General features: G+C 32.2%; 7 protein-coding genes across 14 annotated transcripts in view; 3 read left to right on the top strand and 4 right to left on the bottom strand.

The window, feature by feature from the left end:
- Window positions 1-7568, bottom strand: part of LOC134727432 (low-density lipoprotein receptor-related protein 6-like) — an 11086-nt gene extending 3518 nt beyond the window's left edge. For both annotated transcript variants that reach the window (XM_063591817.1, XM_063591825.1), the window contains exons 1-5: window positions 7448-7568; window positions 6119-6293; window positions 4709-4921; window positions 4057-4178; window positions 429-689 (exon numbers count right to left, since the gene is read on the bottom strand). In XM_063591817.1, the coding sequence (XP_063447887.1) occupies window positions 429-689; window positions 4057-4178; window positions 4709-4921; window positions 6119-6293; window positions 7448-7520 (844 nt within the window). In that variant the 5' untranslated portion in view covers window positions 7521-7568. The remainder of the gene's footprint in view (window positions 1-428; window positions 690-4056; window positions 4179-4708; window positions 4922-6118; window positions 6294-7447) is intronic.
- A 25020-nt stretch (window positions 7569-32588) lies between these two features.
- LOC134727470 (probable basic-leucine zipper transcription factor E) lies at window positions 32589-34373 on the top strand. Its single transcript, XM_063591882.1, has one exon. It carries the CDS (start codon window positions 32589-32591, stop codon window positions 34371-34373), a length of 1785 nt encoding a protein of 594 aa, XP_063447952.1.
- An 8809-nt stretch (window positions 34374-43182) lies between these two features.
- On the bottom strand, window positions 43183-45154 carry LOC134708651 (uncharacterized). Of its 2 annotated transcripts, none has more exons than XM_063569309.1 (2): window positions 45035-45154; window positions 43183-44545 (listed from the first exon to the last, which is right to left on the bottom strand). In XM_063569309.1, the coding sequence occupies exon 2, from the start codon at window positions 44396-44398 to the stop codon at window positions 43454-43456; it is 945 nt and encodes a 314-aa protein (XP_063425379.1). In that variant the 5' UTR covers window positions 44399-44545; window positions 45035-45154; the 3' UTR covers window positions 43183-43453. The 2 variants fall into 2 exon arrangements, with proteins under 2 accessions (XP_063425379.1, XP_063425371.1); XM_063569301.1 differs by lacking the exon at window positions 45035-45154 and adding an exon at window positions 44783-44903.
- Window positions 45155-60911: 15757 nt separating this feature from the next.
- LOC134727412 (PI-PLC X domain-containing protein 3-like) lies at window positions 60912-79282 on the bottom strand. The gene is made up of 3 exons (XM_063591797.1): window positions 79170-79282; window positions 69335-69450; window positions 60912-62093 (listed from the first exon to the last, which is right to left on the bottom strand). Exons 2-3 carry the CDS (start codon window positions 69420-69422, stop codon window positions 61267-61269), a joined length of 915 nt encoding a protein of 304 aa, XP_063447867.1. The 5' UTR covers window positions 69423-69450; window positions 79170-79282; the 3' UTR covers window positions 60912-61266.
- A 9-nt stretch (window positions 79283-79291) lies between these two features.
- LOC134727421 (transmembrane protein 243-like) lies at window positions 79292-85234 on the top strand. Its single transcript, XM_063591806.1, has 4 exons — window positions 79292-79559; window positions 80380-80430; window positions 82201-82305; window positions 84917-85234. The coding sequence occupies exons 1-4, from the start codon at window positions 79497-79499 to the stop codon at window positions 85043-85045; spliced, it is 348 nt and encodes a 115-aa protein (XP_063447876.1). The 5' UTR covers window positions 79292-79496; the 3' UTR covers window positions 85046-85234.
- Window positions 85235-90191: 4957 nt separating this feature from the next.
- Window positions 90192-121893, bottom strand: LOC134727370 (cyclin-D-binding Myb-like transcription factor 1). Of its 6 annotated transcripts, none has more exons than XM_063591757.1 (18): window positions 121820-121893; window positions 120657-121008; window positions 115782-115895; window positions 115330-115382; window positions 114547-114691; window positions 114148-114224; window positions 112858-113048; window positions 112065-112174; window positions 111237-111305; window positions 110391-110550; window positions 108082-108150; window positions 107676-107758; window positions 107033-107170; window positions 104179-104327; window positions 98020-98173; window positions 93168-93199; window positions 92248-92356; window positions 90192-90788 (listed from the first exon to the last, which is right to left on the bottom strand). In XM_063591757.1, exons 2-18 carry the CDS (start codon window positions 120997-120999, stop codon window positions 90679-90681), a joined length of 2106 nt encoding a protein of 701 aa, XP_063447827.1. In that variant the 5' UTR covers window positions 121000-121008; window positions 121820-121893; the 3' UTR covers window positions 90192-90678. The 6 variants fall into 6 exon arrangements, with proteins under 6 accessions (XP_063447827.1, XP_063447841.1, XP_063447834.1 ...); XM_063591771.1 differs by having other exon boundaries at window positions 121807-121873; XM_063591764.1 differs by having other exon boundaries at window positions 121776-121863.
- Window positions 121894-122059: 166 nt separating this feature from the next.
- Window positions 122060-135070, top strand: LOC134727360 (succinate--CoA ligase [GDP-forming] subunit beta, mitochondrial-like). The gene is made up of 11 exons (XM_063591738.1): window positions 122060-122162; window positions 124264-124405; window positions 124854-124953; window positions 125436-125526; window positions 126813-126965; window positions 127637-127726; window positions 128292-128388; window positions 129023-129184; window positions 130259-130401; window positions 131996-132116; window positions 134307-135070. The coding sequence occupies exons 1-11, from the start codon at window positions 122094-122096 to the stop codon at window positions 134462-134464; spliced, it is 1326 nt and encodes a 441-aa protein (XP_063447808.1). The 5' UTR covers window positions 122060-122093; the 3' UTR covers window positions 134465-135070.
- The last annotated feature ends 9109 nt before the right edge of the window (window positions 135071-144179 follow it).

Raw genomic sequence — 144179 nt, 5'->3', positions numbered from 1 at the left:
TACAATCCCCTTCCCTTTCATGAATTTGACCTACCGAATTAGACTATTTACCGGATTTGTAATCACATAAGCAACACGACGGGTGCCGCATGTGGAGCAGGATCTGCTTACCCTTCCGGAGCACCTGAGATCACCCCTAGTTTTTGGTGGGGTTCGTGTTGTTTATTCTTTAGTTTTCTATGTTGTGTCATGTGTACTATTGTTTTTCTGTTTGTTTTTTTCATTTTTAGCCATGGCGTTGTCAGTTTGTTTTAGATTTACGAGTTTGACTGTCCCTTTGTTGTCTTTCGTCCCTCTTTTATGAATATTTTGAACACGTAACGCACGTTTCGTGTTCAAATTTCATTTCTGGTATCCATGTTAGATTTATTGTGATCCATTTTGTATTTTTTATTGAATACACAAAGATTCGTCGTGTATTACCTTACCTTTTTCTTTATAATAAAATACACCCAAAATTCTTCCTGAATCTGTATGAATTACTTTTGCTGTTGTTTTTGCTAATACTTCGACGCTTAATATGTTACGATCATTTGCACAGTATGTCGTGCTACCATGTACAGAAATTTCTCCATTTGCCTTTATCGTATTCGTGCTGAATATTTTAATTACATCTGTTCCGTCAAAATTGGAAGATTTTAAATCACCGTTGCCATGTTCCATCCAAACAAGTCTATCTTCTTTGAAATCTTAAATACAAATTTGTATGGAAAACGATATCCTTGTTTAGATCTTTGAAGACATTTTTGTAAGATTAAACGAACGTTCTGGGTTTCTTATGTATCTCTAATATAACAAAAAAATGACTCTAAAGAAATCTTAGGGTTTAATATTTCTAATGGGTTTTTTTTCGAAAAACTTCTTTCAATGATCTTTCCATTTCTAATTATGGATTGGATAAGTTTCAACCTCACTTAACATTTGGCGGTCATTTAGACCTCTGAGTTCAGTATTTTTGTGATTTTACTTTTTAGAGCTGCTCTTCTCAAGATCATATTTAGAAATTTGTGAGTGCTACCCTCGAAATAATTCTGATAGTTTAGAACATATATACGACATATTATTCAAAAAAGTTTAGAACAGGTTTGCGACACATTAAAATCTGTTAGTTTCAGTTTCAGAGAGATGTGTATATAAACCGGTCATAGACACTGCATACATAGATAAAAATGCATATAGTTCTATCGAAGGTCTTTCAAATGAAAACCATATTTATAATAGTTTTAGGTATTTAATTTAAAAATATACAGTTTTATTATAAAAACCAATGCTAGGTTAAAAACTGATATAATAAAATAAAGGTATATATCAAAAATATATCAAAATCAGAAGATATGGTTTAATTGTCAATGAAACAACCAGAGTTCAAACGCATTAGATTTATGCAATTATAGGCCACCTTTCATTATGAGACAAGAGCATACCGTACAGTTGGTAATAGAGGACCCGATATGATACATTTAAAAAAAGTTAAACTGACGGACTTATTTATAAAAATTCAAGAAAATATATTGTATCGAAAATACATGACAGACTATATAGCTGCTTCTTAATTAGTTATCAAAGGTACCAGGATTATAATTTAGTACGCCAGACGCGCGTTTCGTCTACATAAGACTCATCAGTGACGCTCATATCAAAATATTTATAAAGCCAAACAAGTACAAAGTTGAAGAGCATTGAGGATCCAAAATTCCAAAAAGTTGTGCCAAATACGGCTAAGGTAATCTATGCCTGGGATTAGAAAATCCTTAGTTTTTCAAAAATTCAAAGTTTGGTAAACACATAGTCCATAATTTACAAATAGTTCACATTTTGAACGGACAGTCGTGTTAAAAGGATAATTTCTTTGATCTCGAAAGTTTGTTAGCAAAATAAACAAATTAAGAAACAATAAATAAATATAATGACAGATCAAGCCTGCATTATTTAAAACCCTTCTCAATTGATTTGATTTAGACTGTAATTCAACTTTGAATGATAATACAATAAACCTTGCTTATTCCAGTAATACCTTATAAAACTAGAGGCTCTAAAGAGCCTGTGTCGCTCACCTTGGTCTATGTGAATATTAAACAAAGGAAGCAGATGGATTCATGACAAAATTGTGTATTGGTGATGGTGATGTGTTTGTAAATCTTTCTTTAATAAACAGTCTTGCTGCTTACAATTATCTCTCTCTATAATAAACTTGGCCCAGTAATTTCAGTGGAAAATGTTAATAAAAACTTACAAATTTTATGAAAATTGTTAACAATTGACTATAAAGGACAATAACTCCTTAAATGGTCAATTTACCATTTCGGTCATGTTGACTTATTTGTAAATCTTACTTTGCTGAACATTATTGCTGTTTACAGTTTATCTTTATCTATAATAATATTCAAGATAAAAACCAAAAAACAGCAAAATTTCCTTAAAATTACAAATTCAGGGGCAGCAACCCAACAAAGGGTTGTCCGATTTGTCTGAAAAGTTCAGGGCAGATAGATCTTGACCTGATAAACAATAATACCCCCATGTCAGATTTGCTCTAAATGCTTTGGTTTTTGAGTGATAAGCCAAAAACATCATTTTACCCCTATGTTCTATTTTTAGCCGTGGCGGCCATCTTGGTTGGTTGGCCGGGTCACGCCACACATTTTTTAAACAAGCTACCCCAAGAATGATTGTGGCCAAGTTTGGTTTAATTTGTCTCAGTAGTTTTAGAGGAGAAGATTTTTTGTAAAAGCTAACGACGACGGACGACGACGCCGGACGCCAAGTGATGGGAAAAGCTCACTTGGCCCTTCGGGCCAGGTGAGCGAAAAAGGTATATTGCAGTAAAAGGGGACGGAGAGAAGCTGCGACACTTTCGATTGTGTTTTCTGGGGACCTGCTAGCATTAAATATAAATAACCCAAATATAAGAGGATGATATTATTACCCGAGAAATTATTAGTAACTAAGTAAAAGCTGAGCTGGATGATATTCTCTCGAGAGGTTTAAATATTCTCTATCCTGCTTTTCATCTATCAGCTTTGTGTTGATCAATTTCAATCCTTATTTTCTTTTATTTTTTTATATTAAAGTCATAAGAAACGAGTAACCGGTGAAAAATAATGTTCTTCCAATTCTTGAACCAATGCATACAAACATCATAAACTTAGTCTTCTGTGCACGAATTATAATTTTTTTCGTGTAAATTACGTATAATCGTCAATTTTTTTTCAATCGGTCAGTGTTGTGGTGAAAATATGGCAGGTAATTAATGTTCGTGTTTTAAAGCCGAAGTTTAACGATTGTCACCTGTTTGTCAACAATCGACAAAAAATAAACAAAAAAGCACGGAAATTGAGCACGTGTTTACATGTAAATTCAGATAATAGTTTATTTTAAGGACATTCATGCGTATTGTGATCACCGGCTTTTTACGAGATGGGTCACACTGAGGTCACTTTGCATACGGAAAATATGTGGGGGGAATTGCTTCCTGGAAGGAAGTAATTAAAATAAAGTCAACTTCTTCTAAATATGAATAAATTAAAGAATTTTCTTCAGGAAAAAGTACAAGTTTTATAATGAAAACTATCCATTGAGTTATAAAAAACATGTGCATTATTTGTTTTGATTTGAGGTTTCTTATGACTTTAATTTGAACCTGCCTAACATACGCATAGAAACGTTAAAATTATTACTAAAATAATAGATGTGAAGCAAAATGTATCTTTTATTGTGAGAGTCCATAAAATGTCCCAGAACAAACCATAGAACTTGAGCATTGTCTAATTTAATTATAATGTAAATTGTACAATTAAGAGACTAAAACCAACAACTTGTCACAAAGTTTTGTTCTCAACCAAACCTCATTATTTTGTTTTTATTATTATCAAATGGTATTATTAAAAGCTCAAACACATAAAACATATGAATCAACTTTCATAGTCCTAACTTGGTACAGGCATTTTCTTATGTAAACAATGGTGGATTTGATCTAGTTTTAAAGCTAGTTTAACCTGCTACTTGTGAAATAGTTGCGACACATTCATTTATATTGACATAATTCGGATAACATACCTATACTTAAACCAGTAACAAGTTGTGGATAAACATTCGCTAATGTTTGATCGTCAGAACCATCTAATCTTGATCGTTTAATTGATTTATTAAGGATATCATTTGTACTGTAATACAGCCACCTGAATTCGAAAATAACACAATAAATAGAACTTGAGCGCATAATCAGAAAATAGTATGTGGTATGAATTATCCATATTGGATAATTTTTAAAGGTTTTTATAAAATTGAGAATGGAAATGGAGAATGAGTCACCGACCATAGAATAGACAACAGAAGAAGGTCACCAATATGTCTTCAATGCAGCGAGAAATTCCCGCACCCGGAGGCGTCGTTCAGCTGGCTCCTTTTACGTATGAATAAGGTATGAATTAAACAGCATAATTACGTGAAAACAGTACCATTAACGTCACGTTCTGATGTAATCTAATGTTTTTACTGAACGTCCGTTGTCTACATATATTATCAAACAGTAATATTCTTTTTTTTCTCTGTATAACTTTTTGATTCTGTTTAATATATGTTTTAAGATAATGTCGTGTAGGGGTACACAATCTGCTTCTTAATAGATACAATAGTTATCAAAGGTACCAGGATTATAATTTATTACGCCTGACTCGCGTTTCGTCTATAAAGCAAAACAAGTACAAACCTTTTCTTATGATCTAATGCGAGTGCATACACTTTACCATCATTAAGTATTTCTCTTTTATTTGTACCATCAAAATCACACCGATATATTTTCCCCGTATTCCGTTCTGTCCAATAAACATGATTGTAGACAGGATCGATGGCCACACTTATCGGGTTATCTGCATCGCTCACTTTTGTGTAGCTGTTACCTGGATTTTCTGGATAACGAAATCTTCAAATAAAATTTAGTATTGATTTATCGAAAACATTTCTATACGAGTTTAGATATTTAGTAAAGAACAAAATGACTAAAAATAAAGAATAGTACAGTCTCTAGCATCCAGGGTAAGAACTTAGAGGGAAAGTTCATAGATATATGCACCCTAGCTTCCAGATATAGCCAAAACAAAAAATCAATCTATGTGGTGATGATTTAAAAATAACTTGCTCCCACTGTGTTTCCTTCGTATTACAAATGTGAGTACAAATACAAAATCGTATTTGTTAAAATCACATTAGAGGAATATCTTCGAGATTGCAGTTCATCATTGGGAAAATGCCATCGTCATATGTGTAACATAAATTCTATAACAGTCAGCGACACATGATAACGGTTATAAATTATTTATTGAGACAATATCATTTATCTGAATACAGTGTCGTGAAATGATTGTGTGAGATATTTTCATTCTTCTTATGCAGTTCCTGTGTGACGTTTGCCTCATTTGAATAAAAAAAAACAAGTTGGAAAAAAAGGACTAACGTTTTGTTCCTATCGGAAGGCCGACTGTTTGTTGAAAAACACATTCTCTAATCGTAAGACATTTGTCGTCAATTATGAAATTAATCATCTTGTTAATAACAGTGGTTTCTTTTTTTTACGAATTATCATTTGTCTTCAATGATAAGATAGTTGTGTCGACGTGGAAACAATCAGACCAACTTTTTCGATTTGTCTTTAAGTTTGGGAAAGAAAACTAGTGTAAAGAGTAGAAAAGTTATATATTGTATATGATTGCAGGAGGTAAAATACTTTGATAAATGGTGTATATTTGGTGTTCCAATTGAATTACAAATATCTAATAATTCCTTTATCACACACACACACACGATGTTGTGTTGTGCTTTATCTGCGACAACAACAAAATGTCAGTGAGGTAAGAAATGTTTCGTACAAGGTCGTTGTAATGTATGTATCAATTGAATGATTGATTTGTGTTTCCTAATTTGGAGAAGCATAAGAGGGGCGAAAGATATAAGACAGAAATTCAAACCCGGAAGTCGAAAATACTCTGACAACGACATGGCTAAAAAGGGGAGCAGCCCCTATAACAAACAAAAGCACACAAAACAAAACATAGAAAACTAAAGACTGAGCAACATGAACCCGACTGACATCAATGACAAAATCTTAAATCTCTAGACATACCTTGATATGTCGTCTTTATCTTCTCTAGCAAAATACATATATTTATTTGTATAATCGTAGTCCATGGAATGCACGTTACTCTCTATATCAGTCAAAATATCTGATATTTCTTCAGTATCAAGGTTTATTTCCTTAATTGTACTCGTGATCGAAAATATAAGCTTGTTTGGGAATCCTGAAATGTTAAGTAAATTGAGAGATTCTTACATTGATTTTTAAGAGGTCTTGACTCTCTATTTATTTTTCACCCAACACACTTTCTTATTTTACGTGATAAAAATAATGACAGATTTTATACAAAGGCTTTTTTCTTTACGATAGCTTATTACATTATTATCCAACTACAACTATTTAACACATATCCTATTGGACCGAATTTTCCTGTCTCCTGTGTCCATATTTCAAATTTCCCATATTTTATTTCTCTCATTTTGACCTTTTATTTTTATATTTTTTCGACTCAGTGTTAAAAAAAATGATAAATACAAATGATAAATACAAAAAAATATGAAATTTCAAAAATAAACACGAAGAGACAGATTATTCGGTCTAATACCCTATATAAATTACCACGTGTTTAGTTTAAACATATTTTATTTGTTAAAGTACAAATTGGATAAGACACAAGTCAAACAGACTTATGAAGTCTTCTCCATTTAACATTTATAGCAATATTATACAAAAATATATGTATGAGCATGCATGTAAAGAATGGTATATCAATTTAGTCAATATATATATAAATATGGATGAAAAGACGGAAAATTGAAGTAAAAGAAAACAATAATAGTACAGAAAAAATAAATAAAATAAAAATAAAAATAAAATATATAAATGAATAAATTATTTTGAAAACAGAAAAAAAAAAAAAAAAAAAAAAAATAATAATAAAAAAAAAAAAACCAAAATGAAAAAAATAAATAAAAAGGACAAAAAAAAAAAAGGGAGAAGAAATCTTACTAAGATGATGATGTGTGTGCGATCATGGTTTGCTACCTACCACGTGTACAAAATATCTTGGTTTTTTTATTACAATAATACAACTATAAACGTTGACATCGAATCATTCACGTCATCAATTTGCCTTATCACTGCATGTATAAAACATAAAATTTTCTTTTTTAAGAAATTGAGTGCATCGCCGCGGAACAATCACATACTCTAGTTGTATGCAAGGCGTTACGATGACTGCTATTATTGTCACATCAAAATCAAAGTTAGACTTCCAGTTTCTATAAATTGTTTACAATCATTTTGATATTTATTGTAGCGGATGTAGTATAAGACGAGTAATTATTGATTTATAAAATTGTAATGTACATTGCTCACCTTCACTGATAAGGCAGACAATAATCATTAATTGATTAAAAACTAACTTATACCATTGCATGTTGGTGATCATGGGAAATACATTTACTCGCCAAATTAATCTATTTGTCTGTGAAGAGAAAACATCTGGAATATGAAACAAAAAGTAAATTATTGTCTTTAGTTTGTTGATATAAGCGAACTGCCTTTGTATCTAATATAACTTAAAAGTACCAATAAAAAGTAAATCAACTAAAAAACACCGAACTCAGAGGAAAACCCAACACGGAAAGTCCTTTATCAACAAGAATAAAAAAAATGATAGTATCCCGATAAGAAATTAAAATACACATAATCGTTTTGAGATTAAATAAGTTAAACATGTTAAACAACAGACACATGGTAAAATCGCATTCGTAGATGAACAAAAAAATCAAGCCCAAACAAATGTAATTATAACAAACTGAATCTTACTGCCTAACTATGCGCATTTGTTCACATTCAGCTAATTTGAATGTATCAAGTCTTACGAATGATGCATTTATGTCCCATTTTAGATTTTATGTTAAAATCACAGATCACCATGTGCATATGGTAAGACTTGTCTAGAAAATGTCTTAAATTTTTACAAAATTGCAGCCATACAACTTATCTTATGATATACTTCAATGCATACAGAAGTATTAACAAATGGCAACAACAAGTCTAAACACATAAGGAAACTAGAGAAAATCTGTAAATTAACAACACATCAAAAAGATAGGATTATTTAAGAAGAAGGAATTCAACTTGTGAATATGTGCATAGCCAGTCAAGGTCGTTAAAAACTTCCATTTGTTGTTTTGAATATGTTTAATTTACTTTTGAAGCCAAACATTTTACCATACAAATTGGACAGTTTCTTTGCAAACAGATAAAAACATTGTATCATTGTTTATAACTTAGCGTATTCTCCATCAAGTTACTTTAAAATGGAAACTGTTCCTTCGATGAATTGTATGATTTATAATTCACCTTTTACGCATACGCATATCTTTGTGGTTTAAAAAAACAAAAAAACATAACCTTAGTACGAATGTATGAATGAATTGATTGTCTATTGACATGATAATTACATTGGATCATCATCTGTGTATTTGAGATGAATGTGCAACCCAAGACACAATACTAAGCATGTCAAATACTTTACTCTGAATACAACGAATGTTTAAATTTATCATAATGTTGATTTTTTTCTAATTTTATTGAATCGATGGAAAAATCGATGGAAAAAATGGATGAAAAGACAAACAAATTAAAACACTTTTATTACATTCAATTCATACGATAGCATTGGCATATTATCGTGTTATTGTCAAAATTGCATGTGATAACTATCGAATGTATACCGTATTATGAACATTATATCTGTGCAAGTTCATCAACGTATCAAAACACAAAAACGAAATAACGAGGACATTAGACAATGAAAGATGCTTTATGAATTCGTTTCATGGAAGATCTAGGTTAAAAAAAATAGGTTCATCTACATCTTGCAAACTTAATAAACACATGTCATTTCAGAGAATAAGACAAGGATTCTGCATTTTGTTAAGCTTGGTATCAGGGAGACTGTCATACTAAGTCCCTTCATTTTTAACTAAAGGAAGTATACAAGTAATGAAAACCTAAACATAATGCTTTAAGTCTGTTTCCTTAAAAATTCACAAAGAAAATATGTGTAATAATATTTTCAAAAGAGGAAAACATCAGTACGTTGAAAATATTCATGTCATTCAACAAGTCAACTGAAATATATCATTTTGAATACAAATAAAGAGAATGATATTGACAGTGCTTGATATGGAAGTAAATGACAGACAAAACAGAACTAATAAAAATATAACCAAAATATATCTTTATATGTATATAACTTACCGAGCCTTCCTAGCAACTTTAGTACTCATCACGTGACATATTTTATTATCGATGATAATAGGTTTTAAAACTAGGTCTTGACAGGATGTATTTTATGACAAACAATGATACACATCAGTACTTTGCTATGTATTTTTTTTTTATTCGCAGTTTTAAAAGACGTGAAACTGAAATTGAGGTCTTGCATAAATGACTATATCAGTTACTTAACGTATTAAAGTTTAAATCTTGATGTGTGTTTTGTACTTTTTTTATTCGACAAGAGAGTTAATCTCAATATGTTATTAAGACTTAACAACTTGCTTTGTGTTTTATTTAACATCCAGAAAACAAATGTCTATTAAACGTTTAGATTATAAATTAACGGAATTGCATTCAGAGAGAAGGAAAATTTAATGCAACAGCCTATGCAGGATTAGGCTGGAATATTTTTTTATGTATTTTCTTGATTACGTTTCAGTCATGATATATACTTATACGTTGCTGCCATTCCTTTTGTTCATATTCAAAAATAGATCTGTAAACTATTCACTTCCATATATATCCATATACTAGTACGCTGAGACGGAAAAATTCCGCTAGACCTTTTTTTTTTAATAGTCCAATATATGGTATTTGAAGAGTAGGTTCACATAATCATTTGAAAATACAGATGCACAATTGATGTTGTGTTGATTAAAAAACTTGACTTCGAAAAGTCTACGTAAAGGAATACGAAATGAAATTGTCCTTTGTGGTTAATTAAAAATTCATCAGAAGAACCAGACCTTGCGTTCATTAATAAAACTGCCTATGTTAAACAAACCAATAAGAGAAAAGTAAAGTAAATACCAGTTATTGTACGTCTAAGCAACCCTTGAATGAACTTGCATACATAGTGATGCTTCCGTTCTAACACAAGTATTTCTGTCTAGACAGCTTGCCCCAGATCTCTCATCAGTAAAAAGCTTTTGAGTAGCATATTTGGCGAATAAGTTGTGCACACACTATAGGATTGAGTACAGCAGTATAAATACCGGATCGTAGCCAGACGCAGTGGTTGCTATTAAGGTTCTAAACGCTTGTATTGTATGATCTATGGATTTCATCGCATTGTTTAATGAAATTCTAACATATGTTACACTTTTAACTGGTACATTAGTTTCGTTGTAAAGGAATATATCTGGCCCTGTTAATTGTTTGCCGAATAAAAGTAATTTTCTTTCGCGTGTAAAAACGACAAGTGCCATGATTCGCTGCATTGTTCACAGATTGATACCATTTTTTTTGGCGGAATCGTGATTTGTGGTAATACAAGAAATGTCACCAGCTTGAACGGGAGAATTACTTAAAGTGTCGCTTAAAAATGCTTCTTTGTTGCTAGATTCAAGTGCATTTATCAATTGTTAATAAAGATCAGATATAAACTTGGCAGACAAGGCACTGCCATGGTACACACCACGGTTTAGCTTAAACCATTTAGAAATTTTTTCCACAAGATAGAATAACCCTTAACAAATCTGTGTACGTGTTATCCAGTAGTATCCAAATCTTGAATTGAAGTCTTGCATTTGAAATGCAGAACCAAATTCTTCTTAGACGGACGACAATTCGCACAGTAAATCTGCTGCGTCATGGAAGAACTCGTACGGTTGAGTTTATTACTGCAGGTAAGTATAAATAGAACACATAACATACTTGACTATTTGGTAATTTTACTTCAATACCAATTTCTGTCGCTGTTTTAAGCCCGTATTTCGGTACCAGGACCCCCCCCCCCCCCGACCCCTTTTTCCGAAATGTTATGACGGAGCGTCCTTTCCTGTTAAATAATTCAAATTTACGTCCATCAGTGCCTTTTGAAATGCAGATATAATTAGTATTAATCGCAACAAGAACATATGCATAGCCAATGTTCAGATAAAGCGAATACATATCATTATACATCCTTTACAATTTTTACATATTAAGGGGGCTCGCCGGTCTAAATCATCATTTTTTTTTTAATTTAATATAGGATTTCCCTATATTTTTCTTTAAATGAATTTTATCTTATACTAAATAGAAAAATGAAATAAAAAAATGGGGTCACCGTTCATTTACGCTCACAATCTGCCCTTAAAAGAAGCATACATTTTTGTTAAATGTCCTTTTTTTCTGTTACGACTTATAGGAGAAAAAGCTGTAATATCGAAATAAAAAAAGAAACAAATTACAGAAATCGCTTAAATTTTACAATTATTTAGTTTATATACAGCTTATTCGAAAACAACAATGAAAAATATAGGTCACCGATGAGTTAAAATATATTTCAATTTGAATGCCAAAAAATGGCATTTTTGCACCGAAGGGAGATAATTTGGACCTTTTTCAATTATATCTAAATTTTAAAAGTCTCCTGGAGCCAACACGAATTGAATTTTTGGAACGATTTTTGAACCCTATGATAAAGTAACAACTACTTAAGGTAATTAATAAAATTTGTAATAAAAAAACAAATGTTTATTTTTTTTGCTAAAAATCTTATAGGTTGCAGTCTGTTCCATAGGCTTACATGCTAAACAGCTGATCTTTGAAAATAAAAAAATAAAAAATGCTACATAGAAAAAAAATTTCATGTTCATATCATGTATGTACTAATGTGAAATTGTGATTTAATCGAAAAAAAGAGGGTGTTGCCACGAAGAATAAAAAGTTACGCAATCCTAGAGTCAAAACATTTTTTTTCTACTTTCTGTTTGCTATTTTTACTAGGCCGCACCACTGCCAGTAAACATGATATCCTTCCACTTTCCTGGATTGATATCCCCAAAAGATGCAAGATTTTTTTTAAGTCTATATATATATGTTTCAATTCAGCATAAACCTATAATCAAACAGAAAAAATTGAGTTCAGAAAAAAATCAGAAAAAAATGCACTATTTTGTTTCCCTCCATGTTTTGATGCACCGGAAATTGGAGTTGTAATACAAGACTGGTACCTATACTCGCGAGTCTCCTTAAATTAAATTTTCTCTTGCAACAGTCATTACGAAGTGTTTATAGAAATTCAATGTTCACCGGCAAACTGTTCCCAAGGTAACTTTTGGTTACTAGTATATGTAAATACCTTGGGGTCCAAATTCTGGATGAATTATCAGATGTTCATCATATGCTACAATATTGAGTTGAGGGTCTATTGAAATATCTTTAAAATGTCACACGTATATTCAACTCGGAAAGAAAATATCGCAAAGCATCTTCAGAACTATAAGATTTATCAAGCCGATATAAAATCGACTAACATGCCTACTTTTGCCAGTGAAACCTTAAAATCCGAGTTTTTAGTTTTACTTACTGATACTCAGAAAATGTAACGCAAGACATGTTGTACCATTTGCTTGAATGTTTGTTGATTCCACGATTTTTTTTGTTAAAGTTGACATATTATTGACCTAATAATTATTCTATTTAGGTACTGTCTCCAGAGATACACGAATTCAATCTGTGAAAGTAATATCGGGCATGCTGTGGACGTGGGAGGTGTCTATTGCTATATTGGAGAATCTAATAGTACAACAGATACAGATTTATCTGCTGTCTGAACTACGGCTGCTGCTCTTAAGATTGTGTTTGTGATGCGTGCTGCTTCAGAATTCAAACGTGTTTTTTGTTTCATTTGCCACAACAAATTCTTTGGAGATTCTAGTATCTAAGTGTTAAGGCAGTTAAATTTTATCCATTACACGGAGATACAGGAATTTAATCTATTGCTGATTAAAAATAATATACAAACACAAATCAGCAGTATGTTTGACAATGGAGAGATTGATGAGATTAACAGGGAAACTCTCGGGGGAAAACTTGATGAAATGCTGTACACCAAATTTAATTGTTAAACACCGATATGTGCAATAAAGAATTAATTAGAGTGTTATAAAACAAAAGAAAAGATTTATGGGATAACTCTTGATTTTCTCCGTGGCTCATCGAAAACGGGACCCAAATTGTGTGACTGTCGTCGTTTTGTCCTTCCTAAACTTCACAAATTAGGTGAACATCTTTTTCTAGTGATAACAAATTAAACGATGACAGTTGATAAATTGCCCTCTTGCAGACCAATTATTTATCACTGTAACTATGTCACGAAAGCTTAAGAGTTAGCAAATTCATTGATTTCTTTTTAATAGCTATAGTTAAAAGACAGAACAGTTACATTAGAGATAGTGGGGATGCCTGATCGGAATTGCCTTTTGATCTCTTTTGACTCCAACATGGAGTTCAATGCACTCATTCATTTTGTTGGACGGGCTTTTTGTAGACCAGTAAAAGAAGTTTATCCGATAAAATTACCTAGCTGTGAAACAATTAAATCGTTTGTAGCCACAGTGTTGAAAAACAATTATTTTCAATTTACTGACAGATACTTTGTACAGAAAATATGCGCTAGGATGGGAATTAAATGCAGCAAAGAAATTTTTGATATTAGAGCATTCGAAGTTATCAATGAAATTATTGAAAAATATAAGTATGAAAATAAGATCATATGTTAGCTCATTCATCACGAGAAGAGTTTTAGGAGTTTTAAAAAATATAGAAAATGATCATCACCCTTTATTAAAGTTTACTTATGAAATAAAAACAAAGACATTAGTTTTCTCGATACAGTCATACATAAAGGGTTGAGGTTCAGGAACTCCAGTATCATTGATAAAAAGAGCTACTTCAAATCGACTAATACAGTTCAATATTTAGATAGGACGTCTATGCATAACCTAACAGTCTTCTCTGGATTTATAAAACTGGAAGCTACCCGCCGACACAGAAACAACAACAACACGGAGTATTTAAAAGATAAATTCAAATGCCATAAGAGGGGCACTAGCTGCCAAATTCATGTTCACCGATTTGACTCACATTCTCATATTTTATTTATAACAATGTAAATCATTTATCGAAACTATCAAAATTATAAAAAAAACAATTTGCAGGACATGGTCTCAATAAGATGTAGCTTCGTTCCTTGTGAATTGTAGCCAAGACGCCATATAATTAACTATTGAGTTGACCTTCTATGACCAGATAAGCGATGTAAACATAAACAGAGATGTAAATAGATTAAGCAACTCGTGCAATTGGATTTTTATAGGTCTGTTAAATTTTGTATTATAGGTTAAAAATTAATGTTTTCGTCGTTTTTATCTTTATAAGAATGATTTTGTGTGGATCGAATCACTGAGTTATTCAAAGTATTTACCTTTGTTTCACTTTCAATGTTGACATTTTTTTCCTTTGAATACCCGTACACGGACAATGCATGCGCTTTTTTTTTTTTTTTTATCTCTTTCTACGAGTTAAATTGGAGTTCTCATGAATACGGATTTAATGAGTCAAATTATTCACTTGGAAGTGAATAATTCATTATCAATGTTTATAAGCTTAATTTGACAAAATTGAACCATTTTAGCTGATAAAAGCAAATTATTATTTCACTTTCATTGATGATTGAACAAAACAAATCATACTTTTTTATATGTCTATTAGCTATAACCCTTTTAAGCAAAGGGGATATAAGGAGAGAGCATGAAATACATCGCAACTGTGAATCAACTCTTAATATCTAATGATCAGAGTTACTCCGCTTTAAACAAGAATCTGACAATCAGATACCACTGATATTTGTAACTTAATATTACTTTTTGTTAGGAAATATAAATAAAGCTTTGCGTTAAAGGGGCACTAGCTACAATATATATGAACACCCTAATGTATATTTGTTTTGGCTCAATCAGTAATGAAATACAAATAGACAAATAATAATTCCTTTTTTAGTAATAATTTAAGGTTCAATTTTGTCAAAATAAGCAACAAAAATCGGAGAATTTTCCACCATCATTTGTTTATAAAAATATCCCGGAGCGCTTGACTGCTTGACCGTTGCCAACCTGTCTTTAAGCCACTTATTGGATCATGCAATATTGTCTGTGGTAATAAATTTCGATTGAATAACCCCTTCGTTGTTTGCATGACTGATTGACCCTGTGACCATAGTAAAAATGTTCGGTTATAGCGCTTTTTGGTAAAGTTTTCTCTCACAAGGCAAATACCTTTTATTGTAATGGCTATTGCCAGTATGTTACTATTTCTTCAACTCATTTTAAGTAACTGTATCCCTCTTCTTTACTCAAGTTCCAGTACTGAAACTCTGCTCCTGGTCTGAACAGATCTCGTGGAATTGTTTAACGCTGTCACTTATTAATGGAGTCAGATCCCAGTTTCTGGGTGACTCCCTAGTAAAAATAATCAAAAATAAAACAATATGTGTACGAATAATTACTTCATATACCTATATTATCAGGACTTTGCTTTAAATGTTTTGAAAAAATACAATAAATATTAAATATAAGAATATATATTAAATTTGCATTAGAAAAGTCATAGTGTTAGATTTCATCATTGGAATTTACTCTGAATGATAGTTTTAAAGATTCTTTTGAATTTTAATACAATTATTAATAAAACAAAATATATATATATAGTATCATCATATAGACAGGCATTAATAGTAAAATTTTATTTGTCTAACTGGACTCCCAATTACAGTAGGTCTATTTTGCAGAGTTACAAGACATGAATACTAATTTAAACAACAAAATGAAATATAATTGGTCTTATCAACCTTCACAGTATTATTATCAAAAATAATTTGCAATATTTTGTTTTTGATTGTTTAAAGAAAGTTTTGGTCCTTAAGGTAACATTCTTATATAATTGTGTATTCAATTTGTACTTTACTCCTATTTTCAATGATAGATAGTATAACTATTTTAGGAGTACACATTTGTAATAAGCTAAAACACGGGAAGTAACTCCAAAATTAATTTCCAACACGGTAAAAATACCCAAATTGTTTATGACCAAAAATAGACGTACATTAACAACTGTGTGCTTGTTACTTTACAATTAAGACAATGCACTTTGTTGTCACAATGATTTGTAAAGTAGACAAGCACACAGTTGTTAATGTACGTCTATTTGTGGTCATAAACAATCTTAAAAGCATCCCAAGTCCTTTTATCCCTTGAATGTTTCAATCTGACTAAAAGCATCCCAAGTACTTTTATCCATTTCGAATGTATCGTTGTTTTTAAAATCAGGACAAATGAATGATTGGTTGATGGGTGATTATTGGTTGGTTGCTTAACATCCAGTTGTAAATATGTCTTGCATGTTCAGAAAGAGAATATAAAAACAATGATTACGATATGTAGACCTATTGTAGAAGCCGTCCGGAATGACGGTCAAAACAACAATTGGACTGCCACTTGCGAATGAGAGTTTATTCGATGGGGTCAGACACTTTGCCTTTAAAAATGAAAGTTAGTAGATAAATTAAGATAAATTCATGACAAAGATGTCATTATCACCACTCAAATTGTTTAGATTTTGAAGGCTTTATCTTTTTAATACATAAGTATGTAAATATCACTGTCAGGTTCATTTGATCTGCCAGGTCAATATTACACACGAATGCTATACACGATTCTTATCGACTACAGCTTTCAATGTGTCATAATAATAACAAAGAGTTCAAAATATAGATTGTCAACTACAAATATCTTAAATTTGATTTCTTGTCAAAAGCTGAATTATATGTTGTTCGATTGTCCGTCCCCGATTGTACACACTGAAATAGGTTGTATCCCTCGGTGATTTACTTTTGCGCAAATTGACATTCCATTTGCGCCAAAAAAAGCTTTCAATTGCGCCATAAACCATGTTTCATTTGCTCCAATATTACAGGTAAATATTATAAAACATAGAAGTTTTTGAAAAAGACTTTTAATAGTAAAGACAGTTTTAGTCAGAAATCAGACGTCATAAAATCATACTAGTACAAATAATGTTCAAACCTTTATAAAACCATACGAGTTATGTAAAAATCATAATAAAACACAGTTCTAATATAAATCAACGTTTTTATATGAGGAAATGCAGTTTGGCCGTATCTCTAATTGTGAACTGAAAGTTTTTCTTAACATAAATTTATAATTGACATTTCTTTGTGGATTTAAACTGTTTCAAGCTTTTTATTCATTGCAGATTGCGCACTACTAATATCTTATTTGTATGTCTCCGTAGTGTCTTCTATATCTCTGGAAAATACCTACATTCGATGACGTACTATGCAGCTTTTTTTTTTTTTTTTAATTTTAAAAGAAAAACACGTATCCTCAACTTTTGGAATCGTCAGCGTTTTGTAGAGAAATTTTGTTTACCTATGTTAATTGAGGCATTTGCACGTCCATTGCTTGTCAACTCAATATCCTGCTAAAATGGGGCGAAAGATATAAGAGGAACATTTAAACTCATAAATCGAAATAAACTGACAAAGTTATAGTTTATATAGAAAAATACAAACAGCCAACAATGGTAAACAAAATACAACATAGAAAAATAAAGACTAAGCAAAAGAAACCCACTAAAATTAAACGGGGGGTGTGGTGTTCGCGGATGATCCAGAAGGGTAGGCAGATTATCCACATGTGGCACCCGTGTTGCTCATAAATACGTAAAGCCGGGTATCATAAGTGTAAATTTATCTCTCAGTATATTGTGCATTTTAAAGTCCTACATGTGGATAAACTTAAGAATTCATAATGTCTAAAATCTTTCCTTTCCCTTCAATTTTCGGTGCAGTTATAATTCTATAGAGTGAAATATTGAGACATCTGTAAAGCTTAAACATATCTCGATGTTATCACATTTTAAATAAATTCAATTGTGAACAAGCTATAGCCTGCATGCAGTAGCATGCTAGTAACTTGTGTTCCTTATCTTCTATTACAACTATGAAGTAAAATGACACTTAACAGTACCAAACTCCATGAAAAAATTGTAAACGGTTAATTCATTATCAAATGGCAAATTCAAAAGCTTAAATACAAGTACACGAAACGTATGGAAAACATGTTTTTTAAGTCATAAACTGTCATTTTATCGTCTCATCATTTGTAAAGTTTGAACTTATTTTTTAGTCATTCGGATCATTTATAGTAAATTTCCAGTCTTATATACTCTTATGTTCTAAGGATTAGAGTTTAATTCACGCTTCCAAACTTTTACGGACGTCATCACGAATCGGTTGACAATTACATAATATCTGTGTCTCGGGTGACTTCCGTTGTAGCTACAATCATTTTTCCCTTTAATGTGACATCACCGATTGGGACTTGATGAAGGAATTGTACTTACCACAATCAGAAGGACATGTACTTACAATAGAGCAGGATCTGATAATGTTTCTGATTGTTGAGTGCGTTTTGCCAAATCTTTTGTGTTTTGTTGAATTGTGTGTATTTTTGTCGTCTATTACTTTTGCCATGGTGTGGTCATTTCTATTTCAACTTCCTTTGTCCCCATATAGAAAACAATAAAAGATTATTAATCATTGTTGTAGCAATTAGAACTTGTTTGGTTGTATGCTTCACCCAAAATATGTTTTCGGATTGTGCGTTCGTTCAATGCACCTCGTGGTAATGTTTTGGTCATGCTATTTGATGAGTTTGAAGTGCAATTAATTTTAATGCCAAATTAGAGTTTTGACTCAAAGTTCACGGTCCACTGAACGTAGAAAATGATAGTTGTTTCGGATTGGCTATTTGTCCGGCTAGCCGGAAGAATAGTGCAAGGGCTATTTTTCCGGCCATTGCAATGCGCATGTCATATAATATACGATCGCAAGTGTGTGTAACATTATATTCAGTAGCACCAAGGGGGCGAGTGTAATCTGATCACTGATATTCAATTTTCTGATCATGGCTGAAAACGGTCAATATTTGTGAGTTTTGCAGTTTTCGGAATTTGACAATGGAACACGATAATATGAACTTCAAAGAATGATATAATCTTTAGAATGGACTCCAAAAAATTGAAATCACAAGTAAAATGGAAAATAAAAGATAAATGATCGGTGAACTATAGTTTTACAAATTTTTTCGACTCGCTACAGCTGTGAAAAGGTGGAAAAGATGTTCAAAAGCAAGAATTGTTGAAAATGGCCTTTATAATTGCACGTCTAACTGAATAAAATTCAGCTTAGTTATATTCCAAAAATGAATCTTGCAAGTAGCCCTCGAAGTGGTATATAAAAAAGGGGGGGGGGGGTAGATTGAGGTTACACACTTGGAAGTGGGGTTGTTGGATATAGGATTATAAGTGGGGTAATGAAATACACGGAACAATAAAGATGGAACAGGAGAAAAAAAGAAAAGAGGAATTTCTGGTGGTTAAAATCCCACCTAGAATATTTGAATAAGATTTTTAAGTGTTGTGTACCTTTTATTTATTTATTTTTATTTATTTATTTTATTTTATTTTTTATTTGGGGGGGGGGGGGGGAGATTATAGAAAAATCTCCAACCTCTTACTCAAAATATGGATAAATTTATGTCAAGGGGTCTACAATTCTTTTTGACAGCTACAGACATAATAATTTTGTACCTTTTTCACCTAGACAAAATCCTTTACGTTAACTTAAAATGCACGATTGAAACACTTCCCAAGTTTGTTTTACAAGTAATTTCTTCTCTCTTCTATTATAAAAAATATGGGATATATATGCTTTTTTTGTCGAGCCTGCAACTTTTGTTGCAGAAAACTCGACATAGGGATAGTGATCCGGCGGCGGCGGCGGCGGTGTTAGCTCGCTTCTTAAATGCTTTATATTTTAGAAGGTAGAAGACCTGGATGTTTCATACTTTGTATATAGATGCCTCATGTTACGAACTTTCCATCAGTCACATGTCCATTGTCCTTGACCTCAATTTCATGGTTCAGTGACTACTTGAAAAAAAAGTTAAGATTTTTTGTAATGTTAAATTCTCTCTTATTAAAAGTAATTGGATAACTATATTTGGTATGTGCGTACCTTGCAAGGTCCTCATGCCTGTCAGACAGAAATAGTGACATGCGCATTGTATTGGCCGGACAGATAGTTCTGGTACTATTCGTTCGGCTAGCCGGACAAATAGAAACTGCCTAGTTGTTTTTCTCTTATAGTTGATATGTTTACCTTAGTTTTAGTTTGTAACCCGTATTTGTTTTCTCTCAATCGACTTATCACTTTCGAACAGCGGTATATTACTGTTGCCTTTATCTATAGCGCGAATGAGACGTCCCTGTATTATGGATACGTTCTTGTTTATTTTCATTTTGTAGTTAACTCTTTGTTAGTTTAACATGTTCAACACATTAAACCTATAACTGTATGTTTAATATTATGTTTAATATTATCCTGCTGTCGATTATAAGTACCTGAAGGAAAAGCGTTGAACAATTATTTGTTTAGATTTGGCAATTACTTGCTCTTCCACTTCGTACCTTAATTATTTTTCGTGTAAATTTGTTTTAAAACGACTACCAGCTACTCGAATTTAAAGGAATAAATGTGAAGTGTCTAATTTTCAACTTAGTGTTTACTATTGTACTTAGACATTCAATATGCATTTGTTTTCTCTTATCACAACAGCCAGTTTAGTTTAAACATATTTATTTATAGTAAATTGAGAAATAAGTTACTACAACTTATATTAATCCCTTTCTTCTTTGTGGGGGCTAGTGCTGTCATGTGGCAGCATTATCCTGCTACTTTTTTTCGAAATCTACAAGAGTGTCTTTTAAGTGCAACAGATACAACTCTCTCTTAACACGGGTCAGTAATTCATCGTCCCCTTCCGACGGACTATCATCGTTTCCTTAACACGGGTCAGCAATTCATCGTCCCCTTCCGACGGACTATCACCGTCCCCTTCCGACGGACTATCATCGTCTCCTTCCGACGGACTATCATCGTTTCTCAAGACCCGATGAAACTCTCAAATGGTATCAATAACATAAACGGTACCAATTTTCCTGCACCAGATGCGCATTTCGACAAAACATGTCTCTTCAGTGATGCTCGTGGCCAAAATATTTGAAATCCAAAGCTTATATAAAAGATGAAAGGAGAGTCTAACATTCAGGGTTCGAAATGTTCTCTCCGGAACGGTAATCGACCAAGGATTATTTGTGTTAGTAGTCGGGTGCGTTGACCACTACCAGAGGGCTCGCCCTCCTATAAACAGTTTTTTTTTTATACTTATTTCATGTTAATCAATAAAAAATGGTCAAAGAAAATACCAATAACCGAAGGGAATTTGCTTAAACATTTTAATCTTCAATTCGCGAAGAAGTTATTATTTTTATCTATTGCTCAGATTGTGTGACGTTTTTGATTTTTTTACTGGTGTCAATTGTAATTACTTGTTTGATTCAGCACTGAAACCTTTTATTTATAGGTCCGGTAAGCGCCGAATTTCGCCTCAAATTTCAGGTTCATCTGATGAAAGACTTTGGACACTTTTTGAACACTAAAGTATCTAATTCAGTCGATTCAATTTTTTGAAAGATTTGCCCTGAATGAGTCAAACTAAGATAAGAAAAATATATCAAACATGCCAAATTATGTCACTTTTCAGATTGTTTTTTTTTTCTTTCAAAAATGAAAATGGCCGCAACCGTGTGTTCTCTCAACCTTTATGTATGATATATGTATAATTCTAAACAATCTACCATACCTGCCGGTTAAAGTGCTCAACAATGTATTGTTTGAAAGCTAATTCTAAACAATCGAACATACCTGCCGGTTAAAGTGCTCAACAATGTGTTGTTTGAAAGCTAATTCTAAAGAATCGAACATACCTGCCGGTTAAAGTGCTCAACAATGTGTTGTTTGAAAGCTAATTCTAAAGAATCGGACATACCTGCCGGTTAAAGTGCTCAACAAATAACCTTCAGGTTAAGGGGTCATATTTCGAGTCTTTCTAAAAAAAAAAAAAAAAAGTCCTGAAGACAAATTCAACAACTATGAGCGTTTTTACAACTGATTGTTTGAAACTTTACGCTTGATTATTGTTTGTTTGTCATTTAAAACATAGATATGGTCGATACACTTTCATCCATGAAAAATAGTTGGTATAGAATTGGACAATGTGATTAAAAACTGGTCAATTGCATTATCAGATAGTAAACCGATGAAGTATCTTCTCATTAAATTGGTTATATTGTAGAATTTTGTATTACTTTATCATAATTCAGATGAAAACTTTGTTTTAAATTTTACCTTTTTTGTGTAAATATTATCATCTTCGCTAGCCAAGGGTTACAATCCACTCCCGCTCTCTTCAGAGCGGGAGTAGATCGTAACCCTTGGCTAGCGAAGATGGTTTATTATATTCCCTTCCTAACTTACTAGGTATAACAGACATATATTATTGAGGTTCAAATAGAAATGCGATGTATTCTAAATAATTCCTAATACTAGGTTATTTTTCCCCAACATTAACAATTAACGCATTTTTTTAATAAAAGAGCCTGTGTCGCTAACCTTGGTATATGTGCATATTAAACAAAGGACATTCTACAACATTATAGACACAAGAATATAATTCATTACACAATTTGATGATGGTGACTTGTTTGTAGATCTAACTCATCGTGATCATTCTGGCTGTGTACAGTTATCGTTAGCTATCATTACCTTGGCACAGTAGTTTCAGAGGATAGAAATCTGGCGAACAATTGTGAAAAATTGACTTTAAAGGGCAATAATTCTGAAAGGGGACATTTGACATTTTATTTATGTTGAATTATTTATAGAAAGATTGTATGATGCGTGTGAAAATTTAAGGACAGACAGGTCTTAACCTGGTGAAAATGTTCACCCCTTGTCAGATTTGCTCTAAATTCTAAATAATTTCAAAGAAATAATTTATGATTACCTCCTTATAAACATCCGGTTAATGGCGGCGCCCAGTCGGAAAATGTGCTCTGAGTAAAAATTAAAAACAAATGGTGCAAATACATTACAATTTAGCTAGAGAATAACTCAAAACAAATATTATCATATATTTATATGAACGTCAATCTCCAAGCATTTAATTATGGCTGATGCCGACGTACTGATACAGGGCACTTGTGACGATAAACAAATTACATTTGATCTTGACAAAAAAGTCGTTTGGTACTGGAGGAGAGTACTGTGGTGACATAAGTATACTAATATATATATATGACTTACCCAAGAGTGTCGCTGAATACTCTTAGGCTGAGAGTTACACGGGTCTGTGTACAGCACCGAATTCCAGGCTCCTACGATCAGGGAACACGTCTGTCAGCTTGGCCGTCTATAGCAACTCTGAGGGAATCCCCGACCATTCGGAACTCTCTTGACTAATGCATATCATGTTTGATTGTGCCTAACCGGCGTACTCCACATTCCTCTCCCTTCTATTTGATAGGATTTCGTTACTGTTCAAGTTTTTAGAATTAAGTTCGTCTGCAAATCCAAGACAGATATTGTCTCACATCAAAATTCTTAGATTAACTAAAACCGATAAAACATGAATAAACAAACATATATACAGGTACGCACACGTGACAAATGTTTTTATCCCACACATAAAGCACACATAAAAGTTAAAGGCATAACTACTAAAGAAAGCTTTGTACAGTTTTAAAATCACATAAATCCATGAATTAATGCTTTATGTTATACAACTTCAGAACGTTTGAAGTTGTAACACAGGCTACCTCCATGAGAGATACATTGAATAGATTTGCCAATTTTTGAGCTATGTCATAAGTCATAGATGGACATCCTGTTCTTCCTCCTTTGTTACTAAGGTAAGGCGCATCTGTCTCAATAATAATATCGTTGATATCCATGTTACATACTGTCGATCTTATATCAGGATATTTCTCTTCCATCAACAAAAAAGGGGAAATCCCAAATTTACAATTCGGAAAGTAACTTTTCCATTTCCTATACATACCAATGTTACCCCCGAAACAATGTCTATGTATACGATGGTCCTTTTCCAACACTTTCCTCATAACATCTAAACATCTGTCGTCTGTACTATCTTCTCCAGACAATCCCCTACAGTGGATGACTACTGGCAGCTGTTTTGCCTTAGCCAACTGTAGCTGGCTATCCAGAACTTCCATTTGCCTGCTAATATCCCGCTCCGAAGCCTGTTGAGCGTCTAACCCACATTCCCCAATTGCACATACATTCTTTGCCTCGACCAACACTTCCAGGTCCGACAACCAACTCTCCATCTGTCGTCTTGTTTCCCTTGCTACCATCCTTGGGTGTATACCAAACGTGAACATCAATCTTTTATCTTTTCTGAGCTGGTGTCGGTCTTTGCTGGATGGCCAATTACGCGGAAAGCAGTAGTTTGAAATTAAGAACTGAATTTCCACGTGTCTGTCTGTTTCATCCCATGTTAATGACGGTAGACCAGAATGTCTGGTCTCTTTTAAATATAAATCCAGATGAAAATGGCTATCAACAAGTGAGACTAAATGTTTTGTTCTTTGAGTAGGATGCAGTTCTAGTTCTCTTTCGAAAGTGACTAAATTTTCTCCTGATTCTGTATGGGCTATCAGAAGTGCCAGAATTTTCCAATGAAGTAACGAATGGGGATCTGTAGGTGGGTAGGCTGAATGTAAAAGATGGGACGGCTTGTAAATGTTTACCTCATTAAACAGCTTTAATAATGGCATATCTGACCAATGATGTACCCCACCGGAACAAATTGAAAAATCTGAATGCTTTTGAACAAATTCGATCAAACCTTCAAATTTAACTGGTATACGTTTAGCAATATCATCCAATAAACCGTTCATTAAGTATGTCCATCTTTTCCCATGCTGTAAAGTATCAAATTTATGTTGTTCCTCCTGGCTGTTGTGTATGTTTACCATATGAACCTGTACCAACTTTTCTTGTGCCAACTGTAGTTTACAAGTCCAACATGCTGTGAGGGGCGAGGTATACCAAGGGAGATGGGAACAAATAACATGTCTCCTAACATTAGTAAATCTGCCTTGGCAAATTGGACAAGATTGCACTTTACTCTTACGTTTAGAACTGCCTCTAATTGTCGAACGAGGTTCCGGAATTTCACCCTCTATTGGTTCATAGTCTGGTTCAAAATCGTCCATCATCTATAATATACTATATAAATAAAGATAAATATGCATATATATTATATATTGAATCTATACTTAAATATAGAAACGCAAACAAACACACACAAGAAACAACTAAATAGTTCGTCAGGAAAACAAAATCAAATCAAACCGTTTACAATACCAGACAAACATATAGGACAGATAGGACGCACAAAAACAATACAAGTAAACGTGACAAAATATACATGACGGATACGTATACTGCAATATTTATTGAACAACACAGTATAATTACAAAACACAAAACATCACTATACATATATACAAATAAAACAATATATTGTCTAAATTATTCAACATAGTCGCACAAATAAGCGGGCTTCTTCACTTTCCGCTTTGTTCTCGACCCTTCTGTTGAACATTCTTGTATATTAACATCCCTGTCATCGTTGTCAAAATCGTAGATAACTGTATCATCCATCTCCGGAATAATATCAATATCATTCAAACTGTTAACAACGATTCTGTGGCCATCTTCCGACATGTTTTGGAGATAAAGTGAGTCTTCTAATCGATAAGCGTCATTCGCTGCAGTGTCGTCACGGTACATCGGAACATCCGATGTTTCAACTGCAGTATCACGGTACATCGGAACATCCGATGTTTCTACTGACGCGTCACGGTACATCGGAATTTCCGATGTAATAAGACTCGACTCATCAAATAATGGCTCCAGATTCATACCTGTCTCTTTATCTTCTGGGGTTTTTGCATCTGTTTCCTGAACCTGTTTACATAGGTCAGATCTTTTCCGTTGTAGCCACACCGGAAGTTCACCGTCCGTACATATTTTTAATCGATCATGGTGTACGATCCAGTCTTTCTTTCTGTCGCTTATTTGAAACAAAACAGGATTTATCACTTTAGTTACTATATAGGGTCCTTTCCATGGAGATTTCAGTTTTTTGGATTGTCCGATTTTAGTAACTGAATCACGTTTGTAAACAGCATCCCCTTTGTAGTAGGTTTTAAACCTTGCCCTTAGATCATAATCTCTCTTTTGTCGTTGCTGTGCTGATTTAAGATTATCCCTAGCAATATCATGTATCAAATTCAGCATAATAATCAGATCTTGTATGTATTCTACAGTCTCTTTTTCACGTTGGTTTACAGCCAAAAGTCCAAAAGATAAATCAATAGGTTGATTAACCTCTCTACCAAACATTAAAAAGTTTGCCGAAAAACCTGTCTGTCTGCTCGGTGTTGCTCTGATTGCCCCTGCAAGCAGTTGCAAATATTTGTCCCATTTATTCTGCTGTTTCTTGATAAAGCATCTGATAGCCTGTAAAATTATGCTATTGTACCTTTCGATTTGCCCGTTAGAGGAAGGGTGGTAAGGTGTTGTCCTGGTCTTTTTTATTTGCAGTAGATCACATAGCTTTCTGATCATAACGCCATCCATATTTTTTCCTTGGTCAGTATGTAATTCCAACGGACATCCAAACTTAGAGATAAATCCATCAACCAGGGCTCTCGCAACAGTATCTGCAGTTTGATTTGGCAAGGGATAACACTCAATCCACTTGGTAAATTGATCAATTACCATTAATATATACTTGTTCTTTTGTTCTGTCAGTGGTAAAGGACCAAGTATATCCATGTGTACTCTTTCTAATGGTATTCCCGAGTGATATTGGCCTAGCTTTGCCCTAGAATGTTCTCTTGCTCTCTTGTTTTTGTTGCATATGCCACAGGATTTTACATACATCTTGGAATCAGTTGACATTCCATGCCAAAGAGCGTACTGTTTAAGCTTCATTAATGTTTTAGTCTGTCCCATATGACCCGACAACGGCAAATTATGGCACAACTCTAATACCTGCCTTCTCATATTTTTTGGAACCATCAACAGCATCCTTGGTTCAACAGGGTCTTCCCATTCATAATAAAGCACCTCGTTTACAATTCTCAATTGGGTGCGGCAGGTCCAAAAATGTCTAACTGCTGGACTGCTTAATTGAAGTTCTAAGATGGTAGGTTCATGATTTCTTTCAAACCATTCAATGAGGCATTTTAAATCTTTATCCCTTTTCTGTTCCTCACTGATTTCCTTTGAAGTATGACCCTCTATCCAATTACATCCTCCATCTTCGGGCGATATACGTCGGACTGCTATAGTCTGCGCATAGTCAACTTCTTCTTCAAACACTTTCCATTGATTCCTGGCCCTTGTGCAAAAATCACATCCGCCGCAAGGAAGCTGGTTCAATTCAATGATGGGTTGATATTCGGAACAGGCTGGTAGTGTATCAGATATTCTTGATAGTCCATCGGCGTTCGTGTGTTGTTTACCAGCTCGATGTTGTATAACCATTTGATACTGTGCAAGTTCCTCAATCCAACGTGCTAGTTGTCCCTCTATGTTTTTGAAGTTCAATAGCCAAATAAGGCTATTGTGGTCCGTCCTAACAATAAAGGGTTTACCAAGAAGATAATGTCTGTACTGTCGGGTAAATGCAATAATAGCAAGAAGTTCTTTTCTCGTTGTACAGTATTTACGTTGAGCAGGTGCTAGTACCTTGCTTGCAAAACTAAGAGTTTTCTCTTCTCCATATTGCACTTGACTAAGTTCAGCACCTATTGTATCATCAGAAGCGTCTGTATCCAATATGTATGTACCATGTGAGCTAGGGTAGTGTAATATAACAGCGTCAATTAAACATTTCTTCAATGTGTCAAATGCTCGTTGGTGCCTTTCTTGCCAAATAAAAGGTTCTTTCAGTCTTACAATCTCATGGAGGGGTAGTGCTATACTTGAATATCTAGGTATGTGATCCCGATGATAATTCATAAAACCTAAATAGGACTCTACATTTTTTTTATTCTTTGGGATTGGCCAATTTTTAACGACTTCAACATTTTCTGGATTGACTTTTACTCCTTCAGCACTGACAATCTTTCCCAAGAATTTAACCTCTTGCTGGAATAAATTACACTTTTTTGGCTTTAACTTCAAGTTATATTTCCTGAATCTGTCCAGTACCTGTTTTAAGTTTTCCAAATGATTTGAAAAACTGTCGCCTAAAACTAGAATATCATCAAGATAAGCCAAACACTCTTTCCATGCCAGTCCTTGCAAGACAAGCTGTATCACTCTACTGAAAGTAGCAGGACTATTACACAGACCAAAGGCTAATTTTACATGTTCAAACTGACCATACTTTGTAATAAAGGCCGTCTTGTGTCTATCCCTTTCGTCAACCTGCAACTGCCAATACCCTGCGGCCATGTCCAGCGATGACATAAATACATTTCCACCAAGTGTATCTAAGCAAGATTCGATGTTTGGAATCGGAAATGCGTCTTTTATAGTTACTTTATTTAAAGAACGATAATCAACACAGTACCTCAAGCTACCATCCTTCTTTCTTACTAATACCGGAGTAGCTGCCCACTCAGAGTTTGATACCTGTATAACATTCTTCTCCAACATATGTTTAAGATGCTCTTCTTCCTCTTTTTCAAAATGGAGTGGCGTTCTACGAAGCTTTTGTCTAATTGGTTTTGCATCTCCTGTGTCTATTCTGTGCTTCACATCTCCATTAAACAAACCTATATCAAAGTCATCTTTGGAAAAAACATCTTGATATTCCAACAACAAATTTCTAACTCTAACTGCTTCACATTCCTTAAGTTTCCGTATGGACCGTTTGTACAGGTCAGTTAAATGGTCTGGTAGTTGTTTGCTTTCCGTGTGTGTCGTATTCACCTTTCTGATATTTGCTGAATATTTTCCGCATCTTTCTTCACCAAATAGCATCTGTACTTCAATTCCTGATCCAAATAACTGTTTTTTCTTTAGAGTTGCCTCTTTGTCTGTTGGATTTCTAACTAAGAGATACATGTCTGCCTCCGGTTTACACAAGGAGTTTGGTGATAATACTTTTCCAAGATTTGGTGATGGCTGTATAACAATATCGCCTTCTGGTTTGCTGTCAAGTTTCACTTGGATGAATTGTGAACTGTATGGTGGTAAAACAGTCGTTTCCGCTACTACTGCTCTATACACTTTAACGTCACCTATTTCAGTACTGGACGTCTCTGTCGCCGATATTATTTCTTTATTCAATGTTATTGTATATTGTCCATGGTCAACAATAACTCTGTTAGTTTCTAAGAAATCCAAACCAAGAATTATCTCATCTTCTATATCTGCTACTAGCATGTTACATTCTATCTTTGATCTACCTATTTGTAGAGCGACCTTTTCTGCAACTTCTGCTTGAATTGTTCCTGCTGTACTGATACCTTTAACAACAACAGTATCCGATAGCTTTGGCTTGGTTTGTAGTTTTCTAAATAGCTCTGTATTAAGTATTGAAACTTGAGCACCACTATCAATTACTCCATGACTCTTTACACCATTTACAAGTACTGGAACATACATAGTCTTTGCTTCAATCTGCGCCTTTCCTTTATACATGTATATTTCTCTGATCGTCACAGGAGGTGGTTGGCCAGTATTTGATTGGTGAACTGAAGATCGGCCTACATCTTCAGTCCGTTCCAGTTTAACTGTCTGCTTGGTGATGGTGACCGTGACCGATTCCCACCAGGTGAGTTGCTTCTACTTCTACTTCTACAATCTCTTGCAAAATGTCCTGGTTTACCACAGCTAAAACAGTTTGTGTCTCTGTTGCCGCTTCCCATGTTGTTCACAGGTGAATTTGGGAACTGTCGAGGTGGTGACTTTGATCTGTTGCTGGTCAGCAGTTTCCATATATCTTTAACCATTGTTCTGGTCTCTTCTAAACCTTCTTCTGTCTTTTTCAGTCTTTGGTCCAAATTGACAATGGATGGGTTATTCTCCCGATCAGCAAATTTCACATTTCTTATGCAAAGGTCTGATTTTGCTGGAATTTCTTCTTTTTCGTCATCAAATGTAACCCTTTTCATCTCGACTCTTTTAGCTCCAAGGATAATTCTTTGGTTAGTTATGGCACTTTTCACATACTGCATTGACTCATCTAGTGTAGTGGGATTCTTGTCCATTGCTGTGAGGGCTGCCTTTTTGTCTAGACATCCTTTCAGGAATGCATCTATGGCTACAATTTCTACAAACGCCTCTGGTGTATCAGGATACCCATCTGTTGCCATTTCTTGTGCTCTTTCTGTGTATTCCTCAAGTGTCTCATCTTGGTCCTGTTTCAAGTCCTGCAACTGTCTCCTGATGATATGTGGTAGATCCCGTCTTCCAAAACGTTCATTCAACTTGTTGCAGAGTTTGTCATAATCTTCCTGTACTCCTTTGGCTTTCACACTGTAGAATTTCAGTGCCTTGTCCCTCAGACATTCTATCAATTTATCAAGTCTGTGTTGTGGTGTCCATTTATATCTGTTGGCAATGTGACTAAACTGTAGGAAATAAGGTCGCCAATCTGTTTTTCCATCATAAGTTGCCAACTTTGGAGCAGACGGTCCTTCAACTCTCTTTTCACTCCTGTCTTGTAAATTACCTTTTGGAGTATATCCAGAGCTTGACTTCAATGCAGTTATTAATGGTTTCCTGTCCTCTTGTTTACTGTAAATTCCGGACGGAAATAGCTTCTCAATTCTCTCAGTGGTGAGTCTCATTTCATCTGCTTGTTTCATTTTGTTGTCTCTAATCCTGATTTCTTCACGCATTTCATTTTCTCTTTTCTCAAACTCTACTGACAGCGCGTCTGTATTTTCTTTATGGTCATGTTCCATTTGCTCAATGCATTTCTGAAACTTTGCATTTTGGTCAATAAATCTTTTTTCAAAATCATCTTGCATAGTTTGCATTTGATGTTGCATTTCTTGTAGTGCTACTTGCTTTTCTTGCATTCGTTGTTTGATTACGGCATTCATGCCACTCATTTGCTCCTCTAATTCACGAACTCTTTGCTTTGGATCTATGTCTTTTTTGGTACGTTCCAGTGGTTCCACAACAATTGCTCCTTCGTCAACCAAAGGGTCCCATATGGTGTTAGGAATACCTTCTAGTAATTTCAAATCTTCTATGGTAAGTTGTCCTCTCTCCTCTCTAGCAGCTGTAATGATCGCAGCTCTCTTTGTGCCAATACTCTTAATACTTTTGAGTTCTTCAACTGTAGCAGTGTTGATATTAATTGGCTGTGACATTTTGTAGTATTTTGCAGAAAATAAATATACGCAAAAATTCACGATCCAAAAAATATGCGATGTCTCAAAATCTAAAAATCAAAACGTACACGAGATCAAATAGTGTCACGTAACGATCAAAATAAGTCAACGCGCAAAAATGATATACGCTATCTCAAAATGCTGAAATACGTACTACGAATCAAAATGTGGCGTAATATTCAAAATAATATCACGACAAAAAAAAAAAATTCAAAAAAAATTCAAAACAACAAATAAACAAACAAAAAAAGGGGGGGGGGGGGGGGGGGTCAAGGAAATAGAATCTGTCAATACGCAGACATCAGAACATCTGATGTACCCTTACAGGGAAGGTAAAGGATATAAATACTATATCAAAACGCAAACATCAGAACATCTGATGTACCCTTATCAAACTATAGTAACTGGGGAAAGGGGGGAGGGGGGTCTCAATGTCACTGGACAACTGAAAACAACAAAAATTGTATTAAATATAATGTAAAAGTTTTAAGCACAGTACAAAGTGAATAATACTTCTTACTTTTATCATATATCTCTTTAAATAAAAGAGAAAACAAGTTTTTCTCTTTTCCAAAATTTGAAAAATTTGCCGCCAGATAATGTAAACAAACAGTGAGTTCGTCAAACAACTTCTGACACCAATTGTGGTGACATAAGTATACTAATATATATATATGACTTACCCAAGAGTGTCGCTGAATACTCTTAGGCTGAGAGTTACACGGGTCTGTGTACAGCACCGAATTCCAGGCTCCTACGATCAGGGAACACGTCTGTCAGCTTGGCCGTCTATAGCAACTCTGAGGGAATCCCCGACCATTCGGAACTCTCTTGACTAATGCATATCATGTTTGATTGTGCCTAACCGGCGTACTCCACAGTACTGCTACTAAGGTACTATTGTGACTTAGGGAAAAATACTGATGTACAAGTCACTTGGTCTGATTTAGATAAAACTAACAAAGAGCTTCTGCTCAAGGACGAAGATGGCCCATTTGTTGAAAAAAGTCCATCATCTGCATTACAAAGGTCTATGATTCAAATAACACACCAGTCTAGGAAAATTATAACAATAACAATGTATTACACAACAAGAAAATGTTTGGTTCAAGGCAATTCATGTCAGAATTGGGTAGAGAGAGAATTTGATAAAATCAAAAGATGTGTTGATATCTGTCTCAGGGGAAATAACCCAAAACAGTTGATTGACAATTACATAAGAAAAATGAATGGTGTTCATCTCCCTCACATTAATGAAAGTGAAGTCTTAAACAGTAGTCAAACAATACCAAAAACAATTGATGAAAGTACAGATGAAATTAATGATACCACAGAAATGTCAGAATCAGTTATCAATATAAGCAAAACACATGATCATATAAACATGCCTGACTGTCAACAAAAGGGAGAAGACAACAATAACAATCAAGTAGAAGATCAATTTAGTATTAATCTAAAGCTAATAGCTGCCTTCCATTCACTTGAGAACAAATTTGTAGAATGTCACACAGAATTTAATAAGAAAATAGATAATATGAGCAATGTCGTCAAACAATGGGAAGAAAAGTGTTATTCTTTAGAAAAGAGTAAACAAGAACTTGAGAATAAATTACAGACTGAACTGTCAAATATGAACACAAAATTGGAACAAATAAAATCCTTTATCCAGACTAAGGAAGTGACTGACCAGTCAAAAAAAGATGAAGACGAAAATATTGACACTGACAAAACTCGTCAAATCCATGCTGATACATTTTGTAAGTTAACACAACTGGAAAATTTAGTTACAGAGAAACTAGAATCTATTGAGAAAAAATGTACAAACTTTGAAATAAATAACGATAGAAAACATCCTGGTAAAGGTAGCTATGAAAATAACTTGTCACATCCATTTAGACAAAATGTTCAGCATGATAACCATGATAACAGGGGTCAATCAGAAACAAGATATTTCTCTGAACAAGATGTAGCTGAACCTAATATCCTAAGGGCTGGTAGCCAGAACAATCATGAAAACAATCATTTATGGATAGTAGGTACATCTGTGGTTAAAGATCTGAAAAAAACCCTGATGTATAGGTTTAAGAAAGTTAGCATAACTACTTTAAGAGACAAAACAGTTCAAGGTGCTAAAGAATTTCTCGAGACGGGAAAAATTAATGCGAAAAATATTCTTTTTCAAGTGGGATCTAATGATCTGGAAGCAAAGCAACCTACAAATGTTGTCGAGGAAATTGAGCAGCTTATCGTTGATACAAAAAAAAGCATGCCAGAAAGTCAAATTATTATAAGCCAGATTCTCCCTCGCTTTTATAGAAATCAGAATATGGATCAGGAATTTGAAGTAAAGAGAGTGGAATGTAATCAGCTCTTGTATGAATTGTGTAAACAATATGAGGCTTATTATGTACAACATGAAAACCTTACTCAAGTTCATTTTCAAGATGGCATTCATTTGAATAAACAGAGAGGTATTAAGCTATATGTTCGTAACCTGAAAGAAATTGTTAACCCACTTATTGGAGTAAAAAATGACGACCAAGACAATTCTAGAAATCACCATGTGAGAGAAAAGCCTGATGGGGCTCCTAATTACACCAGATATCGACAACCAAACAAAATGTACAATGACAGGTATGATGATTCATTAAAACAACCTAGATATAATGATAACCACCAGTATCATCAATCAAACAGAAACTACGACAATTCATGGCGGTTCAACAACCATAATAACAACCAAAAACAACAAGACCATGCATACGGTTATAATGGTAACAACAGATGGCAAAACAACAACAATAATCAATACCGAAATGACGACATAAACCTGAGAATGCTCCGTATAGCATTAGGAATGTAATCAGAAAAGAGAGTTTTCCGAACATATTGTGGTAGAAATATAGTTAAATGTATTATTTTTTGTTATTTTTTTACTATTCTCATTCTTGCATCTGGGTCTTTTCAAAAACTTAATTCAAGTCCATAATTTTGCAAAGTGCCAACTGATACATTATCTACTAAATTACTTACTATTAGAGAAACAAATCCATAATTTAACCAGAATATTTTTATTATTTAAATTTGGCTTAATTTAAATATAAAATTAGAAGAGAAATGACTAAAGCTTTCTTTTTTTTTTTTTTTTTTTTATCCCAACTAAATAATTACTAAGTAAGGCTTATGCAAGTTTAATGAACATGTATGTTTGTCTTAACATTTCATTCAACAAATTAAAATGCCATGAATTCATTAATGTTGACATATATATATGCATTATAAATGACTATAGATTGGTTTTTTTTGTTATACATTGTAATTACAATTAGTGTTATAATTACTATTTGTGTTAGAGATTACACATTTATATATTTTGTCCTATGTGTCATAAATAGACTTTTTTTTTTTTATAGTACTACAGAATATAAACTGCACGTATGTCTATTCCTTGTTAATTGAATTGTGACCCTTATACATAAATCTTATATTGATATAATTTCAATTATTATCAAAAGTTCCACAAATGTTTTCTTAAATATAATCATACAAAAGTTGTATGAGAAATATAAAGTATTGTTCCTTTGATACATTCAAATATATTTATAATTCTTTTTTAAATAACCTAACATTTCATTTAGACCTCCTTTTTAAAAATATATGTGTATACATATTCTGGAAATTGATTTATATTGCCTGCCAGTTAATCACATTCTTAAAATCAAAAAACTTTGCTTTATTGATAAATAATATGAGTCAAACATGATGTTTACTTGACTATTTTGCTATCCATAGAAAGATGAATAAATTTTTTAAAGAACACACATTTCAGTATAATTCAATTGAAATAAACTTTAATGCAGGCAATTTATAACTTCAAGTTTATTGTTTTCTTTTGTTTTTATATTAAATCTGGAAATAATCCAAAGAATTGTTAGCTTTAGATGGGTAAAGCAATAAATTTAGAGTTATCTTTCTTAGAACCATACCTACTTGTATTTGAATTTGCACCATTATTATTTTTTTTATGAATATGAATAACTTATCTATAGGATCTTGGAATGTAAATGGTTTGGGAGATAAGTACAGAGATGATCAATTTATGTCTTGTCTGAAGTATGATATTAATATTCTAATAGAGACTTGGAAAGGTGTTGATGATACTTCAAACATACCTAATTTTAAAATTTTTCAAAAATGTAGAAAAAAGAATAGACGCTCTAGACGATTTAGTGGTGGAATTATTATTCTATGTAAAACCCATATCCATAAAGGGATAATTGAAATAAAAGATTTAACGTCATCAAAAAACCGTTTATGGATTAAATTAGATAAGAACTTTTTTGGCCTTGATAAAGATTTATTTGTCTGTGCCACTTACATCCCCCCACTAAATTCTCCCCATTATGATGATGACTTCTTGAAATTGGAGGCAGAAATTACCCAAGTGTCTGATAAAGGTAATGTTCTGGTAATTGGGGATTTGAATGCTCGAATTGCAAATCATGATGACTTTATTGCAGATGAAAATAAAATTCATAGCTCTCTACAAGATATACTTCCAGAGGACTATGTACAAGATTTTAATATAGATAGAAATTCTTTAGATAAAATTTTTAATTCCCAAGGCCAGCAATTGATTGATCTCTGTATTGCCTCTCAGCTAAGAGTTTTGAACGGACGTTTTATTGGTGATATGCTGGGAAATATGACATGTTTTAAACCCAGTGGGTGTAGTACTGTTGACTATGCCTTGACCAGTGTGGACCTCATTAACTCTGTTAGTTTTTTTCAAATATTAGAACCTTCATATTTATCTGATCATGCTCAAATTGTAGTCTTTTTAAAAGGGTGTATATCCATGCAAAATATGAATATAGACAGAAAATATAGTGAGATAGATATGTCATTTAAATGGGAGACTATTTCTAAGGAAAAATTATATACTGTTTTAGAAGAAAGCAGCACTAGAGATGAAATACTTTGTTATGAAAATACACCATTTGAAATAAATTGTTCTGGGGTTCAAATAGCAGAACAACAACTAAATAATATATTTAAAACATTAACCATGCGCTCATGTAAAATTATTAAATCCTTTCGTAAAAAGAAATTAAAAAAGAAAAAGCCATGGGAAGATAGAGAACTAGCTGATGTAAAGAAAACTGTATCAAATCTAGCCAAATTATTACGAATAACTCCTTATAACCTCAATTTAAGAAATAATTTCCTAGGTCACTGTAAACTGTGTAAAAAATTAATAAAAAGAAAGAAAAATCAATTTAAAAAGGAAATATTTAGTCAGCTTTCAGCCCTTAGAGATACAGACCCTAAACAATATTGGAAATTATTAAAGTCATTAAAATATGAGAACACTAATAAAAAAATTGAGCTTCAAGCTGGTTTTCCAGAAATTATTGATCATTTTAAGCATCAAGGAGAGTCTGTAAACTATGATAAAGAATTTAAAACTAAAATTGAAACCGATATATTAAATGAAACTGATGCACTTTTATTCAATGAGGTAACTGATAAACCTTTTACTATCAATGAAGTAAATAAATGTATACAAAAATTAAAAACTGGGAAAAGCTCTGGTCCAGACCAAATTTGTAATGAAATTATTAAATATAGTGGTGTTGTTACTTGTAAAGCTATTACTAAGCTTTTTAATTTAATTCTTGATTCTGGTAAATATCCATCAAACTGGAGAAAATCTTTTACCATACTTATTCATAAAGCTGGAGATAAGCTAGATATTAATAACTATAGGGGAATTTCCCTTCAAAATTGTATTGCTAAACTTTTCAGTGCTGTTATTAATTCTAGAGTTGTAACTTACTATGAAGACAAGTTTTCAGTTCATCAATTTGGATTTAGAAATAATCATAGGACAGCAGATAGTATTTTTATTCTAAAAACTTTAATGATAAAATATTTGACAAAAAAGAAGAGTAAAATTTACTCTTGCTTTGTTGATTTGCGTCGTGCTTTTGACACTGTTTGGCATGCTGGTCTCTTATACAAATTAAAGAAGGATGATGTTGGAAAGAAAATATTTGAAGTAATTAAAGATATGTATAAGTGTTGTGAATCTTCAGTTAAAATAGATAATAAACAATCTGAATTTTTTGAAATAGATAAAGGGGTCAAACAAGGGGACAGTTTGAGCCCCACATTGTTTAATTGTTTTATTAATGATCTCCATTCAATTTTTGATGGGACATGTGATCCTGTGTCCTTAGATAAAACATCAATTAGTAGTCTTAGTTTTGCTGATGATCTTTTAATATTATCAGAATCACAAAACGGTTTACAATCTGCTTTGAATAAACTGGAAAAATATTGCTACAAATGGCAGCTGACTGTAAATACAAATAAAACAAAAGTTATGATTTTTCATTCTAGAAATTCTTTTGAGTCAAAATTTTTTTATAAACAAAATCAGTTAACTGAAGTTAAAGAGTATAATTTTCTTGGGAACATTATTGATAATAAAGGAAAATTTAAGAGATCTACACATGAACTATCCAAAAAAGCGCTTAAAGCGTTATTTTCGCTAAAAAAATATATGTCTAATTTTCATCATGTCCCTGTTGATTTATCATGTAAATTATTTGATTCACTTATTAAACCCATAATTTTATATAATAGCGAGATCTGGTTTATGGAAGATTATTACTCAATTTATAGAGCCATAAATAGAGCCACTTTGCATGGAACTAACTGTGATATTTTATCATTGACAGATAGATTCAGCTTTGAGAAAGTGCATCATAAGTTTTGTAAAACTGTTCTTGGAATTAAAAAAACCTCATGTAATATAGCTGCAAAGTCTGAGTTAGGACGATTTCCACTTGACTCTTTTATTAAAACTCAAGTTTTATTATATTTTTGTCGAATAAACTGCCATGAAATAAACCCTCTTGTTAAAGAAGCTTTTGCAGTAAATAAGTCTATGTCTGAAGATGGAATATATACTTGGTACACTTTTGCCAAGCATATTTTTAAAGAATTTAATATTGATGAAGAACAATATGTTGATTCTGATAAACCTTTTAAACTTATAAAAAATTCACTCAAAAAAACTTTTAAATGTATAGTGAAGGAAAAGTATAATAACATCACTCTTCAAAAACTTTCAAATATTGATAACAGTTCAAAACTTTACCTTTATAGTAAACTTAAAAATGAAATTAAATTTGAGGACTACCTGCACAATCTAAACAATTTTAATAGTCGTCAGCTTTTAACAAAATTACGTGTAAGTGATCATAATTTGGAAATTGAATTAGGACGTTACAAAAAAATTCAAAGAGAACACAGACTGTGCAAAGTTTGTAAAATTTTAGATGATGAGGAACACTTTTTCCTTCATTGCCAAATTAACAGTAATGTAAGACATTCCCTTATAAATGCAATTAAAACCCATTATCCTAATTTTAACCAGCTTGACTCAAACTCTAAACTTAAAACTATTCTAGATCCCAATAAAGATATTTTGTCTAGTGTTGTAGACTATATAAAGCAATCTATGGAATTGCGAAAATAAGGTCCACATTGGTCAATTATTATATACATCTATATATAGATATATGTTATTAATATCAACTTCACTTTTTAAAAACATTTATCATGTATAGTTATGTTTCTTGTCACTTGTGTATACATTGTACTATGTTTGCATTTTAACCCGTCAGGGTTTCATGTTTTTTTTTTGCAATAAATTATATAAAAACCAGAATGCTCTGCAATATTTACATTGTTCACAAAACATATGTAACATTCTACATTTATTCAACTGCTAAAAGATAAAAAAAAATATTCAATTCTGTATTGAAAACCCATTGAAAGTCTACAGCTGTGAGGTCATTAAAGATTGCATATTTTGGCTTTAATATTGATTTAATTATAGGGTCAGCATCGGAATAAAACACATTTATTTAAAAACCAGTTGTTGGCATGATACTGGTCATGTTCTTCTCATACAATTTATAATGGTACATGTATAATACTAAACCCCTAACGGGAGAGATTGTGCCTGATATTTATATGATGAAAACATAATCTTTCAACCAGTGTATTTGATGTCTGGAGATGACATGTCAGTAACTGCTAGTGGTCTGTTGTTATTTATATATCATTGTCATTTTGTTTATTTTCTTTTATTAATACCTCTTCTGACATCGGACTCGGACTTCTCTTGACTTGAATTTTACTGTGCGTATTGTTATGCGTTTACTTTTCTTCATTGGCTAGAGAAAGAGGGGAGGTTGAGATCTAAAAAAAAACATGTTTAACCCCGCCGCATTATTGCACATGTCCTAAGTCAGGAGCCTCTGGCCTTTGTAATTCTTGTATGATTTTTAATTTTAGTTTCTTGTGTATAATTTTGTGTTTAGGATGACGTCCATTATCACTGAACTAGTATGCATATTTGTTTAGGGGCCAGCTAAAGACGCCTCCAGGTGCGGGATTTTTTCGCTGCATTGAAGACCTATTGGTGACCTTCTGCTGTTGTCTGTTTTATGGTCGGGGTGTTGTCTCTTTGACACATGACCAATTTCAATTTTCAATTATATTCGTCTGTTTTAGATCTTCAGTCGGGTGTTGTCTCTTTTACAAATTCCCCATTTCCATTCTGAATTATAATTATTTTTAAAATCATGATTACAACGATATCTTTAATAAGCTGAATAGCTTTCCTTACGGAAAGAGAAACATTTGAGCAAATTGTCTCTCTGACGTGTGTCATATATAAATTGAGTCCAGCATACTCTTAAACAAGAGTCCACACACTGAAATGTCTCGCCTTCTTTACTATAACTATTGATATTATGTTGATAGTCCTCAATATAAAGCTTTATTACAACTGTCACATAAAATTACCATTAATCAAGAAAACTAAACATTGACCAATGAACCATGAAAATGAAGTCAAGGTCAGATGAACCATGCCAGGCAGGTATATACAGCTAACAATTCTTCCATACAACGAATATAGTTGATATATTGCTTATAGTTTAAGATCAAAACACAAAAACTGTGAAAATGAGGTCAAGGTCAAATAAAACCTGCGCGACTGACATAGATAATAATATATTTCCATACACCAAACATAGTTGACCTATTGCATATAGTATTAGAAAAAAGGGGCGTATGACATTTGCGCCGATTTTGAAAATTTTCATTCTTTCATTTGCGCCGATTTCATTTTTTCATTTGCGCCGATTTTTTAATTGCTCCTAATTAGATTTACAGGTAAATTAATACTTGTACATGTACTATACCATTGGTAAAATTTGGTTCTTATTTGGTTTTTCATTCATGTTTAAGATAATTTTGATTCATATTTTTCTGCAACTTCATTGTAACATGATAGACATATTGCACACTGAAACTAGCCGAGGAGACAATTCTTTAATCATCATGGGCCATACATATCGGAAGATAAGTGTCCTGAAATATAACAACATATCTTACTAATGTACTATAAAACTGTGTAAAGCCAGAGTCACCACGGATTTTATTGTCAAAACACAGATCGAGCATAAATATGTGGCAGATGTCCGAAAGACAGAGGCTAAAGAACTACGGTTACGTTCAGGGAAAATGTCTGGTGATGTATCTTGTAGGCCTTCTTCCACCTCCCCACTGTGAGCAGGGGACAACAGTTATATACATGTTATGATTGACAATTCATAAATTTGTACAAGTGGCTAATGCATACCTCTCAACTTTCACGATTTAGGCGTGTACTACACGATTTTGACCCTTTGTCACGATTGCACGATCGTGTTCCTGAAAAACCCTCTAAAACACGATTTGGTGAAAATCTACACGAAAAATATTGTTGTTCCCGATTTTGAACTGTGTCCAATGGAGGAAAAGCGTGTTCAGCCAATCAAATTGTGTGTTTCTCATGATCAAATTAATCAGCCAATCAAAAACGTTTTCTCTCAAGATCATTTTAACATGCTAGATATTGAACTTGTGTTGTATTTCTCTGTTTGTTGGTCAGAATTGTAAAAACGTGAACATGGCAAATGATTTTTCAACTGCAAGGAGGTTCTTACACAGAATAAGAATAAAAGCATGGCTGATTGACAAACTTCAATGATGCAGTACTATCATGAATATAATAAATAGTAGTTAATTCACTAATTTTTTGACATTACATACATGTACACTTGCTGTAACATAATTTTATTTATGTATTCAATCATTTAAAGTATAATGTACTTTTCATTATTTTTCACATGGACCCCCACCCACATCAACATGAGGAATCCCTTAAATGAGGGACTACCCTTAGTCAAGGGGTCACTCTTGTAAAAAATAAAATAGAAAAATGTAGATTTATTCACTTAAAAATGGGAAATTCTGACATTATATTAGGAACAGCTTTTCTAAATGAAGAGTCCTATTATTTTGAATAATAAAGAAGATATAAGGCCAAGAACATATCAAAATTCTTGGACATGTGTTGACCATATAATACCAGATAAATCATAAGATGTATAGTTCTTTGGGAAAAGTTTCTTAAAATAACATAAATGTGTGGGTAACAGTGCTCATTTGTACTTAAAAAGCGGTTTTTAATGTCCTAACATTGAGGGGGGATCCCTAGGTGTTGTTCCCAACCTGATAAAGGTCCTTCTTTGTGTATAATTTTAAATTGGAAAAATCAACAACTATTTAGTATCCTTGCACATGAAAATAATTCCTGGTCTTACAGTTACAGCTACATCTTCATATTTTCTGCTGATATAATAACTAGAATCATGCAAATAAACTTAAGAAAAAGGCATGTAACCTCATCTTACAAATATGACACTTAAATCTTTTTCACAACTACAAAACAGCACGCGCAAAAAAGTCGTCGCAAAGAATTGTAATCTTTAAAATTGTTGTCGCGCGCTAAAACCCCCATGGGCATTTTCAGAAGTTGGCAGGTATGCTAATGGAAGAGGTCTATAATGTTAAATGAAAAATAACATGACTTGGATGGAGAGTTCTCTCATTGGCACTCATATCACATCTTTTTATATCTATTCACCTGTAATTTACCTGTAAAAAAAATCGGCGCAAATGAAAGAAAAAATCGGCGCAAATGAAGTGCAGATCGGCGCAAATGCAAAACGCCGGAAAAAAGACCATAAACTCAAAAACTTCTTTGACCACTGAACTATGAAAATGAGGTCAGGTTAGATGACACCTGCCAACTAGACATGTACACCTAACAATCATTCTATACACCAAATATAGTAGACCTAATGCATACAGTATAAGAAAAACAGACCAAACACACAAAGACTTAACTATAACCACTGAACCATAAAAATGAGGTCAAGGCCAGATGACACCTGCCAGTTTGACATGTATACACCAAATATACTAGACCTATTGCTTATAGTATCTGAGATATGGATTTGACCACCAAAACTTAACCTTGTTCACTGAACCATGAAAATGAGGTCAAGGACATGAGATATGTGACTCATGGAAGCTTCGTAACATGAGTCATCCATATACAAAGTATAAAGCATCCAGGTCTTCCACCTTCTAAAATATAAAGCTTTTAAGAAGTTAGCTAACGCCGCCGCCGGATCCATATTCCTATGTCGGGCTTTCTGCGACAACAGTCGCAGCCTCGACAAAAACAGGACAATAGATGATTTTGGCAAACTTTATACGTCAAAAAATGTGATTCTTAATATAAATTTACAATAATAAATTAGTTAGTTGAATCTTCGAATAAAACGGAAATTTGTGACATGCGGGCATAACATAATGTCAACCTATGCATGTTTTAGTCACTGAAGCTGTGTACGTTTCCTTTAATATACACAATTGACTTAAACTTGTTTTTCTTTATAAATCAACTAGTCACTTAATATAAGTATTACAAATGATAGACGTTGTTGAGGCTGTATGTGATCATAGTTACTTAAGATAAGTTCTGTCATAACCAAAAACTCTGTAATCATCAGAAAATAAATTAAATATCAAATCCTGACTCTTTGTATTATTGTAATATGCTAAGAGTTTATTTTTTGAGTTTGTAGCATGTGGTTGGTATATATGTTTACTTGACGTGATCCAATTCGCAACTTTTTCATTCCATGCTCCAATCCTTTTTAAAAGTTTTTCTGTGAAAGAAGATATGTGGGAGAATTTTCCAACCATCATTTGTTTATAAAAATATTCCGGAGCTCTTAACTGCTTGCTCCAGTGTCCGTCATTACACTGCTTAATAATTTCTAGAAACTCATTAAATGACAATGTACGATTAATTTGACACACTTCATTCATCACATGTCTGTGTTGGCCTTTATCTAAATATGACGATAATATTCGTTCTCTAGGCTCTCTCACAAAAGCAGCTTTCACCCATTGCTCGTTACTCATTATCTCCATTATTTTACAATTACTAAACATGTCTAGAGTCTTTAATCCACTTCTAGGATCATGCAATATTGTTCTGTTTATACCTTGAATGAATTGTAATATCCTTTTCCAATAAGTACACGCTGATTTTTCGCTCCAAAAAAAAATCAATTGGTATTTTGGAACAACAATTGCATACTTTCCGTTTTGTTTGAATTGTCTTGCAATATGTCTGTTCGTCTTAATCTCAATACAAGTATTGTCTGATAGTGTTATTTCATCTTGTAGTGTTTGATTTTTTGAGCGAATATCTGACAGATGCCGCGTCTGTGATAAGAAATTTCGATTGAATAACTCCTTTGTTGTTCGCATGATTGATTGACCCTGTGACCATAGTAACAATGTTCGGTTATAGCGCTCTTTGGGAAACTTCTCAAGCACCAGATAGATCCCTGATATTGTCATTGCTAGTATCAACACCTTTCCAATTCTCCAACCCATTACTGTTATCCTTTTTTTTTGTTTACTGTAGTACCAATATCCAAAGTCTGTCCCTGATCTAAACAGATCCCATGGAATTGTTTTACCGCTGCCAACTTTTATTGGAGTCAGATGTTGATAAGTAGTTGCCAGTTTTTCAATGATTCCCTAGTAAAAGTAATAAATTATATATAGAATGATTATTTTATCAAATGAAACAATTTATAAACCACTCATTTTATTAGTTTATTTACACATATGCACTATGAATTAACAAGCTGTTGACTGAAATTGAAATTAAAATAAACTGTTATCACAGAGATATGTCTCGCCTTTTTGTAATTTTGACAATGAATTGTGCCAATTAATGCTAATACAATTGCAAACCAAATATCAATGACCTACCACAAATGGATCCCCATAAATTGACCTAATCACAAACTAATACATGTAATGTAAGCAAACCAATCAAAGTCAATAGACCATGACTTAGGGGGCGGAGCCAAATAATCTCCATGGTAATGAGATGTGACAATGCTAATACATCTGCATACCAATTATCATTGAAGTACCACAAGTGGATCTCCATAAACTGGACCTAATCACAAAGTAATATATGTAAAGTAAGCAAACCATTCAAAGTCAATAGACCTTTACCTTTACCTATCCTGTATTTGCCACTTCTATCAGATGAACCACTGGCTCTGTTGTTCTTTGTCAGTGTGATTTTAACTATTTAAAATCCATGAATTGTCACTTCATATTGTACATATACACAATCACAATAACAACGGTGCACTGATAAAAATCGGTTAGTTAAAAATATATAGAACCAATACTGAGGGGGCGGAGCCAAAAAAAATCTCCATGGCAATGAGATGTGACAATGGTTATACATCTGCATACCAATTATCATTGACGTACCACAAGTGGATCTCCATAAACTGACCTTATCACAAACTAATACAGTTCTGGATCCCAAGAGAGGGTGGTTGAAAACGCTTATGGGGGGGGGGGGATGATCAATGCTTTGAATAATAACATGCAGTTGAACCCCTCCCCTTTATTTTGGGTTGGAAACCCTTTAAAAATAGATGGATCTGCCCCTGGTATGTACCCATAGGTAATCTAGTGAATAGTTTACATGCATAAAATGCAACATAAAGTTTTAATTTAAAACACTTATATAATTAGTAAATTCTTGTATACTGCAAGAATATATCCACCTAGTGAATTTTATATAAAGAAAATAAATAAAGCGATTAAAGATTTTTTCTGGGACAACATTGAGCTGTTAAACAGAACAACAATTACCAAACAATATAAAGATGGTGGACAACAAGTACCTGCTATTATTTATTTCATAGGAATCACCACAAGAGCCATAATTCCAAAATTGGCAGATAATATGTATAGACATTCTGTGGTCACTATAGGGCAATATAAAAGATTAAAATGTATATATCTTAAATATCAAAGTAATATTATAATTTATAAGAAAAGCTTTAAAGACGTTTATTTACAGTTGCTAGAATTGAACAATGTTATAAGCAAGATTGAAATATTATACCCAAATGTAAATGTCCAACATATATGGATTAACTTGCAAAGGGTGAACAATATGTATATAAGAGATTTTGTTTATAAAGTTGTACATATGATACTGCCAACAGGGGCGTGGCTCTCAAGGAGAAAATTTTACAACCAAACAAATAAATGTAGCTATTGTAATAATCATGTTGAGACGTTAGAACACCTTTTTACAAAATGTGTAAATTTGACATATTTCAGAACCTTAGTATGTATTACTCAATTTATTTCACTTGACTGGGCGGAGTTTAACCGGTTCGCTCACAATAAACCAGTCCATCTATAGATAGGTGTATTAGGATAAACTCATCAATGAAGTGTACAGTAATTCTTTTGTAAATTTCTTTCATGACACTGATAGGATCTGATAGGTGATTAGAAATCAGTAATAATTATAACGGCAATCATCCTTATCACACGCATCTTCAAATAGACTGTCCTTATGCAAATTAAAACCTAGCTCCGCCCGATCAGTTGAAATAACATTGGTAATAATATTATACAAAATGAAAAAAAATATCAAAATTTTACTATGAATACAAATACATGTATACTATTTAATATTGATATAGACTTGTTTCCATATATTTATGGATATATACACAGTATTTGGACTTGCAGATATATGCCAATAGAAGAACACTTATTAGAAAGACTAATGTTAAAATACTACAAAGATGAACTTTCATACAAACATTTGAATAATATTGTACAGTAGTTTCTTTTTTTTGTTAAAATAAAATTTGAATAAAAAAGCACAATGATGAGAAAGTTGACAAAAAAAAGCAACATCAGTATCGACCCTAATATAGGTGATTGACATGATGTGTGAAATGTGTTTTTGATATATGAATTTTACTATATTCACAAATATAGTCCACTTCTAAAACTAAAATATACAATACATACGATAGTATCACACAATTAAAAAGATCAGAAAAACAAGAAACATAGTTTATTGAAGGAATATAATAAACAGAAAAATAGAAACTGTCAATTACTATTTCAATGACATAATTCTTCAAAATTACGGAGATCAATAAGAGTCTTTAATCTCAACATTACCAGTCCATTTGATTGCCTCTAAAATGGCCCATAGCACTTATGCCCTAGACCCGTACGAGTTAGTCAGAAAAGGATAAGGGGGGTACCCTGGTATATCACAAATTCGAAAATGAACTATTGCCGGCTGGCCAAACGAAGAGATTCTCCACGTGGGCAATGATACCAGAGGAAGAGTTACTTATTGCCTTTAAAATGGCCCATAGCACTTATACCCTAGACCCGTGCGAGTTTGTCAGTAGAGGGTTCAAAGGGGGGATATGGTATCCTGGATACAACGAATTCGAACTGAACTATTGCCGGCTGGCCAAACTAAGAGATTCTCCACATCGATCATTATACCAGAGGTAGAGGTTGGTATTGCCTCTAAAATGGCCCATAGCACTTATGCCCTAGACCCGTACGAGTTAGTCAGGAAAGGATAAGGAGGAAGTACCCAAGTATATCACAAATTCGAAATGAATTATTGCCGGCTGGCCAAACGAAGAGATTGTTCCCGTAGGCAATGATACCAGAGGAAGAGGTACTTATTGACTTTAAAATGACCCATAGCACTTATTCCCTAGACCCGTATGAGTAAGTAAGTAGAGGGTTAAAAGTGGGGATATGGGATACCGGTTTACAACAAATTCGAACTGAACTATTGCCGGCTGGCCAAGCTAAGAGATTCTTCACATCGACAATTATACCAGAGGTAGAAGTTGATATTGACTCTAAAATGAACCATAACACTTATGCCTTAGACCCGTACGAGTCAGTCAGCAAAGGGAAAGGGGTTTATTGAACTGTTGCCGACTAGCAAAACTAAAAGATTCTCCACTAGGGCCACGATAAGAGGGACAAAGGTAGTTATTACCTTTAAAATGGATAATAGCACTGATGCCTTAGACCCGTAAGATTTTTCAGAAGAGGATTAAAATGGAAATTAACTATTGTTGACTGGCCATACTAAGAGATTCTCCACGTAAGCCATAATTGGTTAACCTATCGCGGGAGCATAAAGTCCGATTTATTGTACTTGTCCATTGTCGACGTCGTACTGTCAGTCACTTCGCCTTGGAATACGAATATGTATATTTAATGTACTGGCTGAACAGTTGTAGTACATATTGCCTTAACTATCATGTTAGTGACTGTCATAATATTATTTCAACAGTTGTGAAAGGAAATTTACCTGCACAAAAACGCAGGGATGTAACATATAGGAGTTACAAAACTTTTGATAAATGAATTTACAAATGATTTACAGAAAATAAAGATTTCAGAAAATTGTAATGAAAAAGATTTAAATAGAATATATGATGATTATGAGGAAGATTTTAAAAACATATTAAATAAACATGCACCTGTAAAATCTAGGGGTCAAAGAAAGAAACCACTTCCATGTATGAATAAAAAAACTGAGAGGGGCCATTTATAGAAAACAAATGCTTTATTCACAATAAACTATAAAACCGGAGTGACAAAAATTGGGAGAAATTTAGAAAACAAAGAAATTTGGTAACAAAGATAAAGAGAAAATCAATAAAAGTATACTTTTTAGAACGTTGCTCCGGTGGGTCAAAATCTTGCGATTTTTGGAAAACAGTCAAACCATTTTTCTAAAAAAAAGGGAACTGTGGAGAGCAAAAAATTTTATTATGTGAAAATGACAAAATTGTAAATTGTTCAAATGAAGTTTCAAATGTTTTTAATAATTTTTTCTCCACAGTAGCAGACAAGATTGGAGCAGATGTTGTATATGACCCCTCAAATCACCCTAGTATAAAAGAAATTTTGGATAACAGAAAGCATAATTCTGATTTTGAATTTAAAAAAGTATCAAATGAAAATGTTGAAAAAATTTTGAATAAAATAAACATAAAGAAGGCTACAGGAGCTGATGGTATTCCAGCAAAAATAGTGAAAAATTGTAAATCTTATATTGCACCACAGCTGACAACTCTTGTAAATTTGTCAATTGATAATAATTGTTTCTCCGATAAACTTAAAGAAGCCCAAGTGACCCCCCTTCATAAAAAAGTGACCCATTATTAAAAACAAATTATAGACCAGTTAGTGTCTTACCCATATTTTCTAAAATCTTTGAAAAAATATATGAAATTCAATTAACTGATTATTTTGATAAAATATTTAATCTATTTTTGTGTGCATTTAGACGTGGACATGGATGTCAGACCACACTTCTCAGAGTGTTAGAAGACTGGCGAGAAGCTCTTGATAAAAACCAGTACATTGCAGCAGTATTAATGGATCTTTCTAAGGCTTTTGACTGCCTGCCTCACAATATTATGCTAGATAAATTATCAGCATATGGTTTAACCCCCAATGCAGTTGCTCTTTTAAAGTCCTATTTATCTAATCGAAAACAGCAAATTAAAGTCAACAATGTTCTGAGTGGTTGGGCTGACATCCATAAAGGCGTACCACAGGGTTTGATACTAGGGCCATTGTTGTTTAATATATTTATAAATGATATTTTTCTTTTTATTAAAAATGGTAGTTTATATAACTATGCAGATGACAATACTTTATCTTTTTGTACTCCAGATTTCGATTTATTAATTTCAACTTTGGAATCTGATTCAAAAACACTTATTGAGTGGTTCAGGGTAAATAAAATGCAAGCAAATCCTGACAAATTTCAAGTTTTGGCTGTTGGCAAAAAGACCTTTGAAAAGAACCCATCTATACATATTCAAAATTCGAACCTCACATGTGAAAAAACAGTAAAATTATAAGGCATTGAAATAGACTACCAGCTAAATTTTGATATCCATATCAGCTCAATCTGTTGGAAGGCATCACAGCAATTAAATGTTTTAAAACGTTTAGGCTCATTTTTGGATAGACTTAGTAAACTTACTATATTTCATACTTTTATTCTTAGTAATTTTAATTTTTGCCCTTTGGCATGGCATTTTTGCACTGAGAAAAATTCCAAAAAACTAGAAAAGGTGCAGGAAAGAGCACTCCGTTTTGTTTATGAGGATTTTACCAGCTCCTACGAGGACCTCTTACTTAAAGCTAAGGTGCCTTCCTTGCAGATCAGACGGATAAGAACAATGGCTCTAGAAACTTTTAAAATTATAAACAACATCGCTCCTGTGTGCTTACAAAATTTGGTGAATGTCAAAAAATCTAAATATTCTTTCAGGTATGTAAATATTCTTGAAATTCCACAGGTAAAGTCAACCCGTTACGGTAAAAAATCGTTCAAATTTGCTGCTGCTACTTTATGGAACAGTCTTCCAAACCATTTCAGGACTGAAAACAGTTTTTCACATTTTAAAAGTCTTGTTCAGTCCTGGAACGGTTTGAAATGTCACTGTTCTGCTTGCAGATAATTCTGAAACTGTTTTATTATTTATGCTGCTTATTGGTTGCTCTGGTCAAGCATGTTTTTACTTCATTCTAAAATTTGTTGATTATTTTTATTGCATGCTATGTATGTGAGATTTCAACTTTGTATTACAGGTTGTTTTATATGTCAAAATGCACTGTTTTTATGTTATTTATATGTTTTTATATTCGGTCAAAAGCTCCTTAGAGCTTGTGTTGATTATTTGTACTCATGCCGAATCAAAATAAAGTTTTCTTATCTTATCTTATCTTATCATCTTTATTTATGATACCGTGACCCGGATCTCGAAAAAATGAAATCAGTCAGATCGGAGAACAGAAGACAGAAGCGCTGTTACCAGACTATTCCGAAATAGAATTACCGGAGAAATAATATCTCGGAAATACGTTGTGTGTCGCTTTCTCAAAGTCGCTTGCTACAGTAATCCTTAGAGTTTTCCGAAACGTGTTTATCCCAATTCAATCCACTTTTCCATAGATCCTGTATGAGCTTCTTTGTTCGTATTGTGACCGGGCTAAGTATTCTAAGTGGATCGTATTTTTTCGAAGAATTTTCAAAATCTCACTTTTTGTTACAATGTCTAGTATTGGAATATCACATTTAGTCCGGCGGCCACAAGTATATTTCATACGAGTTGTGCACATCCTGATATAAGCATGAACATTGGCATAGACCTTCCTGAAATATTACTCTTTTATTTCAGATCAGAAGGCATTTGAAAAAAATGTCTCACTGCCGGTTAAATAAAAAATGGCGGACATCATACTTTAATCGGCCCAATATAGAAGGCTAGTACTGTGGATTCATTGATTTTCGTGGGTACCAAATTTCGTGGATTCAGGGAAACTTACATATTCGTGGATATTTAATTTCGTGGTTTTACCGAAGTCTGCATACTAGTTCAAGCCTTTGTAAAATTTGTCATTCGTTGAACATCAAATTTCGTGGTTTGCCTGTACCAACGAAATCCAAGAAAAATTGGTATCCCACGAATAAAAATGAATCCACAGTATGTGAAAAGGATCTATCAGCATGCTGCTATAATAATATTTGGTACAAACCTTTGTTATGTAATACTTTTGGATATATTATATAGATAAAATGTCTCTAAAAACCCTACTTTCGGTAGAATCCAATATGGCGGACATTGACTAAAATAAGCTTATTTTTTAGGAAGGGGGATTGGAATGTGTTTTAACGTATTGTTACTATCATTGAATTGAAAGTTCAGATAACACAATCAGAAAATAATTGTATTGAGAATAAGTTCAACAGACATGTTGCAAGACAAATAAAACAAAACGTAATTGTTGTTCCAAAATACAATATATTTTTTTATGGAGCGAAAAATCAGCGTGTACTTTTTGGAAAAGGATATCACAATTCATCCAAGGTATTAACAGAACAATATTGCATGATCAAATAAGTGACTTAAAGACAGGTTGGCAACGGTCAAGCAGTCAAGAGCTATGGGATATTTTTATAAACAAATTATGGTGGAAAATTCTCCGATTTTTGTTGCTTATTTTGACAAAATTGAACCTTAAATTATTACTAAAAAGGGAATTATTATTTGTCTATTTGTATTTCATTACTGATTGAGCCAAAACAAATATACATTAGGGTGTTCATATATATTGTAGCTAGTGCCCCTTTAACGCAAAGCTTTATTTATATTTCCTAACAAAAAGTAATATTAAGTTACAAATACTAGTGGTATCTGATTGTCAGATTCTTGTTTAAAGCGGAGTAACTCTGATCATTAGATATTAAGAGTTGATTCACAGTTGCGATGTATTTCATGCTCTCTCCTTATATCCCCTTTGCTTAAAATGGTTCTAGCTAAGAGACATATAAAAAGTATGATTTGGTTTGTTCAATCATCAATGAAAGTGAAATAATAATTTGCTTTTATCAGCTAAAATGGTTCAATTTTGTCAAATTAAGCTTATAAACATTGATAATGAATTATTCACTTCCAAGTGAATAATTCGACTCATTAAATCCGTATTCATGTGAACTCCAATTTAACTCGTAGAAAGAGATAAAAAAAAAAAAAAAAGCGCATGCATTGTCCGTGTACGGGTATTCAAAGGAAAAAAATGTCAATATTGAAAGTGAAACAAAGGTAAATACTTTGAATAACTGATTCGATCCACACAAAATCATTCTTTTAAAGATAAAAACGACGAAAACATTAATTTTTAATCTATAATACAAAATTTAACAGACCTATAAAAATCCAATTGCACGAGTTGCTTAATCTATTTAAATCTCTGTTTATGTTTACATCGCTTATATGGTCATAGAAGGTCAACTCAATAGTTAATTAGATGGCGTCTTGGCTAAAATTCACAAGGAACGAAGCTACATCTTATTGAGACCATGTCCTGCAAATTGTTTCTTATATAATTATACCCCTGCTTTAAAAAAAAAAAGGGGGGGTATACTGTTTTACCTCTGTCTGTCCGTCGGTCAGTCCGTCCGTCAGTCCGTCCGTCAGTCAGTCCGTCCCATGAAACTTTCGTCACATTTTTCTCAGGAATTACAATACAAGGATTTCTGAAATTTGGTTTCAGGGTTTATCTAAGTCAACTATACCGTGTGATGCGTTTTCAGATTGATCACTTGACAACTTCCTGTTTACCGAACACTTGTATGATTTTACACATGATAGCCAAGTTGAATATTTTCGTCACATTTTTCTCAGGAACTACAATACAAGGATTTCTGAAATTTGCTTTCAGGGTTTATCTAAGTCAACTATACCGTGTGATGCGTTTTCAGATTGATCACTTGACAACTTCCTGTTTACCAAACACTTGTATGATTTTACACATGATAGCCAAGTTGAAAATTTTCGTCACATTTTTCTCAGGAACTACAAAACAAGGATTTCTGAAATTTAATGATGGTGGAAAATTCTCCGATTTTTGTTGCTTATTTTGACAAAATTGAACCTTAAATTATTACTAAAAAGGGAATTATTATTTGTCTATTTGTATTTCATTACTGATTGAGCCAAAACAAATATACATTAGGGTGTTCATATATATTGTAGCTAGTGCCCCTTTAACGCAAAGCTTTATTTATATTTCCTAACAAAAAGTAATATTAAGTTACAAATATCAGTGGTATCTGATTGTCAGATTCTTGTTTAAAGCGGAGTAACTCTGATCATTAGATATTAAGAGTTGATTCACAGTTGCGATGTATTTCATGCTCTCTCCTTATATCCCCTTTGCTTAAAAGGGTTCTAGCTAAGAGACATATAAAAAAGTATGATTTGTTTTGTTCAATCATCAATGAAAGAGAAATAATAGTTTGCTTTTATCAGCTAAAATGGTTCAATTTTGTCAAATTAAGCTTATAAACATTGATAATGAAATATTCACTTCCAAGTGAATAATTCGACTCATTAAATCCGTATTCATGTGAACTCCAATTTAACTCGTAGAAAGAGATAAAAAAAAAAGCGCATGCATTGTCCGTGTACGGGTATTCAAAGGAAACAAATGTCAACATTGAAAGTGAAACAAAGGTAAATACTTTGAATAACTGATTCGATCCACACAAAATCATTCTTATAAAGATAAAAACGACGAAAACATTAATTTTTAATCTATAATACAAAATTTAACAGACCTATAAAAATCCAATTGCACGAGTTGCTTAATCTATTTACATCTCTCTTTATGTTTACATCGCTTATATGGTCATAGAAGGTCAACTCAATAGTTAATTAGATGGCGTCTTGGCTAAAATTCACAAGGAACGAAGCTACATCTTATTGAGATCATGTCCTGCAAATTGTTTCTTTTATAATTTTAATAGTTTCGATAAATGATTTACATTGTTATAAATAAAATATGAGAATGTGAGTCAAATCGGTGAACAGGAATTTGGCAGCTTGTGTCCCTTTAATATGGCATTTGAATTTATCTTTTAAATACTCCGTGTTGTTTTGTTTCTGTGGCGGCGGGTAGCTTCCAATTTTATAAATCCAGAGAAGACTGTTAGGTTATGCATAGACGTCCTATCTAAATATTGAACTGTATTAGTCGATTTGTTATAGCTCTTTATATCAATGATACTGGAGTTCCTGAACTTTGTCCCTTTATGTATGACTGTATCGAGAAAACTAATGTCTTTGTTTTCGTTTCATAAGTAAACTTTAATAAAGGGTGATGATCATTTTCTATATTTTTTAAAACTCCTAAAACTCTTCTCGTGATGAATGAGCTATTATAAACGCTTTATCTCGATACCTTCCGTAACATATGATCTTATTTTCATACTTATATTTTTCAATAATTTCATTGATAACTTCGAATGCTCTAATATCTCAAATTTCTTTGCTGCATTTAATTCCCATCCTAGCGCATATTTTCTGTACAAAGTATCTATCATTAAATTGAAAATAATTGTTTTCAACACTGTGGCTACAAACGATTTAATTGTTTCACAGCTAGGTAATTTTATCGGATAAACTTCTTTTACTGGTCTACAAAAAGCCCGTCCAACAAAATGAATGAGTGCATTGAACTCCATGTTGGAGTCAAAAGAGATCAAAAGGCAATTCCGATCAGGCATCCCCACTATCTCTGATGTAACTGTTCTGTCTTTTAACTATAGCTATTAAAAAGTAATCAATGAATTTGCTAACTCTTAAGCTTTCGTGACATAATTACAGTGATAAATAATTGGTCTGCAAGAGGGCAATTTATCAACTGTCATCGTTTAATTTGTTATCACTAGAATAAGATGTTCACCTAATTTGTGAAGTTTAGGAAGGACAAAACGACGACACAATTTGGGTCCCGTTTTCGATGAGCCACGAAGAAAATCAAGAGTTATCCCATAAATCTTTTCTTTTGTTTTTTAACACTCTAATTAATTCTTTATTGCACATATCGGTGTTTAACAATTAAATTTGGTGTACAGCATTTCATCAAGTTTCCCCCCGAGAGTTTCCCTGTTAATCTCATCAATCTCTCCATTGTCAAACATACTGCTGATTTGTGTTTGTATATTATTTTTAATCAGCAATAGATTATATATATTGTATATATTACACTCGCCATGATAATGTAGAATTCATTGCTATAGAATTGATTCTCGTGTTATTGGTTATGTTCAGTTCGACGGCAGTTGTTCCTTGAATATATGTAATAAATGTAAACATACGAAGTGCGTCACGAGAATGTACGCAATAAGCGATACATTATGTTTTCTTTGATACATGTAAAATGATAAACTAGTAAACTATATAGTCAAAATGAACCAGAATGACTCTATGAATTAAGCAAACATCCAAAAAAATATGATAGAGACATTAAAATTTAATATAAAAACACAAAAAATGCAACATTTTCTGAGCGAGATTCGAACCCTTTCATCAAACCCATCATTTAATAATAGCAGTTCTGTGCTTTACGGATGGAGCTACAGCGACTCTTATAAATATGACTGTTATTAAGATGATATATCGGTACAATTTATCGATGTTACAATTTTTTCTTTAAAAAGTTGTTTTTTATGTAATAAGGACACACTAAACCAATTTCATTTTTAAGGGAAAAAGTAGTATAAATAACAACAGTCTTAAAAAACATTACTTATTTTTGGTTTGAAATGTCCTTCTGGGGGGATTCCCTGTTTTTCTTACCTAAAAACACCCGAAAATCCGCATATTGGACTTTCATCCTTTTTAAGGGTTAAATTAACTATAATTGATCACACATATCATAATATATGTAAATCGATATATTGATCAAAAAGCATTTTAATTTTTTGTTTATTTTTAAATTTTATTCTGTCGGCACTTTTTGAAATTGGCCCTTCTGTGAAAAAAAATCCCCGGCAAATTGGCCCTACCTCTTTAAATTTAACTGAGTCACAAATAACATTGTTGGTGTAGGTGGACCATTGTCCAAACACTTACGAGTGTTACTTTTAATCAATATCGAAATTTATATGTATTCTATCTTATGTTGTATATAATTATTCTATCTTATGTTATATATATATATGAGGGAGGGTAGGAGGGGTCCTGATCCCAAAATCCCGAGCTCACATGAAAAACACGTTATCCCGAAATCCCGGGCTTAAAAAAACGAATTCCCGAGGTCCCGAAATTCGAAAAAAAGAATTCCCGGATCCCGAAAGGGTCAATCCCGAAATCCCGAGCTTAAAAACTGCTGATCCCGGAGTCCCGATGAAGGTCCTATCCCCCCTCATATATATTACTAAGGATTTGTATAGTTAAACTAACTATACAAATCCTTGATATTACGGTGTGAATTTCTTTATATTATAGCAATGTAAAAACATATATATTTGAAACATAAATTGGTAATTTATAATGTGAAGAATACGTTTATATTTTATAAATTCTTTTGTTGAACTAGCTGTCAGTAACTGTGAGTTTTCAGATCAGTACTTCACAGTACTTCATGTATCTTTTTGTTGTTAGAATATACAAGTACCCGGGACGTCCATTCCGTGTTTCTGTTAGATGTATTTATATTTGTATTAATCTGATGAGTTAAGCCTTTTTCAGCTGATTTTTAATGTTCGTTCTCATGTTGTAATCGGTTACGCATCGGATCAAGTTTGGGAGGGTTTGGGATTTCGCTAACATGTTTTACTCCGCCACATTTTGTATGTATGTGCTTGTCACAGGTATTGAGCCTGTAATTCAGTGGTTGTCGTTTGTTGCTGTGTTACATGTTTGTCTCGAGTATTGATGTTTTTTTTGTACATTAATTTGGGACGTTAGTTTTCTGTTTTGCATTTGTCATACGGGGCCTTTTATAGATACCTTATTTGGAAGCAGGAAAAATCGCCCCTCTGGAAAATCGCCCCACACCAAATCGCCCCACTTTTTTACCAACTCACCCCACTTTTAAAAATTCGCCCCAAACTGGTTTACCAACTCACCACCACTTAATGAATTTAATAATATAAATCTAGATGAATATATAATTTCAGGTCTGCCAACTCGCCCCACATAACTAAAAAAAAACATTATACAGCGAATACAAAAAAACGAAAATTTACTAAATCAATACTGAGACTACTATAACAGTAGTCTCAGATCATTATTATTGATATTGAGTTGGCATGACTCAACTTAATTCATCAGGTATTTTCTATTTTTCATAAGTGGGTCGAGTTGGCATTGCTCAATTCATCAGGATTTTTCTATTTTTCACTGGTTAAGCTAGTTGGCATTTACGTCACAGAAAATATTGATACTCACTTCTTTATGCTTTATTTCAACAAAAAGAAAAGAACTACAATAGATATAGAAGATGTGGTATGAGTGCCAATGAGAAAACTGTCCATCCAAGTCACAATTTGTAAAAGAAAAACCATTATGTAGAGGTCAAAGTACTGTCTTCAACATGGAGCCTAGCTTGGCTCACATCGAACAGTAAGCTGTAAAGGGCACCACAAATGACTAGTGTAAAACCATTCAAACGGGAAAAAAATTTGTATTGATTTTTTTACAAGTGGGTCAGGAACATACATGACATAGATTTACAACCGGGAATTGCATCTTTTTTCATAAGTGGGGCGAGTTGGCATTACTAAATTCATCAGGATTTATCTATTTTTCAGAAGTGAGGCGAGTTGGCAGACCATATATCAGAGGGATTTTTTCCCTTTTCATAAATGAAGCAATATATCCAACCTATTTTCAATGGGATTTTATCCTTTCCAAAGATCTATTAGAGCTATACAGTCTAAGATGATTCTTTAATCTTGCAACAGTATGTAACCATTAGACTTTTCTACACTTTTACACTAGTTTTCGCCATATAAATTGAAAGAGGTAGTCCTGCTTTGCTTTTATATAAAAAAAAACCCAAAACAACGAATTAAGACATAAGTATCCTGTGTCTTAGGGTGGAATAAATTGTACTTTGTAAACAAATAACTCTTTCAGATTCACACAAGAATATTATCTGAGACTGACATTATCAAGATGTTAGATTTATTGAGTGACAATTTATTTTTAAAATTTGGAGGAGTGTTTTTTTGCCCTCCAAAAATTGACTTTCTCGTGGTAAAAAGTTTTCTTCTTGTCGAATTGTTCCATATGAGGTTGGTTTCATACAAGGGCATCATAGGAAGAACGAAAAGAAGCTACATGTAGCATTATCCTTTAACTTCTTTTTCTGCTATAAAGACGATGTACTCTCAATGTATACTTCAATGGTTGGTGACTTAGTATATTGAACGTATCTATATATACAATCGAACTTGAAATAAAAGATACAACAGCTTAAATTAACTGAGTAACATTAAGAAATTGACAAAACTTTTCAACAAAAGAGATGATTTCAGCTTCCCGATTGTGAACGACTTTCCATTTATAATATGTAGCATTATATAAGATCATATAAACTATCAGAAAATGAGGCAATTTTGCTCAACTTCACAGTAGCTTAGTGCACACACTAAAATGTCTCGCCTTTTTTTTTTTTTACCAATCATTGATATTATGTTAATAGTCCTAAATATTAAACTTTATTACAACTGTCACACAAACTTAACATTACACAAGAAAAATAATCATTGACCAATGAACCATGCCAGGCAGGCATGTTCAGCTAACAATTCTTCCATACAAAAAATATAGTTGGCCTATTGCTTATAGTTTAAGAAAAACGGACTTAAACACAAAAACTTAACACTGAGCAATGAACCATAAAAATGAGGTCAAGGTCAAGTGAAACCTGCACGACTGACATAGAGATAATAAAATATTTTCATACACCAAATATAGTTGACCTTTTGTATCTAGTATTAGAATAAAAGACCAAAACTCAAGAACTTAACATTGACCTCTGAACCATGAAAATGCGGTCAATGTCAGATGGCACCTGCCAGCGAGACATGTTCACCTTACAATCATCCCATACACTAATTTAGTAGACCTATTGATACAGTATAAGAAAAACAGACCAAAACACAAAAACTTAACTGTAACCACTGAACCATGAAAATGAGGTCAAGGTTAGATGACACCTGTCAGTTGGACATGTACACCTTACAGTCCTTCCATACACCATATATACTAGACCTTTTGCTTATAGTATCTGAGATATGGACTTGACCACCGAAACAACCTTGTTTACTGATCCATGAAATGAGGTTTAGGTCAAGTGAAAACTGTCTGACGGGCATGAGGACCTTGCAAGGTACTCACATACCAAATATAGTAACCCTATTACTTATTATAAGAGAGAATTTAACATTACAAAGGATCTTATCTTTTTGTTCAAGTAGTCCCTGAACCATTAAAATGAGGTCAATGAACATGTGACTGACCATGCTGACGGAAACTTAATAACACGAGGCATCCATATTCAAATTATGAAGCACCCAGGGCTTCCATCTTCTAAAATATAAAGCTTTTAAGAAGTTAACTAACTCCACCACCCTTCAGCCGACACTGTGGTAACCACTGCCACGCCCCTGAATCACTATCCCCATGTCCAGCTACTAAAGTCACAGGCTCGACAAAATTCCATGGGGACCATTACTATGTATTAAATTTACAATTAACCATGTTCAATGTACATTTTGGCAAAGTTTTTGAAAAAAAATTCCGAGTTTAATATATAGTAATGATCCACCCGTATAAAATTCCTTGGTCCAATGCTTTTAAACAGAACTCACGGTCTATTTATGCACACTCCACATTCGGCTTGTAAATGTTAGTTTCCAAATCTGAATAAAATCATGTCTTTATAGACATATCTTCATTTAACAAGATGTTTTTGACTTAATTATACCTTATGTAAGAATCTTGGGTTTTAATTGGTTGATAGCCAGTGTATTTTTCACCAATTTACTGTTATCAAATAAATATCGTTCATTTTTTAAAGTCGCTGGGGTATATGCAAAAAGGATATGCCTTTTTTTACCCACTCTGCCATGGTATTTGCCAAAAAATACTCTATCCAACTGGACACTTGTAACATCACAATCATCAATGCGTTTTTGTAAGTTAATATTCGGTGTAATTAAACAGATATATCATGTTCTTGAGGGGTATATGCGAAAAATACCAGTCTTGAGAATGAATTTTCCTCGCCTTACAGCTTGCGAAATTTAACATTCTCTCGACTGGTATTTTTCGCAAATACTCCTCCTTAACATGATATATCTGCTAAATATCTTAGGTCCACTTTGTTCATATCACCCTACAACTGCTTAGATCATGTACATCATTGGCTTTCAAATCTTCAGATTTTAGTGTTCTGGATGAAGTTAAATCTAGAATAGCTAAATATAGAAAAGCCCTTTGGATATCATGCAAGATATATATAAAGTGTTGTTTTCAAATATTTAATTTTTAAATAATAATACATCTATATGTAACAAATTGTTCACAATTTTTATGAATTGAAGTATAAATGACCTATAATAATAAACATCTATTTCAACAACAATTTTTCAATACATAGACTGATATAACCCACATCTTTTACCTCCCTTTAAAATGTTGTTGTATAATACTGTGGATTAATTTATTTTGTTGATTGAGGAAAAAATTGTATTTTGCTGGCCATTTGATTTGGTGTTTTTTTTATGTTTTCCTTCAAGCCTAAAAAAGTTTTTTACTTGGTTGAACATTTAAATTCATGGTTTGCCTTGATTAATCTACAAAATCCACGCAAATTGATATCACAAGGATAATGATGAATCCACAGTGTAAAAAAAACAAATAATAGTAGATTTGAGTGACGATAAATTTACCAAAAAAAATGTTTATTACTACAATAATGTCATATATACGTTCAATATTGAAACTTTTGAAAGAAGATACATTTTGAATAAAACATTCATTACAACATTATTTATTAAGTTTCAATACATTTGGAATAAAGTTTGCTTTTTCTACAAAATCAATCATACATATATTGATCCCATGAACGCCAGTCTGTTTTTCTTTCAACCACAAAACAACTCGAGGAGCAACTTTCTCAGCAAGAACATTGTGTAAACTGCTATTTAAATGTGCCATGATGGTACCAGCCCCTGGTGTTAAAACTCCTTGTGTCACGACAAACATGTCTGTCGTTTTACTCGACTTATAATTGGACTCAAGGAAAGTAATAAGATCTTGCACATTTGTAGTATTAGCCCATGGAGCTTTTATCGCAGTGTTTGGCCAAAACATCATATTGCCTTTGATTACATCATTGTGATAGAAAACAATCACTTGTAAACCCTGTTCCCACATCATAGATAAATTAACACTATCCATGTCTAAATGTGGACACATTTTACTTTCAAATGTTTTTAAAATCAAATCTAATAGTTTTTCATGGTGATTTTGAGTCATATCAAAGAGATGATTAAAATCCAATATTACAATTTCTTTTGGATGTTCATCCAGAAAAGATTTTATTTCATCTAACCCCGACGCTACTGGCATGCCATATAAGGAATGCAAAAAGAATATGCCTTCTTTATCCTTTCTAGATGCTACTCTCAAATCAAAGTATCTAACACCATGTTCTAATTGTTGTCGGAATGTCAAGTACTGGGTGACCGACCATTCTTTCATCACTGATTTCCCCATGTCTCCAAACATAGAAATGAATGGTCTAATATCAGCCTTGTCTGGTCCTATCTCTGAGCTTGTGTCCAAATCATAGGAAAAGGAATTATGGCTGCCTGAAAAAGCAAAAAAAACATGATATTAGATTCAAAACTTTAATAAAAAAATAATAGTGATATTTCACATTTCATTAGAAGCTAGGCACCATGAAGGAAGGACTGTAAGGGGGTCCTCTATTCCTGTAAATTCTTCATTGTTTAAGGCCATTTTTTATATTTTTTGCCCATTATTATCTATTCTTTATATTTTTTTCCCATTTTTCTCTTGTCTTTATATTTTTTGCCCATTAATCTCTATTTTTTGGTATATTTTTGCCCATTATCATCTATTTTTTATATTTTAGGTCCGCTTTTCTCTATTCTCCATTTTTTGGCACATTATTCTCTTTTCAGTAAACCCCCATCCAGACCCTCGTGAAGAATGACTGTCATCCAAAATTTAAACCAGATCTGGCCTTGAAGGCATAAAACTTTGCTCAGTGCTCGGAGCACAAAAATCATGCTCGAAACATGAAATCCAGCAATTTGATTGGTTGATTTTCGAGTCTGAGTACAAAAATCATGCTCAGAAGTTTTATGACCGTGAGACCTAAATGTTACTAAAAAACAAATTCAGTCATCAGATAGAAAAGGAATCTTCCTATATCTATTATATCAATGTAGTACATGTAGTATTAGTATTAATTACAACATATAAAGCTTCCATTCATTTACTCAATTACTTTTTAAATCATGTTAAAAGATGTAATATTCAAAAACCTTATTTTCCTGCGATTAATATGGTGATCATAGAGACAACAATAAGAGTGTTTTTAGACAATTTATCAAATTAACGTTTAATCAATCAAAGATAGATAACTGTTACAACCATCATTTATTTTCTAATCTATGTGAAGGATTGTCAGAAAACAAGTTTGATGTAATCTTATATTAGATTTCATTTTTGGATTGCAAACCATTTATGCATAGTAATATAAAAGGTTTGAAAAATGAATAAAAACAAATTATCTCCCCTGAATATCATAATGTTATCAATCACATTGTTTTGAAAGCTTTGTGTGAGAATGAAAATATTTGCATAGAAATTCTCTTTGGTTTCATCCTTCTTCAGACATTTTTGTAGGTACTGTAAAATGTACTTGTATACTTTATTTTTAAATCATAATTTATTATATTTTGCCACAGAAAATCTAGGTTTTCAGTATAATTCTTGTAAACTGCAAGTATCTATAAAAAAAATCAGAAAAAAAATTCATCAAATCCATGCAGTGCTTTGTTATTAATTTTAATTTTGCAATCAATTGTACAACTGTTCTGTACATGCAAGATGTATATATATTTTGCTTGGCATTAGGTCAGTTAAAAGCTTCTATCTGAGATTAATTCATATGACAATTTTTTAGTGTGAAAGGACTTGAAAAATGGAAATTTAGTTTATTCCTGCCTTTTAACTTTACAAAGTGTCTCATCCAGCCTTTTTTACTCAAAACTCCTGTCCTGCCTATTTTTTTCAAATTCTATCCTAGCCCTTTGCCCTTAAAATCAAATGGTAGCTCCATTAACTGGTTAGGATGATCACATATGAAAGTCATGCATGGTTGATGCATTTACATCAATGGTAATCAAGGTTCATTAGTAGATGCACATATACTGAAATGTAGAGATTTTATATATTTCTTAAATAGTAATGAAGACGTTAGTAGCACAGAAAGCATGTATATAAAATATATTGAATCACACATTTTCATTAGACATAAATTATTTATGCAATGTATAAAAAAACTTAATGTAAATTTAGAATAAATTTCAAAATCACTTAAAATTTTATAATGTACAATTTGATTGTAAATGTATAATGGATAAAAGTACTGTAAACAAACTTATTTGTCAGGAGCAATTTATTTAGTGACTTTTGCGAGTAGAAAAATAATGTGAATATAAATCGTTGCGAATGTGTAAAATAAAACTTAGATCTTTCCTTATTAAACTATATCCAGAAAATAGAAAATAGCGAAATTAAATAGCCGTGAAAAAGACAAGAAAGGGTAAAACCCGAAATAAAGTATCCACGAAAATAAGTTCTTTTACAGTAAGCTATAATTTAAAAGCAAGAGGACAGGCAAGGTCCTTTCACAATAGGGCTCTTCACGGTTAGTTCGGCCATATTGGATAGGGGCAGATCTTCATAATAGAGGTAACCAGATGCTTCGCAGGGCGTAGCTTTATACGACCGCAGAGGTTGAACCCTGAACGGTTGGGGCAAGTATGGACACAACATTCAAGCTGGATTCAGCTCTAAATTTGGATTGTGATTAAATAGTTGACACAGCATAGGTTTCTGACACAGAATGAATGTGTTCTAATGAACTTAAAATTTTTGTTTTCTCTTAGAGCAATTCACTATGCTGTTCAATATTAATCCTCTCAAAATAATGTTTGAAGAAATTTTCTTTTTATTTATGAAATTTCAAATGAGAAAAATTGAACCCAATTTTTTAATCACATCCCCCTTTCCCTTATTCCAAAACTAATCTCAATTAAAATATTCTAATGGAGTTTGCAACAATAACTACTCATTTAAATACATCATAAAATAAACTGTAAATAAAATGTAAAAAAACTGCTTGTTATCACTGAATGGCAAAGATTATTTAAATTTATCAGTTGGTAGTAAAAAGTGAATATACATTGTACATTGTATATAACAAAGATTTAAGTTGATTCTGGACAAAGAAAGATAACTCCAATTAAAAAAAAATCTTGCAATTAGATATTTCTTGCTTACTATTTTGGACAAAGAAAGATAACTCTAATTAAAAAAAAATTGCTATTTCACAATATTGTGGAATTAGATATTTCTTGCCATTGCACAATACTGTGCAATTGAAAGACTTGCTATTCCACAATACTTAATATAATAATTTTAGATCCTGATTTGGACCAACTTGAAAACTGGGCCCATAATCAAAAATCTAAGTACATGTTTAGATTCAGCATATCAAAGAGGCCCAAGAATTAAATTTTTGTTAAAATCAAACTTAGTTTAATTTTGGACTCTTTGGACCTTAATGTAGGCCAATTTGAAAACGGGACCAAAAATGAAGAATCTACATACACAGTTAGATTTGGCATATCAAAGAACCCCATTTATTCAATTTTTTATGAAATCAAAAAAGTTTAATTTTGGACCCCGATTTGGGCCAACTTGAAAACTGGGCCAATAATAAAAAATCTAAGTTCATTTTTAGATTCAGCATATCAAAGAACCCCAAGGATTCAATTTTTGTTAAAATCAAACTAAGTTTAATTTTGGACCCTTTAGACCTTAATGTAGACCAATTTGAAAACGGGACCAAAAGTTAAGAATCTACATACACAGTTAGATTCGGCATATCAAAGAACCCCAATTTTGATGAAATCAAACAAAGTTTAATTTTGGACCCTTTGGGCCCCTTTTTCCTAAACTGTTGGGACCAAAACTCCCAAAATCAATACCAACTTTCCTTTTATGGTCATTAACCTTGTGTTTAAATTTCATAGATTTCTATTTACTTATACTAACGTTATGGTGCGAAAACCAAGAAAAATGCTTATTTGGGTCCCTTTTTGGCCCCTAATTCCTAAACTGTTGGGACCTAAACTCCCAAAATCAATAGCAATCTTCCTTTTGTGGTCATAAACATTATGTTTAAATTTCATTGATTTCTATTTACTTAAACTAAAGTTATTGTGCGAAAACCCAGAATAATGCTTATTTGGGCCCTTTTTAGGCCCCTAATTCCTAAACTGTTAAAACCAAAACTCCCAAAATCAATCCCAACCTTTCTTTTGTGGTCATCAACCTTGTGTCAAAATTTCATAGATTTCTATTAACTTAAACTAAAGTTATAGTGCGAAAACCAAGAAAATGCTTATTTGGGCCCTTTTTGGCCCCTAATTCCTAAATTGTTGGGACCAAAACTCCCCAAATCAATACCAATCTTCCTTTTATGGTCATAAACCTTGTGTTAAAATTTCATAGATTTCTATTCACTTTTACTAAAGTTAGAGTGCGAAAACTAAAAGTATTCGGACGACGACGACGACGACGGCGACGACAACGACGACGACGCCAGCGTGATAGCAATATACGACGAAATTTTTTTCAAAATTTGCGGTCGTATAAAAATGGTGTGAAATATACGGGAAAACATCATTAAAACAGAGCTGTTGCTTGGAAACACACATAGGATTTCCCACACTTTCATACTAATTCCACCTTCTTCCAAAAAATCTGCCCCCTATCCAATATGGCCGAACTAACCGTGAAGAGCCCTATTAAACAAGATTACCATATATATCCTTTTAGAACAAGAACACATCACTGTTTGTTTGCCTAAATAAGTTGTCTAGCTGACAATTTTGATGTTAATGAATAAGAGTAACATAAAGCCATTACTCCTTAATACATGTATATTGAGTCCATGTAGTTATTTTCATTTCATTTAGTTAATTAAATGGACACCTAAAAAGTCAAGCAGGTTATGCCTGTTATAGTTTTGAAATTGGAATACCCTATATAACTATTCCGCCTTTTTGATGGACAGTTTCAGGGAAGATGTCACAATCACTAGGTTATAAACAAATTGCCATCTGCATAGTCTATACTCATGATACTAAAATAATGAAATTTTTAAAATCACTACAAATAAAGGGTCAAATATAATTAGTTTTGGGGATGAAAATATGAAAGGTTAACATGGTAATGGATAAACAGAGAATGAATGCTCTTAAAGTAAGATCTCACATGTCTCATGGTGTAAAAGACAAAGCACATGGAGTCAAAAAGCCAAGCAAAGATGCTGTAGATCACAAATTCATTTTATATCAAGTCAGGTTACAGGGCTTTATATCTGTAAATGCCAGTTGTTGCTTGCATCCTACTTACCACAGCTGTCAAAGGTGAAAATACATTATAAATCATTTAACATTTAAAAAAAAAAATATTTATCATAAAAAGGGGGGACCTTGGTGGAAAATGATAATATCAATTTCTCAGTGTGACAATGTTTTTTTGTATTTATCACATTATGTAACTATAAACTGTTTAATAAATTCATCTTACCAACTATCTTGTATATTGTTGAAGAGTGTTTATATATTGCCTGCTCTATTCTACATGTATTTGTTATTTGTGTCATTTGGGTTGCTGTTGCATTTGTGTTAACTCCATTTTTTCTTTTATTGATATCATTAGAAACAAATATAACAGATGATATTGAAAAAGGATATTTGCTACATGACGGAGAAATGGTTAAAATAACATGTAGGTTTTAGGTAGCTGATTTATACTATCTTCATAAAAGAGAACTATTCATCTCCATAATCTTCTGGATGCTATAGACGTATTTACACTTGTATGCAAATTTGTCCGCCATTACATAACATCACATAGGTTCCTGTAAACTTTGACTTCATAATTCAAAACATATGACGTCACAACTAAAAAGTGATTGTTGTTTGACGTCAAAAGGTTATTGGGAGGTGATATAAGGTCATTCGGAGGCAAAATACAGCTAAATACCAAAAGTGTAAAAACGTTTATTAGTGTGTGTAAGCTAGATTTTATAAATGAAACAAAGACATTTGTTTCAAAACTGGTTTTGTATGAATATTAAAAAAAATCTTAAAGGCAAAAGTGTTGAATATAAAGATAACAAAACAACTGTCCTTTGGAACCTAACACACAGTTGTACATAAAGAGGGAAGAAAGATACCAAAGGGACAGTCAAACTCGTAAATCTAAAACAAACTGACAACGCCATGGCTAAAAATGAAAAAGACAAACAGAAAAACAATAGTACACATGACACAACATAGAAAACTAAAGAATAAACAACACTAACCCCACCAAAAACTAGGGGTGATCTCAGGTGCCTTGGAAGGGTAAGCAGATCCTGCCTCACATGCGGCACCCGTCGTGTTGCTTATGTATTACAAATCCGGTAAATAGTCTAATTCGGTAGGTCAAATTCATGAAAGGGAAGGGGATACTTTCGAAAGTAATACTTCAATATAAATATTCAAAAAGCCTGACTCATAATTTTAAAATCAATATCAATCATTAATGTAACCTTATCTGCTATTTTCCTCACAATGTTGTACTTTACTTTTCTACTTATGTCTTACTATTCCACTAACCAAATTCAGGTCAATGTCAATCAAAAAAAATCTAGTTAGATAAGATAATTTATTAGTATAAAATCCAAACAATCTAATTGTTACTAAATACAAACACCAATAAACAATACAAAAATGTAACATTTACAAAAAATGTAATACTGTGAAAGTACTTTTATTCGTGGGGTACCAATTTTCGTGGTTTTCGTGGATGACTTTATCCACGAATTTCAGTGTCCAACGAAATAAAACAACCATTGTCCGAATCAAGACATGGAAAGATCCCCGTCGGTAGGTTTGACTTCTGATATAATCTTGAGAATATATTAAATAACGCCAAATCTGAGAATACTTTAATAGCAGTCACAGAACTACAACCACATGCAGGATTATACCCATTTAATCTTTAATAACCTAAACTGAACAACTTTTGATCTTTTAATTGTCATAAAAAATATTTTTGATCGATGGAAGTCAGATTTCCAGTATTGATACATGTGATATGCTAGTATGATAAAGTATTCATTTTATATACTCATAGTTGTCGTACATAGTGGGAAATAATAATTTCATGCTGGGCTTGATTTTGATAAGAATTATTTCACAATTTAAGATACGTTTATAACATTTTTTTATATTACTATTTTCTTTAGGTGACATGTTGATGGCCTAATCAACACCTTTGATGGTTTTTAATCTGTTGATCACTTTATCATGGATTAATTAGTGTTATCACTACGATTTACACGGGTAAATGTTTACTTTGCAATTCTATCAATCGAGACTATTTGTAACCTTCGTTTCTAAAGGCTTTAATTTTTCAATTTTGTATTTTTAGAAAACTAAAATCCACGAATTAAAAAACCCACGAACATGTAAATATTGCTCAATCCACGAAAATTGATACCCACGAATTAAAGTACTTTCACAGTATTTAACAAATTGTCTCCCTTTTAATTTATTTATCTTAACTTTTCAAGATACACAGGTTTGGTGTACTCAAAGAGTAAATTTTGAGATGAAAATGCAGTCAGTTTAGATGAAGTGTCCACATGAACCGTAAGATTATATTATTTAGAGGGAATCAATGCTGCTTATAACTCAAAACTGGTAAGAAGAATATCAATAGTATAAGATACCTGGAATAGCCAACTGGTTGAGTGGAACCGTATGTAAATGCTCTGGTAATTTTGACATCCAGTTAATAAAATCTTTACTTTCTGCCATGTTTACTGTCAGTTAAAGATTATCATTTCTGAAAGAAAAAGAGGTGTATATTAAAGCTTATATTCCTTCCTACTTATAAGGTATAGAAACAGTACTTGAGCCGTTCAGAAAGAACATACAATAAAGTAGTAGTCCAGTCAAACTAAGATTTAACCTCAAACTAATTGCAACAGAAAATGTTGAGTTCTTATCTATAGCATTATGCTCCTTAAATACCCAGAAAAAAGACCCATAAAATCTAACTTCAGGAAAACTCCAAATCAGCATTTTTAATTTCCTTTGGAAATTAACATTGGAAGGGGAGATAACTCCACAAAAATGAGTCTCTTTGGTCAGTTTTTGGTTGAATTTCTTGATATTTATGTAAAGTATGATACTTTGATGGGGATATAAGTTGATATTCAACTAAATTGTATAATCTTCTGCTCATGAAATATACAAAACCGTAGTGTTATGGGTAGTTTTTTTGGGTGTTCATTTTTCAATAAAGAAATTGCAAATTTGAAGCTTCACTGTGACCATTTTCATGATTTTGAAAAAATAATGTGAAAATTTGGTATTGTTTATATCTGTATATTATATTTTTTCAGCATCTGACATGTCTAAAGAAACTTTAAACCACAAAAAGAATAATACATGCTTAATTATTTTTTATTAAATTCGAGAATCCTTTAATAACTTAACATGTTGAAAATTTCAAAAAATGGTCAACTAATGAATTACGAAATCTTGATTATGGCTTGATAAAAGACATGAAAACACCTTTAGAGTTGTTTGTTTTACCCTAAAGACGGCTAAAAAATCAAGAATCAATACATTCTGATGAATAGAATCAGTAAAGTTATAATTTTTTATCAATTTTTATTGATATTTCTGACTTTTTTGCAAGAGTTATATCCCTTTTCGATGCAAATCTCCATAGGAATTTTAAATGGTGAATTTTTTAGTCTTCCTCAAATAAGATTTTATGGGACTTTTTTCTGTGTATATTTGGGGTATAATTCTAAAGATTAACCCATTCAAGGCGTATGATGCCTTATGGCATCACCTTGGTACCGCTGTATGATGCCTTATTTCATCACCTTGCTACGGCCGTGTGATGCCATAATGCATCATGGAAAAAAAAATTACTCTGACCTATTTTCAGTTTCAATATCAGATCAATTACGTAAAGCTGTAAAGCGTACGTTACCACAATGTGTTAACAGGTTTCAATTATTAATATTATGTATAAATTTTGACAATAAAAGAATTGGTATGTCATTTCTTCGTACTTTCGATTTGCGTTCATGATAAAATAATATGCCGCCATTTTTTCTCATTGCTGTTTACCAATGCCATTTTGCAATACATCATACAGGAGACAGACAGGTATGCTAATAAACAAATTCGTGATCATCCTGATGAAAACAAGTCTCCATGGATTACACCAACTGTTGAAGAAATGAAGGCTTTTCTAGGTTTATGTTTCTTAATGGGTATCAATGTAAAACCAGACATAAAATCCTACTGGAGCACAGATGTTATGCTGGAAACCCCCTACTTCAGTAAAGTCATGAAAAGGGATCGCTATATGCAAATTATGCGGTACATCCATCTTACACAGAGACACTTGCCAGGTGCCATGTCTGTCACATGAGAGTGAAAAATAATCAACAAGACACGCGTAGACAAACAAAATTTGGTTGACTAGATTGTGGAAAGCATCTCTGTCTACCAGAGTGTTTCACGGTGTTCCATTCTGTTAAAAATTACTGTTAGTGTTATAGCTATGTTGTTAGTTCCAGACAATTTTGAATTTATTGACTTTACCGTTTCAATTTGCGAATTTATTTATTTATAAACTATGAACAATGCTAAAAAATGACTGATGAAGGATGAATCTAAAAAGATGGTATCAAGAGACATTTTAAAATAAAGAAGGAATTTTATAGAGAGATCAGGAAAAAAAATAGAAGTAAACTGGACAAGGAAAAAAAAATTAAAGACTTGAAAAGAAGCAAGTAACAAAAAATTTTAAAACTGTTATTTTTGTTTGTTACATAACCTTATAACAGTTTAAAAATTAAATCAAAATAATAGTATTTTTTTTGTCAAATATCTAATTGTTCATATGATTTTGATTTTTTTAAATATTTTTTTTTTTTATCTGCTTAAATTGCTATTAGGTTGCATGCCTGTTACTTAGTTTGAAATGAATATTTTCAAGGAAGGTAATTTACTTTGACAAGTACAGAGATTATTTGTTTAATCATTGGACAAGTACAAATTTTTATTTGTCATAGAACCGTAACAAGAAATTCTGTTTTACCCAAGTGACTTAAAAACATACGGCATTGTTTTTTTTGGCGCGTTCGTATAGACGGAGATTTATTAGCACGAGCAGTTTCGTGGCCGGGATTAATTTGACATGTGCTTGTAAGTGTAGGTATGTTCAATTTCAGACTCTAGGTCTCAATCAATTAATAGTTATACATAAAAAAAATCTATGTTTGCCAATCTACAAATGATCTATTGGTATTTTTAAATATTTAACATAGTATCCATTGGTTGAAAATATCTTTTTTGACATGCATGAACTGTCATGACTGTTTGCATATATATAATTTTAAAAACTTGCATAACATTACAGCAGATTCCAGCTAGTATGAAGCTACAGGTAGATTCTTTGGTTAGCTTCCTTGCTAGCTCAACCATGAAATGATTATTACCTTAAAATTGGGAGGAGCATAGCACCAATTCATCATCCAATGAAAACACTATATCAATGACCTGTTTATATATGTATGATTCATGCAAACAGGTTTACCTTAACAACTTTGCAAATTAAATTTTATTTCATAAAGAATTGAAAAATTCTTTGTATTACGATAAATTAGGAGCTTAGTTACGGTTTATGTTTTGTTCAATGATGGTAACAATTAGTGTTGTTTCGGTGACATCCCATTAGTCCGACAACCATTATTCCGACAGCCCATTACTCCGACAGCCCACTATTCCGACAGCCCATTACTCCGACAGCCCATTATTCAGACAACCCATTACTCCGACAGCCCATTATTCCGACAACCCATTACTCCCACAGCCCATTATTCCGACAATGTGTTTTTCTTATGTGCATGGGTAAATTTTCTCTAAAAAGACAAACTCCGTTCTCTATGATATGTGTGGTACTCCGTCTTAATTACAATCTTCTTTCCATGTGGGATATTTGTCTCAGTATATTGGAGTTAATACACATGCTAATGGCAACTGCTCAGTATTAACCCTAGTGTAAAGGTACTTTATCTATCTTAATATTTAGTTGTTTGTGTGTCCATTATCAGTCTGTGCTGTTCTAGTTCGCCATTTTTTTCGCATGTGTGTCTCGATCTACCTTCTTTAAAAAAGGAGATGTGGTATGATTGCCAATGACACAACCATCCACAAGAGACCAACATGACACAGACATTAACAACTATAGGTCACCGTACAGACTTCAACAATGAGCAAAGCCCATACCGCATATAAAAGGCCCCGATATGACAATGTTAAACAATTCAAACGAGAAAACTTACGGCCTTATTTGTATAAAAAAAAATGAACGAAAAACAAATATGTAACACATAAACAAACACCACTGAATTACTGGCTCCTGACTTGGGACAGGCACATACATAAATAATGTTGCGGGGTTAAACATGTTAGCGGGATCCAAACCCTTCCCCTAACCTTGGACAGTGGTATAACAGTTCAACATGAGAACGAACTATAAAAATCAGTTGAAAAAGGCTTAACTCATCAGATGAACAACCAGATGCTCCGCAGGGCGTAAACTTTATACGACCGCAGAGGTTGAACCCAGAACAGTTGGGGCAAGTATGGACACAACATTCAAGCTGGATTCCGCTCTAAATTTGGATTGTGATTAAATAGTTGACACAGCATAGGTTTCTGACACAGAATGAATGTATTAAAATGAACTTAAAATTTTTGTTTTCTCTTAGAGCAATTCACTATGCTGTTGAATATTAATCCTCTCAAAAAATGTTTGACGAAATTTTCTTTTTATTTATGAAATTTCAAATGAGAAAAATTGAACCCAATTTTTTAATCACATCCCCCTTTCCCTTATTTCAAAACTAATTTCAATTAAAATATTCTAATGGAGTTTGCAACAATTACTACTCATTTAAATACATCATAAAATATTAAGATGTAAAAAAACTGCTTGTTATCACTGAATGGTAAAGATAATTTAAATTTATCAGTTGGTAGTAAAAAGTGAATATACATTGTATATTGTATATAACAAAGATTTAAGTTGATTCTGGACAAAGAAAGATAACTCCAATTAAAAAAAATTCTTGCAGATATTTCTTGCTTACTTTACTGGACAAAGAAAGATAACTCTTAATTAAAAAAAAATTAGCTATTTCACAATATTGTGAAATTAGATATTTCTTGCCATTGCACAATACTGTGCAATTGAAAAGACTTGCTATTGCACAATACTTAATATAATAATTTTAGATCCTGATTTGGACCAACTTGAAAACTGGGCCCATAATCAAAAATCTAAGTACATGTTTAGATTCAGCATATCAAAGAGGCCCAAGAATTTGATTTTTGTTAAAATCAAACTTAGTTTAATTTTGGACCCTTTGCACTTTAATTTAGACCAATTTTAAAACTGGACCAAAAATTAAGAATCTACATACACAGTTAGATTTAGCATATCAAAGAACCCCAATTATTCAATTTTTGATGAAATCAAACAATGTTTAATTTTGGACCTCGATTTGGGCCAACTTGAAAACTGGGCCAATAATCAAAAATCTAAGTACATTTTTAGATTCAGCATATGAAAGAACCCCAAGGTTTCAATTTTTGTTAAAATCAAACTAAGTTTAATTTTGGACCCTTTGGACCTTAATGTAGACCAATTTGAAAACGGGACCAAAAATTAAGAATCTACATACACAGTTAGATTCGGCATATTAAAGAACCCCAATTATCTAATTTTGATGAAATCAAAACAAAGTTTAATTTTGGACCCTTTGGGCCCCTTTTTCCTTAACTGTTGGGACCAAAACTCCCAAAATCAATACCAACCTTCCTTTTATAGTCATAAACCTTGTGTTTAAATTTCATAGATTTCTATTTACTTATACTAACGCTATGGTGCGAAAACCAAGAAAAATGCTTATTTGGGTCCCTTTTTGGCCCCTAATTCCTAAACTGTTGGGACCGAAACTCCCAAAATCAATACCAACCTTCCTTTTGTGGTCATAAACATTGTGTTTAAATTTCATTGATTTCTATTTACTTTAACTAAAGTTATTGTGCGAAAACCAAGAATAATGCTTATTTGGACCCTTTTTTGGCCCCTAATTCCTAAACTGTTGAAACCAAAACTCCCAAAATCAATCCCAACCTTTCTTTTGTGGTCATAAACCTTGTGTCAAAATTTCATAGATTTCTATTAACTTAAACTAAAGTTATAGTGCGAAAACCAAGAAAATGCTTATTTGGGCCCTTTTTGGCCCCTAATTCCTAAAATATTGGGACCAAAACTCCCAAAATCAATACCAGCCTTCCTTTTATGGTCATAAACCTTGTGTTAAAATTTCATAGATTTCTATTCACTTTTACTAAAGTTAGAGTGCGAAAACTAAAAGTATTCGGACGACGACGACGACGACGCCAACGTGATAGCAATATACGACGAAAATTTTTTCAAAATTTGCGGTCGTATAAAAATATAATTGGACGTGGTCTGGTACTTGTACATCCCGACAACAATAAGACACTAGGAATAGATCTGAGAGTATTCGCAGTTATCTGAAAACTATTAACTACATAAATAAATATATCGGAGTTGGATAGCACTACCCGCCCTCTTTGGCCCAACACTTTCTCTCCTTGTATCACTCATCTGAGTTTTATTTAAATTAATTTTGTTGCAGAAATTTACAGTCAACGGATTTTGACTGCTCAAATAGAATGAGTGCAGAATGAAAGCCAATAACAAACTAGTAAAAAATCTAAGACAATGTGTGACATTCTAGTCCTCCTTGTGTCTTTGTCATATTGTCTTATTTTAAAAACTTAGTACATTATGTGTTTTGTTGGAAACTAGAAATTTATTTTTCATTTAAAGAATGTTTTCAAGAAGAAAAATATTAAGATAATAATTATTGATTTAAAGAAAGGTAGTTCATATGTTAATTCACAATCGGTGCTCTTCCATTACATTAAGAATTGAAAATGCTAGATACTAAAAAAATCGTATTGTACAGCTGATAAAGTTGAGGAGGGGAGTCATTTTTCAATCGAATGCTCACTTCATAATAATTTGAGGGAGGAACTCTTTCACTATATTTCTAGCACATGTAAGAACTTTAAAAAGTAAGATAAATATGATAAATTTTCGATGTTAACACTAGAAAACTTTACTATTAGGGGGGGGGGGGGGGGGGGGGGGGGGTGATGATTACATACAATTTGTAAGTTCTTTTGATAGATGGCGTACATGTCTTGATACTGACTGTTATTTGATATCAACACATGATCAATGTGTTAGTTGTTTTTTTTTAACTATTTTGTCTTGGCTCCGATTGTGACCGAGGCTTATAGTGCTATAAAGATAATTATATCATATAAGTATTGTAATGTCTTAATGTCATGAATGTTGATCCAATCATTAGACCGCCGCTTCGAAACAGTAGGGGTAGACTGTTTTACCTCTGTCGTTCCGTCCGTCTAGCCGTCCGTCCGTCAGTTCGTTCGTCCGTCACCATAAATATTTTCGTTGCATTCCATAAATATTTTCGTTGCATCTTTTTCACGAACTACATTACAAGGATTTCTGAAAGGTTTATTGAAGTCGGCTATGGCATGTGATGCGTTTTCAAATTCATTACTCATTACATGTGACAGCCAAGTTGAAAATTGTCGTCACATTTTCTCAGGAACTACAAGAGATTCAGTATTTCTGAAATTTGATTTCAAGATTTATATAAGTCAGTTATACTGTGTGATGCTTTTTTCAGATTCACAACTCAAACACTTCCTGTCTACCGAAATGTATGGGCGGGGGTGTCATCAGTAGCTCGTACCATCAATGGTTGTTCTTGATTTATATGCTCTTTAAAGATCCTTTAATTTGGAAAATGACATATTCTTTTCTGTTATATTCTATATACAGATTTTGAATTAAGTATATATAGAAAGTATTCGAAGTACCTTAGCCTTATGTTATATACGGAGTTATTTCTTAAAATATGTTATTACATATCTAAAGGTAATAATACAGACAGACACATTTTATTTTACCCTGATACCCTGGTACTTGACTTGATAAGTGTCGGACTTGTGGGTTGTCGGAGTATTGGGCTGTCGGAGCAATGGGTTGTCGGACTATTGGGTTGTCGAACTAATGGGTTGTCGGACCAATGGGCTGTCGGAATAATGGCGTGTAACCGTTGTTTCAATGCTAAACAAATGGAAATTTTATAGAAAATCCACAGCGTTCCCCTTGTACTCTCATAGTTGGCAATTTGGTGTTTGATAGATGGAGGATTGCAAAGATTTCCTTAAAACAAGTTTATAAATTTATTAGATATTGGTTTAAACAAATGTAAATATGGATTAATTCAAGTACACCTTCTAGGATGCGCTCAACTTTTGTGATTTTTTTTTTAAGTAAATGGTTGTTTAGGACTTTTTATATACAATTAACACTAGCACATCATAGAAAATCAAGTGAGTAATCTATATCATTGACTGTCCCTCTGGTATCTTCTATGCTTAAAATTTTATAACAAAAATACCTGTGAATTTTCTAAAAAAACTCTTGGTTTAAAATCCTGTAACTTTTAAATGCAATGAAACTATACCTAATAATGCTGGAAGTTTCCCCTTTAATTTGTATATGTTCAAAATAGCCCATCTTTATAGTATTGTTCATTATCTTTGCTGTTTTTATATTATTGGAAGTTTGATAAATTCGTAATTCAAAGGCAACAGAAGGGGTCATAAGCCTTATATTTACGCCATGATTGTAACCATTGTAAATAAAAGAACATTAACATACATGTAACTGGATTTATAAATGAACTGAGTAATTGATTGAAATAAAATTGGCAAATCAAACACACCTTCAACATGCTTTTTGAATTTGCTTATAATGATAAATATAATTTTAAATTTAGATTGAAAACTTATTTTTAAAGACTTGTAAAACTAGTTTTACAATGTTTATATTCTGTCACTAGTTCTGATTGGATCTCTGTTTAACTTTTGACTCCACCCAAAGGCTTGTTTACCTTACCTAATAATCATTTCATTGTTGAGCTAGCAAGGAAGCTAACCAAAGAATCTACATGTAGTTTCATACTCGTTGGAATCTGCTGTATTAAATGAAAAAAAAATGCTAATCACTTGTCAATACAAATTTACAAATATTTTTTTGGCATATACTCATTTACATTGTAGGCCGAGTATGTTATAGTCCGAGTTCCCTGTAGGCCAACAAATTGAAGATTTTGTCACAGGAGGAAACTTACAAGACATAGATTGAAAAAATGTACAATTTTTAAAAAAAATATGAAAAAATAAAAAAATATAAAATGTTTTGTATAATAAAGTAAGATGTTGTAATTGAGTTAATATTGATGCTTTGAAATTGAAGATTTGAAAGAGTCTACTGAAGTGCAATTTACAATGTTATCTGGTAGTTTGTTCCAGTCGGTAATAGTTCTTGGAAAATTACTAAAATTAGGGGACGACAATTTGATATTCTGGGGGGTTATTTATTTTTGTAAACTGAGGGGACAGATTATTCATTTTCTGCACTATTGAAGCAAGATTTTTCATTTTCATTAAAGCAAGGGACTGATTATTCATTTTTTTACCACTATATTTATGATATTCGAAAACATTCAATTTTTTTAAATATTTGTTAATTATGAATAATTAGATATAGGAAGATGTGGTGTGAGTGCCAAATGAGACAACTCTCCATTCAAATAACCAATTAAAAAAAAGGTAAACCATTAATACATGTATAGTCAAGTTATTGTGTACCATTTAATAAGAATACTAGTAGATCATTATCCCCTTCAGAAATTTTAAGATTCAAGATTTCATTCATAACCCCAGACACATACTTGTGTACAAGAGGATAATATATACAAACATTTTTAAGATAATACATAGAGGATATCATAGAGAGAAAGGACAAACGAAACACAAATACATAGTAATAAGTATATTATAAAAGACAATTGGTATTAAGTAGTTTATAATTTCTTAACAAACTGAATCAAGCAATATACACATACATAGTATTAAAGTTAATTTAGTTTGGTTTTACCTAGCCTCTATCAAAAGTATTGTCAAACATATTTTGCCGAGCGGAGCGAGGCCAAACAAATTTGAAGGGTTTTGGAACCGCTGAAGGCCCAATAAGCTATAGACCTGCTGAGTTATTTATTTTCAATACATTGCAAGTCAGGTAATTTATTTTCAAACTACCACAGAACAAACCATTTATTTTTGGGATTAGCAAGGCTGAGTTATTCATTTTCAAAACCCCCCCTCAGAATATCAAATGGTCGTCCCCTTACTGAAAAAAATCTGGAGTTGTCTTTCCCTCTTTCCTTCCATAACATAACAAATGCTTATCATTTCTTTTATTTTCATATCTCAATTCTGAATTTGCTCACAAATTTGTTTATGAAAGGAAATCAAACCATGAGATACCTTAAAACATTACAATTTCATCTGAAAAGATGAAAACTTGCTTGTAATCAAATCCTGAAATTGCTCACAGCTGTCCGTTTTTGGTCCCAGATTTGTAACCAGTTGTATACTTCCGGTTATCACATGAAGCAGGAAGTTTCGTTTTAACTTTTTATAAACAACTTTCAAAAGTCTCCTGATGCTTGGAACTTGTTTATTAAAGCTTTATTGATGTCCAAAATTACAAATACACAGATCCTGGACTTTTCAACGAATGACAGTCGGTGTAAATTGATAATATGTGTTACTATTAATGATAACCAATAATAGTCCTTTGACTTTGTAACAATGAGCTCTGCTAAATATGATGAATCAGCTGAAAGACCGTTGTTTGGAGAGCCACAACCTAGGGTATAACATAAGTCTGTATTAATTGCAATAGGCAAATCAGTTTCAATATTATAGAGATCTGATGTACATCCAGTCATGCACAGGGGTTTGTTACAATATGCCAGGTTTAACTTTTATTACTATACATTGATTACAAAAAAAACCCAAAAATTTCATGGTTCATATGTAAAGTAAAACCTGCAAATTTTAACAAACCCCTGTGATCCACTCTGATCTTGACCCAAACTTGCACAAGACAGGCATAGTCCGCAATTACTCTGATGTCCAACGGCTGTTTTGCCAGACAAGCTGGGGCCGTGGGACGTCAGAGCTCTTCCAATATCAAAAAGTGGATATTTGCCCACCCAAAATAGATGCGCTGATTCGTCGCTTCTGGTGCCGACTGACGGCCTTGGAATTATATGAATTGGGCATCAATCTGTTCATTTTTCATTTATCTCTTCATTTATGTAAGTTTCACCTACCTGCCAACCTTTATTTCTCATAATTAGACAGTTTTCACAGAAACCATTGATTTCGGCATTTGCCTTTCATTTATCTTTTTTCCCTGATAAGTTATAAATATGATAACTGTTTATATTTAGAATAGTGTTGAATAAGCATCTATACATTTGTTATCAGTGATTTTCAAGTGAGAGGTTTAAAATCATGAACATGAAGCACTGAATTTAAAGTAATAATACATACCGTTTATTGTGAAGTTTCATGACAATAATCAGTCTGACATAACTTTGATGTTTTTAATGATGAATCATTTAAAGAACTTAACATAGAAATTATTACAACTAGAATTACTGATAAATTGTCATTTCTATTTCAGGATCGTATGCTGAACCTAATTGTTGGTGTTTTCACTTCAATTGCAGTAGTTGTAAGTATATTGAACTTCAACTGAATTTGATATGAATAAATCAAAGAAATAAAGCCCAAGAATTTTTATTAGATTCGAAGCATGGGAAAACAACTAAATCAAAATATATTTAAATTTTCAAACAACACATGAACAACATGTTTGTTTAAAAGGTTAATCAAGTTAGAACAGAAGGTTACACATCCTGGAAAATTGACTGTCGATGGTTTCCAATTATCTTATTACATTTCAACTAACCAAGCTTGGATTTATCAATAAAATTCATGGTAGATTTCTCACTACATTAAAGACCCATTGGTCTGTTGTCTGCTCTATGGTTGGGTTGTTGTCGCTTTGACACATGCCCCATTTCCTTTCTCAATTTTAGATATCATCTTCCAACTGATAACTGACCAAGTGTAAAAATAATGGGAACTTTGTAATTTACTTCAGGGCACAACAATAATATTCCAACAAAGCCTCGCCTACTGGGTATAATTACCGGTAAGCAAGAGTGTTGATTTTTTTAAATCAGACTTAGGGTTCATCAATATTATCTAGTAAAAGATCAAACTCAACATGTTCAATGCTTTAAAAAAAATACTCAGTCATTATACCATAAAGTTGATATATTATAATCTTTTTAGCTTGGATATATATGCTGGAAACTGTGCATAACTTCTGGAATTGGAGAAATATAGATTCCTACACTGCAACAAGTGTATAACAATATTTCTCTATTCAAGACAGTTAAATTTTATTACTTAAATTTTACTGTCGAGAGTGGAGAAATATTGTAATACACAAATTAATATAGTGTCGAATATGTTTCTTTAATTATTTTTGTCCTTCTTTTTTAAAGATTTTCAGAAACTTGTGTTCTTTATTTGCGACATCATCAGGCATTGCCGCCTTTTTTCATGGTGTCACAATAGAAAAATTCAGAAAAAAACACATTATTTAGACGTCATAATCAAATTTCGACTAATCATTTGCAGAGAAAAGATTTTTCACTAGTGGAGAAATATTTTTCTTACACCAGTCAGGAAATGTGAAAATAGCACAAAAATTAGAGAAAGAACAACACTGTTCAATTTAAAAACATAAATTTCTGATATGTCATAATAATGACTCATTCCAGAGTTATTGGACTTTGACTGTCAGAATATTTTTTTTTTTTTTTTTAAATTCCATGTACTTGCTCTAGTATGCTTGAATCAAAGCTTATCCTCACATACAATTTTCTATAGAGCCATTTTGTAAGCTTCAATAATTAAATGCGTGCAATGTTATATATCCTATTTTAGATTTGCAACCATTTCAAAATACACTATAAGGTTGTATCATGGTCATGATCTCTTTGTTTATTCAAATTGTACAGTAACTTACACATATAAACCTCAAAACCCGCCATCACCTTTTCACAATGATGAAGAATGAATATAAAGATGGTTAATAAGTGTGATGGGTTGGCTAATTCTTGATAAAACAAGGCTCATAATGTTTTCTCGTCAGAAAATAGGAAAAATATCTTTATGATTTGAACCTGCGTAGACCCCAACCTTGTCTTTACTAAGCGTGTACTGCCTTTTTATCTAAAGTCCAAAATTTAGTTTAGAAAAAAGCAGTTCTTCATAAATCCAAGTTTACTTAAATTGTAGATTAACATTATTCAAATTAGCTAGCTATGTACTATAAAGTTCATTGTTTCAATGATTTTGAAAATATTGCTTAGTTTTACATTTAAGAATTATTATACCAAAATGTACTTATATTGGAATTCTATTTCAGGTAACCTTAATAAGTGCCTTTATATTCCCTCCAGGAAAAATTAATGGAGTCAATGTATTTTTTGCCTGTATTATTGTGCTTATTTGTGGATCACATTTGATATTGGTAGGTAAACAGTTAATTTATAGGTACATATATATATATATAGTTTCCTTAACAAATAATTTTGATTGCAGCTATACATATTAATCTTTTTTTATATGATAACTATTTTCAGAAGGATTTTTATATATGTTTCCTTTATGAGGGGGAGGACAGAGGGGTACCCTTTTCCCACCCCTCTTCTCCTTTCTTCTACCCCTCTTCTCCTTATTTTTTTTTTAATTTACTGGAAATTGCCCCTGTCCTCCCCTCCTTTATGAAATCATAAAAGATAAAAAAAAATCCATGGGTAAGGAATGGTGGAAGTAATGCCACAAAAATTCAAAATTGATCTAATAAGCAGTGTGTTCAGTTTCAATAATTTGGTTCAAGTATGAGAACGGAAACCTAAAATTTAGCAATATTGATATGACCCCAAACTTTTTTGGGGTTTGTATAATGCTATGATGACTGTCGTCCAAAGACACATTTGGTTCACAGACAATAACTTTAGTTTAAGCAAATGGATCTCTCTATGACAATTTTCAAGAAGGTTCAATACTGGAAATGGAACGTTGGGATTAATTTTGGGGCTTATAGTCCCAACCATTCAGGAATTTGGGACCCAAAAGGGGTCCAAAAGAAGCAATTTCAGGATAATTAGGGACAAAAAAGGGCCACATACAAAATTTATTTTAAGTTAAGATTTGAAAACTAGAGGCTCTAAAGAGCCTGTGTCGCTCATCTAGGTATATGTGAATTAAACAAAGGACGAAGAATGGTTAAAAATTGACTATAAAGGGCCATAACTCCTAAAGGGGTCAACTGACCATTTTGGTCATGTTGACTTATTTGTAAATCTTACTTTGCTGAACATTATTGCTGTTTACAGTTTATCTCCATCTATAATAATATTCAAGATAATAACCAAAATCAGTAAAATTTCCTTAAAATTACCAATTTAGGGGCAGCAACCCAACAATGGGTTGTCTGATTCATCTGGAAATTTCAGGGCAGATAGATCTTGACCTGATAAACAATTTTACTCCATGTCAGATTTGCTCTAAATGCTTTGATTTTTGATTTATAAGCCAAAAACTGCATTTTACCCCTATGTTCTATTTTTAGCCATAGCGGCCATCTTGGATGGTTGACCGGGTAAAAAAACACAAACTTTAAACTACATACATCAATGATGATTGTGGCCAAGTTTGGTTTAATTTGGCCAAGTAGTTTTAGAGAAGAAGATTTTTGTAAAAGATGATGGATATTTACGAAAAATGGTTAAAAATTGACTATAAGGGGCAATTACTCCTAAAGGGGTTAACTGATTATTTTGGTCATGTTGCCTTATTTGTAAATCTTACTTTGCTGAACATTATTGCTGTTTACAGTTTATCTCCATCTATAATAATATTCAAGATAATAACCAAAACAGTAAAATTTCCTTAAAATTACCAATTTAGGGGCAGTAACCCAACAATGGGTTGTCTGATTCATCTAAAAATTTTAGGACAGATAGATCTTGACCTGATAAACAATTTTACCCCATGTCAGATTTGCTCTAAATGGTTTGGTTTTTGAGTTATAACCCAAAAACTGCATTTTACCCCTATGTTCTATTTTTAGCCATGGTGGCCATCTTGGATGGTTGGCCGGGTAAAAAAACACAAACTTTAAACTAGATACATCAATGATGATTGTGGCCAAATTTGGTTTAATTTGGCCAAGTAGTTTCAGAGGAGAAGATTTTTGTAAAAGTTAACGGACGGACGCCAAGTGATGAGAAAAGCTCACTTGGCCCTTCGGGCCCGGTGAGCTAAAAATGTGAAGCTTTCAAATTGATTTTGTGACATAGGTTTAATTTGTTTTGAATGTTGTTAGCCAATTAAAACTTTTTGATGTACATATATTTTAATTGAATATAACTCAGAATGCTTTCAATTCTGAAATGATGATATTATTTGTTATTACATGTTTAAAGTCCTTTCTAAAGGAGTAGGTTCAGTAAGACCTCTTTTTGGCCCCAAAATATAGCAGTTTTACAAAATTGTTAAAATTTAAACTTTTTCTTTGTTATTGGATAGTAGAATGGTTCTGCTATATAAACATGGGTTGTTTTTGACAATACAATGCACATATATTGGGTACTAGCACCATGAAGTCGTGATAAATTACTGAAATCTTCACAATTCCAGCATTTTAGTTAAATTTTAGACGGTTTCCGGGTAAAACGAAAGTGGCCGGATTCGTGTTCATCCAAAATATTAAAATGGAAGTTGTATTTGATGATAATACATAACATATGTAAAGATTGAGGATGAACACGGATGCGGCCACTTTCGTTTTTGACAAATACCATCTGAAAAGTGACATTTTTTCGCATATTTGGTAGATTTTTCATATTTGAGCTTGAATCAGATCGTTTTTAAAGACTAAATAAGTTAAAATCTTGCACATAAATGAATAACAATAATAATAATTGAATCATATGAAATAGACACTTAAGTGTTTAAAAAGTGGTCAAAATCTTTTGTCAGATGAAACTTAAATTTGAGGCCAAAATCGGTCCTTACCGGACCTACTCCTTTATAAATTTATGTGCAATTAATGTCTTTTATATCTTCATTCACAGATATACTGGTATAGACAGGGTGATTTGGAGCCAAAATTCAGGAAAATGATAATTTATAACGCAATTACAATAGTTTTTCTTTGTTTATGTGGAAATTTGTACATACATGACTTGGGAAACAATAAATAGAGTCTCAGAATGCCATAAACTAATATTTAATATTTACATGCATGCTGGTGAATAATTTATGGTTGTATTATATGTTACAATGTATTTATGTATATTTTCATTACACATGTATGCTTTCTATACCGGTATGCAATCCATGAAATGGATAAATTGTTCATTTATTTTAAAATAAAATATATTGCTTTTTTTATAATTTAGCTGGTTTATTTATTGGTTAAAAGTGTTTGGGTGAATAAAAAAGTCCAGGAATTTTAAATTCATTGAAGAATGCCAACAAACACCCAAACGTCAAGTTTTTGTTGCCAAAACATTTTGGAGCTAAGTACTGTAAATCAACTAATTTTCATGAGTAATTTATTTTCGCTAGCAGAAAAATAACGCGAATATAATTTGTCGTGAATATATCAAACTATGATCTTTCCTTATTAAACTGCATCAAGTAAATCAGAAAATCGCAAAATGAAATAGCTGTGAATCGGCTTTGCAAGGGTTAAAAGCGAAATAAAGTATCCTTGAAAATAAGTTGGTTTTCTGTATTTGAAACATGATGGGGGAAAATTGCTGTGGTAGGATTGCCAATGCTATAACTTTCCACCTAGGACCAAATTGTGTAGAAGTTGGCAATTATAGGTCACCTTACAGCCTTTAACAATGACCAAAACCCTTACCCATACAGCATAGCAAAATATGAACGGCACTGACATGACAAATTTAAAACAACATCCTGATTTATGTACAATACATGATAAAACAAATATGATATACATCAACAAATGAAAACCACTGAATTACAGGCTCCTGACTTGGGAGAGACATGTATATAACATTGCAGGTGTATTCCAATTAAAGACATCTTTTAAAGGGGGGGGCTATGGTTTTTTTTGGAAAAAAAAGTTTGCTTCCAGGTTTTGGTAAACAAAATTATTTGTTTTTGACCCTGAGAAAAAAAATTTGTTTGTTTCACCCTCAGCTGCCACTATATGTAATGCTAAAATTGAAAGAAAAAAAATGTTTTTAGTTTGTCGCTAAAAAAATAGATTGTTCTTCGCCACAGGCGAAAATAAAAGTTTGCACAGAAAAAAACCCCATAGCCTCCCCATAAATTAAATGGTTGCTGCCTTATTGATTTGGGGATGTACGGCTGGCAGCAATCAAATGTTGTCCGTGCATTAACTCATGAACCGTTCAACCAAAGCTTTTAAAATTTTAATATGTTGTTACTGACAACTAAATGAAGGTCAAGTTCAATAATGGCGATTTTGACTTTAACTGTTCCGGAGTTATGGTTCTTGAAAGATTGAAAAATGGAGTTTCCAGTCGTGTCAGTGCATTAACTCATGAACCGTTAAACCAAAGCTTTTAAAATTTTAATATGTTGTTACTGACAACTAAATAAAGGTCAAGTTCAATAATGGCGATTTTGACTTTTACTGTTCAGGAGTTATGGTTCTTGAAAGATTGAAAAATGGAGTTTCCAGTCGTGTCAGTGCATTAACTCATGAACCGTTAAACCAAAGCTTTTAAATTTTAATATGTTGTTACTGACAACTAAATGAAGGTCAAGTTTAATAATGACGATTTTGACTTTTATCGTTCAGGAGTTATGGTTCTTGAAAGATTGAACAATTGAGTTTCCAGTCCTGTTTGTGCATTTATGCATGAACTGTTCTACCAAAGCTTCCCAAATTTTATTATGATGTTACCGATGACAAAATGGAGGTCAAGTTTAATAAGGACTATTTTGACTTTTATCGTTCAGGAGTTATGGTTCTTGAAAGATTGAAAAATTGAGTTTCCAGTCCTGTCTGTGCATTTATGCATGAACTGTTCTACCAAAGCTTCCCAAATTTTATTATGATGTTACCGATGACAAAATGGAGGTCAAGTTCAATAATGACGATTTTGACTTTTACCATTCAGGAGTTATGGTTCTCGAAAGATTGAAAAATGGAATTTCCAGTCGTGTCCGTGCATTTACGCATGAACCGTTCAACCAAAGCTTTTAAAATTTTAATATGTTGTTACTGACAACTAAATGAAGGTCAAGTTCAATAATGGCGATTTTGACTTTAACTGTTCCGGAGTTATGGTTCTTGAAAGATTGAAAAATGGAGTTTCCAGTCGTGTCAGTGCATTAACTCATGAACCGTTAAACCAAAGCTTTTAAAATTTTAATATGTTGTTACTGACAACTAAATAAAGGTCAAGTTCAATAATGGCGATTTTGACTTTTACTGTTCAGGAGTTATGGTTCTTGAAAGATTGAAAAATGGAGTTTCCAGTCGTGTCAGTGCATTAACTCATGAACCGTTAAACCAAAGCTTTTAAATTTTAATATGTTGTTACTGACAACTAAATGAAGGTCAAGTTTAATAATGACGATTTTGACTTTTATCGTTCAGGAGTTATGGTTCTTGAAAGATTGAACAATTGAGTTTCCAGTCCTGTTTGTGCATTTATGCATGAACTGTTCTACCAAAGCTTCCCAAATTTTATTATGATGTTACCGATGACAAAATGGAGGTCAAGTTTAATAAGGACTATTTTGACTTTTATCGTTCAGGAGTTATGGTTCTTGAAAGATTGAAAAATTGAGTTTCCAGTCCTGTCTGTGCATTTATGCATGAACTGTTCTACCAAAGCTTCCCAAATTTTATTATGATGTTACCGATGACAAAATGGAGGTCAAGTTCAATAATGACGATTTTGACTTTTACCATTCAGGAGTTATGGTTCTCGAAAGATTGAAAAATGGAATTTCCAGTCGTGTCCGTGCATTTACGCATGAACTGTTCTACCAAAGCCTCCTAAATTTTAATATATTGTTACTGATGACAAAATGGAGATCAAGTTCAATTATGACGATTTTTACTTTTATCGTTCAGGAGTTATGGTTCTTGAAAGATTGAAAAATGGTATTTCCAGTCGTGTCCGTGCATTTTCTCATGAACCATTCAACCCAAGGTTTTGAAATTTTAATATGCTGTTTCTGATGACAAAATAGAGGTCAATAATGATGATTTTCACTTTCACCATTCATCAATAATGGTTCTAATGTGATATTGCAATGACACAAATAAATGTTAATAAATCCGGTTGCTGTCGTTGTGACAGCCTCTTGTTTATGACTATTTTGGGATCCATGAGTTTTTCTTGAATTTGCGACATAAAAAGCTGGACATAGGGATAGTGATCTGTTGGCAGCATTTGGTTACTTCATAAAAGCTTTACATTTTAGAAGGTGGAAGACCTGAATGCTTCATACTGTGTTTATAGTTGGCTTTTGATACTGTCTTGTCATATTTGCATTGTCCTGGACCTCATTTTCATTGTACAATGACTATTTGAGAAAAAAAGGTTAGGTTTAAGTAATGTTAATTTCTTTCTTATTATGATTAACACGATAACTATATTCATATATATATATATGGTCGGGTTGTCATCTCTTTGACACATTCCCCATTTTATCAGTATGTGCCTACTTGCAAGGTCCTTATGCCAATCAGTAGTTTTCTTTTGACCTCTACCTCATTTTCATGGTGGTCAAAGTTCAGTTTTTGTGTTTCACTCTTTTTTTTGTGTAATAAGATATGCAATAGGTCAACTATATTTTGGTGTATAAAATGATTGTAAGATGTACATAATTATATTTCCAGTTTGGTTTATCTAATTTTGACCTCTTTACTGAGACCATGTTGAGTTATGTGATACTTGTTGTAAAGGTTTATATTTATGACTATCAACATAAAATCGATGATCAGTTAGGACTGAGACATTTCAGCAAGGCCACTTTTTGTTTTCACAATGACACATCCTGTCAAAACCTTTGAGCTGGACCTTTTATTGACCAATTATTATCAGAAACAAGAGGGTATAAGCATTTTTCAGATGTGTCTAGGCAATACATAAACATTGGATGCCTCCAATCTGTATTGCAATCAGATCAATTGATGTTTAATGAAGCTTTTACCCTCTTAGCTACTAGTATATCATGGCAGCCAGTTTATATTGGTAAACCAGGAAGTTTTGAGAAAACCACTAACCTTAAGCAGGTAACAAATAATTCTTGTCAAATAAGATTGAAGCATCTGCACAAGCAAGGTTACGAACTCACAACCTCAGTGTTGACAGGCTAGTAATACTGTAGCTGAACTACTTAATCCTCCTGGTCATCTGAAGGCCTCTTTAAAGTAATCCTGAAGAAAAGCTGTCATTATCTAATACCATACGCTGACCTCATTATGTGTGGGTTTTTTTTTCTTCTTTTTTTTACAGTTGAACAAGAATATAAGTCCATATGACACCATTCCCCTTTGCAGCGTATGATTGATTGATTGAATGTTGGTGTTTTAAAGTCTCTTTTAAGTACAACATTTGGGTTATTTTGTGGCCGCCAGTTTTTATTGGTAGAGGAAACTGGAGTGCCCAGAGAAAATCAGACCTTCGATAGGAAAACTGACGATCCTAGTCAATTAAGATTGTGGTAGATTGCACCTGCATGAGTGGGATTCGAACTCAGTGTTGACTGTCTAATTATTACAGTAATAGAACTACTTTAGACACTTTGCCACTGAGGCACTGTTGCAGTGTATGACATTCTCATATTCTGTGAACTGTGAAATATGAGTTAAAACTGTTATTTTCAATTTAAAAGTTCAAATAAAATGAACATGTGCAATAATTTAAAAGTGGATGTTACCTCAAATTATGTCTTAAGCAGAACTGAGAAAGAGTTCAATTATTATACAAGATTTGACATAGCACTCTAGGAAATAGTATATGTTTAAAGTCACAAAATAATTTTTATTTCAACAAATTGACAAACATAAAAATTACAAATAAATGTTTTCTATCACAATCAATACATGCATTATATTAACTATGGTAAAGTTCTCAACTTTTAATTCAATTCTACATCAAACAAACATGTGAAGAAAAAGGGAAACAACAAAAACGTAAATTGCACATTAAATACAAATTTGTGATAATATAGTAGTAGAAGTAGTCAACATTGTACTCTAATAAGGTACTATTCCATCAAATGCCAATTCTATCAACAAATAAATTAGGAAAGAAACATTTAACATAAACAAAAGTGAACAATATACGACGAAATTTTTTTCAAAATTTGCGGTCGTATAAAAATATATAAAGCTGCTCCTAAATTATGGAATTCATTCCATTCTTAAATGCAGATACAGACATTCTACACATCTAATTTGAAATTCAGCACTTATACACTTTGAGGCATGATTTTTATAGAGCCAATATGCTAAGAAAAATACATCAATATAAATACGTTAAATTGACAAATAACAGAAATTTGTAACAAAAACTTAAGAATTCGGATAGAACATTTTATAATTCCTAACACTATCAAACACATTTTCATACAATTAACCTTTTTAAATCTTCTTTTTTATGCCATTTTTATAACAGTTGAAATATCTTTGACATATAGCTACATAAATCTTTATTAATTATCATCATAACTTTTCCTTATCCAATTCACAATATATGCCCCAAACTACCAAGATCTATATTATGCTTTTGTGGTTTCTTTTTTTCTATAGACATTCTCAACAGAAAGGTTCTGGGCAATGCTAGGTTTAATACATATATTTCCACTAGTTCTAGGCAGTATTAGAATGTTCTAAGTCTGAATCATGGTGATGTGTCTTGTCAATCTCAGCATCAGATGAAGATCCAATTAGATCACCCCCACCTGATGGCAGCATGGGATCTGTAATAAATATATTTGTCAATCATACTATGCTACATAATAGATCACCCCCACCTGATGGCAATATGGGATCTGTAATAAATATGTTTGCCAATCATACTATGCTAGATAATAGATCACCCCCACCTGATGGCAGCATGGGATCTGTAATAAATATATTTGTCAAACATACTAAATAATAGACTACTTATGAGTTTGTTCTTCACTGGAAAAACTCTTCAATTATGTGCGACTTTATGACGTCATTTACCAAATAAAGGGGATCACCTATATCCCTGCACTATTAGTGTTCATCAAGTGTCATTGTGAAGGATAAACTAGAAATATTGTTAATTCTGTAGGTACTTAATTATAATTCCCTAATGAAAGTTGTGCTGATTGTCAATTATGAGAATTCAATTTGCTGAATAATTCGTGCAATATAACATCATAGTTTTCCAAATACTTGCTCAACATGGGAAAGGAAGTGACGATGCCCCTAAACGCACAAAAGATGTTCACTGAAACCAAAGTTTTTTGACAGAAATGTACAGAACTCGAAAGTTGTGTATTCAATTTGAACTATTTAATGACATTCTTAATGTTCTTTTATACCCAGTCCAACTGATATTTATGCTGATCATACACAGGCAAAATAAAGTGGGAGGTGAGCTATTACTAAAAATACCATTGCTATATTGGGTTAACAGGAAGCTGATGAGCAATGGATGTGATAAAAGTCATACAGTATAGTTTTCTAACATAAAGCTTCAATAATTTCAAATTTCAGAAAGCCTTGATTTTTATTTTATGAGAAAAAAGTATCATTAGTAATAAATCTGTATTGCTGCACACAAATAAAGGATACATAGATTAATAATGTTATGTATGTAAATCATGTGAGCATCAACATGTCATTGTTCTGTAGATGGCTTTGCATGTGAATTTACCTGAAATGGTTGTACAAAGTTTTGTATTTAATTTACCAGAGTGTAAACATGACATTATTCTGAATAAAACGGTTGGTTGTAATGTACCAGAGAGTGTACACATGACATTAGTATATACAAAGTGTTTGTTTAAAATTTACCTGAAAGTGATCATATGACATTATTCTGTACAAAGTTTTGTATGTAGATTTACCTGAAAGTTTACACAGGAAATTATTATGTACAAAGTTTTATATTTTCCTGAGTGTACACATAACACTATTCTGTATAAAGAATTGTGTTAACCTGAGAGTGTATACATGACACTATTCTGTACATAGAACTGTTTTTACCTGAGAGTGTACACATGACATTAATCTGTACAAATTATTGTATTTATATTTACATGAGAGTTTAAGACATTATTCTGTACTCAGTTTTGCATTTACCTCAGAGAGTGTACACATAATATGATTCTGATCAAATTATTGTATGTAAATTTACCTGAGAGTGTACACATGACATTATTCTGTACAAAGTTTTGTATTTACCTGAGAGTGTACACATGACATTATTCTGTACAAAGTTTGTTGAGGTGTCGTTTAAATCCCCATCAGCTGTAGATGAAGACTGACTCATGTCTGTTACTTCTGGAATTGACTGTGGGAAATAAGAAAAAAACATTTTATAAATCAACACATCGATTGCAATTAGGATGTTCAGTACAAAAGTAGTTGTTTTTGCAAGGTAAAGATGATTCTCCATTGTTGATAACCATACAATGTCAATGTTTGATGTGCTTGGGTTGTTTGGTAACTTTTTTGTTCCAATCAATACCATTTCTATTAATCTGGTCAATACATTTATTCATAATTGTTCCACAGAACCCTTTCTGTTGCTTGCTATTGGTATTTGTTAATTAAATAAAACAATGCATAATTCTACCCTTCAATCAACAAGGATGCTACTGTTAAATTTAAATTTAAGTGCTTGTGAGCAATGAAGGGTAAATATTGCTCATTTTACAATGTTAATTTGAAATTATACAATGAATTTTATTTAGCAATACAACACATTTAGGCAAATTATATAACCTATAATTATTAAACTCCACATATGATGGATACTTGTAATTTTGTCTATTGGCAAACAACATCTCCTTATTTCTATTAGAAAGGTAAAGAGGTCTTATAACCACCATGTGGCATTACAAACCAGTTGTTTAGTATATAGCATGATATAGTTTATTGGTCAAATTATTTTTATCTAGAAACTGAAATATTGATATCCTAATGAACATGATGAGTGGATACCCAAAACCTAAAAACTAACCTGATGGCATTCATCATATGCCATAAGTGTATAAGTGTGACTATGTTGCATCTAAGCTAAAAATAATAATTCTATAATTCTCTTCTGTTTTGCAACTTTCTAGAATTTAAATACTGAAAATTTATGTTCATAAACTTACTGGAGATTCAAAATCTGTTGAAGGCTGAAGCTCTAAAAAATATAAAATATTTTTACTGTAAACACTGTGAACACATTTATGTAGAATTTTTCCATTTTTATGGTGGAATTAACACTGTTTATCTTCATACAGCGGATATAGGTACTAACCAAGTGGGCATGAGCGATTTTGATCTTACACGGTAACAAAAAAAATTGTTTTGTTCACATAATATCAATGTGTACTTCAATCTAAACATAATTGCTATTTTAAGCAATGATTTGATCGTAGGTTAATGATAAGAGATGTCTCATTATTTTCCCAAAACAGGAGGGATAACTAAAACATAGTAAAAGCATTTGCTTTTACTTGTCAAATACAATGGCCCTCATCTCATCCGATATAATTCTATATTCAATGCAACTCTTTTTTTGATAGAAGGTAAATGTGTGAGTGTAATAAGTATAGCAGTTTCAATAATTGGCATTAAAATCTTTCATACATTTGTTATTTTTCAATATTTTATCCCTAAAGAAGCATTGTGTACGGTGTTTAGCTGACAACATAAATCCTTATGTACGGTGCATAGTTAAGTTGTTATACACCATACACATAAACTTTATTTTCACACTGGTTTATTACCCAACAAGTTTCAAGGAATGAGTGGTCACAGGTAGGTTTATGATTTGTAACTATTACTTGTGCCCTGTATTTGGTTTCTTTCAGATAAAACATGTAAATGTCTCAACAGCTGTATCAAAATTGAAAGTTGATGTGGACATGCACAACTATTTGCGCATGTACAAGTTAATTGTTCTCATTAGAATATTAAAGTTGTTTTATGAATAGGAAAAATCGATGCAAAAATTATTTGGGAGCAGGAATTTCAAATGCTGAGAAATGTACATTGAATATTGATAAAGCAAAACAAAGATGTTTGTTACCGTGTAAGGTCAAAATCGATCATGCCCCCTTGGTTAGTACATATATCGGGTGTACTGATGATACACCCGGATGTAAAATGGAGTCAAGGGAGATAATTTAACCTCATGAACTACTGAGAGCATGTACATCTTATTAGAAATGCATATAAACATTTAAGTAAGAAAGATAACTCAACTTCATAAAGTACTGACAATGTGAATATCTCTATAGAAAATAATTCTGAAGTCAAATTGAGAAAGCTTACTTTACCTAACAAGTGCCTGACTTGAATATATCGGAAGAAAATAATATTTGAAGTGGAACAAAAGAAGTTAACCTCATAAACTTCAGACATTAAGAACATTACTATAGAAAGAAAATTGGGATAGAACTATTGGAAATAATTTACAATTATGAGCTTATCATAGTATGCCTATTTCCGATGAAAGTAAGGTAATTTTCCAACAAATGTGATAACCCATCATAAGTCTTTGAATCCTGGTCTGACTCTGTAGAAAATATAAGTTAACAGGAGATAACTCTTTACTCATTAGACATGGAAAACAGTATACCTTGATTCAGAAATAAACCATTTTTAATACTAGATTTGGTGTTTTGAACAAACATGTTGAATTCTGGGTACTGAGTATAGTTTACAGGGGGAGCCACATACAATCATGAGCTATTAAAAACTTGTTCATCCCCCCCAAAAAAATGATTTAGTACAAATTATCTACCCTATCCATATTTCAATTTCATTTTGGACAGATACACCTTTTGTCAATTGCTAATTTGAATCAGACGACAGAGACAATGTACTCATATATAAAATCAATAGTGATAACTTACCTCCATTACTAACTGAAAGAGAGTCTTGTTCTTTTGGGAATGAGATGGTTGTGGAATCAAGGGAGGTAATCAATAGTGACAACTTACCTCCATTACTAACTGAAAGAGAGTCTTGTTCTATTGGGAATGAGATGGTTGTGGAATCAAGGGAGGTAATCAATAGTGACTACTTACCTCCATTACTAACTGAAACTGAGTCCTGTTCTATTGGGAATGAGATGGTTGTGGAATCAAGGGAGGTAATCAATAGTGACAACTTACCTCCATTACTAACTGAAAGAGAGTCTTGTTCTATTGGGAATGAGAAGGTTGTGGAATCAAGGGAGGTAATCAATAGTGACTACTTACCTCCATTACTAACTGAAACTGAGTCGTGTTCTATTGGGAATGAGATGGTTGTGGAATCAAGGGAGGTAATCAATAGTGACAACTTAACTCCATTACTTACTGAAACTGAGTCTTGTTCTATTGGGAATGAGATGGTTGTGGAATCAAGGGAGGTAATCAATAGTGACTACTTACCTCCATTACTTACTGAAACTGAGTCATGTTCTATTGGGAATGAGATGGTTGTGGAATCAAGGGAGGTAATCAATAGTGACTACTTACCTCCATTACTTACTGAAACTGAGTCGTGTTCTATTGGGAATGAGATGGTTGTGGAATCAAGGGAGGTAATCAATAGTGACTACTTACCTCCATTACTAACTGAAACTGAGTCGTGTTCTATTGGTAATGAGATGGTTGTGGAATCAAGGGAGGTAATCAATAGTGACAACTTACCTCCATTACTAACTGAAAGAGAGTCTTGTTCTATTGGGAATGAGATGGTTGTGGAATCAAGGGAGGTAATCAATAGTGACTACTTACCTCCATTACTAACTGAAACTGAGTCCTGTTCTATTGGGAATGAGATGGTTGTGGAATCAAGGGAGGTAATCAATAGTGACAACTTACCTCCATTACTAACTGAAAGAGAGTCTTGTTCTATTGGGAATGAGATGGTTGTGGAATCAAGGGAGGTAATCAATAGTGACTACTTACCTCCATTACTAACTGAAAGAGAGTCTTGTTCTATTGGGAATGAGATGGTTGGGAAATCAAGGGAGGTAATCAAGTGACTACTTACCTCCATTCTTACTGAAAGAGAGTCTTGTTCTATTGGGAATGAGATGGTTGTGGAATCAAGGGAGGTAATCAATAGTGACTACTTACCTCCATTCTTACTGAAAGAGAGTCTTGTTCTATTGGGAATGAGATGGTTGTGGAATCAAGGGAGGTAATCAATAGTGACTACTTACCTCTATTACTAACTGAAAGAGAGTCTTGTTCTATTGGGAATGAGATGGTTGTCGAATCAAGGGAGGTAATCAATAGTGATAACTTACCTTCATTACTAACAGAAACTGAGTCTTGTTCTATTGGTAATGAGACGGTTGTGGAATCAAGGGAGGTAATCAATAGTGATAACTTACCTTCATTACTAACAGAAACTTAGTCGTGTTCTATTGGGAATGAGATGGTTGTGGAATCAAGGGAGGTAATCAATAGTGACAACTTGCCTTCATTACTTACAGAAACTGAGTCTTGTTCTATTGGTAATGAGACGGTTGTGGAATCAAGGGAGGTAATCAATAGTGACAACTTACCCCCATTACTAACTGAAAGAGAGTCTTGTTCTATTGGTATGTGGAATCAAGGGAGGTAATCAATAGTGACAACTTACCTCCATTACTAACTGAAAGAGAGTCTTGTTCTATTGGGAATGAGATGGTTGGGAAATCAAGGGAGGTAATCAAGTGACTACTTACCTCCATTCTTACTGAAAGAGAGTCTTGTTCTATTGGGAATGAGATGGTTGTGGAATCAAGGGAGGTAATCAATAGTGACTACTTACCTCCATTCTTACTGAAAGAGAGTCTTGTTCTATTGGGAATGAGATGGTTGTGGAATCAAGGGAGGTAATCAATAGTGACTACTTACCTCTATTACTAACTGAAAGAGAGTCTTGTTCTATTGGGAATGAGATGGTTGTCGAATCAAGGGAGGTAATCAATAGTGATAACTTACCTTCATTACTAACAGAAACTGAGTCTTGTTCTATTGGTAATGAGACGGTTGTGGAATCAAGGGAGGTAATCAATAGTGATAACTTACCTTCATTACTAACAGAAACTTAGTCGTGTTCTATTGGGAATGAGATGGTTGTGGAATCAAGGGAGGTAATCAATAGTGACAACTTGCCTTCATTACTAACTGAAACTGAGTCCTGTTCTATAGGGAATGAGATGGTTGTGGAATCAAGGGAGGTAATCAATAGTGACAACTTACCTCCATTACTAACTGAAAGAGAGTCTTGTTCTATTGGGAATGAGATGGTTGTGGAATCAAGGGAGGTAATCAATAGTGACTACTTACCTCCATTACTAACTGAAAGAGAGTCTTGTTCTATTGGGAATGAGATGGTTGGGAAATCAAGGGAGGTAATCAAGTGACTACTTACCTCCATTCTTACTGAAAGAGAGTCTTGTTCTATTGGGAATGAGATGGTTGTGGAATCAAGGGAGGTAATCAATAGTGACTACTTACCTCCATTCTTACTGAAAGAGAGTCTTGTTCTATTGGGAATGAGATGGTTGTGGAATCAAGGGAGGTAATCAATAGTGACTACTTACCTCTATTACTAACTGAAAGAGAGTCTTGTTCTATTGGGAATGAGATGGTTGTCGAATCAAGGGAGGTAATCAATAGTGATAACTTACCTTCATTACTAACAGAAACTGAGTCTTGTTCTATTGGTAATGAGACGGTTGTGGAATCAAGGGAGGTAATCAATAGTGATAACTTACCTTCATTACTAACAGAAACTTAGTCGTGTTCTATTGGGAATGAGATGGTTGTGGAATCAAGGGAGGTAATCAATAGTGACAACTTGCCTTCATTACTTACAGAAACTGAGTCTTGTTCTATTGGTAATGAGACGGTTGTGGAATCAAGGGAGGTAATCAATAGTGACAACTTACCCCCATTACTAACTGAAAGAGAGTCTTGTTCTATTGGTATGTGGAATCAAGGGAGGTAATCAATAGTGACAACTTACCTCCATTACTAACTGAAAGAGAGTCTTGTTCTATTGGTAATGAGATGGTTGTGGAATCAAGTGAGGTAACTCCAGTATCAGTTTCATTTGAAAGTATCACAGACTGAGGGTTCATTTCTACAGATACACTTTCACTTGTTGATATGTTAGTTGTCTATTTAAAAAAAAAACCAAATTAAATGAATTAACATATCTGATCATTAATATGCTGTACAATATCTGATCATTAATATGCTGTACAATATCTGATCATTAATATGCTGTACAATATCTGATCATTAATATGCTGTACCATATCTGATCATTAATATGCTGTACAATATCTGATCATTAATATGCTGTACCATATCTGATCATTAATATGTTGTACAATATCTGATCATTAATGTACAATATCTGATCATTAATATGCTGTACCATATCTGATCATTAATATGCTGTACAATATCTGATCATTAATATGCTGTACAATATCTGATCATTAATGTACAATATCTGATCATTAATGTACAATATCTGATCATTAATATGCTGTACCATATCTGATCATTAATATGCTGTACCATATCTGATCCTTAATATGCTGTACCATATCTGATCATTAATATGCTGTACCATATCTGATCATTAATATGTTGTACAATATCTGATCATTAATGTACAATATCTGATCATTAATATGCTGTACCATATCTGATCATTAATATGCTGTACAATATCTGATCATTAATATGCTGTACAATATCTGATCATTAATGTACAATATCTGATCATTAATGTACAATATCTGATCATTAATATGCTGTACCATATCTGATCATTAATATGCTGTACCATATCTGATCCTTTATATGCTGTACAATATCTGACCATTAATGTACAATATCTGATCATTAATATGCTGTACAATATCAGTATATTCCAACCAATATCAATATATTTCTATGGAACGCCACGACTGCCTTATGTTAATAATCAGCATTATACGCAGTGTTCACAGCATTATATGAAGTGATCACAGCATTATATGTAGTGCTCACAACATTATATGAAGTGATCACAGCATTATATGCAGTGCTCACAGCATTATATGCAGTGTTCACAACATAATATGAAGTGCTCACAACATTATATTAAGTGCTCACAACATTATATTAAGTGCTCACAACATTATATTAAGTGCTCACAACATTATACTAAGTGTTCACAACATTATACGTTTTTTGTTGTATGATGAGATTGATGTATGATGAGATTTATGAATGATGAGATCATTCGGTAAACTTCGTTTTTTAGCGGAAATTACCGAATCCATAATTGGTAAATTACGGTAAATTAATGCCCAAAAAACAAATTTAAACAGTTATAATTATATATGTGATCATTAAGGCAGTATACAATATTTAAAACGGATTGAAATAAGTAAATTAAGAAGTATGATCAATTTAACCCAAGTTTATTCCACACCAGGGCATTTAAAACTTATTTTGAGGATTAGTTTCACCATATTCACAACTTAATATGTATATATATTTACTAGAACACATCCGTGATATCGCGGGTCTGTGACTGAATTAAAGAATATAACTATGCGTAAGCCTTATTTTAGTATTGGTATTGTCATCTGATAAAGTCATGCTGATTATAAGATGAAGTTTTTTCTGCTTTTAACATCTTTCTGTTTGAACCCGTCGACCTGGAACTTGTCAATTTAATATTTGTATTATTGATTTTGTTTGGAAAACAAAAGTCTCTGGAAAGGAGTATTTTTTAATCAACAGTTTTGTCCTTTATGAGTTATGAATAAAATTGAATCTTTGATTCGCTGTTTAACGTCTAACAAATTGAAAACTGTACATGCTGTACCTATACGCCTTATTTTAAGTCCAGATTTTTATTATTCGTATTGTCATCTTAGAAAGTCATACTGATTAAAGTACTACAATCGGGAACAATGTGACAATGATTGAATTAAGTAGTTTCAACCCTGTGATTACGACCCGTGTATATAGCAAAATCTTAAATACAGCGTTTCGTGGTACTCCTGTCAGATGCGAATACGAATACTTTATTTCTCATAAAACTACAATTACATAGTTATAGAGAACTTACATAAATATAACTATAAGGTACAATTTTTACAAGCATGTGTGAACAATACAATGAAATTAACTTGGAGGACTGACTTTCACATTTATAACTTTTATAAATTTACATAGTTTTTCTAATATTACAATATTACATGAATTAAACAGTTGATCAAACTTATAGATATTAGGGTTAGACCAGCAGTATGTAGGTAAAAATTTCTTTCTTTCAAACATAAAAGAATATTTTTCCAATTGAAAATTATTTTTAAAAATACGATAGCATAAAGTTTTAGGTGATTCGGCAACAAATGCAAAGCATTCTTGTTGAAACTGATGCGGAACGTACAGATAATGTAATAGTTAACAGGTGAATATATTATTGGTATCGATTCGACCCGGAACTTCTTAATTATTGGCAATATTAATTGTGTGGAAAACAAAAGGGTCTGGAGTGATGTTATTTTTAATCAACAGCATGGTACTATATTAGTTATATATACTCTCAGATCAGTACTTATAGTGTCTTTTTATTGTTGGGATATACAAGTACCCGCCCACATGCACGTTCACTCTATTTTCTTGTTAGATCATATGTAATTATATTTGTACCCATCTAATGAGTTAATATAAAAAAGAAGATGTGGTATGATTGCCAATGAGACAACTATCCACAAAATACCAAAATGACACAAACATTAACAACTATAGGTCACTGTACAGCCTTCAACAATGACCAAATCCCATACCGCATAGTCAGCTATAAAAGGCCCCGATACGACCATGTAAAACAATTCAAACGAGAAAACTAACAAGCCTTTTACAACTGATTTTCATAGTTCGTTCTTATGTTGTTCTGTTACGCCACTGTCCCAGGTTAGAGGGAGGATACCAACATCCCGCTAACATGTTAAAACCCGCCACATTTTGCATATATGTGGCCGTCCCAAGTCAGGAGGAGCCTTTATTTCAGTGGTTGTCGTTTGTTAATTAATGTGTTATATACATGTTAGTTTTTTGATCGTTTGTTTGTACATAAATTAGGAATATTTTTCGTTTATCATTTCGGGGCCTTCTATAGCTGACTATCCGGTATGGGCTTTCCTCATTGTTGAAGGTCGTACTGTGGCCGTTTAGCTGTTTAAAATTTCTGTGATGTCATTTTGTCTCTTGTGGAAAGTTGTTTCATTGGCAATCATACCACTTTTATATATATACATGTATGTACCGTGCAAACTGACGAACAAACGTAGTAAACGTTTTATTCATCCCCACAAACTCAATTTTCATAAGAGATGATAACTTTAAATGAAAATGTTTAACAGGGTCTTGAAAGGGTAAATTTTTCTATGAAAGTTTAAAATTTCTATATAAGACTGCTGATCACATTTAGAAGACAATTTTAGTACTTGCCGTGCTAAAAAGCTTGTAAAAAAATGGAATAATTGATGTAAAGTTATGTTTAGCACCTACAGCGAAATGCTTTAAACTGCATTTTCCATATCTGTTAGATACTTATTCATGTAAAAATGCCAAATTCTGAAAATCGATGCCAAAAATGACTCTATCATGACATATATAAGCTAGCGTAATATGGCACCTATGTGTTATAGAAAGCTAACTGTTTTATTTAAAAGGTAATTAAGCTTTTTAAAACTGAGTACGGACTATAAAGTGGCACCTTGCTAAATTTCTTCAGTAGGAAATGAACTCGAGAATATATCATACAAATTTTCCTACGATATTTCATTAAATAAACTTTTTATTATTTAACTTACATTTTGCCATTCGTATTTCTTACGACGAACAGAACTTCTTCAATCATTCACCTCTCAGTTTCATCTTTTCCTTACTTATTTCAATCAGTTTTAAATATTGTATGCTACCTTATGATAACATGATTTTAATAACTTTTTAAATTTGTTTGCTGGGCATTACCGTAATTTACCAATTATGGATTCGGTAATTTCCGCTAAAAAACGAAGTTTACCGAATGATCTCATCATTCATAAATCTCATCATACATCAATCTCATCATACAACAAAAAACGTATAATGTTGTGAACACTTAATATAATGTTGTGAGCACTTAATATAATGTTGTGAGCACTTAATATAATGTTGTGAGCACTTAATATAATGTTGTGAGCACTTCATATAATGTTGTGAACACTGCATATAATGCTGTGAGCACTGCATATAATGCTGTGATCACTTCATATAATGTTGTGAGCACTACATATAATGCTGTGATCACTTCATATAATGCTGTGAACACTGCGTATAATGCTGATTATAAACATAAAGCAGTCGTGGCGTTCCATATATTTCAACAGAAAAACAGCTTACTTTCAATCAAATTATAAATCATTTTACAGAAATTTCCAATACATGATAAAATACAACATTTTTATTCATAGATATCCAGATAACTTAACAAATTTAAATTATATATTTTTAAAACTAATGAAGTACAAAAGTCTGGTCAACTCAAGAGGGGGGTGTCTTTAGGGGTCCTGATCCCGAAATTCCAGGCTTAAAAACACAAAATCCTGAGGTCCTGAAATTCAAAGAAATTAAAATCCAAGCATCCTGAAATTCCAAAAAAATATCCCTGATCCCGAAAAGGATCCTTCCTGAAATCCAAAGCTTAAAAACACCTGATCCCAAGTCCTTATAAAGGTCTGACCCTCCCCACTCAAGTTATCAGTACACCTTTAAGATCAAATATATATTTGTTAAGTAATAAAAAGTAAAATAATATAAAATTGTCCCAAGATCTCTATAAGAGATGACAAACAAGTGAAACTACAAGCTACTGCTCACTGATGATACCCCAGCCAAATATTTTTGTAAACAGGAAATTGTTGAGTGATGAATCTTAAAATGCATCACACAGTACAGCTGACTTACATGTATATAAACCCTTAAACCAAATTTCACAAATCCTTGTATTGTAATGCCTGAGAAAAATGTGACGAAAATATCCATGGGACGGAAGGACTGGCGGATGGATGGATGGAAGGATGGCCAGACAGAGGTAAAACAGTATACTCCTACGTTTTTAAAGCAGGGTATAATAAAAACATAATGCTAATATTTGTTAGCTTAACTTGACCTAAAATTCAATCAAAAGCAAAAGTCAGACTTTAACTTGTATTTGCTCTACATCATACTAATGTTGTGTTCCTGTCTCAAACTTGTCAAGAAGAATGTTTCAAGTTTTTGAAAGCTAGAATAAATCAGTAATCATTAATTATGAAAAAAAATATTTAGATGCAACTTTGAAATAACATTTGGTGCAATATATTAGAAACTGTTTAAATTAAGGAAGCTGGCTTGTCATGTTATGGAATTTTTGTAAGATTTTCGGAATCCTCTGGTTTTATCCATTTGAATGCCTTGAAAAAAATGCCCGTTGATCCAAGTTTTCTTTTTGAAAATCTTTTACTGGTATAGTGATAAGCCATCTGTAAAAGTCTTATAAAATTTTCATTTCTTTTAAACAGTTTTTGAGGACTACAACGTGACAATGATAAAGCTATGAAAAGTCAAGAGAGAATATTTTCCAGCCAAAATTTTTAATAGCTCATATCTCGAAAACAAGCACGGTGACCTATATATTTTTTTTGCTCTTTGGATTCCTTTATCAATTCCCTATCAATATAAACTAGTGTTTTGAAAAGTTAATTACTTTGAAACTGAGAAGCGAACTCCCTTAAAATTCTAATTTAATCTTATAGCAATCAATGTCTTTTCTCATTATAATTGCACCAATTAAAAGGGTCCATCAGGAAAAATGAATGTCAGGAGTCTTTATAAAGGAAAAGTTTAATTGCTGGGAAGTTGGAAAGTTTCAGCAATTTTGCTGGTAATCAAAACCATTAAATAACCAATACTTTTAATCAAAAAGTTATTGTGATATTTTTGTTATTGTGCAAAATTGTGACATGATATATTTAGCAAAATAATAACTCAATAGCATAATTCATCTGCACAAAATTCATGAAAAGATGCATGCAGTATTTTCTGATATTAAAATATTTTAGGATCAGCAATAACAAAAACTTACTGGTAGAGAATGAACAATAATATGATCTGTTCCCATGGCCATGCTACTGAGTGAGATAGGGGTACTATTGGCTGGTGCGATAAGGTACATCCCTGAATCTGATTGGTGGAGAACTTCATACTGTATACTATCACCACCATCATCTACTCCTGAAAGTAAAGTATCACATATATAATTATATCTTAGTTGATTATTTTTCTCATAAAAGGAATTGTAAAGAATATTTGGAACTACTATACATCAGTTTTTTTCGTGTTTGCATAATTTTTACCTGTTCTGAAAGGTTGTTGCATAAAACTGAAAACACAAAGTTAGCATTAAATGAATAGTCTGTTAACATATCATCTGATAGAACAAATGGATAGTATAAAAAAGAAGATGTGGTATGATTGCCAATGAGACAACTATCCACTATCCACAAAAGACTAAAATGACACAAACATTAACAATTATAGGTCACCGTACGTGTGACTGTTTGTGTCACAAAATATGTATTTAATGTTAAAGCTGTCTAGGAATAATTGTGTATAATCCAATTGCTTTTGACTGATAAATTTATTTATGGGTAATCATAGAGCTGTACATGAATGTATTGTATAGACATCTGTATACTGCTGAACACCTTTAGATATCCTTGGTTATTTGTCATTAAGTCTATCTAACATCTTCATCTATTCATATGGTATGTTACAAAAACATTGACAAAAACATATATTTTATTGAAACTGCTTGTGTACATCAAAATTGTAATGTTATTATTTTCTGCATCAATTTACCAGCAAGTGCTGCTAAGACATATAAAAATAAGGAGCTGTGGTATGATTGCCAATACAACAACTATCCACAGAATGAAATTGAGAATGGAAAAGGGGAATATGTCAACGGGACAATAACCCGAACCAAAGAATAGATAACAGATGTAGGCTACCAATGGGATTTCTTCTTCTTCTTCTTTAAGTTTCAAGCGATTCTTTAATAATTGAAGATTATTCAACGGGTGTCGACTAAAAATTTATAATTTACATTTTAGCAAGGAAAAAAATCAAAAATAACAAAATCAAGAAAAAACAAAATAACGTATGTACATTCGAAAAATAAATTTTTGATAAAACTATATACATTTGATAACAAAATAGTTAGGAATAGAATATGGGGATGAGAGCAGATTCTGTGATCATACTCTTAAATCCCTCTACTGTACTGCATGAAACTATTTGTTGTGGCAGATAGTTCCAATTTATAATTGTTCGTGGATAAAAGGAATATTTATAACTGTCTTTAGATGTTTGTATCTGCCTAAATGAGTGTGGATTGCTATGTCTGGTTCTATTGTCTAGTGGGATCAAAAGGTTATGTGTAGGGACTGCAACAATTTCATGAATAATTTTGTAGAAGAAAACAAATCTGTAACGTAAGCGCCTAATTTCGAGTGGGTACCAATTTAGGTCTGTCATCATTTCAGTAACTGAGCTGGTGTTATGGAAGCCATTGCATGAGAAGCGTGCTGCTCTTCTCTGTACTTTTTCGATTTGTGTAATTTGCTGTTTTTGATGTGGATCCCAGATTGTTGAGCAGTACTCTAATTTTGGTCGGACAAGAGCTTTATATGCATGTGCTTTAACTTTTGGAGAGGCTATTTTTAGGTTTCTACGAATAAATCCAAGGGACTGATTTGCTTTTGATGTCATTTTATCTATAGGTTTGTCCCATTTTAAATTTGATTGAAGAGTAAGGCCTACATATTTTGTAGAGTCAACTTATATAACTGTATAGGTATATACTGTGTGGTGACATCATTCTGTAGACCTATAAACTTCACACCATGTTGCATACCTGAATTTAATTGTATAGGTATATACTGTGTGGTGACATCATTCTGTAGACCTATAAACTCCACACCATTGTTGCATACCTGAATTTAATTGTATAGGTATATACTGTGTGGTGACATCATTCTGTAGACCTATAAACTTCACACCATGTTGCATACCTGAATTTCATTGTATAGGTATATACTGTGTGGTGACATCATTCTGTAGACCTATAAACTCCACACCATTGTTGCATACCTGAATTTCATTGTATAGGTATATACTGTGTGGTGACATCATTCTGTAGACCTATAAACTTCACATTATGTTGCATACCTGAATTTAATTGTATAGGTATATACTGTGTGGTGACATCATTCTGTAGACCTATAAACTTCACACCATTGTTGCATACCTGAATTTCATTGTATAGGTATATACTATGTGTTAACATCATTCTGTAGACCTATAAACTACACACCATTGTTGCATACCTGAATTTCATTGTATAGGTATATACTGTGTGGTGACATCATTCTGTAGACCTATAAACTTCACACCATGTTGCATACCTGAATTTAATTGTATAGGTATATACTGTGTGGTGACATCATTCTGTAGACCTATAAACTCCACACCATTGTTGCATACCTGAATTTAATTGTATAGGTATATACTGTGTGGTGACATCATTCTGTAGACCTATAAACTTCACATTATGTTGCATACCTGAATTTCATTGTATAGGTATATACTGTGTGGTGACATCATTCTGTAGACCTATAAACTTCACACCACTGTTTCATACCTGAATTTAATTGTATAGGTATATACTGTGTGGTGACATCATTCTGTAGACCTATAAACTTCATACCATTGTTTCACACCTGAATTTAATTGTATAGGTATATACTGTGTGGTGACATCATTCTGTAGACCTATAAACTTCACACCATGTTGCATACCTGAATTTAATTGTATAGGTATATACTGTGTGGTGACATCATTCTGTAGACCTATAAACTTCACATTATGTTGCATACCTGAATTTAATTGTATAGGTATATACTGTGTGGTGACATCATTCTGTAGACCTATAAACTTCATACCACTGCCTGCCTGTGGGGTCTGTTTTACTTTCAGGTTTTGTAAATGTATTGTCTTAAGATACTCTAACATATCTGCAATACAAACATATCCTAAAATGCAGCAACTATTAAGTTTTTATATCGTGTATATGGATATCTTAAATCCAAATTGATATCTATAATTAGTGAGAAAAAAAAATCCTCCAAAACAAGAATGTGCCTATAGAAACCGAAGCCCCACTCACAATATCATTTTCTGTATTCAGTGGACCTTGAAATTGGGGTTAAAACTCTTATCTGACATTAAAAAGATCATATCATAGGGAACTTGTGTAGTAAGTTTCAAGTTGATTAAATTCTAACTTCATCAAAATCTACCTTGACCAAAAACTTTTACCTGAAGTGGGACAGATGGTTGTTTAAGACTGCAAATCTAATTATACTACAGAAACTTTGATTTTTTTGGGATTTTTTTTAAGGGAGATAATTGTTTCGAGCCCAATGGAGCTAATGTAACCAAATCGAGCTATACAAGATAAAATTATAGACAATCCAAACCTGTTCATTAGATCAAAATGAAATTTACAAAGTGTCATACCTTTAAATTCCATACTTTGATATTCTGTACAATGCCTTTTTAATGACCACCATTTTCCTCTCAACCACTGGGGAGATCTCACACTAATAATAAATAAAGTAAAATAAATGTGTTATCATCTTTTGTAAATACAAGTGAGCAGAGTTAATAGATTTGCATTTCAACATTTAAAACATGAATAGATGGCATCGTAGAAGTTTTTAACAGTTACAATTTAATGAACAATAAAATCGAATTAATCTTTACTTCTGTGTAACCCTTTTTATTGAAGGAATGGAATGTTTATCAAATTAAAGTGTGAAATCACTCATTAAAATGTATATTTCTATATTATTAATCTGTGTTATTATAATAAAAAGATAAACTGAACCATATTTTAGTGTTATACTACACAATTACAACTAACCTTGGCCAGTTACTGGCTAGATCATTCCAATCAATCTCTGTGTCATCATTTACGTCCAAATTAGCTATTCTGTAATAAATAGATTACCACTTATTAATATCTATATAAATTAGCTATTCTGTAATAAATAAAGTACCACTTATTAATATCTATATAAATTAGCTTTTCTGTAATAAATAAAGTACCACTTATTAAAATCTATATAAATTAGCTATTCTGTAATAAATAAAAAAAGTACCACTTATTAATATCTATATAAATTAGCTTTTCTGTAATAAATAAAGTACCACTTATTAAAATCTATATAAATTAGCTATTCTGTAATAAATAAAGTACCACTTATTAGCTATTCTGTAATAAAACTAGAGGCTCTCAAGAGCCTGTGTCGCTCACCTGTTACTGTATTTACTGATGTTGGCCATCTTAGTTGGTAAGCGGGGTCATTAGCATGGTCATTAGACACTTTTTTAAATAGATACCCTAGTAATGATTGTGACCAAGTTTGGTTAAATTTGGCCCAGTAATTTTAGAATAGAAGATTTTTGTTACAAAAATGACAAAAAGTTGTTCAATATTGACTATAAAGGCCAATAACTCCTTAAGGGGTCCTCTAACAACTTTCATCATGTTGACTTATTTGTAGATCTTACTTTGCTGAACATAATTGCTGTTTACAGCTTATCTCTATCTATAATAGTATTCAAGATAATAACCAAAAACTGCAAAATTTCCTTAAAATTACCATTTTTAGGGCAGCAATCCAACAATGGATTGTCGGATTCATCTGAAAATATGTGAGGGGATAGATCTTATTCTGAGGGACATTTAAATATTGAAAGATTTGCGCTACACGACTTAGTTTCAAAGATATAAAGCGAAAACGGCATTTTACCACTATGTTCTAATTTTAGCCAGGACGGCCATTTTGTTTGGTAGGTGGGGTCATTGGACACATTTTTTAAACTGTATACCACAATGATAATTGTGGCTAAGTTTGGTTAAATTTGGCCCAGTAGTTTCAGAGAAGAAGATTTTTGAACAAGTACCAAAAAATGACGAAAAGTTTAAAAAAATTGACTATAAAGGGCAATAACTCCTTAAGGGGTTGACTGACAATTTTGGTCATATTAACTAAATTGTAGGTCTTACTTTGCTGAACATTATTGCTGTTTACAGTTTATCTCTATCAATAATAGTATTCAAGATAATAACCAAAAACTGCAAAATTTTCTTAAAAAAACCAATTCAGGTGTAGCAACCCAACAAAAGGTTGTCGGATTTGTCTGAAAATTTCAGAGCAGGTAGATCTTGACCTGATCAACAATTTTACCCCATATTAGATTTGCTCTAAATGCTTTGGTTTCAAAGATATAAGCCAAAATATACATTTTACCCCTGTGTTCTATTTTTAGCCATGGTGGCCATCTTGGTTGGATGGCCAGGTCATCGGGCACATTTTTTAAACTAGATACCCCAAGGATGATTGTGGCCAAGTTTGGTGAAATTTGGCCCAGTAGTTTCAGAGGAGAAGATTTTTGTAAAAGTTTACAAACGACTGACGACGGACGCCAAGTGATGAGAAAAGCTCACTTGACCTTTCAGGTCAGGTGAGCTAAAAAAGTACCACTTATTTATATTTATATGAAAATTTTGGTTATTTTGGTAAAGTTGCTCAAAACAAAAATAAAAAAGACAATTTAAAATCATTATTAACATCCAATATACAGGTAACAAGTTTAAGTAAACAATGATCCTCTAATGTTATGAATTTGAAATCGTCCCTTTGTACAAAATTGTATGGGTAGTTAGCTATGCAGCACCATCTGAATAACTGTGGCATCAAAGTATTGTTTGCAGTGATTAAATGTGCAAAGAACAGTGACAAATTCATAATACTTGAACATGTGTGTGACATTGAAAGTGTTCAATCAGTACAGATAATGTAACTACTCTAAAGACTTTTATTGTCTCCTTTAAAATGAAGCTAAAATTCTAGTGTTTATATTTTAATAATGCAAACAAATTTCTGATTTTGATAAATTTATCCAAGAGCTGCAGGTCATCTATATTTTGCACAGCAGAAATATATAATGTACCGGTAAGTGGAATTTTAATTTGTCTCTATAAGTGGATATCCCATTTTTAAAGTGCCTTCCCTCTGAACCATGTATGCTTTAAAGGAAAAGCTTTAATTCTTTCCATTTAAAATGTGTTTAATGAAAGGTTACAAATAATCTTCACAGAGAAAAAGATGCAAATTATCTAGAAATGTAAATTCACTCAAATCAAAGTTTAAGTGGTAAACATACTTTAGAACTAAGTTTATATCATCCTCACGAGTCCATTCTGTACCTCCTTTCTGTTTCCAATTTAGATAATTCAGCCATTTTGTTCGACACTGTTTTTCTGACCTTGTTTGAACTCTCTCTGCAACCAATGCCCAGGATAACCCTGTAGTAACATTTTCACCTGAATAAAAGACGAGCCCATCTTGATTTTTCTCTTTAAAATTTTATAAATGATAAAAAAATGTTAAACATGCAATGTAAATAAAGCAGCAACAATTTCTTCCTTACAATAATTATCATTGTCACAATGCTTAGTTTCTTCTGTTAACTATTCTATTGTTGGATTCAGAATTCTTTTAAACTGAGTTTTACTGTGCCTATTGCTGTTTGTTTATTCCACATTGGCTAGAGGTATAGGGGGAGGGTTAAGATCTCACAAAACATGTTTAACCCTGCAGCATCTTTGTGCCTGTCCCAAGCCAGGAGCCTTTGCTATTTGTTAGTTTTGAATGTATCTTTTTAAAATCATGGTTCATTTCATATAAGTTTTCAAGTTAAGTATGCCTATATATTTTCGCTGAACATGTTTACATAATTGTTTAGGGGTCAACTGAAGCCCCTCTCCTGGTACAGGATTTTCTCACTGTGTTGGTGGTCTCAGTCTTTTTTTTTGCTATATGATCAGGTTGTTGTCTCTTTGACACATCATCCTTTTCAATTTTTGTCATGTATGCATATTCTTGGATTCATATGTTTTAGCACTGAGGGTACATGATGATTATTACATTAATCTTCCATTAATGTTCATAAAAATAATAATAGGGTTGCAAATATCAAGAACCACCATATTCATATTTTTACTCCTACCTGGTTTTACACCTGCCAGATCATATACAGCTGAAGCTAACCTTCTCTCTTCTTCCCTTAACCATTTACCTTCAAAATATAAACTTAAAACTCAGCTATGGTTGACATATATGAGGGTTTGGATGGGGGTTCAATGATTAAAGAATAATGCCCTTAAAAAATGAAGATTAGAGAAATGTGTGGTCTAATTTTTTGAAGATTAGAGAAAAAAGGGGTTAATTTTTTGAAGATTAGAGAAAAAAGGGGTTAATTTTTTGAAGATTAGAGAAAAAAGTGGCGAAAATTCAGATTTTTTTGTGATCTATCTAATTTATACTGGGATTATCATGATTATGTGACAGGATATGTTTCCCAAAATTTTAGATTGCATTTCAAGTTTGGATAAAATTAATCAGCATTTTCTGAAATTGCAATGAATAATCTCATATTATTGTTTATTGTTCAACTAATCCCTTGATATAAGACTGCATTAATGATGGGTGTGCCAAAAAGAATGTGTCTGAAGTACATGGATGCCCCATCATTTTTATGTTCAGTGGACTGTGAAAATGGGGTAAAACTAGAAAGATCATATCATAGGGAACATGTGTCAATGTGTGTACTAAGTTTTAAGTTGATTGGACTTCAATTCTATCAAAAACTACCTCGACCAAAAACTTTAACCTGAAACGGGAAGGACGGACGGAAGAACAGAGGGACAAAGGGATGGAAGAACAAATGGACATTCAAACGGACACACAGGCTAGAAAACATAATGCCAATAAATGGGGCATAAAAAATGTAAGAATTTTTAAAATGTACATTATTTTTTTTATTTTTCATTCCTACCTGAATTACAAGTTTCCCTCATCAGTCTGAATTTATCCTTTACAGATGAAGCACTTCTACCTAGAGCGGCACCAATTGATGCCCAATCATTACCAAACCTTCCACGAAGACTAAAATATACAAACATAACTATAATCTAATATATTAAATTTGAAGAGAACAACATTTGTACTCTCTAAGACTTTTAAAATCTTTTTTCTTTAAGTAACATTTATGGAATGGATGGTATGAAATTAATACTAAATGAAAAGATATCAAGATGGAACACTTAAATTGTTTGAATTGATCCAAAAACCATATGGATATTAGGTTGGATTGAATTTTAGCCCCCTACATCATAGATGAGCTTAATTTAAATGAAGATTGTGTCATGCCCTATAAATGCCTTTTGTTTATTTTTGATGTTCAGTTGCTGTCTCATTGTAACCAACACATGGTATTCCTACTTAACAAATCATGGTTGAGGGATCTTTTGAGTGCTATAAGAAGACACTTTCACAAAAATATATTTAATATATTCAGCAAAACTACAAACATTCCATTATGAATGTAAGGTGGGTTTGTACTTCTCAGTCTGAGTAACTAGGTTCAATATCTAAACAGTGGGTTCCCTCAAGAAAGAGTTCAATTTTGTTCAAGATTTAAATGAGACACACTTGCATAAAAAAAGACAAAATAGGGTACGTAACAAGTACTTAACTTACATGTAGAGTCTACCAAATTCAACATTTAATATATTTTTTCAAACTATCTATAAATTGTATGCTTTTTCAAATGCCCGTTATCTACTTACTCTTTAAGCTTGTTAATTTCATCAGGTGTATATTTGCCAATGTGATTTTTCTGATCATACATCCTGGTTACTCTTCTATAGACAGAGAACAATGGTCGCTGTAAACCTCTAGCAATGTTACGATAGAAATCTTTTCTTTCATCTTTTGACATCTCAAATATAATGTGTGTAGGGTCAACTATATTACGTTCCTACAAAAACACAAATATGAAATTACTATAATACTTTAAATTCAGAAATCTGCCATTGCATGCATTTTTTATTGCGATTTTGTCAGTAGACTTAAATATGATTTTAATTTTTACGATTTTGAGAAAAATCCTGTTTAATTCATATAAAATATTTCAAAATGCAAGTTTAAATTATTGCCTTTACAACTCTTTCGCATTTTTTGCAATAACAAAACCTAGCAATAATTTCTGAATTTAGAGTAATGTAGAATTAAGTAGATGTTTGTTTATTATTGTAGACTATATTTTAAACTCTTGATGTCCTTTTTTGTTTGATGGCATCTCAGACACATAAAACACATTTCCTTTTTTTTCCTAATTTCTTTTTAAAATTATCATGAATGTTTTGTGACTCAGATGTAGTTAAGCTATATATTTATATTTCTTGAGGATCTGTAAAATAGTTTAAGTTCCCCTCTCATTTTAAGTATGCAGTAAACTTTACTTTTTGAAGCCTCTAGTGGTCAAATTGTCATGATAGAAAGTCTAGCTTAACTACCCTTTGCATGAGGCTTAGATAAGGATCTTATTTCACCTAATTTTCAATGCAATTTTTACTGTTAAATAATTCCATATTTGTCTATCAAGATGATATAATACTACTTAAGAACAGGTAGACTTGTATTTATAACATCATTTTTTTTTTTATTAAGTTTTAATGTGAAAACTCATAGAATTTGGTAGATGAATTTGATTTCAGACCTGCATGCATAGTGCACATACAAGGAACCATTTGAGACTTCATATAAAAGTTAATTTTAAGTGTTATTGTGAAAATTCATAGAATTTGGTTGTTCAATGTGTGGTCATCAGACCTGCTTGTACAGTGCACATACAAGAAACAACTAAATAGTTAACAGTGTAACATAAATTGTTGAAAACCTTCCAGAGAGTTACAACATATGAAAAAACTTTCTTTAATATGAGTCACTAAGACAAGTGTCGTCTGCAAAGTTAAAATTTCTTAAAAATAATCCAGGACTACAAAAATTTGAATCTTATGACTATTCATCAATATTACAGGTCAAAGTTTAACAACAAAGTAATCATAAATATTTACTGCACAATAACTGTTAATATTCTGCTGTAATACAGCAACTTCTTCCTTTGTCCATTGTCCTTGTTTCCATGTTGCGCCTATAAAGATATAAATGAATATGAAAAAAGTCGAATTTTAAAATAACATTTCCAATCTGTGACATATTGCATTTCCAAATGTCAGGAATACTCAAGATAATCTCAAAGGTTAGCCGTTTCAAAAATCACCTCTGACTCGAGTATCAACTATTCTTTTAATAACATTTTTTTCGTCCAAAATTGTGGATATAATATTGTTTCTTCTTTAACATTATTTAGATTGTATACCCTTATGTCTATTTTGGATATTTATCATAGTTGAATCTCAATGAAGTTCTACCTCATATCTTCTTTTATTTATAAGCTTAATTTATATGTATACCTTTGCTATGAAGAGCATCCTTTTCATCTCTAGTTGTGAACCAAGCCTGAGAAATATCTGAGCTTTCTAAAGCTTTTCTGTTCCCAGAACCTGACTGTTTTGGGCCTGAATCTCCTGCTCCTAATAAGACTGATCCATTTGTTGCCTTAAAAATAAGAGTAATTAATGAAAATTAAAACTCAGATAAATAGCAATGCTTTTCAAAAGTTTGTGTAGTAGAAAACAAATAGTCATGGTGGCTGTTACATTGTATCTGCTCTTTGGTCGGATTACTGTCTCTTTGACAGGTTTGACATATTCCCAATTTCCATTCTCAATTTTATTCATGTAGTAAATGGATTGAAGACAATAAACTAAAACTTACTAAACATTATTATTATATGAAAATAATTTATACTTGTTTTTCTGTGATAAAATCATAATCATTATACTAATCTCATGATCATGATCATGATTATAAAATTACTCAATTCAATCATTTTACAGACAAAAAGTTATTTGAAACCTTACAGTAATGAAAATTCAGTTTCTACAGTCTAGTGAAATATCCCTTGTTTAATTAAAAATGGCTTACTACACTGTCCTTACCCCTTGGGGTTTGTTAAAAAGTCAAAGAGATGTAAAGAACTTCAAAATTTAGTAGTATTTTTTTTTAACTTGAATCAAATCTGGTGAAATGCAAAAGGTGGTTCTCCTTATCTCCTATTTTAATTGGCTGGCTGTTAAATTATCTAATCTTACTTTAAACAAATCCTCTCAAAAACACTAATGTAACAAATTTACCTGAACTGTTTCCACTTTTTCTACAATGGTTTCATCAGTTGTCAATGTATCATCTGCAATAGAAATGAAATACCTTAAATGATAGTAAAAAACAATTATCATTTACAGAAATGATGCATAATGTACAAGTATGATGTCTTTACCGTCTTTTAGGGTGTATAGTGCACACCGCATTTATGGTCCAAGAAACGTGAGAAAAGTGCAGATATCTCATTCAGATGTTCACTTTATTCATGTGACATTTAAATACAATTTCTACAGAGAAAAAAATAGGCCATGGATAACAATTTGGTTTTCAAATAATGATCCACTTCATTTGAACTTTGGTGGATAGTTGTCTCATTGGCATTCATATCACATCTCCTTATTTTTATCCTGAAAAAAATCAACGCAGCTTTACCATGTTTACAAGAACAATTACTATGTCTATAGCTATCCATATATACATGTACCTGGAGCCACAGATAACACATAAGACTGGCCATCACCACCTTCAATACGAAATCTTTTGGCTGCAGGCTCATCTCCATTTTGAGTATTTTCAATAGAATCCATTCCAAGGGATGCTAAAATTAAATCAGAACCATTAAAACATGATAAATATGACAATTAATGGATCTTTTCATTAGATGTCTGTATATTCAGTGCACCATTCCTAAAATGTATCTAATCAATGTGTTTGAACCTAAATGGTAAGCATCTTTATGTTTAAATAAAGCTACATTTTGGATGTCATAGATCGCATATTTGATAATTGGAAAAATATTACTTCGCCAATAAATTTTTATGTCATGATTAATATCACAAGAGTATTTCAATACGCTGTACATGTATATATATATATAAATACTTTTTCACTTTTTTTGGTCTTTTGGAGAATGTTGTTTGTGCTGTTTTTAGACCCTTCTACAACGAAATTTGTTTTACATGCACACGTAAAAAAATTGCGGTTTTTATCCAACGCAATCATAGGTTTGAACGTAGTTTTCAATTTAGACTCGTTTATATATATATATATGGGTTCGAATCCCGGCGAGGGAAGAACCAAAAATTTGCAAAAGCAAATTTACAGATCTAACATTGTTGGGTTGATGTTCAGACGAGTTATATATATATATATATATATATACTAGAACACACCCGTGATATCGCCTTATTTTTTAGTCCAGATTTTTAGTATTCTTATTGTTATCTTAGAAAGTCTTACTGAATAAAATACTACAATAGACCTGGAACAATTTGACAATTTAGTAGTGTCAACCCTGTGATTATGACCCGTGTATATAGCATATTAATCCTGAATACACCGTTTGTTGGTGCGCCTGTCAGATGCGGACCGTACAGATAAGGCAATAGGTACAATGTAACAGGTGAATATACTATTGGTATCGGTATCGGACTCGACCCGGAACTTCTTAATTATTGGCAATATTAATTACGTGGAAAACAAAAGGGCCTGGAGTGGTGTAATTTTTAATCTACACCTTTGTACTATATCAGTTATATATAAAGTTGAATTCTTTGATTCTCCGTTTTTACGTGATGACGGCTGACAAACTGGACATCGTAATTTTAGTATTATAGATATAAGTGCCTATAAATAGCAGCTCATGACATACAAATCTATGGGAGTGTGAATTAATCAGTACAGAGATTAATTCAATTACACAAATAAAATTATAGATTGCCTAACAATGTAATTTTAACACACTATTTAGTATGTAAATATAAGAATGTTTAAAATATTTACAAAATGATGAAAATAAACGCAATATTTCGCTAGACCAACTAGCTTTATCAAGCGTGCATCTATCCAGGTGAAATCAGATGTAGATGATAAGAAACTTTTGCAGCTCAATGTATATGTTGAACTTCGCTGCCTTGAAAATAAGAAAATTTTGCAGCTCAATGTCTATGTTGAATTTGGATTGAGCTGCCTTAAAAATAAAAAAAAAATTCAGCTCCACGTATATGTTGCTCTTGGATTTAGCTGCCTTAAAAATACATAATTGGTAGTTGAAATAGCAACGTCCATTGGCCGATATTACGGGATAAAAAGGATGATGCTTTGTTTTAAAATTATTCTTTATCTTTCCTGTATCTTTTCTTGTCTTTTTCGTTAAGACCATCAGGTTCTAAAGTGTGGAGTTGGTGGATCCAAAAGTTTTCTCTTCTCCTTCTCGCCGTGGTGTCCCACTCGGTGTCGACTTCTATAATTTGGAAAGTGACGTTTTCAAAAGTATGTTTCGTTGAACGAAGATGTCTTGTGAGAAGACAGTTTTTGTTGGTTTTGTACAATGAACGATGGTTAAGCCGAATATTAAATTTGTCCATTGTTTCTCCCACATACTGAATGCCACAAGTGTCACATGTTAATATATAAATTGAGTTCTCCGTTTTACAGTTGGAATTTGAGTAGATGGTATAATTTTGTTTAGTAACGGAGCTGATGAAAGAACTGCTTGTATTGGCAGCTTTACAACACAAACAATTCCTTCGACCACATTGTGTGTAGCAACTGGGCGATGGAGTAGGCTGCTTTGCTAATACAGAAGTCACTAATTTGTCACGGATGTTTTAAGGTCTTCTGAAGGCCATGACTGGTGGTGATGAAAATACTTTTTTTTAGATTTAAATCATTTTCTATAATTTTCCAAAATTTCTGAACAATGGATGACACATTTTTAAAATCAGGATGGTAAGTGAGTACAAGGGGTGTTCTGTTAGCTGCTTTATTCTTATCTTTGTACTCAAGAAGTTCTTGGCGACTAGTTTTGTTTGCCCTTTCAAAAGCGCTATCAATGATGTTGTTATTGTATCCTCGAACAACTAGATGTTTACGAAGTTGTCCAAGTCTAGCATCTTTCGTATTTTCATTAGAGCATATTCTCTTGATTCGTAATGCCTGGCTGAATGGGATACCACGGGAGCAGTGTTTAGGATGGCAACTTTTAGGAGAAAGGAATTGATGTTTGTCCGTTTGTTTGGTATGAAGGTCCGTTATAATGGTTCTGTTCTTGATGTAACTTGTAGTATCGAGGAAGTTAATTTTCTCCATAGAGGATTCATATGTAAATTACCATTCAATAAAATTTACATATGAATCCTCTACTATAACAGACCTTCATACCAAACAAACGGACAAACATCAATTCCTTTCTCTTAAAAGTTGCCATCCTAAACACTGCTCCTGTGGTATCCCATTCAGCCAGGCATTACGAATCTGCTCTAATGAAAATACGAAAGATGCTAGACTTGGACAACTTCGTAAACATCTAGTTGTTTGAGGATACAATAACAACATCATTGATAGCGCTTTTGAAAGAGCAAAGAAAACTAGTCGCCAAGAACTTCTTGAGTACAAAGATAAGAATAAACTAGCTAACAGAACACCCCTTGTACTCACTTACCATCCTGATTTTAAAAATGTGTCATCCATTGTTCAGAAATTTTGGAAAATTATAGAAAATGATTTAAATCTAAAAAAAGTATTTTCATCACCACCAGTCATGGCCTTCAGAAGACCTAAAACATCCGTGACAAATTAGTGACTTCTGTATTAGCAAAGCAGCCTACTCCATCGCCCAGTTGCTACACACAATGTGGTCGAAGGAATTGTTTGTGTTGTAAAGCTGCCAATACAAGCAGTTCTTTCATCAGCTCCGTTACTAAACAAAATTATACCATCTACTCAAATTCCAACTGTAAAACGGAGAACTCAATTTATATATTTAAAACATGTGACACTTGTGGCATTCAGTATGTGGGAGAAACAATGGACAAATTTAATATTCGACTTAATAACCATCGTTCATCGTACAAAACCAACAAAAACTGTCCTCTCACAAGACATCTTCGTTCAACGAAACATCCTTTTGAAAACGTCACTTTCCAAATTATAGAAGTCGACACCGGGTGGGACACCACGGCGAGAAGGAGAAGAGAAAACTTTTGGATCCACCAACTCCACACTTTAGAACCTGGTGGTCTTAACGAAAAAGACAAGAAAAGATACAGGAAAGATAAAGAATAATTTTAAAACAAAGCATTGTCCTTTTTATCCCGTAATATCGGCCAATGGAAGTTGCTATTTCAACTACCAATTATGTATTTTTAAGGCAGCTAAATCCAAGAGCAACATATACATGGAGCTGATTTTTTTTTATTTTTAAGGCAGCTCAATCCAAATTCAACATAGACATTGAGCTGCAAAATTTTCTTATTTTCAAGGCAGCGAAGTTCAACATATACATTGAGCTGCAAAAGTTTCTTATCATCTACATCTGATTTCACCTGGATAGATGCACGCTTGATAAAGCTAGTTGGTCTAGCGAAATATTGCGTTTATTTTCATCATTTTGTAAATATTTTAAACATTCTTATATTTACATACTAAATAGTGTGTTAAAATTACATTGTTAGGCAATCTATATATACAGTCAGGGGACTTACTTAAACAAGTGATTTTCTAAATCACTGATTCAAGTAAAATTATTTCCATAAAGGTTGGAAGTTAGAGTTGTCTTTCTTTAATAATCACCTGTTTAAGTAGTACAAATTAATCACTAGAAGAAGTGATCTAATTTTAATGTAGCTTTAAATATAGAATACTAATGATCCAGGGACTAATTATGTTTCTAAACATATCAGAACCAACATCTGTGTTGTCTAGGATGGCCAGGTCATTTCAGGTGATGACCTTGTACTGAATCTAGGATAATGACATAAAAATCACTTGTTTACGTATCAGACCTCAATTTCCTTCCCAAAAATCACTTCTTTAAGTATCATTCTGTTAATAACCCACACTAATTTCAACACCCCCGAACAGTGAAATTTTTATCGCGAACAGTAGAATTTTATTACATAATCTGAAAGATGAAACCTTGAACTTCACAGGAAAAATACTCCCACTGCTGTGAAAAATCTTTTAAGAAAGTATCAGCTCATTATGTAAAGCCATTATTATGGCATTTTTTCAACTAAAATGGAATTTTCAGCTAAATGATAGCATCAAAGGCATGAACCTTGCTACTTAAAAGAAGCAAAAAGTTCATTTTTTTTAAATTTTACTAATTAAAAGATATTATGTTAACTTATGTGTTTAAAATTTTGAAAAAACTACAAAATCCCAATATTTGATAAAACCTCGAATTTGCTACTCAAATAAGTGATTTAAAAATCACTTATTTCAGTAAGTCCCCTGACTGATATATATATATATATATATGAATTTTTTTTTAGAATCTAAGATGCACATCTGTCTGTCATGTCTGTTTTGTGACTGTGACCACGTGACCCTTCCCCTCAGAAAAATTTTCACTAACCAGCAGCTTCTTTTGACAGAATAAGGAACCCAGCTGTTGAAGATGGATCCATGTCTACAATGTTCTCTATGTCCTTCCATTCCTCAACAGCTACATCTGTTTGTCCTAAATCAGCTTCCCCATCTGGTACCTCTATCTTTAAAAGATGAGTCTTGTGAATTGTCTCCCCTTCATCACCATTATCAATTGCCTCCCCTTGTAAATTTGCATTGTTTGTAACATCTTCTATTGATGTCACTGACTGTGTTAGGTCATGTTGTTCATTATATTGTGCATCTGATATTCCGTTTGTACATATTTCTTGTACAACTGGTTCTGATGTTGCCTGATTATCTGTCTCCATAAAAAACACCTGCAATATAAAGAGGGTGGTAAAGGGGGATGCTTGCACTAATTTTTTTTTAAATAGGACATAATTTCACTTTGAACGTGAAATAATTTCTATAATGAACGTTGCATGAAAAAGAAATACTTAATGTGAACCTTTTTTGACTGTCAGTCACGGTCTTCTTTTATATATATATTAACTCTTTGTTTTACTTGATATTCCCGATTAAGTATACACATTTATGATATAATTGGTTTATGGCTTTTAAAAAAGTATTTCTTGACGATCTCTGGCAAGTGTTTGAATTTTATTTGAAAAATACCGAGCACACAAAATAAGACTTTATAATCTTATAATCGACGAAGTTAGGCGTCAAAGAAAAAAATTATAATAGCCTTTCAAGATGTCATAATTATTTGGACTAGGAACCTGTGTGATCCAGTAATTCACTAATTGCAGACAAAAAGGGATAAGGTGAATTTATTTTTGACTAACAAATGACTTTTGAGTTTGAATAGCGCTCTGGTATCTTTCGCCTCTCTTTTACAATGGCACTTTAAATATTACAGATAATAACTATTTATACATGTTAAAAAATGTTCCAATAAACAATGTAAGTAGTTGGATTTATAGAAATTTATGAGTGAAAGTGACAATTATGCACTCATAAACAGATTTGTTTTGATTTTATAATTTTGTCAACATATTGATTTTGATTTATTTTAGTTTTAGTCAGCCACAGAATCATTTCATTTATCAGAACTTGAAAATGTAAAAGCACACAATATTACAGCTGATAAACACGTGGTTTTGACATTTTACAATGTTTTCGTACGGGTGATCAAAGAAGAGCCAGGATGAAAATCTTGTAAGTCCCAGGATGAACAGAAGAAAGTATTGCGGATTAATTTAGACTTATTGTTATTTGATAATAAATAAGATATAGATGTCATCAATTCAAAAACTTACTAATTTTATTTAAATAAAAAAATGCATTTTTTCTCATTTTAAACGGCAATAACAATCGTGTTGCTGATAATCATAGGACTATTTTGTTTGTACAAAAGAAGTTCAAAGTATCGCGAGAGTTGAGTTTCTTTTCGAGAAAAATGGCTGCGCCCATGAAAATGATAAGAACGTCAGTTAGACACGGTTTATTGCAAAGACTGTGGAATAAAGTAAATGTCAATGAGCTCTAATTTATTTTCCAACACAATATATATATTTTTGATTATATCAGGTGCCTTATTGCATATGTTCTTCAACAAAATTGCACATTATAGCATCTATCAACATTACCAAGTTTTGACTTTCAAGCCGATAAGGTGACCAGTCACTATAAAAATAATATGAGGCAGGCATTAACTGTAAATGGGGACGAAGTCTGTATGAATTATTTTTTTGTAACTTAAATATTTGTTAAAAAAAGAAACGGAAATGCCGTAACGTTTCCGATTTTGGTTCTGTTGTTAGGGATTTTAGTTGTGACGTTATTTAAGTTATGACGTCATATGCAATGTAAACAAAGAAACGCGATCATCAGGTAACGTTTTTTCATATCAAGGAATAATTAAAAATGAAATTGGTATTGCGTTCCTTCCTATTTATAATAGACTGGTAAATATATATTTTACTCTAAGATTCATACAAACAAAACCGGAAAAAGGAAGTACATTGTAGATTTTTGCGCAGGTCCGGGATCAAAACATGACATAAAAAAAATTGAATGATTTTGAGTTCATTAGTACAATGAAAAATTCGGGAAATTTTCCCGATTTTTTTTTTTATTGAATTTTCTACTGTTATTGGGGACTTCGTCCCCATATAAACGTACTCATTGAAAAGGTTTAAACTAGAACATCCTGGTCAGCATTATTTCCTGAATGAACCTAGCTCTGTTCTTGATAATATGAGGCAGGCATAACCTGTGAATTGGGACGAAGTCTGTATGTATTATTTTTTTTTAATTCAATCATGTTGATAAAAGAAACCGAAATACCGTACGTAACGTTCCCGATTTTGGTTCTGTTGTTAGGGAATTAGCTGTGACGTTCTATAAGTTATGACGTCATATTCGATGTAAACAAAGAAACGCTTTCATCAGGTAACGTTTTTTTCATATCAAACAATTATTAGAATTGAATTTGTATTGAGATCCAGTCTTATATTTTACTAGACTGATAAATATAAAAAAAAATCAAAGTCTCATGCAAACAAGACAGATATCTGCGCAAATGCGGGGAAAACCGGAACAGGAAGTAGATCTGAAAAAAAAAGTTAACGATTTTGAGTTCATCAGTAGAATGAAAAATTCGGGAAATTTTCCCGATTTTTTTTTTTTTTTTTTTTTTTTATTGATTTTTCTACCGTAAATGGGTTCTTCGTCCCCATATATTATGAGGCAGAATTACCTGTGAAATGGAAATGGGGACGAAGTCTGTATTTAAAAAAAAAAATCAAACATATGAAAAGTAAATACCGTAACGTTTCTGATTTTGGTTCTTTTGTTAGGGATTTAGTTGTGATGTTATGACGTCGTAATTAATGTAAACAAAGAAACGCTGTCATTAGGTAACATCTTTTTTTGTAACAAACAATTTTTATAAATGAATATTTATTGAGTTCCTTTCTTAGACTGATAAATATACATTTTATTCAAAGTCTCATGCAAACAAGACCGCAAATGGAAGTAGATTTCTGCACAGATTCAGAAATTCAAAAAGGAAACATTCTGGATCTGGGAGATTTTTGAACAATTTTGAGTTCATTTAATAGTACAATCAAAATTTTTTTTATTGATTTTTCCTTATAAATGTGGTGACACTGTTTAAAAGAGCAATAGCACATTTTTTCTTGAGATATCAACAAAGTTTGTGGCCAAACATCAAGTTTTGTAATGCATGTAATTATGAAATACCAATCTACAAATGAAGGCACTTCATTTATTTTTGTGGATTGAAAAATATTTGAGATATTTGACTTTTATGTTTTTTCAAAAGTCTTTAGGTGAATACATGTATGGTACTTCAATTCATGGAATCCCTGTACCCACATACTCAATGAAAATTGATATCCAACAACTGATAATGAATCCACAGCATACATAGTATACACATTCATTTATCATCATGCTCATGAATGACTTGTGCATTCTTATGAAGTAAAAAGCAAAATTTGATACAGAACATGACAATATATATCACTGTATATATTACCTAGAATCCTGTTACATAACATCACAATATCTTGCAAAGTAACATTCTGAATTTTTCTTTTCAGGCAAGCGTTTTAGGAACAGCAAGATGTTTACATTTACAAGAATATCAGAGTAAAAAGTTGATGCAAGAGAATGGAATATCTGTACAAAAATTTGTGGTCGCTAGCAATTTTGAGGAAGCTGAACATGCTACAGATCATTTAGGTTTGTGAAATATAGACACACATTTAAAATGAATTCTGAACTTTTTCAATTTTAATTGCCATTCCTTTTTATGCAACCTTTTATTTTATTTGATAAGTTTAACACTCATCACAATACAATTGACTATTCAGAGGAGAAAGTAAAATCACAAACTACTGAACTCTGAGGTTAATTAAAAAATTAAAAATGGAAAGTCCCTTATCGAATGTCGAAATCAAAAGTTCAAACACATCAATTGAATGAAATTATGAATAGCAACTGTCATATTCCTGAATTGGTACAGACAGTTTTTGATGTAGAAAAGTGAGGAGTGACTTTTTTTGAGGAGAAATAAGGAGAAACATTTTCTTCAAATAATCTTCATTCAGAGGTTTTCTGCTGTGAATTGAAATCAGAATCAAATTCTTATTAAATAAACTTCTAAAATCACACAAAATTGTATTTTTAGATGTGAAAGAATATGTGATTAAGGCACAGATTTTGGCAGGTGGTCGAGGGAAAGGAGTTTTCTCAAATGGCTTCCAAGGAGGTGTACATTTAACGAAAGAGTAAGTTTTCAATTTTTTACAGATTAAGATTGTTTCATTTGTTTGATAATCTTAATCATGATAGTCATTTTAATTAATTGAAACAAGGCCACATCCATTTTAAAAAGATTATCATATTCATACTACAATGGTATATACATATATGTAAATAAACAGTAAACTTTAAAATCTAGAAAATATTTTATCCTGTGTCTATTTGTAAATGAATAATCTGATATCAATACTTGTCAATTTATAATTTTCTGACAGTGTTGCCATTTTACCACTGTATTTTGTCAGCTTCATAGATGAGTTACTGAGAAAACAAAAATGTTCAATAATCATGATAATAAAGGTGATTTTTTTTTAGAAATTAGTTTAAAACCCTTATATATATTCTCTTGCCTGATGCTTACCTGACTTTTAAGTGAACAAAGGAATATTCATAAATGTTTTGCATATTTTAAATTTATATTACATGGATCTTTCTTTATATATTATAGCAAAAAACAAGTGCCATTTATAGTAGAAAATATGTTAGGAAGTAAACTAAAGACTAAACAGACTGTTGGTGATGGTGTACTTGTACAGAAGGTAAAATTTAGATTACATAGTGTCCAAACAAAAGAGTGTAGATTATGTTAGATAATGTCAATCTTCACAGGGGGGCCACAATGGCAGAGTGGTCTAACATGACAGAATGTGTGACTTTACACTTGTAAAGGACTCAGGAGTAGTATTGGATGGTAAGTGTGGATAAATAAGGTTGATTGATTGATTGCCAATGAGAAAACTACTCATCAGAATTCAAATGACTAAGACAGAAGCAAATACTGTAAACCAACTAAATTTCAGGAGATCAATTTTTTGCAGCTTTCGAGGGTAGAAAAATAACTTGTAATTAAATTGTTGCAAAGATGTAAAACTTGGATCTTAACCTTATCTAACGTCATCAAGTAAACTAGAAAATCATGAAATTAAATTGCTGTGAATGGACTAGAAAGGGATAAACACCAAAAAAAGTATCTTCTAAAATAAGTTGGTTTACATGTACAGTATAGCTCATCATTAGGCCTTCAACAATAAAAAAAAAAAAAAAAACCCAACACAAATATAAAAATAAGGAAATGTTAGATTGCCAATGAAACAACTATCCACCAGAGTTAAAATGAAGTAGTTACCCTAGTAAGCAATGATAGGCCACTATAAAGCTTCTAAAAAGAGAAAAAAAACATACTCTATAGTATGCTCTAAAAGGCCATGACATGAAAAATATGAAAAAAATCCAATGACAAAACTAACAATCTAATTTATAATGAAACAATTTATGAAGAAAATATATATGTAGGACATGAACTAACAACAACCACTGTAGAGACCGTACTACTTGCACATAAAAAAATGTGGCAGGGTTAAACAAGTTTGTTTATAATAGCAATCTACCCTCCCCTAACCTGGTACAGTGTAGTAACAGCATTTCATAAGACAAAAACTGCAAAAGTTAGCTGCAAATAGTTCAACTCAAAAGACCAGGGCCTATTAAAATAAAATATTGTTTGTTTCCCCAATCCTGACCGACCCTGCAAAAATGGTCCTACTCATAAAATTTTATTGTTAATACTTAGTCAAATATTACTTTATTCATTTCTGATTTTTGGACTTGACAGATCAACCAATATTATTCAGGCTTTGTGGTAAAATAATATTGTTTACCTACCTACCTACCCACACCTGGCTTGGCAAGGTGGGGATTGGGGAAACAAACAATTTATTAATGTTGGCCTAGTACAAGACACAAGAAACACTAACAGAAATACAATAGACAAAAATCATCAAAATAATGTATGCTTTGCAATATTAATGATCTGAAGTTTTTATAGGTAATGGTAGCTGAAGCTTTAGATATAGGAAGAGAAGCCTACTTTGCCATATTGATGGATCGTACATACATGGGACCAGTTATGATTGGTAGTCGCCATGGTGGCGTAGACATTGAAGAAACAGCTGATACTGATCCTGATTCCATTGTCAAGGTGCTGAAAATTTAACCAATCAACCGAAAATGTCTTTCAGAAAATATTTTTTACAATGTTTATTCTTAGAAAAGAGATTTCAAATTTTGTGAAAATTTACATAAAATTCTTTCTTGATTATTAAGAAGATTGACGAAATATTTAGTAACTTTTCTTACAATGTTAATAATGATTACAAATTTATAAAAAAAAATCTATTTCAGACTTGAAATATATATAAAATATTCAAAAGGTGAAAAATAAACTTTAAACTTAACAGTAATTAAGGAAATCCGTTACTGAAATGCATTTGCAAAGATGGGAAACATTAAAAATGTCAACTGAGGTAACAAATAAATATTGGCAGTTACACAACTTATTTAGTACTGGCCTTATGAATGGAAATGCTAATATTAATGTGTTGAATTTATTTTTACTCAATATTATAAGGTTCCAATGATGTCACATGTGTCAGTATTTAATGAATACACTAAAAAGTCCAGTATACATTAAAAAATACTATAATACATTAAATTTTGAAATATTCTAGTGTTGATTATTATGAGAAATTGTTTATTGAAGTTATAAACCTGTAATTGAAAATGTCACTATTTTAAGATAGTGTATGAACAATATCAGATGCCATGTATTTGGTGGTTTTTTTTCAACCATTTTTTTTTTTACCATTTCAGGAGCCAGTAGATATTCTTACTGGTATAAAAGATGAGCAAGCCTTATCTATGGCACAGAGGTTAGGTTTTGAAGGTGTTCATTTACAAGAGGTAAGATATGTAAATAAATATATGCCCAAATTTTTCAGAAACATAACATTGGTTCAACATAAAATTTAAAGTAACACTTTTTCATATGTTTAACCCTATTATTTTGTCCTTATAAAGTACTATTTATTTAGACAAACTCAAAAGTAAAAGACATACTTTGACATATAAAGTGCTTATCTAATCTGTGCATCCTGTATTATTCAGTTGTACATGTAGTTTCATCCCTAAAAACAATCTTAGCAGAATACCAAATTACCAATGATAATTCACAATTAAGATTTTGTTGTACAGTAAATATATACTCGGGTTTCTCTACCAATAAAAACTGGCTGTCACAATATAGCTGACCAGTCTGAAAGTGGTTTAATATAGCAACAATCAATCCATGTAAACTAAGCATATATGCATTTACAAAATAAATGAAAAAAATAAAGGTCACTTTTTTATAAGTTTAGTTTTCCAAGGGCAGCCTTTTTACAAAGGTTTGACTGTATATGTAAGTTTAATGCAACAGATCTTATAAAGTTACACAAATAAATATGATAAACCTAATTGTGTGTTTCAGGCAGCAGATCAGATAAAAGGTCTATATAACCTATTTATAAAGGTTGATGCATCTCAGGTAGAGATCAATCCATTTGGAGAGACACCTGATGGCAGAGGTAATACTATAATAGCTATCTATATGCTATGATAGATAGAGATCAACAGTACATTGCAAACTTGTTCAGCATAATAAGGTCTACATGTATAAAGTCACATTGGTGACTCTTTATATGAGTTTCCCTTTAATGATGATTTTTACAAAATTTGTACATTTGAAGAATTTTTTTTATAGTAGATAGACATGATACAGACAAACATTTAAAAGAAAACCAAAATTTTTTTTAGTTAAACATGGCCAATTTTCTTACACGATGATTACTAATTTATGACAATCTTTTAATAATTATTATAATTTGGCCAATTATCTGCAAACTGTAATAAATAAATCTATAAACAGTAAATAGAAAAAATAATCATCAATAGAGAGTCTACAAAAATTTAACTTACCGGTAATAAGATTTAGAAATAAACAAACATTACTAACTGCAGTAAGGTAAAAAATAAATGTCAAAATGGCATATTTTTATTAGATACACAATGAAGGCTCTTAGGAGCCTTTTGTTTAATTGGGCATTATTTATTGGTATTTCAATTCTGTTTTTATCGGAAACTGATGATATGTAAATTAAAAACTGGAATTCAACATTTTTGTGATAAAACTATTGTTTATTCTCATCATACTTATTTCAGTTGTGTGTTTTGATGCCAAGGTAAACTTTGATGATAATGCAGCTTACAGACAGAAAGAGATTTTTGCCATGGATGACATGTCAGAGACAGACCCTAGGGAGGTGGAGGCTACACGATTAAATCTTAATTATATAGGATTGGAAGGCAGTATAGGTTGTCTTGGTAAGGGCTCATATTTTATTTATAGTTCTGTAACATAGGTTCTTTGGTTTATTTCATATTGAAAAAAAATCATAATTTAATTTTCCCACCAACAAATCAATATAGAGTTTCTACAGTTAAAATCATATGAAACCTCAAATTAAAAAAAAATAATGCATATGTTTTTTTTTATTACAAAATGGATAGTTGTCATTATTAAACTTATGTACATATACTTTTTTCTTTAACTTGTTTACTTTTTTTTAATTGCTTGCTTACAGGAAGCAATTCGCCAACATATTTTCTGTATTCAAAGTGACCTTAGGGTGACCCGGCCCTCCTTGTAAAAATCTGATGATCACAATATGCATGGATCTGTCACTGAAATATACTATTATCTGAGTGTACATGTTATACACGTACTCAATATCCATGCTTCTTTGTTGATTTTTTCCTATTAGGTGACAATCAGTAAACTACGGCTTTAAAAGACGACAATTAATCAGCTGCCATATTTTCACTTCATAACAGACAGAGAGAAAAAAAAAATGACAATTATGCAATATTTTTGTGTATAAAATGATAAAATCATGACTTAAGTTTATGATATATACATGTACATCATGTGCATTGGTTCAAGAATTGGATAACAATTATTTTTTACCAGTCTCTCATTTCTTATATATGACTTTAGGAATAGTAAAAAGGTAATTGCTATAATAATGATAAGGTCAGGATTTCTTAATTTGTTGATTTACTGATTTTTTTATGTAAAAAAGTCTGGTTGGTCAGTAGGTCAAAAACATAATTTAACAAGGCAGACATATGTATAGATGTAAAAAATATTTCATCTTTCTAACAATAGATTTTTGTTTTACTTAAAAATAGACAGTAACACCTCAAAATGTTATGTAATATCAATAAATTCATTGGGGAAAAGGTCAAAACAGTTTCGTATAAATGTAAGGAAACTCCAAATTAAGGAATAATAGTACTTTATTTTAAAACATCACCAGTACAACAGATATTTGCAGCTGTCATATTCCTGTTATCCCTTCTATGTTTAATTTCTTATTTTACGCTCTTATTTTGTAGTAAATGGTGCTGGACTTGCCATGGCTACCATGGATATTATAAAATTACATGGAGGGGAACCTGCAAACTTCCTGGATGTAGGAGGGGGTGTATCAGAACAGCAAGTTTATGATGCTTTTCATCTTCTCACAGGGGATGCTCATGTAAGTCTTAATTCCTGCTTGTAGCAAAGTATGTAATTAAACCACCAGGTGTTAGTTGCTTTACCTAGAAGTTCATAAAAAGAAATTTACTAGGCTCGCAGGTACAAAAATTTCAGCCAAAAATTAAACATTTGTTTTTTCATTCCAAATTTTATTTAGTACACTATTAGTTATTACTTTATAATATGGTTAAAAAATCAACCTAAAAAAAATCGATATCGATTGGCCACAGATGACTTTTAAAATGATTTTATCAATGAAAAAGCTCCAAATTATCTCCCTTTGATGCAAAAATGCCATTTTTTTGGCATTTAAATTGAAATAACTTCTTTAACTCATCGTGATCTTTATTTTTTATTATTGTTTACAAATAAGTTTTACATACACTAAATAATTGTAAAATTTTAGCGAATTCTGTAATTAAGTTCTTTTTTTATTTCAATATTACCTTTATTTCTCCTATTAGTTCAACATGTTCAACAGAAAAAAAGGATGTTATAAAAAATGTATGCTTCTATGGAGGTTGATTGTGAGTTTAAATGAACGGTGACCCCATTATTTTATTTAAGTTTTCTATTAAGTATATGATAAAGTTCATTTATGAAAAAATATAGAGAAATCCTATATATGGGAAAAAAATTGATTTAAACCCACGAGCCCCCTTAATGAATGGACATCCTGGTGCTAAGTCAAGTTAGAGCAACATAAAAAAGTAAGATCAGACATACTATTGGTGCACTTTCATGGGACGGTTTACTGTTTTTCCATGGTTTTGTTGTATACCAGGATATCCTAGCATAAATAAGATAACCTGTTGAAAAATTGTAAAATCTGAAGTCAAAAGTTTGTAATATGAATAAGTGAAAGGTTTGTGAAATTGACATTATTACTTAACATGGACTGTTATTTTCAATAAATGCAATTGAAATTTTCATTCAGTTTTCTATATGAAATTTGGCCAATATTGTATTATAAATTATTGTCACAGAAATAAAGAATCTAATATGATGCAAAAAGCTATAGCCTTTTCAGTATTTAAATTTGAATATACAGTACATCAAGATTTGAAAATCTTTTTTAGATGTAAGTTACAATTCATTTTGTATACTGTAAACCAACTTATTTTCGCGAGCAATTTATTTTTGCGTTTTTTTTATCATGAATAGAATTATAACGTGAATCAAATTGTTGCGAATAATTATTTGAATAAATCAATTCAATTTGTAAATCACGAAAAAAAAATAGCAGTGAAATGAACTATTAAGGGATAAACACGAAATTTGTTATCCATGAAAATAAGTTGGATTACAGTACTGTGGACCATTTATTTTCGGTGGACAAAATGTTTCATGGATTGGATATATATTTTTTTTTAGGTTTTGTCAAAGTGGACATACACCAGCCTATAGAAAATATTAATTATTTGTTAACATACACAAGAGAAATCCACAAAAATTGGAAACCCAAGTAAAAGAATGAATTCATAGTATAGAACATGGTAATATATCCTCACAAGTAATTTTGGTGGTATTAATATTTAAAAAAAAAAGTGAATATTAACTGTGTGCTTCACAATATATTATTTATTTTCCAGGTGAAAACAATTCTAGTCAATGTATTTGGTGGCATTGTTGATTGTGCCACTGTGGCCAAAGGTATTGTTGAAGCCTGTAAAATTATAGATCTAAAGTTGCCGCTGGTGGTCAGACTTGAAGGTATGAATATAATCTCTGTTATGAAAACATATTTAGTGTCAGTTTTTTTCCCAAGTATTTTATATTTCTAGGTATTATTTGTGAGAAAAAACACCAAAATAGAGACCTGTTTCAATTGATACATGTAGCCCCAAGTATTTATGAAAAATGTAAAAAAAAAATGCATATAAACATTACACAAAAATAACACAGCTTCAGAATTTATCCTTTGGTAACAGTTGGCTTTAAGAGGAAGTCTTTCATGTAATTTTTAGTCCTTGAAAATAAAAGATTGACAGAATGTCTTTGTACTTGGTTGGTTTTATTAATATTTTGATTTAAGCGTCACTGATGGGTCTTATGTAGACGAAACGTGCGTCTGCCGTACTAAATTATAATCCTGGTACCTTTGATAACTACTGTAGATTCATTATAATTTGTTGGATACCAATTTTCCTAGGTTTCGTGGGTACAGGTGAACCATGAAATCAAATGTTCAACGAAATGATATGTTTAATAGGCTTTGTATACAGAGAAGGTCAAAACCACAAAATCAAATATCCACGAATATGCAAATTTTCAACCATCCACGAAAATTAATACCCACGAAAATAAATGAATCCACAGTATGTACAGTCTGGTGTTGAAGGGTGTCAGTCGTGCAGTCAAACCATTATAGAATTTTATGAAGAGATTGTGTTTAAAGCAAAATTTGAAAAGATTTTTGTTATTTTCCAGTATTTTACTGATAGAAAGATAATATTAACGTTTATATACACCTTATAAATAATTATTTTTGACATGATGAATTTATAAACCTTCATGGATTGATATGAAACTTGGACAGAAGCTATGAATCTTCAAGATAAGAAAAAGCATCTAAATGATAAAAAGTTTTTTTTTTTAAATAATTTCTGTATTTTACTGATAGATGGGCTTGGGTTTATCAGTCAACATTACACCTTTACACTGACAGCATCAATTACAGGCTAGAAAGGTTTCCATGAAACCCATCAAAAGTCTTTTTCCTCTACTGATAAATGCACACAATAATTTCTGAATATATAGTACTTCAAACACAGTATGCCAATGACACAATAAACTCAAAATTGTCTACAGTTAAAACGTACTGTCTTTAACTATAGATAATTGGTAAAATGCTTCAGTTTGAGTCTCACTAGTGACCTGCTCAATAGAATTTCACATGTATCTCTGTCTGCTGCTAAAAGATTAATCCGGAAGTACTGTGGATTCGTTTATTTTCATGGGTACCACTACAAATTTTCGTGGATTAAGGAATGACGAATCTACGACAAACGAACTTCAAAATGTGATCGTTTGAGAAATAATGAAATTCAAATGCAAACTGTCCGGGGATAATAAGTAAATTATTTCAATCAAATGACGAAACTATACACATGGTTGTAGAAATGCCAACTGACTGATTCTCCTGGGGAAATAATTATAATGGTCAATTATGAGATTTATAAATAATTAACGGATTAGTGACCCATCGGCTGGCGAAAAGCAGACTAGTTGTAATCACAACTTGTAACACCTGTTGAAAATGTTAATTACCTGGTTGTCATAAACTTGTCAAAAACATAAAGACAGGTAGATTTATAGTATTTTGATGAGAAAATATTTTTACACTTCCTAAATTTAAGTGACGAAATTGATTTGAAAAACTTTCGTCAATGCAAAAACCCTTTTGTAAATTACGAAAATAATAAACGCTAACAAAATCACTGTACCAATTTTCGTGGATTAAGGAAACCTTACATATTTGTGGATATTTAATTTCGTGGTTTTCCCTACGTATGCATAAAAATCTATCTTGTCATTTGTGAACATTGATTTTGAGGTTCACCATAACCAATGAAATCCAGGAAAATTGGTATCCAACAAATAATAATGAATCCATAGTACTTACTGTAAATTCAGAAACTATTGCATGCATTTATAATTGCGATTTTAGAAGAAAAGAAAAAAAAAATGTAGTTTAGTTACATATATTGCAATTTCAGGTAAAGCTGCATATATAGAAATTCTTATTATTGCAACACCCATCCAGTCGCATTATTCCCATTGAGAAAAACCTTGCAATAATTTTTGACTTTTCAGTACTACAGACTAATCTTTACACAATTATTTGTTATTCACCTAAACAGGTCTGCTAATGTATAATGTGATTTATATTTTCATTTTCAGGGAGGAATGTAGAGGCTGCTAGGAAGATAATGGAAGAAAGTGATATAGACATACATGTTGCTGATGGCTTTGATCATGCTGCACAATTGGCTGTACAACATGCAAAAGCATATATCGAAGCATCAGCTAAAAAAACAAAATCTGATGACTTTTTATAATTGATTTAGTGATTAAAACTGTGATAATTTGTAATGAATAATAAATTATGTGACAAATTTTTATTTAATCAGGGCTATGTAGGTTAAACATGTTAAAGGTGGGTTGTAGAATTGACATTGCAGAAATGTATGTTTAGATTAGGTATAGAATCTTTATGGGAGGGAAATAGTTCCTTAAATTAGGGTAAAATGAGATCAGATTATAAAGCAATATATCAAAATTATTATAATTCATTTAAATCCTTTGTTTTTTGTGTATTTTTTTTTACACTCTTAGTCCCTTATACCATAAAAAGTTACTTGACGAAAGAGTTGAAAAGAATTTGTTTCTTTAAAATGTGTATTTTTATAATGAATGTGTATTATGGATGAAGTTTTATATGTGTATCATTTATATAACTTTATACCACATTGTTCACATTCTGATATGATTATGTCATAATTTGTATTTTGTTCTTTGGTAGCACACATTCCTATCCCTGAAAAATTCATCTAGGAACAGTTTTTGTTTCAAATGTGACATATTGCTCTAGGCAAAAAATGTATTTCTTAATCTGTTGACTGTTTATATGAATCTTTTATATAGTAAAGTTGGAGAACAATTTATATCTGGTTTGTAGATGTCTTTGTTGTGTGTCTGTATGCCTTATGTCAGGTTCTTAGATCTGGTAAATAAAAGGGGAATGAATCTGTTCATCTGACAGGGTTTAACTGACCTCGACCTTATTTTCATGGTTCAACAGTTAACATCTATTTTGGGCTTAGGTCAATCAATAGGTAAATCAACTAATAACTAAAAGGTTAACTGAAGTTGTTTTTTAGAATCAGTGCAAAATGTAAATTGAGCCTGACAGGATTCAGAACAAGGTGTTCAATTCCAAATATAGTGGTGCTAAATTGAAATTCAAATAAAGAGTCAAGTGTAAAATAACTTAGAGTGGGCCTTTTCTCCTCAAATGTTGACAACCAATCAAAACATGTTAGACATGTTATACAACAGCTGCATCAACACAATTATTTTGAAATCTATACTACCTCTGACTATTTTTTTTAAGGGAAAAATATTGCAAAGTTTTGTTTCATTTTAATTTTAAGAAATATGATTCTATGTGCAAAGAATGGCCCTTCCCTGGATAGTGTATAGGGAGAATTCTGTCAGTGTCAACATGGTTTATTTTACTTTGTCAAAACATTTCTATTTGAGATATGAGTTCTATTGACTTGTTTCATTTTGTATGTACTTATATATATATATATACATCAATAAGAAACTATTACTGGTGCCATTTGAAGCAGGTTTTTGCCACAGTAAATATAAAAGGTTGTGTTTCCAAAGTTTGCAATATAATTTTTCAAGTAAGGACATTTGTCTTTTATATTTGTTAAGATTTGTAAGTCATGTTGTGTTAATAATCAAATCAAAATCTCTTTTTCCAAATCAAACTATCTTTGTTCAATTTATAGAAACTAGTGATTTGATACTTAATTTATATTCAGAATTAGTCACATGTAGCTGGTGCGTTCGACTCCCTTCATAATCGACTAGGATTGCCATTTTTCCTAAGTTCAGTGGTTCATCCCTGGCACTCCAGCTTCCTCCACCCATAAACAATAACTGCCACGAAGTATCCAATAGTGCTGAATATTGAATAATCAGACATGAAATCAAATTTCAATGCTGCAATGTTAAAAATATGTTTTACACTTTTTAAAATCTAATTTCGAGACAATATGATTGGATACATGATCTGAACATACTAAAATCCCTATTTATTTAGGAATACCAGTGTATGTGATTATAATAAATAATTGGTTTGACGATCATGAGCCAAGAATGACATATAAAAGTAAAATTGCAGACCTTAGATTTTTATTCTAACTAAATTGTTGTATTGGAATAAATGGCTTCCAAAACTGTTTTATTTGGTGATCATGACTTCGTTTGATGTATGATAGCCACAATGTTTGAGATCAGATTTGAAGTTGAAGTTGATGTTTGAAATGTTTTTTTTTGGTTAGCAGCGGCATGAATATTTAGTCATCATCTGTTTATCTTTTACAGTTAAAACTGTACACATTTGAAACCAAACATTCCACAAGGACAGCATATACATTTAATAATCATGAATGAAAGTATTAATAATGAACAAATAATTTTTGCAAGAAAACAGAACCTTTTAATGGTATCTGAACAGTTTGTATTCAATAAAATTTCAACATTTAAAGAATATCGAACATGTTGTTCATTCCACAATTTTGTAATCTCTACTTTCTCATTCTCGGTACCTTTTCCTATATTTATTTTATTCTTGTTCATGAATCAGAGTAACAAATTTGTGAATTAATAAAAAAAAAGTTGATTAATTACTTATTTTGTTTTTGACTCTGCTAGCTATAGTAAGATAGGAGACATAGGTGTATATTTATTTCCTTAACATTACATGAATATTTATATCCTAAACCTAACAGGAAATATCTATTTTACAAACGTACAGAATTGAAATTCGTAGCTCTAGTATTTTAAAGATCTGTTCAAAGTTGAATGATTACTTCTTGTCACTCCTGTCACGTGTGAATTGTTCAGAATTCATAATGAAGGTCAAGGATGCAAATCCAGCAGGTATATTAGGTCTGTAAACTATTTGGTAAAGTCCTTTATATTTTGGATGTAGACTAGGTTGACAATCACTGGTTAAACAGATGACTTATGAACTATAATTTCTGTCTGTCATATGTTTGTTATCATTGACAACACTTTTGTCTACCTTCCAGCCGTGGCAAACAACAGTAGGAATATCTGAATATGTCGGTTTTGGGGGAACCTCTTATAGTAGGTCCATGCAATGCGAGTTAGTATAAAGTCACATCTCATTTTCATGGATACAATCTGGCTCATGGTCTATTGGCTGAAACTACTGGCATTTAATTTCATATTTGCATTACACTATCAAAAAATGAAATGCTAGACGTATCTCTGTCATTGAATATGACAGTGGAACGTTTGAAGGATGATGCATTCGTATAGCATGGTGTGCTATCTGTTAACAATCACCTCGTGTTTGGATCCCAATTGATTTGAAACCCGTAGATTTTTTAAGTGCCTGGATTTATTAGAACTCTTTTCGACACCGGTTCACAACTATATAAGTCTTTCTCTTTCTTTCATTGGTATTCCAGTTTGGTTTGTTTTTAAAGATTGGAAAGTGCGGTTACCACAAAATGCATATACCAAAAACAGGAAAAATGACAGTTCCGCTAATTGATAAAGTCTTACGTTTGAAATTGTCAGTTATTATAGACGCCTCTTTTTAAATTTACCTTGGAAGTTCGGTATTTTTGTTATACATTTTCACATGGTATTTTCTTTGATACAGTTGTTTGATTGATCAGTCTTTCTTTGTTATGCGTCAAAATCATCTGTTTGATCTTATATTTTTGTTGGAATAAGATAAGAGAGCACTAAGTGTCAGTCAAACAAATGATGAATGCTTCCATGAACATTTTGATGATATGACATCACATTAATCATTATGTGCCATTGGTTTATAGCTTTCGTATAAGAACCATCCATTTAGCAAGAAAATCTGGATAGAAAATACCAGCTCTGAAAATTGTACAAATTTGGAATTGTATACTTCCTGAGCAGGTACTGATGTACGAAGAAGCCCAATAGAAAATGTCTAATGATAAAACTGAGGCTGCCTGGTATTGTCTCGGTATAACAGAAACAAAACGCTAGATTTGTGCCATTTTCGACGGCGTCTACAATGCTTTTGTTTGTGATAATGTCAGATAATGGGTTACCATTAGTGGTAGGTCTTTATCATTTGGTATATTTGCATTAGCACTGTCACATCTCATTTTCATGGAGACAAGTTGGCCCCACCACCTCAGTCATGGTCTATTGACCTAAAACTTAAGCTTCTGACTAAATTAACTATGTGTAAATATCTGTTTTTTTTTTATTGTATTGTATTGTAGTTTGCATGTGAGGCCTCAGGGAAGATAAGTGTACTGTAACTAAATGAGTTTACCCTCTTTAAATAAAGAATTTATTATTACTTCTTACTTAGCATTAATTAGTTTTTGATAAGGCCAGTTTGAAGGGAACCACGTATAATATTTGGTATGCAGTTGGTATTAGCTTTGCAGATCTCATTTCCATGGAGTTTAATTTGGTCCGACACTTATAGTAATTGCCTATTTATAATTGCCTTTAAAACTTTTACTTTCTTAACATTAATTAGTTTGTGATTATGTAAATCTAAGGAGAATTACCAGTAGTACGTCAAAGATATTTGGTATGCAGATGCATACGAATTGTACATGGAAATCATTTTACTCCGCTGCACACTCTCCACCCCCCATCCCCCCCCCCCCCAAGTAATGGTATTTTTGCATATTTTACATGTTACAGTGTATGATTAGAGATGAAGGAACCACGAATTTTAAGTCAATGATGGTTCAAAACTTGTATGTAGTTTATAAGTGTACGTTTGTTGTTTACACAGGCAAAATTTGCTCACATGAATTTCACATCAATCTCACGTGAAATTCACATGAAAAATCTCACGTGAGATTCACCTCAATCGAGCTTATACATGAAAATTTTCATGTGAATTTCACGTGAATTGAGATTCATATGAATCTGATGTGAAATTTTTCACATGAATTTCACGTGAAATTTACCCCCAAAAAATTGATATTTTTCATGATTTTAATTGAATTTGAAAATTTAGATGTTATTTGAATTACTCTATTTTAAAAATTCAGGTGAATTTGATATGAAAAAATTTACGTGATTTTCATGTGAAATATACAAGAGTTGAAACTCACAAAAATTGTTTTCACACGAGTTTCACGTATAAGCTCGTTTGAGGTGAAATTGATGTGAATTTCACGTGAGATTCACATGAATTTAAATTCATGTGAAATTGATGTGAGTGAAATTTGCCTGTGTAGAGAACTAATTAAGTGGAAAACCACTTATATATAGGAATATTTATGTGGTCTGAAAAATAATTGCATCTTACAGATATCAAATGACCATAGACTTTCAACACTGAATCTTTTTTACTAAATGGTCTGAACTGATGACCGCTGGATGGTCAATTCTAAAAATCAAACTTTATATCAAATTTATTTGAATATATTTGCTTTCACAGTCAATTTTTAGTTTTTTAGGCCTTGGATACTGTTTTGATGTGGTTTGCAAAAGTTGTCTGCAGTTTTTATGTCAATTTTGCTGGGCAAATACAGTTTCTTTGCACAGATATTAGGTTGCATTATTTAAATAAAGCATTAATTAACTGTTCTTTTCCCAGCATATGTATAACCAATAATATTTGACGCATAATCTTCAACTGATAAAACTTCGACCACAACCAAATATACGATTAAGTTTGATGCGATAGTACTAAAAGACATGCAACTTTAAATAGGAACAGGAAACTCACCATTTCAAACACGAACAATAGCAGATGTAGTTGGAAACCACATTATGATTGAACGTAAGCCACACTGTTAAAATAATAAAATTTATAATAAATAAATATTTTAGAATTGGTTATGAAGGGCTACCTAGGTTGGAAGACATGCAATGGATTTTCAGAGACAAACAATATTATGTTGTAATGCTGAAACAAAGTGAATCTTGTCAACAAGTATATGATGTTCAATGCATGTTTGTTTGGGATTGACATGATATTTTAGTTGAATTGTTTAAAATGATTTTGTGTATCAGTTTTTGTCAGCGTCAATTATGATTGTCTAACTTCCACGTATGTTTACCTTTTTTTCGTTGAGCTGTGCGGTTGCCGAAGTACCAAGATGAGGTTCGTGGTTACAGTCAACTTGATGAAACATAATCAGCTTTGTCTTTTAACTAAGAAATATCCCAATTGATTTTCCTCAAAGTTCAGTATTTTTGTGATTTTAATTTTTATACATATGAATAATCTAAGTGTTATACTGCAGCAAAATGGCTACAATTTTAGTATGCAATCCGTAATAAAGACCCAAATTGTTATGGAAAGAGAGGTAACATGAAATCGAGGTGTGAGGTGTTTTACCTGCAGTATAACAAAGATAAAAGCAAACAAGACAAGATGATATAATATAAGCTTAACATAACCTTTGACTAAGCAATTTTTATGACTAATTATTGTGGTTTTTCAAGGTGGTACGACCAACGGCATTGATATATGTGGAAAGTAGATAAGTTTTTGATAGTACATGATATATTTCATAATGTAACCTTGGCGTGATGTAAATGTATAGCTCTTCTGTTTATAGTCAGGGAACAAATAAAAGTCAGGGAATAATAAAGGCAACAGTAGTATACCTGAATGCAAAATTTAAAATTTTTCGAAAAAAACTTAAGTATTTTCTTACCCATTTGTTATCCCAAGCATAGATTTACCTTAGCCGTATTTGGCACAAGTTTTTTGGAATTTTGGTCCCTAAATGCTCTTCAACTCTGTACTTGTTTGGCTTTATCACTATTTTGATATGAGCGTAAATTATGAGTCTTATGTGGACAAAACGCGCGTCTGGCGTATCAAATTATAATCATGTTACATTTAATAACTATATACCGTTATTCAAAAGTCATGAACCGAAAGAGAGAAAACAAACTACAACCCAGAAAAATTAAAATACGAATTCTGATTTATACTTATAAAAAAATACCAATTCCAATATCTACACTAAATTAAACTAAGTAGTGATTGGGATATACAGATTTGTACTATGGGAATCCTAGATTGTACTAGATTGTGTAAAGTGTAGAAAAGTCAAATGTTTTAATACTATTGAAAGATGAAAGAGTCTTTGATTGAATATAACTTTATAGATCTTTGCAATTTTTGAATATCCATATCTTATTCACGCAGCATCTATAATAGGTACAATAACTTTGAAGACGGACTTTGGCCGCTAATAAAATTGAGATTTCGCGGAGTGCTTTGAAAACCCAGCAATACACCATCATTTATAAGGACACTTATGTAGGTATCCAATTCAAAAACGTTGTTGAAATTCCAAAGAAACATAAGACAGACATATGATTATCCAGGATTTCTTCTTCAGTAAGTGTCATGGAGTATATGTTGAGTTTCCAAGTGAATTGTCAATTCTAATTGATTTTACATGCAGTTTATGTAATTTGGTGTAATGAAGCTTTATCTGCAGGGACAACAGCATATTTGTCATTGAGGTTGGATCAGTGTTTTGCAACAGTTGGGTATTTAAAAGATTGATGTAGCATGTATAGTTATTTATAGATCCAGTCAGTTTCTTAATTCTGATTTGTATCATCGACCTCACAGCCTTAATAACTTCGGAAAGAGTATATGCGTCTTTTGTTTTCGCATTTAACAAATTGCCTGGCAAAATCATCGACTGAATCCATCAGTATTATAAAAATGTGTTTCCAATTTTTATTTCTGGCCTTGGATAACACATTACCGCAGTTGTATTGACAATGTTGAAGTCACATATATAATAACATGGCCAGCCGGATTATATATGAATTGGGAACTAGCACAGGTGCAATCAGGAGGTTTACACTTAACGTCGTCAATACTCCTATCCTGCAACACGTGTTTGTATTTGAAGATTTTATTTGCAATTGGTTTGGTACAGCAATAAGAAATGAAAGTTACAGATGAACTTTTAAAATCGGATTTTTTCTCTCTCGATTGAACTGATTTATGATGGCGAATGTTGCCCAAGTTGATGGCATCGATAACTTATTTTGCAAAGAAAAGTTTAAGAAAGGATTTACCTAATTTTGCAAAGAAAAGTTTAAGAAAGGATTTGGTTGTCTTTTTCATCTTTTCCGATGCGAAATCTTTGAAAAGATTTGTAATATCCCAATTATTAGCTGTAACTAGATATAACGTATATAATTGTAAGGTTGTATTTGTTTAATGAGGGTTTGAACCAGTTGTTTCAAACATAAGTTGTACAGAGAATAAAGGTTTTAAATAAAGCTTCCTGCGAATGTGATGAATACCAAACGGCTTTTGTATAAATGGTAACAAGTCATTAAAAGAGGAATGAAAGATACCAGAGTGACAGTCAAACTCATAGATCGAAAACAAACTGACAACACCAGGGCCAAAATAAAAAAGACACACTGACAAATAATAGTACAGAAGACACAACATTGAAAACTAAAGACTAGGCAACACGAACCACAAGAAAACTATGGTGATCTCAGGTGCTCCGGAATTAATATACCCATTATTGATACTTATTGATGTATAATGTCGGTGACTATGACTTCGTCTACGTCGGGGAGTAGAGTTGAAAATTCTTATCACAGTCATCAAGCTACATGACTAGATATGATAACAACTTGATTTCGATCTCTTTATTTTTCTCTTGATTAGCTATTGCAACCAACGATAATAATGAATTTTTCTAAAATTATCAAGTCTTTAGTGTCGATTTAATTATTGCAAATGCATGCGTCGTTTTACTTTTTGTTACCTATTTTCTAAATGTTTCTTTTAAGATAAATAACAGAAAAAACTGCTCAGTACATATTTACGGTTAGTTCTAATCATTGGATATGGAACCCTGGCGTTTGGACAAAATGGTCACCTCTTTAGACGAAAAACTGTTGACCAGGATAGAGGCAATCGAAAGGAGTACAGTCCAACTACAAAACGAGCATCTTTCAGTGGACCATGCTTAAACTTAAGTTTGATGATTTTGTTCTTAATAACGGTAGTGGATACAATCCAGCAACAGGACAGTGCACGTGTCCAGGTGATGACGTTTACAGCTTTACATGGACAATTACAACACGAGCACTAAACGTTTGCCACACTATGTTTATGATTGATTCACAGCCGGTAATGCGAGGTTATCTTGATTTACAAAATTCAACCAATTATTTAGCAGCAACAAAAAGTGTGGTCGCTGAAATGAAAAATGGTAGTGAAGCTTGGGTCGAAGTAAACCATTCATGCACGTATGCACATGGTTCACATATGGATTCAAATTTAAACGACCGGTTATACTCAGCAATCAAATGCATTTATAAAAATGTTGATTTTTTTACAAAAGTGTTCCCTTTATAATATGTTCCCGTCTGTTAACATGTTTAAATCAACGAATGAGTTTCCACTGTACTGGTAAAAGTTATTGAATAAATTGAATAAAGACAAAATGGTTATGCACAATCCTATATCCACGTACTATATGAAGATATCTTAAATATAAAGTATATATGAGAAGTATATAAAGAAGAAAGGCTGTAATATTCACGTCCGATCATGTTTCGTCAATGTAGATATAACATAATTTCGAAATTAATTTAAAAAAAAACAAGGTTGGAATTCCTGGAAACAAAATTGACTGTTGTCGAATTTTCTATTCTTTTTCTGTTATATTCGATGATATAGAATCTTATTTTTTACGTATTTGTACTTGTTTTGGCTTTCGAACTTTTTTCATCTGAGCGTAACTAGTTAGTCTTGTGTGGACGAAACATGCGTCTGGCGTATTAAATTTTAAACCTGGTACCTTTTGTTAGCTATTATTCGTGTGTTTCTTTCTCATATATGTTCTCCCATTTAATTGTATTGTAGTCCTGTCATGTAATGTTGTCTTTTAAATGTTATATTAAAAATTGTCATAAATGCGGGAGGTTTGGCATGCCACAAACCCAAGGTCAACCCTTTATTTTGTCTTTAAATGTGCT

This window comes from Mytilus trossulus, chromosome 1 (assembly GCF_036588685.1).
Source record: "Mytilus trossulus isolate FHL-02 chromosome 1, PNRI_Mtr1.1.1.hap1, whole genome shotgun sequence".
Lineage (NCBI taxonomy): Eukaryota > Metazoa > Mollusca > Bivalvia > Mytilida > Mytilidae > Mytilus > Mytilus trossulus.
This window is presented reverse-complemented; position numbering and strand designations above follow the sequence as displayed.

Coding starts and splice junctions, on each gene's coding strand:
- LOC134727470 (XM_063591882.1), top strand. CDS start 32,589: ATGTATTACACAACAAGAAAATGTTTGGTTCAAGGCAATTCATGTCAG.
- LOC134708651 (XM_063569309.1), bottom strand. CDS start 44,398: ATGGGTTGGAGAATTGGAAAGGTGTTGATACTAGCAATGACAATATCA.
- LOC134727412 (XM_063591797.1), bottom strand. CDS start 69,422: ATGGCAGAAAGTAAAGATTTTATTAACTGGATGTCAAAATTACCAGAG. Junction 62,094..69,334: donor CAACCAGTTGGCTATTCCAG/GTATCTTATACT, acceptor TTGCTTTTTCAG/GCAGCCATAATTCCTTTTCC.
- LOC134727421 (XM_063591806.1), top strand. CDS start 79,497: ATGAGCTCTGCTAAATATGATGAATCAGCTGAAAGACCGTTGTTTGGA. Junction 79,560..80,379: donor TTGGAGAGCCACAACCTAGG/GTATAACATAAG, acceptor TTTCTATTTCAG/GATCGTATGCTGAACCTAAT. Junction 80,431..82,200: donor TCACTTCAATTGCAGTAGTT/GTAAGTATATTG, acceptor ATTCTATTTCAG/GTAACCTTAATAAGTGCCTT.
- LOC134727370 (XM_063591757.1), bottom strand. CDS start 120,999: ATGGAGACAGATAATCAGGCAACATCAGAACCAGTTGTACAAGAAATA. Junction 108,151..110,390: donor GATATAAACTTAGTTCTAAA/GTATGTTTACCA, acceptor TATTTATTACAG/AATAGCTAATTTGGACGTAA. Junction 107,171..107,675: donor TCAAAGTATGGAATTTAAAG/GTATGACACTTT, acceptor TTTGTATTGCAG/ATATGTTAGAGTATCTTAAG.
- LOC134727360 (XM_063591738.1), top strand. CDS start 122,094: ATGGCTGCGCCCATGAAAATGATAAGAACGTCAGTTAGACACGGTTTA. Junction 126,966..127,636: donor ATCCTGATTCCATTGTCAAG/GTGCTGAAAATT, acceptor TTACCATTTCAG/GAGCCAGTAGATATTCTTAC. Junction 130,402..131,995: donor TTCTCACAGGGGATGCTCAT/GTAAGTCTTAAT, acceptor TTTATTTTCCAG/GTGAAAACAATTCTAGTCAA.